The sequence below is a fragment of the Lygodium microphyllum genome, chromosome 8 (genome assembly GCF_053477565.2).
Source record: "Lygodium microphyllum isolate KBCC chromosome 8, Lygodium_microphyllum_v1.1.10, whole genome shotgun sequence".
In the NCBI taxonomy this organism is placed as follows: Eukaryota; Viridiplantae; Streptophyta; class Polypodiopsida; order Schizaeales; family Lygodiaceae; genus Lygodium; species Lygodium microphyllum.
The window spans coordinates 99,367,967-99,497,366 of NC_141142.1; the positions used below are offsets into that span (position 1 = coordinate 99,367,967).

A 129,400-nucleotide genomic window follows, 5' to 3' on the forward strand; every position below is an offset into this window, starting at 1 on the left:
CCTAGAAGAAGAGGACCAAAAGATCAAAGTGATGGACATTGAAACTGCAAGAAAAGTGAAGAACAAGTAGAAGAGCCTCTATACACTTTCTGAGGCCCCTGCTACAGTCTCTAGATTTCCTTCATGTTTGTGATACCCACACTTAGCCTTTTCTACAACAGCCTCTAGTATTTTGCCATGTTTATGGTGTGCCCAAACTTTGCCAGTGTTGCTCTCACTAAAGCCTCTACACACTTTGTACTTTTTGGTTGTGATTGAGGAGGGGTGTTGAGATATTTGCAATCACACCCACTATGGTCTCTGTGGGAGCTTTTGCTCAACCGCCAAGACCCACGGACCGCTTATTTTTTCAAGCGTTCCAAGCCGAGCACTAATGGCTACCTCTCACATAGCCAACGCGCCATCCATATCTACAGGTGTAGTGAGCTTACCCCTATGCTGTTCGAGTCACCTCCTCTTCTGCGCACTCCAGTAGCTCCATGATCCAAGTTTAAGCTTCAAGCAAGCTCCATCCTCAAGCTCCACGCTGCAAGCTCCATCACCGCGAGCAAGAGAAGAGAAGAGAAGAGAAGAAGAGAGGAGAAGATGGAGAGCTTCTCCACCCCACGGTCCCTCACCCTCACACTCTCACTTCCTCACACTCTCACACTCCCTCTCTCAAGCACAAGCTCAAGCAAGCAAGAACAAGAAGAAGAGGAGAAGAGGGGAGCTACTTTTGGCCACACAATAGAATGAGCTTCTCATTCACTTTTAAACTTTATATACAAAACCCTAAATCCCTTTTGGGCGGTCATCCCCTTTTTTACATGGCCGGTTGTGGCCTAGGCCCTTTTCCCATTGTCCCTCTATCTTCCTAGCTTCCTTTCCACCGCTCGTCTACATTTACAAATTGCACGGGTGAGAGCCCGATGCTCCTTGAATTAAACCACGATGCACTTGCACTCTTTTACAAAAGTTTTGACTTGCGCTTTTTCCCCTACTCTTTTGGCATTTTCTCCTCTTCTTTCTTCTGTTGGGCTACCTTTTTTCTGCCTTTTCCCTGCATCTTTTTTATTTCCTTTTGCTTTCTTCGTGTTGGGGTTAACATTACCCCCCTCCTAGATGAGTGCCACTCCCATGGCACTCTTCGTCGAAGGTAGCATGTGGAGCTTGCACTAAAGACGTGGGTGGGAGGGACTGTTGTGATTTGTCTTGGGGGAGTTCTGATGTTGGTGCGGATGAAGGTCGTTGGTGGCACTTTGCTATTATGATTGGCTGGTGATATGATGGTTGTAGGTGGCGATAGGGCTACTTTTTGTTGGGAATGGTCACTCATAGCTGGCACGGGTGTTGGTGTTTTTGGGATGCTCATGGTGGATTCTGCTCCTGATATTCTCTGGTGGTCTTGCATGATGAAGTAAAGGATAAGAGGTCAGAGTTGAGTGTTGATGTAGAGCTGACGGCGCTTTCGTTGGAGTCTTTAATACTTGCAATTGGAAAACCTCTCAAGTGGTCTCTCCCTAAGGGGTAGTGCTAGTCTTCTTAGCGTGCACAAGACATATGTTGATTAGTTTGGGAGACAGGTCGAACTCTAAGCAAGCCTGGAGTATTGTCCTGCACTTGAGGACCCAAACTCTGTATAGACTTTGGTGCAGATATTATGTGAGTGCACGTGCATACTTAGATATTACATAGGTAGAAGACTATTGGCTGGTTTCTCATAACGTCATGTGGATGAAGCGAAGTGGTCCATGATGGAAAGAAGTACATGTGAAGGTGGGTGCAACATCATGTGCATTGTGATTGCACGACGTAGCAGGATAGAACACAGAGATAGTGGACTATCCTTAGGTGGTAGACATTGGGCCTGTGCGATGAGGACGGTGTACTGTTCATGGCCCTTCATGCGGTGCGTGCCCCAATTGATTGCCATGGTTTTAAGGCAAAGTGTAAGAGGGAATTGTGTGAATGGGTTAGGGTGATAGGTCTAACCATAGGTGTGACAAAATCCGTAGGTCTATCCTTCCCTTGATGTGCCGTAAACTATTGTGGGGGGTGCTAGGGGACTAGGGGTGGAGCCAACCGACCAAGGCACTGGACGCACCTAATTTGAGGGCCCCTAGGTGCGGTGATGTGATCGTGGGTGCTATTTTATTTTTTCATTCTTTTGTTTTCTTCTCTTTTCTTTTCTTTCCGTCCCTTTTTTTTTTGCCACAGTACCACCATTGCAATATGCGGAGGCTATGAGCCTTTCAATGGGTCGGGACATGTCAAGCCTTGGAGGCTCAAGAAATGGATATGACCGTGATGATTTTGCCCTAGCCTCATTGTTAGGGGAGCCGTTGTTGCGATATTGGTGCGATTGCGGTGACACTCGTCATGAGCTCACTGTAGAGCTTGGCCCAAGAAGACAGTGTAGCCCATGACTATGCTTTGGTTCATGCGATGTGGGCACTTGCAAGGGTGATTTTTGGCGTTCAGCAGCGTAGCTTTGTTGCGGTTCTTTGTGCGGTTGGTGGTCTTGTGGTGGCCTGGCCGTTGAACACGTTTGTACGAAGATCTGTGTCATCCTGCATCCACTTGTCACTTCGTGAGAGTATATGCTTGCTTGCGTTAAGTATATGGAACAAATGCAATCATGTTAAGACATAATTTTTTAGAATGCTATGATGTCTATTGCGATGCCTATTCCATTGCTTGTTAAGGTTGCATACATTAACGACAGGTAAAGGAAGTGTGTACAAGTGGGGATCTTGCCCCTTTACTCATCAAAGGACAAAAAGTTATGGCATGATGACTTGTCAAGCTACTTGTACATCATAGGGGCTTAGTTGATTTGTACTAGGCGGGGTGAGTCCGGTTGGTTATGCGACTGGGGCGATGCTGGTGCAGGACTCCCGTGAGGTTGGGCAAGGAACATGTCAACCGGGACATGAATGGTGTAGTCCCGAGCCGCCACCGTTTCCAAAATGCCTTTAAACAATTCATTAAATTCTTCCCTGTCCCGAGCCGCCCTTTCTTTCCGTGAGCACCTGGTGCCCGAGCGTATGTTGGGGGTCTGTGCAACTGGTGTTGCCACATACTGCACGTTTCTTTGAGTCTCGACTTTCTTGGCCCGCTGGGGATTCTTTGGCCTCCGTCCGAGACAGTGTTGCTTAGGACCTCATTTCTTCGTATACCTTTTGAGGGTGGGCACATAGCGCACTGGCGGAGAGGTATGTACCGCATGTTCCCGTCGTCCGTAGAGATCATCTCTACAAGCCAACTGCCCTAGGTTTTCCATGTTTTTCTTGTAGGGGGACCTGCAATATACAAACCAAGGGTTAGGCCTTGATACGGAATAAGACCGTTTGCATGGGAGGGATTATAGGGTGGGTTATCAAATGCATATGACTAGAAGAGGCAGAGTGGGATGTGTTGTGCTCGTTGTAGCGGGATGACCCCCGTGATGATGTTGATTTAGCCTCCTGCCATTAGCAGCTCTTGGCTCACGTCGAGTTGCATCGGCTGGTGGTCATGGATTTGGGCAGGGCTCATCCTCGGAAGGATGGACCAGAAAGGGAAAGGTGTATAGAAAGAGACTGCACCCTGCTTACATCATCTGAGATGTTGGTCAGGGCTTTCCACGGTGGCAATGCAGGGTGCATGCCCTTCGCCCAGAGGTGGAAATGGTCATGTGAGAGGGGGCTCGGACGAGCCTAAACTGTTGGCCCCAACTCTTCTGTCTACACTTGACTATTATTGCTTGTGTGTTTTCATAGTGTCTATACAGGGTGACAAAAGTTATTGTTTATTTATATACATATCCATGGATCCATGTCGCTTTATGAGGATAAGAACCAGCTATAAAACTCTGGATTGTACTAGAGCGTGGCACATGCATCTAGTACTCGTGGCAGCTTACTCAATACCGATAGATATTTTGCAACATCGAGTAGCATGGAACCTTGTCCGAGTCTACTGGCAACATGTAGCTCCTCCTCAGTGAGAATCTTATCGAACAGCGAGTCCTCTTGGCTACGTTCAGCTAAGTCTGTACCCCGAATGGCAGTCAGCACACTCGAAGGGAGGTTGGTGCCACATAGGTGGGGTCTCCTTGAGACTGCCATTTAGCCAGTCGCTCCTCCGAGATTGTCATGATCTGGGCTCCTAGTTCGGCCATTGCAATGCGGTTTTCACACCAACGCTGTTCAAATTGACTTCGGCCCTCTGATAGTTGCTTTAGTTGCTTTATCTCTAAGAGATTTGGTTAGCAGAGCGCATCATTGAACGTGACAGTTAAGCGTAGTTTGTCGGCTTCCTTGCCAGAGATGAGTTGCATACATTCGTACAGGAGCCTCTTATAGTGCTCATCAAGATGTTCTTGCTCTTCCCAGGATAAGGGAAATGGCAAGTATTCTGCGAGCTGCTCTTTAGGGAATGTGCGTATGTCTGCCAGGACATAAACACGTGCGAACACTTTGAGCTTAGCATCCAACTCCGCCAAGCACTCTTTGACACTTCTATGTTCAACGAGGGCTTGCTCGGTTGCTATCTCATGCAAGGTTCTAGGGGTTTGCCTGGGCTTTAGCACAGCTGGGGGCTCAGGCCTAGATGCGCAAGTTTGGCCAATGCTAGGATTTCTTATGCTCTTGGGGTTTCCATGTTTTTCAAGAGGCTTCGTTATTGCGTCATGGTTCTCCTTGGATGTGACCTCACTCTGTTGTGACGGCATCATATCCACTCTTGATTGGTTAATGCTAGTTCTATTGTCGGTGGATTGAGCGTTGCAAGCAGCCATTGGTGGTAACGACTGCTTTAATTTTTCAGAGCACACGGAGGTGTCTGAGGTTTCACCACTATTAGGAGAGGCATCCATGGGTTCCTTGGTGGATGGACTCGTTGCTTTATTCATCAGCTCTCTGGCGCTCTTCATCTCAACGTTCTTGGGGTCCTCGACCACCTACAATTGTTGTTGTTTTCGTTGTTTTCTCCTCTTTTCTTAGTCAATGAAGGTGCATCCCTCAACAACTCAGGACCCTGGACTAGGTCAACCATTGATGTGCTTGGTTTGGCCCCTCAGCATCTCCTTTCTCCAGTGTATCCTCATGGGACATAGCCGTGGGCCATTGACTAGCCTCACCAAGTTGTGAGGGTACAACTGTGTTACTTTTGGGAGAGTCTAGCTCTTCAGCCAATTCCCATGTGTTTAACTCCTCCGGCCTAGGCTTTAGGCACTTTGGGGATGCTGGAGTTGTCAAGGAAGTTGGTTGCGACATTTCCTTCACGGGCAAACTGCTAAGGACACGCTCTGCAAGGGGCATTGTCACAGCCAAGGGCTGTGGCTACTGTGATCCCTGATTTGAAGTACTAGCAGCTAGTTGAGTGAACTTGCTACCATTGGTGGATTGTGGTGTCAAGTCCTTAGGGCAATTGGAAGTGGTCATGTCTTTTGTTGCCCTTAGAGCATTTGCCTGCATAAATAGAGTATCGGTTGAGCTAGCCACGGTGGATTGCACTGACATATCCTTAGGTTGAGAGCTAAGGGTGGTGTCGTGTCCCGCCTCTTGGACATCTGGAAGCTTTGATGGAGATAGAGATTGGGAGTGAGCAGCTGCCATTGACGACCACTGTTATGCTTCCTGTGTTTGTTTGAAAAAGGAGGATGTAGGAGATCTAGGACTCTTAGATGGACTTGGCACTAGCTGAATGATTTGCTCGAGGCTATTAGACGATTGTGACATTTGCTTTATTGAGCGGTCAAACTTGCCATGAGTAATGTTGTGCCTATGATGCATGTTGTCCTCTTGGAAAATCAAAGGCTCAATGGGCACTAATGGCTCTTGTGCACGCTCAATGGCTACACATGACATCCGCTTATTAAGCATGCTAGGCTGAGGCTCTTTCTTTTGAACACTCATGTCTGGTTTCTTGCCTTGAGTCCTAGAGTTTCTCTTAGATTTCCTCCTGTGCTTCATTGCTTTTGATGCAATCTTGCCTTCAGCTGATAGAGATGATTTAGCAGGGGGTTTTGGTACCCAAATCCATCGGTTACCTGTGTAATACCCTTGAGCACGTAGCAACGCTTTGGATATCCATCGCGGCGTTGTGCTGACCCTCCATTGATGCCTTCGTCTATAAGGCTTGGGCTTCTTTTGGGGTCTTCTACGATATTTGTAAGTCCAAAGCCCGTCCTTGGCATTGTCTCTTGACTTTCTTATTCCAAACATGGCCTCACTCACTGGTTCTCGTTGTTCGACCTGTGCTTGTATCAACTCCTCCAACAAGTCCTTACTCTCGTTAGTAAGCTTGACTATCACGTCAGCAACTTCCTTGCCTTTCCCTCGAGGTTCGATGAGGTCACCCTTGCTAAAGGTTGTGACTATCCTCACACTCGGTAGGGTCAGGTGTATCCTCTGAGCTACATAGTCAGCCTCACATTTGGTCGCCCTTTTGAAGGGTCTTCCTAGGAGGGTTGCCTTACCACATTTAGCACCATTTGGAGGAACATGAAATAGGATAGGCAAGCTCTCAGTTTCAATTGTTGCAAGGATATTGCACTTCCCTATGAGTGCTTGTGGAGGTCCCCCATAAGGGCTGAGAGTTGCATTAGTCGGTGTCAGCTCTGGCTGGCCTAGTAGGGTCCATGCCTCATAGGTCAAGACATTAAAATCTGCTCCTTCATCAATCAGAGCATCAATAGTATGCTCTCTTTTTGCGGTGAGTTTGACCCTAAGATAAGCAGGTGGTATTATGTCTTCATCTTCCGGGTCTTGGCTTGTAAATTTAAGCCTTCTGACAAATGCCCTTGAGTCCCCAACTGCATGACCAGATGTGGATTCTCCACTGATGTCTTGGCTCGTCAGTGAGCTACTATTCAAGGAGCATCTATTGTCAAGACCGCCATATCTAGTCATTCTCGCTATTCTAGCTTGATGTTGTTGCTTTCCGCTTTGACTAGATGCAGTCCGAATGCAACACGTATGTGTTTTTGGAGTGTGGCCTTTTTGCCCTTGTTGGCTAGATTGGCCCATTGAGGTTGTAGGGTCTCTGTTTCTCTCGGTTTGGGTATGGGCTTTTAGTTGTTCTTTTGTCAGTGAGAGTCCATGTTCATGTAGAGCTGTTACTACACTAGGGTCTAATTTGGAGGACCTGTCACGGCGCATGTTGGTGCACAGATCGAATGCTGTATGCTCGCGTAGTGAACGCCGGAAGGTCCCCAAGAACAAAAAAACTCTACTTTTTGCACAAAACTCAAGGTAGATAGCATGCACGACATGAACAAGAGACCAATTGGGTACAATCTCCCCCCATGCCTTGTGTGAGCGCTCCACAAAGCATGTATTTTATGTATTAATCATCTTCAAGCTCAAATAATAGCCCAAATTACAAAATAGCACGCTTTTGACTTTTGAGTTTGCTTTAGCACAAAATAGAAATAAAGCTAATGGGCGGGCGTCCAAAGAGTCGAGCATACCCAATACAATGTCCAAATACAAATATCATAATCGTGTGCCCATGTGCATACAAAATAATAAACAAATATCCAACGCCTTAATAAATAGGCGTGACAAAATATAGGCGCCATGCGTAAGGTATGCGCCCATCAAAATATAAGTAATAACTTGAATACACGCTATCTTCCAATGCTTTCCTCCGCCACTGCTGCTATCTCTACGCATCAACTGAAGCATTCACAATCGTTAGTAAAATAATACAATTAAACCGACAAAAGTGAATACCTAGCAGTCTTCAGCTACATAAATAAATCAACTGGTTAGAAATCAATCCTAACCTTAATTTATCACGAGTGCGCACTCTAAACTCATAAACGTTTATTAATTTAATATATATTTTACGGAATCACCCGCTATGGAATCACCCATGTACACACTAAATTAATGAAACGCCCGAAAAGGATAGGCGTTCCCATCAACTTCTCGCACAAAGAATCCACTTTGTGTATGAGCCCCGATCAACAAAGTTTACGGAATCCACCGTAAAACCTCACGGAATCCACCATGTGTAAACGCCCCGAACAACGTAGTATGCTTAACAATTATGATATTCGCTTGTTTTCGAGATTTAATATAAAAGAGAATGAACACTTAAAGCTGAAAATGAAAATTACTCACAAAATTACAGCCATGAAAATGTAAAAGTAATGGAGACAAGATTGAGGGTTGAAGATGGGCAACCCCCCCCCCCAAGGAATGTATTTCTGCTCAACCCAAGTCCCTTAGGGAAGAGCTCAGTTACAATCAACCTGAGAGTGAGAAGAAGTAATTCTCACTCTCATAAGATCATGCAAAGATGTACAAACACACATGCATTATCTATTATGCAATGATAAGAACTGATTTCTTTACAGTATGAAAGAAGAAAAAGGGAAATTCAGCCTTTCTCCATCGTTGATCAGCAGTACATGGATAGGGTTTTCTTCTTGTAGCTAAAATGGAAGAAAGAGCTTGAGAAGGAGGTGTTGTAATGAATTTACAGGCTTGCTGTCCTGTAAAACAACAGTGATAGAAGAGGGAATATGGAGGAATTTGATAATGGAGAAGTGGGGGATGATGATGGGGATGGATGGGGCCAGTTTCTGGCTATCTGTGGGTGCTGTACATGACTTTACAGCAAAGAAAAATGATGATGAATGAAGAAAAATGAGCTCTTATTTATAGGAGAGGGGAGAGCTAGTACAAAAGGGGAAAGTGGAGTAGCACAAGACAAGTGTCCAGCCACATGTCATGAGATGTGACAAGTGGTGGGACACTTGGAAACTTGTGTGACAAGTGTCTTGACACTTGTCTCTTCTCTATGGCCTTCCTTTTTGGGTTGAATACTGTCAAGAATAGAAACAACCAAATTTAGTAAGCACAGTCAAAGTACAGAACTTACTATTTTTAGAATGACATCCCTATTTTTTAGGACTAGCATTTTTAGGCTAATTCGAGGCTCCTAAATTTTAGGGACCTCCTAAAATTTAGGGATCTCCTAAAATTTAGGGACCCCCCCAATATGGGTGTCATATGAAAGCTTTTTCCGTGTACATCGCAAAAATGGTATCCAAATCTTCATGTGACTTTCCTATGCAAAGAAATGTGCATTTCAAGCTCTCAGCCCACACATGCACATTATACAAGCATTTCATGATCATGCCATCTTGTTGATTGTAACTGTTTGTTCTGGTGGATCTAGCCCACACTTCAAGGCATCAATCCTTTCTGTGTGCGAGTCTAACCCTGATATGCGTGAGTTCTAGTCACAGGCGCCCAATCGGGTCATATAGGTGGAAGTGTGAACTATCTTTTCTCTAACCCACCGCGTGGGTCCACCATAACCTGTGACCACTCATCAGTGGCCAGCTCCAATGCACTTTTCTTTATATCTAATTAGTGCAAAGGAAATAAATTTAATAAATCGTTATATAGACAAATTAATGAAAAAGGATACAAATTCTGTTTCTATAGAGTTGTGATAATAAATCATTATATAGACAAATTAATGAAAAAGGATACAAATTCTGTTTCTATAGAGTTGTGACACCATGGCACGGAATCCACCGTGAAATATGCCTCCTGGCATCACATGTTTTCTCTCTGACCTACTTGGGGGAGGTGTGGAGGGGGCAGAGCTCCCTCTGCGGGGGTCAGTTACGATAAATGCCATCCGTGATTTGAAAGACCGTTTAGTCAAGTTTGACCAATGTTCTAAATTTCAACCCCGTGGTGGGTGTGTGATGTGCCTTTGGCTATGTAGCCTTTAGGGTCACGTTCGAGGTTCAGGGTTTTTCTAATGTGTTGCCTCAGTTGTTTTTGGCCAATCAGATTTTTTTTGCTGCGCAGCGTTTTGCATCTAGGTCTCCGAGTCTCGCTGACTACTTCAAGCTGTCAAGCGGATACTCCCTACGATTCCGTCTATTGAAGTGCTAGAATTGACTTCCGAGCCGTCAGAGGGACTTTAGACTGTTTGCGCTGCTGTGCTCTAGTCGGGCCAGGTCTAATTTCTGAGAATTTGATGAAAATTTTCACTCGGACCAACTGGTCCGAATTGCAAGGTCCGAGTGGGTCACTCGGACGGCCTGAGGCGCATGGATCGAGGGCCAAATTTGGGACTTGGACAGGGTGGGCTCGGACGGGCCAAGGCGCGAACTCGGAAGAAATCGCTCGGACAGGTCAAGGAGCGGACTCGGACGAAGTCGCTCGGACGGACCAAGGCAATTGGGCCGAGGGTAGAGTTTGACACATGGCAAAGGGCCGAATTGGTCGATGGTCCGAGTGGGTCACTCGGACGGGCCGAGTAGGTCTGGGCCGAGGGCCAGGGCCGGGGCTGGGGCCGAGGGCCGAGGGCCGAGGGCCGAGGGCCGAGGGCCGAGGGCCGAGGGCCGAGGGCCGAGGGCCGAGGGCCGAGGGCCGAGGGCCGAGGGCCGAGGGCCAAGGGCCAAGGGCCAAGGGCCGATTAGGGTTTCAAGCCGAGCGGGCCGAGCGGAAGAGAGCCGAGGGCCGATTCTGGGACTAGGCCCTGAAGTGGCCGCTCGGACGGGCCGAACGCGGCGCGACGACTACAGCGAGGTGCCGATCTAGCTCGATTCGTGCGTTTTACCCAATCATGGCAAGCATAAACTTCCAGATCCTATCTAGGGGGATAGGGGGAGGGGCTCATATACATGGGTAGAGCAATAGGCTTGTCGATGGCAAGATCGGAGCGAATCATGTGATGGCTCTCTCTCTCCCTCTCTCTCTCTCTCTCTCACTGAAATGGTTGCAAATGAGTCCTCCCTTGGCCTCTTGGCTCTTATGCCCCTTCCCGGGTATGATGTTGACACCCCCAATCACTCACTTGGTGACCTTAGGCATCCCAAGCGAGCTTTTTACCATTTTTAATACAATTTTTACCATGTTTTGCAACAGTAAACCCTAATGCTTATTTTCTTTGTTTTTCTTTGTTTTCTCCTACTCTAATGCATCAAACTCACAAAGTAAAAACCTACACTACTCCATCTCACAACATAACTTTCAAAAAAGCAAAAAACCTACTTGCCAAGGAGATCGAACACCATCTTCAACCCCCTCACTTCCTACCTATCTCAAGCACTGGTTCGGGGAAAACCCTACTTCAATGCTCGATTCAAAGCGCGCAAGCGCTCAAGGCTTGAATCCGTTGGTCCCGGCAACGAAACCAAAATGTGGGAGCTTTCGCTCAACCGCCAAGACCCACGGACCGCTTATTGTTTCAAGCGTTCCAAGCCAAGCACTAATGGCTACCTCTCACATAGCTGACGCACCATCCATATCTACGGGTGTAGTGAGCTTACCTCCATGCCGTTCGAGTCATCTCCTCTTCTGCGCACTTCGGTAGCTCCACGATCCAAATGCAAGCTCCATCCTCAAGCTCTGCGCTCCAAGCTCCATCACCGCGAGCAAGAGAAGAGAAGAGAAGAGAAGAGAAGAGAAGAGAAGAAGAGAGGAGAAGATGGAGAGCTTCTCCACCCCACGGTCCCTCACCCTCACACTCTCCCTCACACTCTCAAGCACAAGCTCAAGCAAGCAAGAACAAGAAGAAGAAGGAGAAGAGGGGAGCTACTTTTGGCCACACACTAGAATGAGCTTCTCATTCACTTTTAAACTTTATATACAAAACCCTAAATCCCTTTTGGGCAGTCATCCCCTTTTTCCCTTTTTTACATGGCCAGTTGTGGCCTAGGCCCTCTATTTTCCTAGCTTCCTTTCCACCGCCCGTCTACATTTACAAATTGCACGGGTGAGAGCCCGATGCTCCTTGAATTAAACCACGATGCGCTTGCGCTCTTTTACAAAAGTTTTGACTTGCACTTTTCCTTGTGCGCCTTTGTCTTCCGTTTCTCTTTGCCTTGGCCTTTGTCTTTGTCTTCTGTTTTAGCTTTTCGGATTTTCCACCACCTAGCACTCTTCTACAAGATTTCAGGGTGCGCCTTTGTATTTTAAAATGCACCTTTCCTCTTTTTCATTTGCCTTGGGCTTTTTAAGGTTGCCCCTACTCTTTTAGCCTTTTCTCCTCTTCTTTCTTCTGTCGGGCTACCTTTTTTCTGCCTTTGCCCTGTGTCTTTTTTATTTCCTTTTGTTTTCTTCGTGTTGGGGTTAACAACCTCTTTGTATGAGGCAGTTCTGGGCTTAGGACATGTAGGTAGGTTGAATCCCATATGCACAAAAAGGGACTACCCATCCAACAACTATAAAGCATTGTACCTGACTACCACTTTTTGAGATGTATGAATACAATATCATGATGCTTTTCCATCTCAGTTAGTGTCTTGGTCATTGTCAATCTCATACTCAAGATCATGTTTATGAGTCCAAGCTTTCATCTTGGAACCTAATTCACTTGAATAACAGTTGGTCAAGTCTTCAGCCTATGTCATCATGAGCTTAATCTTCCTCTTCAATCCACCATAGCCACTGCCATGCTCTAAATCCCGTGTCTTTTCACATGAGCCAGGACCACAGTCTTTGCTCTTAATTTTCAATCTCTCTCTCCAATGTCTTTTGCTCTTCCTACCCTAAGGCTGCCTCCTTTTTCAATTTTTCTATCTCATTTGATATATGCGTGCCCTTTCCTTTCTTGCTGCTTCTAGCATCTTTGTGGTGTCTTGGACATTCTCCATTTCCTCTTGCAGCTTTTCATACAACCTTGCCATCTCATTGATACGTTGTTGCATCCTCACTAGGTTCTGTTTCTCCTCAGCCAACCTTGCTTCCCACTTTCCTTCTTTGTCCTCCTTAGCTCCAGCTCATGTATTTCTTTTTGGCACATAGATACTTGGTGTGTCTTCTCTAATTGGAATGCCTCCATAGACTCCTTTTGGGCTTCCAACTCAACCACTACTACCTTCTTATCCTCCTTTGCTTTCTCTAGCTGCGAGAGAAGCTCTTGGATGTACTCATCATAGTTTGCAAGTGGCATCATTGTTATGGGAATTGAGGTCGTGGAGGTCTCCACCCTCTACCTCTTAGGGTCATGTCTCAACTGGGTGTCAGCTTGCTGCTGCTAATCTCTTAGTTCCTACCTTAGGAGTTTCTTCACCTACCCCTTGGGCCATTTCCTTATTCATCTCAAGAATTGCACCCATGCTAAGACATTGTTGGCATTGATTTTAGGCATGGAGCCTTGGGAGGTTGTGGTTGTAGGGGTGGTGGTGGGTACTAGGAGAGTAGCGATGGGATCTATTAGGCCCTTACCCTTGCATTCTTTCAGTAGAGGTGGCATGATCTCTGGAACTTGAGCACTTGAGCTTGGGCCTGCTTCTTGTGGTGAGCTCATGGCACCTAGCTCATCTTGTTTGCACTATTGTTCTATTGATATGTGCATTGCTAGCACGATGTCCTCTTCTTCCTTCCTTCTCAATTCTTCCTCTCTTTCAATTGCCTTTCTCCATCTCTCCTATTCATTTCTCTTTGATTCTTCTTTCAACCTCTCTGACTCCTCCTTGTCCTTCTTTTTTCTTTCTTTCTCCTCTTTCTTAGATTCTTTCTTAGCCTTTTCTAAGTCAACCTTCTCCTTTTTTCTAATTTCTTCTTCTTGCTTCGCCTATGTAGTATTTTTCTTTGCTTTCTTAGCCCTTCCATGGCTAGATTGTGTTTCCTTTCCCCCCTCTTCATCACTTATTGTTCTTTCTTTGGATTGCTCTCATTCATGGTGGGGAGGTGACCTATCCGACTCCTTCTCCTTCTTTATTATGTGTCTCTTTCACATCCTCGGTCAGCACACCACCATATCTAATGAATGAGGCTTTCGATGATGGTTTCTTTCTTTCAACTCCTGCCTTTAATGCTAGGGATTCCCCGCCAGGAGGTTTACTCCCTAGGGCTAGTGCCTTGGCTGATTCATCGATCATCTTTCTCACATACCCATTCCAATCAATCTCATCCAATGAATGAGCTCCCAGGCTCTCCAACATGGGCACATTGATTTTGTGCATGAGCAAATTATACATTTAACTAGAGAATAGGGAGTGGATGACTTTTGCTTGAAGCCTTACTTCTGGATCCGGAATGTCTTGGATGCTAATGGCATCATTGGTCAAAACCTGGTCCCTATCATGTGCAACATGGCATATACATCCCTTTTGGGCCTCCATTCCACTTTGTGCTCCAGCCCTAGTGCCTTCTCCACCAAGGCTTTACTCAACTAGATCTGTACTTGCTTGGCTCCTTCTCCTCTTCCGATTGTCACAATCCCACATTCTCTATCGAGATCGTAGGTTCTCAAGAACTCTACGCACTTAGTGTGGTCGGTCTTCTGCCCAAATTTCTCGACATATTTAGCAAAATTGCACTATTCCACAACTCTTTTGGCAGCTTCCTCCTTGGCCACGACTTCTCCAATGTTGTGGATGGTCTTGAACTTTACCTGGTTGTAGGCACGGTTCTCGAGGGAGATGTGGCACCTTGCCCTTTCTTCTTCCATGAATGGACGCCGATGGACCCGATCATGCTATGCTGCCATTTTGAGTTCCTGCCATGATATCATAGTTCACCATTAGTGTCCTTAAGATAATTTCTTGTTGAAAGGCAAGCAGGAATTGATTATGCTTTTATGGAAAGAATAAAATTCTTAAGTACAAAAAAGAGAATTTTTCCTTCAAGCAGTCCATTCATTCCAAGAAATTTATGACTTTTTTCAACAATCACGAGTTGATTTCCATCCACTCTTTTCTGCTTTTGGACATTGATTGAGGCTTTTTTCCTTGCATGTTTCATTCACCTTACATGTTTATGTTTTTTATTCACCTTACCCCCTCCCCGTTGGAATTGAGAAGAATCCTTTCCTAGGATTAAGGTTTGAGAGGTCAAGGGCATTTAACGCATCCTTTCAATGTTTTACTTTCTCATAACCCAAGCATAGAAGTTCGGATTATATTCTAAATTAGCATAGTGATCCATGTCAAAAGGACGGATGCCTACTTGAGTGATGTAGGTGAGAACATTCATGAGGAAGTCACCAAAGTCTATTCGACTAGCAATATGTAGCTCTTCTTCAGTAAGGACTTGATCTAGGTAAGGGTGGCTCATGACATGATCTTGCCATGATTGATTGTGAGTGATGGTCAATACCCTAAAAGAGGTAGGAGCTACGTAAGTGGGATCATACTCGAATGTCTTAATGGTGCATTGCTTCTCAGCATTGGTCATGATTTGGCAGCCTTATTGTTCCCACTGGAGCTAAAGAGCATACCACTTGCGTAAGAAGGATGAGTCATTATCGGCTAGCTTGTGGAGTTCATCCATCTTTTGGCTCATGGCAGTAACTTTGCTCTTGCTAGATGATCAGCCATTGTTTAAGGGCTTGGTCTCGAGATATCTCAACATTGGCAATCGATTCCTCCGTGATGTGGGGGTTTTTACCGTCACGAATTCATATTCCTCCTAGGTTCATGGCATGGAGCAGACATCCGACGCTAAAGATGGATCAAGTAGACCTAGGTCTAAGTGCTCATAGCTCTTAGCAAGTAGGGTGAAAGTGGCATCTAAGCACTTGATGTAGGTGACCAAGTCGTCTCATGTGTCTTTAGCTAGGTCTTTAGCCAACATGAGGATCGATTGTCATTCGCATGATGGCTTAATCGGCGAGTAGGGTCGAGATGAGCTAGACAAGGGAGCTTCTAGTGGCCGATCCTCAAGTGAATCCTTAGGAGTAATGGCATCTTTAGGGGCCATGGGTTGGGCTTGCAGCTCAAAGGATGTGCTACACTCAACTTGAGAAGTAGCTAGGTCACTAGGCTCCTTGGGGGTGATCGAGTCAATGGGAATCGGCTACGGTTTTAGTCGATGGACTTGCTGTGATGCCGGCGGCTTAGTGATTTTGGTCTCTATGGGTTTAGTAGCTCTAGGCTCTATAGGCTTGGGTATGAGGGTATCTTAGGGCCTTGGTTCCTTAACTGTTGTTCGATCTCGCATGGATGGGTTTGAGGGTGGCACTTGAGTAGTGTCCTTGACAGTTTTGGCTTTAGGCACCCATATCCAGCCATTGCCCTTGTAATAGCCTTGCACTTATGCAACAGGGTTTTGGGAACCCATCGCGGCTATTGACCGTTCGCCTTCACCTATATCACATATTCTATGGCCTCCTAACTCTTGGGTGTGAGTTTCTAGCATTGCGAGGTCGTGAGCATGTGCTTTTAGGTGGCATCCCTTGATGTTTAGGCATCCATTTGAGCTATGGTGCATGGGCCTTAGCTTTGATTTATGCGGTTTGCTGGCTTTAGGGTTTGATAGGTTGTGACAAGTCACGACCCCCCTCCTTAGGCTTGGTAGTGGGTCGCTCTATTGATGGCTTTGCTAGCTTTGATGGAGCCGCGCTGCCCTTGTTGAAAGCCATGATTATTCATGCATGCCAATGGCTAGATGAATGCATTGTGACTGGTAGTCCACAATGTCTGCTTTTTAAATGTACATCCCAACAGTGATTCCACACCCACATCCTTCGTATTTGGCAACACATAAAAGATCATTGGTATCCTTTCAAACTTGATAGAGACTACAACCTTGCACTTTCCCACAATTGCATATGATCGGTCCCCATATGGGCTGAGTTTGGTGTTAGTGGGCTGCAATTCTGGTCCGCCAATTTGAATCCAATGATCGTGAGTCAAGATATTAAAATTAGCACCCTCATCGATCAATTCATCAAATGTATGTGTTTTCTTGGCAGTGACAATCACAAGCAAGTAGGTTGCGGAGCTACAATTTCCTCATCTTTATCTTCAATTTCCATGATAATGGCCACTCGTACCTTGATAGTGTTGGGTTGTTTATGCGAGCTCCTTGCCATCATGAAAATTGGTACTGAGGGCTTGTCACTAGGCTTACCAATTACCTCAGTGGCTTTCTCGTTCCCCTCATTATCCGAGAATGGCATATCAATCATGGCTAGCAATGCATCCAATCTCACTCATTCTCAAGACGGGATATACTTGGTGAGCGGGCCCATGCAATTGTCTAACTTGCACATCAGCCTTCAGCATGGTTGAGATAGCATCTAAGTCGACTGGTGTAGTCTTCCAAGTATTCATCTCTACCCTTACCGAATACAGAACTAAAAATTGTTGTAGGATGTACACTTTGAGGCTCTAGTTATCTTTTAACATAAGGAAAAAAATATGATAGGTTGTCATACTATTGTAGGAGGAAAAAAAATTCTAAAATTTTGGACCTCATCTTTGAAAAGAGATCTATTGAGAGGATTGGATCAAAAACAAATATACTTATTGCCATTTCAAGATTGGGAGAAGAAACATATGCCCTACAAAAAAATTCATGGTTGAATACATGGCAAGACAACAATCCTTTGAAACGAGAGACGTCTCCTTCCAAATTTAGGGGATGGAGAAGGATAGGTTTACCTTAGGTGCTTTTTTCTTGTATAATGGCCCATTCTACCATACCTCCCATGCACCATACTTGCATGGTTCTAGCAAGATGATGACTCGTATTTTCTTTGTATGAGCACATTGTATGTAAAAACATAAAATATGAAAACTAATCAAAGAACAAAGTTTGAAGCTCCAAACACATGATAATCTGGCCACGTCATATAATATGGTCATAGCAACAACCAACCAAATATTACATGCTAGAGCCATAGGAGTTTGTGAAGATGTTGTGTGACACATTGAACCATTTTGGTAAGACCAAAGTTGATGAGGTAAGGTTTGAGGGGCTAAATGTGAGAATCCAAGAGAGTATTATCTCAATTCAAACTTGGGGAAATGTAATTTTGTTGCACATAGTTCAAGTTTAAACCAACAATGCAACAATAAGTAGCCTAATTGCATTGGTCATAGCATTGTGGAGTCTCTCCCTTGGTAGCACATACCATTTCTCCATTGGTCATAATTGAGCATGTCATTCAATTGGTCCACATGCTATTGCCATAAAAACATCCCCATTGTCCTCATGTTACAATCAACAATCCTCTCATCTCCTCATGTTATATTCTCATTATATTTGCCAACTTGCAAACATGCCCATTGCGAGCTGTCCTCATGTTACAATCAACAATCCTCTCATCTCCTCATGTTATATTCTCGTTATATTTGCCAACTTGCAAACATGCCCATTGCGAGCTAGCATAGAACTTGTGTGAAGGGAAATTATGTGAATGCTAGCTAATTTTGAAGCCAAAGTTTTGTCATTGGAGTATGAAGAGGAGATCCTCATGCCCTTTGGATAAGAGAATAGAATTGGAATAAGTAAAGGCGGTGCATATCAATCAAAGCTTATGGCAATTCTTCACATTGAGCATCTCTCTCTCTCTCTCTCTCTCTCTCTCTCTCTCTCTCTCTCTCTCTCTCTCTCTCCCTCCCTCCCTCCCTCCCTCCCTCCCTCCCTCCCTCCCTCCCTCCCTCCCTCCCTCCCTCCCTCCCTCCCTCCCTCCCTCCCTCCCTCTCTCTCTCTCTCTCTCTCTCTCTCTCTCTCTCTCTCTCTCTCTCTCTCTCTCTCTCTCTCTCTCTCTCTCTCTCTCTCTCTCAATCAATCAAACCCAATTTTCCACCATGTGACCCTCCACTACTTTACCAAGATTGTCGGCATGGTCATTGCACCATTCTTACATAGTGCTGCCCATCCTAATGACACATTGTCCCACTATCACTAAGTCTACTCTACTAAGACACCCTTTCTAGACACTTCTCATCCCCACTTACATGCCCATGCCATCCCACTTCTCCTCCCATCTTGCTTTCATGCACGGAGAAAAAGAGAGAGAGCCACTTCCCCTTATGTCTTGCTTTCACACCACACCCCTATCGCACAATACAGAGAGAGAGAGAGAGAGAGAGAGAGAGAGAGAGAGAGAGAGAGAGAGCTACTTCTCCTCTTATCCCACTTTTACAACCATGCCCCTATTGTACAATATACAGAAAGAGAGAGACACCCCATGCACATAAGAATCTCCGTTCGAAAATTGATAGGAAACCTACCTATTAGACCCTATCGAATTGATGGGCACATGTCTACCAAAAAAATACCAAATGCTATAGAATTTACAGGCACATGTATCGATAAGGTTCCATTAGGCAAAGTGACTAAGAATCTACCTATCAAAACCGAAACTAAAACAAGGGCACATGTTTATCAAAATCCTACCAAACCTTGTCATCTCCAAATCCATTACGCAAACTAATTGACATATTTTATGACCTTTCAGGATTCGAACCCCAACCTTGGCACAAGGTCTACCAATAAGGCCTTGCCTACCTAGACTACACATATGCTAACTAACACACAAAACAAGAAAATGCCCATATACACACATAAGTAGACATGCCAAAACATAGCCTAGGTAAGCCACTTGCATGACAAAGGACCAAATACATGACCAAATAGCAAAAAGGAAAAAGAAAAACACACATCACATACTATGAAAAATGTGTGCAAACCACACAAGCAATCAACTCTTTTTTTTTAAATGTGCCTCAAAGGAAGTTGTACATGCTAAGTTGCCATGCATCTACATTACAAAAAAACCTTTCTCAAATAATATAGCATATTTCACTCTTCAACCACTCCATCTCCCTCGCTATCACCATTGACCTCCTCTTTGTCTTCTTCTTCACTTTCCTCCATAACCTTATCATTTACTACAACTTTAGAGGATCTAATACAAAAGTCTCTAAATAGTGCTCCTCACAATCGAGTTTGAAGGTCCCTTTGATCTCTAAATCCATGCACCAACTCCCCATCGTTTGGATGTGGGTCTATACAATCAACTAATTCTACCTCTCCATGCTTCATTACAAGATTATGCAACACACAATATGCAATGGCAATATGAGGTGCCAAGGGGGAGTGAGCAATAACTTCCCTAAGAATATGCCACCTATTTTTTAATATACCAAATGCATTTTGTACAACCTTCCCTTGCTTACATGTTGATCAAGAGCTATTTTCTCAATTGTATACAACCTCCTTTTGCTCTAAATGATTTTGATACAAATGATTCAGTCTTATACATTGATTCTACAACTATGTGAGGTCAAACATTCTCACTCTAAACTTGGATCACTAGCTCTCACAATACCTCCTTCCTAACTAGCTTATTGTACAAGGTGGACTCTAAAATGTGTTGAGTCATGTAGGCCTCCCAGTGCATTACATATGATGACACTCCAAAATGTTTTTTTTAGCATCAATTATGGCTTGCAACATGACACTTGGAAAACCATGTCTGCAAACATAATGCGAAGGGGTTGCATGTTTTTGGGAAGTCGATGAAGTCAAATGTGGGACCCATCTATCGCACCGCACATCCTCGACAATTATGGCATTAGTTCAAACTTTGTGATGATTCTACTAAACAGTCTCCTGATGAAGTTGTAAGGCCATATTTGTAAGGATGGGCACTTAGGTACATGTGCCTTCTATTCTAGGAAGCTTCTCTACTCTTCTATTTTGAAGACAACAGTACATTTGTTTCCATGATACTTGACTATTTCCCTCTATAGTAGGGGTGGAGGTAATGACAAGGTGGTCAGCCATTGAGGTTAAGTCTTTTAGTTGAGGTGGGGGTGGTGATGATGGTAGTGCCAATATATAGGCTCCTTCACGTTGCCTTCCTGTGGTATTAGCACATTAGCACTGGTTGTACCGATTGTTTAGTGCAGTGTTACTCAAGTATAGTTGGATCGTGAAATCCAACCCTCTCAAGAAGAATTGCAATTGAGCAACAGCACACCAAAACATAGCTATCAATGAGTACTTTGATGCTATTATGTAGGTGACATATTTTTTGCAATCAGGTAGAGTAAAAACTATTCTAAAACAAACTATTGTCTAGACCGTGTCTACACCATAATTAGCTCATTTGTAACTATGCTTCAGCCCCTAATGCATTTCTAAGTAGGAAAACTCATCCAAGATAGAATTTGGCCTCTAAGAAGCTTCCTCAAGTGGCAAACCTCTCCATTTGATTAAATACTTAGTGATAGAGCAAGGGTGAAGCTTATTCTCATGCTAACCAATGATCTCCTCAGGAATGTACTAAATAAGACCTTCTTCATCGATAGGAGGTAGCTCATCAATTGTTTCCACTTGAGTACCATAAAATGGTTTGAGCTGGCTGACATGAAACACATTATGAATCTTAGTAGAAGAGGGCAATTCTAGTCTATATGCCAAATCTCCAATATGCTTCAAGGTCTTGTAGGGTCTATAAAACGTGTGAGCAAGTTTATTACTTGAACCATCCTTCAATGTAAAGTAACAAGACTTGGATACTTTTAGCAAAACTAACTCTCCTCCCTAGAACCCTAAAGGTTGCATCTTGTCATCACCACATATCTTCATTTAGTCTTGGCCTTCCTAATATTCATCTTGCGTTGTCGAAGAAGGGTCTACATTCTTTCCAATTCTTCTTTTCCATGAGGACTAATCTTCTCACTGAAAATGACTGTGGGTAAGGGCATCTTGTAACAACTGCACATAGCCTCAAAAGGTGAAACCCCAATACTAGCATGGGTAGAGTTATTATAAGCAAACACAGCCAAATGCAACCAGGAATCCCACGCATACTACACATCATGACAAAAATGGCATATGTAAATCCCCACAACCATTTATTTACTCTTTTTGTTTTGGCCATCAGTATGTGGATGATAGGCTATAGAAGGAGCCAACTTAGTAGCCATGGAGCTAAATACCACCTACCAAAAGTTACTCATAAACTTTGTATCCCTGTCGTGCATAATCACCTACAGTAATCCATGTAGTCTAAGGACCTGCTCCATGAACTGATCAACCACCTCTGAGGCAATCAATTGTGTCTTTGTGGGAATAAAATGGGCTGCCTTGGTGAGTCTATCCACCACCACATAAATGCTATTCCATATATTTTGGTTGTAGCTAAGCTAGTGATGAAATACGTGGTGATATGCATCCATTTGCCTTTAGGGATAGGTAATGAAATCCATGGTGATATGCATCAATTTGCCTTTAAGGATAGGTAATGGCTACAATAAATCACATGGCTTATGATTGTTGTCTTTATTATATTGGCAAGGCATACACTTCATAGCGTAATCTTTCACATCTCTCCACAATCCCTTCCAACAAAAGCTTTTATTGATTTTATCATAGGTCTTAAGCACTCCAAAATGTCCCACTAGGGTTAAAGGGAACATGCCCACTAGGGTCAACTAACTCATAAGACTAATTTGGCTCAAGATCCTCATCATACTCTTCAAATTCAACTTGTGCACTCACAGTTGGTTCTTCAATGATTTCATCATCCACATCCTCAAGACTATCATGTTGTAATTCTTGGCTTTGGTATTCTTGTAAGTACACTTAGATGCATGATCAATCATATACTTTTCACCACATTTAAAGCATAGACCCTTCTCTTTTTGGTCTCTAAAAAGATCCATAGGTATAAAATTACCATTGTTTGTGCTGAATTAATTTTAGGTCTACTATCGCCTTGCTTAGGCTCAACTTTATGGTGGCTGACTGTTGGCTTTGAAGCACTTTGCTATCTTGAAGCATTAAAAGTAGGGTATGTAGGGACTTTGGGACTACAGAATAGTACTAGACCCCCTATAATTTCCACCAAAGTTTCCCTATTTACCAACAACCCTTTGCTATCCAAAAGAAGCACGCATGGGAATATCCTTCCTATACTTGTGAGCATACCTCTCTACTAGCTCAATAGCTTGGAATAGTGTGGTGGGTTTCTGGGCCATAACATTAGCTGACAGGATCTAGACCATAGATATACTTATGTAACTTTGTATCATCACTTACACTCTCTACATATATGGTAAGGTTCAAAAACTGATTGATATACTCTCTAACTTATAGGCTTCTTTGGTCTAATTGATATCATCTCCTAGCCAATTTTTATTTCTCAATGGGAGAAACAAATGCTTGAGCCATCTTAGCTTTGAAATCCTCCCAATTGTCAACCTACTAATTTTCCCTCGTTATGTACATTCACCATGTATGAGCAAAGCCCTCAAGGTGAAGTGTAGCTAAATGAATCTTTTGGTCATCAAACCTAGGGAAAATATTAAAAATAGGACTCTTACTTTGAGGTCTACTCCTCCAAATCAACCACTGATGATGAATGGCCACTATATTTGGTCAACATAAATTTATCACGAAGCTTCCTCTCAAAAAAACCTTGCTGCCCATTTGATGCTTGGGGCTTCTTGTCCATGTAAATGCCAATGGGGGCTAAAAGATTAGAGGCACTCCTATGATAATTGGTTTAAAACCTGCATGGAGGAATAGGTGGCTGACTTCTAGCTCTTGGAGGAGGATTAGACGCATGAATGCTCAAAATAAGCTCAACAATTCTAAAAGAGTCTCAAATCTCATAAGTGGTATGTGATATACCCTCTTTCTAATGATACCTAGGTATGGGTTATTATTCAAGGGCTAAAATGACTGTTTATCTCTTCTTTTCTTGTCTGCCACTTGTGCTGCCATAAGCATGGAAATCTAAGCACTAATTTTGTCTAATGATTCTCTAGTGGCAGAGGAAAACTTCTCTCCAAACTTCTCTAAGGAATCCTAAGTATAGTGGGCCATCCGCTCCACAGCTTCCTTGGTTTGGATGTCTCATTGAACCATTTGCTCAACCACTTGATCCAATTTAGAGACCAACTCCATGTGTATAATAGAGTGCCTAGATTCATGCCAATGATACCTAGGTATGGGTTATTATTCAAGGGCTGAAATGACTGTTTATCTCTTCTTTTCTTGTATGCCACTTGAGCTGCCATAAGCATGGATATTTGAGCACTAATTTTATCTAATGGTTCTCTAGTGGAAGAGCAAAACTTCTCTCCAAACTTCTCTAAGGAATCCTAAGTATAGTGGGCCATCCTCTCCATAACTTCCTTGGTTTGGATGTCTCATTGAACCATTTGCTCAACCACTTGATCCAATTTAAAGACCAACTCCATGTGTCTAATAGAGTGCCTATATTCATGGTTATAAAGCATGACATTGAGAATGCTATATGCACCATATTCTTGGTATTTTTCCTCATCATGATGTATCTCAAGTATTGCCTCATTTGCTTCCTTGATTTTTTGCTAGACATCATTGCTAGCCTTGTTCTTTCCTTTGTTTCCAACCATTTTTGCTCATTGTTACAATGTAGTCCAAGTACACCACCTGTCACTAAAATAAATAAAGTTTTTCACCACGATATCAAAATCAAGAAATTTTTAATTCAAAATGAAGCCAACAAATAGCTCTTTAGGATGAGCTATAGCACTTGACTTCAAAATTGAAATAGAATATTCTAAGAATATTCTTTTCTTGCTGTATAAAATAGTCTAGCACCCTATAAAAACACTATTTTGGCCTTTCCACCTCCCTTAGGTCCAAACTAAGGTCTCCAAACCATGTAACACCCTAAATATGACCTACATGGAGGATTGGATATGACTTGCAATATCTTGTATAGGCCCTGAATAAATTCTAAATTACTCTACAACACCTATGACCAAGTGGATAATACCCCAAAATGGATCCAAATTTCCTATTTCAGTGAAATGCCCTGTGAGAAACTTGTAATAAGCTTGGAATAACCTATAGCACCTACAAATAGCTGAATATCAGCCCCAATCAATGCTTAAGTTCCCAGTTACTCCTATGTGTACATGTATCCTACTCATGAAGGCTAAAATAACATGTAATCAACCTATAATCAGTGTATAATCCATGTAAACTAATCAATGAGACCCTGATCAATGCTCTTTAATTAAAATATTTGGGTTTGCAATATCTCCACTCACGGTACTTGTGTGAGAGATAAAACAACGTGATAGGCTCCCTACACAAGCTCCGAATCACTGGAGGTGGGCAGAGTTTCCCCTAGGTAAGTTGGTTGTACCCCTTTGGGATCTTTAATAGTGGGGGAGGGTCACCTCTCTTTTGTCCTACTATCTCCCTTGGGCATCCACCTTATTTCTCTGTGGGAATTTCCATGGCAAGAGCATTCTATTTTAAGAAAACATTAATGCTATGCATTACTAAAATGATTCTTTCAACCTTCAATGATATGCATGGATTTGATTGATGGAAATAGAATCAAAATTTTGGGATTGGCTAATGGAATCAAAATTTTGGATCAGCTAAGGGACTTACCATGGCAAATCAGTGGCTCACTGATTGCAATACTTACGCTTTACAATATATTTCTTGGGTATAAGAGAATCATAATATCAAATACGGGTTATGCATAAGACATTCAAAGTGGTAATCGTGATTGAAATGGAATGAAATGAATGCTAAAAGTCAATATACAAGCTCTAATTTATGTAGAGAAGCAGTAATCTCTGATCTATGATCCATTTAAAGGATTAAATGACCATAAATCTCTCATCAACAATTGGAAGAGCTTGAACAAGTGGATGTAGATAGATTTTCATATATTAATGCAATTAAAATATCTCTTATAGGCTTGAAGAAGATGGATGATTCAATTAGAATTTAGTCTCTATCACTTGTAGAAGAAATTTCCCCAATCAATCCATAAGCTCCATGCTCCATGATTATAAAGAGATTAGCCCACCGTCCTTTGTTGATCAAAAGCCCCAAAATAGAACTCTTATGAACTCCAATGAGCTTAATAGGCTGAAATTCTTCCAATTTCTTCAACCTTCCACCTCAATGCTTCCTTGACAATGTCATTTGCCCTTGGATGCAAGCTTTCTTAATGATTCTTGAAGGCTTTAATAGAATTTCAACAATACCTTAACATTCATGAACAATGAAAGTAGAAAAAAACTCGAAGAGAAGAAGAAATGGCTCGATCTTGACACCATTGATGATCCATGACCAAATAGAAAGCCTTAGGAGCAAGAAGATGAGTAATCCATTGACATTTTTGAACATTATTTACCGTGGAAGCTATTGCCCTATTTTGACATAGTTAGGGCTTGAGGAAGTTGAAGAAAGAGATCAAATGGATGAAAAGGTTTCTTCCTTGCTTGTCAATGATGCCTATCTTGACCCTTGATCGTGATGGAACTCATTGAAGCTTGCTGGAGATGGAGTTTCATGCTGTAGAATTCAACACCAAAAAATGGCACAAATTTTGGATCTGCTTCTCTGGAGTGATTCCCTTAGTCTCAATGGTAGCAACGAGGTGCTCTACTTGATGCTCAAAAGGTTTAGAATCTTTGCTCCATGATTGTAGAGAAGGATAGAACCTTTGGAGAGAAAGATAAAGGGTTTCTTGGTAGCCACCATGGGAGCTTCAACAATAACTTGAAAGGAAGAGGAAAGAGAAAGCCTGTTTTGAAAACTAACTAGAGTTCTAACCCTACCTTATTCTATTTCTTCATTCTTTAACCATTTTACCTCTAAAAATGTCTATTTCTTATCCACAACTTGCCATTTTATCCATGATGCCTCCAACTTGATCTCTACACCTATCCACTTCCAAGCTGACATCCTATTCTTGAGAAATTGAAATATAACTAGTCTAAGAAGGAGATATAGGGAAAGATTATAACCAAATGGATCAAAGACCAATGCTTTGATACCACTTGTCAAGAAGAGGACTACGAGATGATAGAAAGGAGAGCAAAATAGTGAGAAAATAGGAGAGAGAATGAGTGACAAGGAGAGCGAAATACTAGAAATGTTGAGAGATAGACATGTGAACCCTATGTATGCACGGGTGGATAAGGGTAGCTAGGTGTGAATGAACTGGAGGGTAGGGGGAAACCCTAACCCTAGCCATCCAAAGGCTATTTAAAGAGCCTAAAGGTCCCTCTCAACGTAGAGGAGAGTGTACCAGTTGTACTTGTGAACAACTCATTAAGTAATATCTTCTTCTTGTACCTGACCTCTCTCTCCCTATGCACACTCTCTTGCTCTCACTCTAATATTTCAACATGGTATCAGAGCCATCTATGATCCAACAAGATTTCCTCAACTCTATTTCTCACTAAGTGCACAAGAAAAGCCTTATTTCCCTATCTTGGTCTTTCAACCTCCATAGCCAACTAACACCTACCTCCATTGGAGGAGCTGATATGAGCAAAGGAGGCCATATCAGCTCTTGATTTCTTTTGGAAACTTCTTTCCCAACTCAAGATGCATCAGCACATCAAGTCAAACATGGATATTGAGGCATATCAATCTGGCATTGCAAAAAAATGCAAAACAGGCGCAATCTAGGAAGCATGACGTTTAGTGACTTGGCATAATCTGTAGGCAATGCAATCCTGGCAACTATCATGGGGCTTTGCTAGACCCTTAAGTGGGCCTTTTAACCCTAAAAGGGTTTGGATTAATTCTATCCCTACTACTCACACAAAGCAAAACCCTAACTGGGTATCTTGCTTGGTAGCCATAACCAAAGCTTGAAAGCTTGGTCTTTTGAAAATTTCCACTTATTGAAATCATCAACAGTGACTTTAATCACTAATTTAAGTCCTGTGGAGTCTCTTGCAGATTTAGAAGATCCATCTCAAGCTCAAAGTTGCTTGGCGAACATCATTAAGCTTGTGAGAAAGCCGACTTGCAAACATATACTATAAGATGAGTGCTTGTAAGCACTAGTGTTACATCTCGTAGTCATGATCCTATTTTTAATCAACATGTGGAAGATGTTTTACCCTAAATATCAATCTTGAGGAAATTAGTCTTTATCTTAAGCATATTCATTAAGTGCCTAATTGTCATTGTAAGGCTATGTATATGCTATAAACACATGGACCATTGTGCTCATCCCTCATCTCATCTTGGAACACATCACATTTGAGCTGGCTATGTATTAATCATCTCTTTTGCTTTCACACTTATTGGCTATTATGTAAAGGACTAGACACTGCCATTGCCTAGAGCAATCGGTAAGACCTTCCTATCATGGCCATGGCTTATGCCGATGTTAGACCTCAAATTTGTAAGTTTGATGGAGAATACTTTCATCCATGCCAGGTACTAATGAAGTATAAAATGAGGGAATGAGGTACATGTGAACAACTCATTAAGCAAGATCTTCTTCTTGTACTTGAGCTTTCTCTATCCCTCTTGTGCACACTCTCTTGCTCTCACTTTAATATTTCAGCAAGAAAGATAAGAGAGAAGAGAGAGAAGCCATGGGAGCTATGAACAAGAAGATGAGATGAGAGATAGTAATTATATTATTTTCAAAAGTGATAGGAATTGCATGTCTCACACCTTTTATACTCATGTCAATGCCACAAGGTATTATTAATAATCTCTCACTAAAATATAAATCTTCCTAGCTTCTTACAAATGTGAATGCTTTCTGCGTAAGAGAAAATGAGGAATAAGAATGGTAGGCATACTTATAGGCCGTACTAGTGCAATCTTACCTTCAACAATGGAGGATGAAAGGGGAATATATAAATACTATAGTTTGACACACTGAGAAAACAATACAAAACAGACTCTACAACAAACCAGTAAAGATGTGAAATTCTTGGAACAGGATCTTGGTAGCATGGCAGCCTCCTATTTGCTACTACTAAAGAAAAAGCCCTTCTTGCCTACCTGAACATGATGAACTTGCCCGACAAGCTTTGTTACATAGAATTAGCCTAGGTCTCACTACCACGTAGGTGGATCTACTCTTGCAATTGGACATGGAAGCCCCATGTGCTCAGGGTGAGAGAGAGATACTTCTCCTCTTGTTTCGCTTTCACACCATGCATATGCTATGAGAGAGAGAGAAAGAGAGAGATGTGTTGCTAACTTTGTCGGAGAGAGAGAGAGAGAGAATTGACATGCAATGCAGAGAGAACTAACATGCAATGCAGAGAGAACTAACATGCAATGCATGTCAGAGAGAACTAACATGCAGTGCATGTCAGTTCTCTCTCTCTCTCTCTCTCTCTCTCTCTCTCTCTCTCTCTCTCTCTCTCTCTCTTTGTGCCACCAATAGAGTCAGACCTAGTCTACTAGGCTACCTAGCTTGCCACTCATTGCTCCTACCATGCTCGCTACTCCTCCTATGCTCTTGCTCCTATTGCCAAGCTTGCTATTAGTGGATGTTGCTAGCCCATTCAATGGGGCTATTTCTTGCTTCTCCTATGCCGACTACTACACCCTCTCTCCATGGCCCAGTATTTGATACAGAGAGAGAGAGAGAGAGAGAGAGAGAGAGAGAGAGAGAGAGAGAGAGAGAGAGAGAGAGAGAGAGAGAGAGAGAGAGAGAGTTTAGACACATTATCCTCTTATCCATCTTTTGTTGGGGAAGAGATAGCAACGGTTGCACCCTTATCTGAGAGCCACTACTACCTACTGTTGACTTGTGGAGAGAGAGAGAGAGAGAGAGAGAGAGAGAGAGAGAGAGAGAGAGAGAGAGAGAGAGAGAGAGAGAGAGAGACACACACACACACATAGAAACCTTGCTAGAAAAGAGAAAGGGAGAGATGTAAAGAGGAAAAAAGAGGGATTTGAAATTCAATTTTTGGTTTGGAGAGGTTTGGGAACTATCTAGAGGCTTGGGATCAATGTGGAGGTTCAGGGATTAGTAAAGCCACAACTAAAATAATAACATAGTATAGATATATATATAAAAGCATGCATGTGCATGTTCATTCATTCACTTATGTGTCAAAGTACATACAATTTACAAATATATGCATAGGTACATAAACAAGTGCAAAGTATATGTGCATGTGTGTGTGTGTGTGTGTGTGTGTGTGTGTGTGTGTGTGTGTGTGTGTGTGTGTGTGTGTGTGTGTGTGTGTGTGTGTGTGTGTGTGTGTGTGTGTGTGTGTGTGTGTGTGTGTGTGTGTGTGTGTGTGTGTGTGTGTGTGTGTGTGTGTGTGTGTGTGTGTGTGTGTGTGTGTGTGTGTGTGTGTGTGTGTGTGTGTGTGTGTGTGTGTGTGTGTGTGCGTGCGCATGTGCACGCCACACACGCAAATACACACATACATGCACGCATGCATGCATGCATATATAGATGTATTGGGATCTTTCATTTGGTACATACAATTTACAAATATATGCATAGGTACATAAACAAGTGTAAAGTATATGTGCATGTGTGTGTGTTTGTGTGTGTTTGTGTGTGTGTGTGTGTGTGCGCGCGTGCACCGCACATGCAAATACACACATACATGCATGCATATATAGATGTATTGGGATCTTTCATTTGGTTTCTAATGCATGTTAGTATTATAAGGATTGTGTCCGCAAAGAATAGGTCATGCTGATTTATATTCAATGAGGTACTAAATTATATCATTTGACAAAGCACTAGGATATTGAAGGTGGAAATGATTAGTCAAAACTTAGATTCATTGGATAACATTATATTGTAGATTTCTTGATTGTAACTCACAATGTGGAATCGTACGTGTTTTGGCTTTGATTTCTAGAGTAACCACTTCAATAATAAACTTTGATTTGGATAGATCGATTTTAAATTAATTCTCAATCAATTGAAGGCCTTAAGCAAGCACAATGTATTCTCACTACACCAAAATCTTATATCAATTCAATTTTTATGTTTAATGCTAATATGCTAGTTTAAGTTTTTAGTATCAAGCAAGTGTTTTTCCACCTATCAACCTTTGTACTTGCATTGAGCTCATTGGTAGTCGTAAGAATGTCATGGATCTTTCAACATCTAGCCTTTACAATTTTAGGAGTTCTAGGTTGTCAGTTACCATAAAAAGTACATTTACTTTCATGGGAGAAGCTCTCTAGAAAGTGGAAGCTCTTACAAAAGCTCTCTAAAGGAAGCTTATTTTCATGATTTTTGAATGTGTTTTCTAGATTAATGTCAGAATGTGGAACAAATACATTCAGCCTTATCTTCTCTCCTCGCTTTAACTTCTACTTTTATGCCACTTTCTATGCAAGATTATTAAGTCACTATGTGAAGTTAGGGAGTGGTAAAATAGATTAAATATTCAATTAGATAGCCAACCAAGTTTGTATTTGTGAATGTATGGCATGTTCTAAGTTCACAAATATTCATATAGAGGAATATTAAGTCACTATGTGAAGTTAGGGAGTGGTAAAATAGATTAAATATTTAATTAGATAGCCAATCCAAGTTTCTCTTTGTGAATGTATGATATGTTCTAAGTTCACAAATATTCATATAGAAAACTATCATGTTATTTTATTGCCTTATGGATATCACAAAACTAGGCCCAATTTACTCTACTACAAACGTTGTTATGTTTAATCCTCAATGTTCAGCGTGCAATGTAGAAATTCAAATATAGTTTGTATACTTAGCATAAGGTGGTTATTGTATTTCTTCTTGCATTTAATCTCTCATTTCTAAAATCCCGGTGCATATATATGTTAGCACAATGTTATCCTCGTGCATTTCTGTAATATTCGTGTTGATTTTCTTCTTGCTTGTGATGTGATAAGCAATTTGGGATATTTGACACATTCCAATTAGGTCAAAGCTTCGAGAGAACTATGTTGGAACATTGACAAGGCTATTCAATGATTGCAACATTTACAAGTCTTCGATGATTGATACTCAAGAAAAGTTTACATGTCATGCATGCCTTCATCCACAATAATCTTATTTACTAGACGATTTGGTCCAAAAAGTCAATAGAAAACTTTTCAATATTTTAACATCCAAAATCTTCTTCTTTTTAAAACCACACATCGTCTCAGTGTTGAATGTCACGTTGGATGATGACATTCTTTCTTATCTCAAGAGAGTATATGTGATGTCACATTATATATCTCTACAATAAGTAAGGTATTGGTGTCCTTTCGATTCCAATGTCACTAATAAAGCCCTATTGCTATAAAAGTCATTTATTCACCTTTTGTACGACCTCTAAGAGCCAACAAATTGGTCACTAACTCAATTGTTTGGTGCTTTTGGGGCTAAAGTGTCTTATACACTTCTAAGTCCTCATCACATACACGCATACATATGAAAATGCACACATGCATGCATACACAAAATTTTCTTAACTTCTTCCTTACAATTGGTCAATTCATTACTTTTTTCTTAAGCTTGTGTATAGTACACAAATTTTCGCTTCATGTCTTTATTGCCACATAATTTAAAGGATGCAAGAGCTTGGGTAGCCTTTTTGGGAATAAGCATGGGTCCCTTCTCTAGAAGCCTAATCTTGATACCAATTCAAACAAAGACTTGTGATGTGATGCTCAAGTTATGATGCTGAGCTAGATCATGCAAGTCACATTCCTTTGTTTTGTGATGACTCACACAAAACACATTTCAACATTGTAAGATAAAAGCTTGTCTTTTAGACATTCAATATGATCTCATGAAGAAAATGGATGAAATGAAGATAATTTAAAAGGACAACAACTTCCTCTATACATTTTGTCTCTACAATCAAGCTCAAAAGGGATATTGACATGTTAATGCTTGACATGATCAAATAGTGAATGCAAAGATGTTAATGTGTTTGGAATTCTTTTGCAATAGTCTATAGTAGATTTGTAAAGTATTCATAATAATAGTCCTAATTTGTTGCATTAGTAGTAGGCTTGTCAATTGTATCATAAAGGCATTGATATAGGCACCATATGACCTAAATTTAACCAAATTCAAATGTCAATAGAAATGAATATTTGGATTGATTATTGGAGAAAAACTTTTAAACTTTCAAAAAAGAAAATTGCTTTATGCTTTTTGGTTAGTTTGCCAACCATGTAGGAGGATGGCTTTGACTATGTCCCCAAGTAAGTCAGTTAACTCTATTGTCATTGGTGTCCTAGATCTTTTACGAAACCGTGAATAAGTCCTTGGAGTTATACTACATGCATATAAATTTCATATATAGGGTATCTTATTCATCATAAGCAACATGTGTATAGGCTTATCAACTTTGATTTTAATATAGAGGCAACTAGTTTTGGTCAATGGAGTACTCAACAAATCAACCAAGCAAAAGACGAATGTCGAGGGCTTCTTGGTGAACTTCATGCTCTTCCCCTTTTGTGCCAACCTGGCAATCCTTCTCTCACATCTTGCAATCCTCTCTCATGCAATAGGCTCCACAAACATTGCAAGCTTGTGTGTGGACAAGCTAGCTTCTAGTTCACTTAGTCACTTGTACTAATCAATAGAGGGACTCCAAATCAAGCTTTTGTTCATTTACATCTCTTACATGTAAGCTTGTATCTACTTCTCTTAGATGTAGATGTCCTATCTTTTCTTCTTATTCACCTCCTTTTTTGGTATTGTTAAAAAGATAAGACATAAGCACAACATGCCTCTAAATTAGCAAAAGATATTAACACTAATAGGGATTAGTTATTAAATTCCTATATTGCAATATTGGTTGTATTATTTGAATTTCATAACAAATATTCAATAGAATAATAATGCTCTTATTGTAAGGCTTTAACATTTAATGTTCTTACAAGTAGAACTATTAATTTGTCTATAGATATTTAAAGAGTTGAGACCCATTACTTCTATATATAAGTGTGTAATTGCATCTCTTCTATCTAAAATGGTAATAAAGAGGTTTGCCAATTAAGGCTTGCTAACCAACTTCAATAATTGCAAAAAATATAAGCAACTTGTAGAAACAATAATTGCTAAAAGCAATAATAGCTAAAGCTCAAAATTTTAAAGAAGCTACCAAAAGAGCCATTTTCAAAAGCAGCACTATCAAAACAACAATTGACATTTCGAAGACTACCATGGGACATGAACAAATCACAAAATAATTCTAAAAGCTACGAATGACAGTTTGTCTCAAGATTAGATTCTTGATTTAGAGTAATCATTTCATGTCACTCCACAAAGGGAGTAGTTTGCTACATACAATGTAGGCAAAAAGGGATGTCTTCAAATGGAAAATGACTTTGCATGCATCATTGATTGAGTGGGAGATGTACATTTATTATTTCCCAATGGTTCTTATTTTGTAGTTGAGAATGTTCATCATGTTCTGCACTGTAAAAAAAAACTTGATAAGTACTGGACAACTAGATGACTGTGGTTACCATGTTGTATTTGGTAGTCATTCTTCAGATATATGAAAAAGGCTAGTTGTCATTGCTAAAGGGCTAAAATCTAGCACTTTGTACTCTCTTGCATGTGAAATGAAAGTTGTTTTGCATTTGTTGTATCTTCCATCTTTTAATTTCTCTGATTTTGAAATGTGTGAGACAACATGTATTGAAAACAAACTAAAATGTTACATAATAAGGGACTTGGTACAAGAAAATTTGAGCCATTGGAATTGGTACATAGTGATCTTTATATGCCTATGCCTATGGTCTCTTTGAGAGAAGCATCTATTTTCATTGCATTCATTGATGATGCTACTAGAAAAGTATGGTATTATCCTATTTGTATTCCATTCATCGATGATGCTACTAGTCAAGAAGGTAGCTAAAATGCTCAAGGACTGATAGCAGTGGGAAGTACACTTCTCATCTATTTCAAAAATTTTACAATATGCATGGTATCAAGTGGAAGTTGACTACTCTAGAAAAGCTAGCTCAAAATGGGGTGGCTAAAAAGGAAGTTGACTACTCTAGAAAAGCTAGCTCAAAATGGGGTGGCTAAAAATAAGAATACGGCCATAGAGAAAGATTTGAAGTATGTTGTCGAAGCTGAGTCTCGTTTATGGTTTTTAGGTTGAAACTATTAACATGACTATTCATTTGATTAATTGGTCACCTAGCAAGCCATTGGATGGCAATATTCCTAAAGACATGTGGTTTGGCAAAGAGTCCTCTTATGATCACTTGTGGGTATTTTGTTGTGAGGCTTATATGCATATCTCAAATGACAAGTAGAGCAAGCTTGATCCTAAGCCCATGTAATGCATTTTTCTTGGATATGGAGATTTCACTGAGATGGGGTATTGTCTTTCGAATCCTAAAGCCAAGAAGATAGTTTGCAACCATGATATCATCTTCAATGAGGAGAAGATGCATAAACAACCCATTAAGATAGTAGATATACACAAGGTGTTATTTTGCAAGATGGGCAACCACCATATGAGCAGCATGTACAACCTATCCCAACCATATGATGTAAGGCTAGGATAACCAAGAAATGTTGAGTCGGGAGTGCCACAGCTAGGTGGGTAGCCTCACATATAGTTAAATAAATAGTTGGGATGGCTCAATGCTCAAGTTGAGCAAGAGTTGAGACAATCTACAAGAGTCTCTAAACTATCAAAGAGATGCACTCTATCTCTAGATTATGTCATGGTGACATATTGCAGAGAGCCTTCATGTTATGTTGATGCTATGATGAGGGATGATTAGTCATAGATGGAAGATGGCTATGTAGTCAAAGGTAGACTCCTTAGTTAAGAATGCCACTTGGGAATTAGTTCCTTTGCCTAAGAGAAATCGTGCATTACCATGTAAATGGGCCTTTTAGGAAAGCATGCATTACCATGTAAATGGGTCTAAAAGTTGAAAATATTCCCACTAATGCATTGCATATGTATGAGGCAAGATTAGTATAGCCGAGGTCTTTAAGCAAGAGAATAGTATAGACTTTGATGAGATCTTCTCACTAATGGTCAAGATGACCACCCTACATACGATGTGTACATTGATTTCCAAGAAGGATGTGGAGCTTATATAAATGGATATCAAGACATCTTTCTTGCAAGGGGATTCGCATGAGGATATTTATGTGTATAGTCAAAAGGGTTTATTATGCTATGGAAGGAATTGTTGGTTAGGTTCCAAAAGAGTTCAAATGGATTGAAAAAGGCTCCTACGGAATGGTATAATAAGTTCAATGCTTTCATGAGGTCTTAATGCTACACTAGTAGTGAGATTAAATACTACTTATGCATATGAAAGGCTCTAGATGGTAGGCTTAAGATCTTGATTCTTTATGTGGATGATATGCTTATTGCTTCAAAATCACTCATGGATTTGGATGTGTTGAAGAAAAGGTTGCATGGACTTGAAGAATACAAGTCACATTCTTGGCATGTGGATTATAAGGGATAGAGACAAGAAGATTTGTCTAAAGAAGTACATTGGGAAGGCACTTAAGTGTTTCAATATGGAGAGGGGAAGGCTATTAGTCTTCCATTGACTCCATATTTGAAACTTAGCCAATAGAGTAGCTCTAATTCAAATGAGCAAAAGGCTAAAATGGCTAAGGTACCTTATGCATCTATAGTGTGTAGCTTGATGTATTCTATGGTTCCTACATGTCTAAACATTACTTATGTAGTGGTAGTGGTTAGCAAATTTATATCAAACAATAGAGAGAACCATTGGAAAGTAGTGAAGAGTATCATGAGATACTCGAATGGCACTAGAGTTATATGCATTTTATTTGGAATGATGGTGCATATGTATTTGAGTATGAAAATGTAGATTTTGTAAGGAATGTGGACTCTAGAATTTTACAGTTTTGCCTTCTCTTTTACATGTGGTATAATCTCATGGGTCTCACAATTGCACCCATGCATGATCTTATCTACCACTAAGGCAAAATATGCTACAACTACTAAGGCATGCAAGGAAGCCATATGGCTTACTCATTTGGTGGAAGATTTAGGCATTGTTGGAGAGATTCCCATTTTGCATTGTCAAAGTGCATCCAATTGGCATGGATCCTATCTTTCATGCAAAGACAAAGCAAATTGACATGAAGTATTACTTCATAAGCAAAGTGCTTGAGGACAAGTGGATTGAACTTGTCAAGATTCATATAGATGACAACCTTGTAGATCTTATTAGAAAGAGTTTGTCGTTTGAACGCTTTGCACACTGCAAAGTGCTAACGGACATTGGATAGTCTTTATCGGTCATTCTTCCTTAAAGCTGCATTGGGATTTAAGTGGAAGGTTGTTGGGATAAATGAAAATGACCAAACTCTAAGTGGGAGCCCCTTGTATAAGTACACATTGTACAATCATACATAAGTGAAAATAATCAAGAAAATCTTAGTACTACCCACCAAAACTTATTGTGCTCTCTCTCTCTCTCTCTCTCTCTCTCTCTCTCTCTCTCTCTCTCTCTCTCTCTCTCTCTCTCTCTCTCTCTCTCTCTCTCTCTCTCTCTCTCTCTCATTGCATTGACTTTGCATCCCACAATCACCTCTTCTCAATATTAGTTGCTAGGAGTTTTCAATTTTCTATGACAATTTGCTGGGGTATTTTCTATCAACTAGTGAGGTTTTAGTTGGTGCTACAACAAATATGAAGCAAGGTTGAAGTTTGGAGTAGATGCGAATATAAGTTCAACTCAAAGCTTTGGGGCCTAATATTTTGAGTTCAAGGATAGGTGTATGATCATAGACTTGGATTTGATAGTGTAAAGGTATAGATAGCTAGCATGTAGAGCCTTGTGGCCATCCAAGACCCAAGGTAGGGTTATTTGGTACTGACATATTGGCAAGTCAAGTTTGAGTAAATTACTTTGATGGAGGATGAAGCAGAGGTGTGTTTCTCTAGAAGGGCAATTCAAGTTCTATGGAAACGAGGTCCAATGGACCCCTAATTCTTCATGCATGTGGATGGGAACATATGATTTTTACAAGGCCTTATACATTAAGCTTTAGAAGTTTAAAGGATAAGCTTTTTAATACAATAATTTGTGTTTGGTTATCATAATGGTGATGTCAAAGTAGAAGATGACAATAGCAATGCAATAATGATGGAGTGTTGAAAAATTGTAATGCCTATGCCATTGATTTGTGAGCCATATTTCAAGAGTGTCATATACTTGCAAGAGGATTATGGACACGAATGAGCTATTATGTCTTACAATAAAAGTTTCTTTGTGTTATGGCAATTGAAGTGGTGTATTCCCAAGAGTTTCCCTCCTAAAGTTACAAACATTCGTTTCATCTCTGAATTTATCATGGACACATCCTTATACACCATATTCCACATGATCATGGCCTAAGAGTGTGATGATGTATCAAAATTTGAGATATGTTGTGGTTGTATGATCTATCTTATATGAGCATTAAACCATTTGAGTTGCTAACTAATGCTATAGTGTGGTGTGTTCATTTTTGGATTAGAGTTGTTTGGAAAAGGCAACATCCTTGCATTGTCTTTTGATTCTTTTCCTTTTGTGCACCACACTATATAATTTATCTAAAATGTGGACAAGCTTATAAGTGTCAAGATAGCCATGAACACTAAATTTGAATCCTGTTGGCAAGCTATGAAGGCCTACAAGCACTATAATGGCCAAGGTAAGAGGGAAAACAATTATAGTTTAAACATCAAAAGTGAGCTCATTCTTGGATATGAAAACTTTGGAGAGTCCCTCTTCCCTTACCTTCTTCCTTCTTCCGAACTCCATAGCTTAAGGGAGAGAGAGCTTGAGTAAGTCAGGTAGAGAGCATGAGAAAGTGAGAGTGACTGAGAGTGGAATCCACCATCATCACTTTCATATTCTCTCTTCTCTCCTTCTCCTTCTCCTTCTCCTTCACTCCCAAGAGCATGCAATGATGGATCAAGGAAGAATAGATGTAAGAGGAGATTCCATTGTTTGTGTGGCTTCAATCAAGCAAACATCAAGGCTTTACTTTTGGAATCTAGACTATAATGACAAAGAAGAAATGTCAATTAACTTTTTCCACATTCTTTTTGAAAGCTCAACATAGCATGACTAAGATGGACTTTTATTCTTCAAGCTCTTGCACTCTCTTTAGCTCAACCTATCTATCACATAACTGACTCATAATGAAGCTTTGAGTCGATCATGCTCTCCACTTAGACCCATGAATGTAATAAAGCAAAAGAAGATTCAAGAATGGGTGTTGTAAGCTCATTGTATTCTACCTCTCTTGTTGTAATTTGATCTATTGAGCTGATGGTCTCATGATCCAAGTGATGCTCGCTTGATATTCTTCAAGCTACCACTCCAATCTATCTACCCCCATCTACTCCAAGAACACCAAAAGCAAAGAAGTTGAAGTATGGAAGCAAGAATGGAGAAGGGAATCTCCTCCTATACTCTCTCTCTTTCTCTCTCTCTCTCTCTCTCTCTCTCTCTCTCTCTCTCTCTCTCTCTCTCTCTCTCTCTCTCTCTCTCTCTCTCTCTCTCTCTCTCTCTCTCTCTCTCTCTCTCTCTCTCTCTCTCTCTCTCTCACTCAAGCTTTAGCTATTGCGGAAGAAAAAAGGAACAAAGAAGGAACCAAGAGCTCTCGATTTTACACATATAAGAATGAGCACTCTGCTCAATTTTACACACCTTTTTACTTTGTCATTCTCGACCCTTATGATCCTCTCTCATCCACTTTCAATGACGGGATTTGAAAATGCATATATGGGATTCTTTTATTTAGCTTATGAGATATGTTAGTGTGCATAGGCTTCTTGGGCATCTTAGTTTTACTTGAAAGTCTATATTATTTGCACGAGAGTAGGCCTGCCTCTTGAATTTTACAATAAACATTCACAAGATGCTTTGAATATATTAGAATCTAACTCTAAAATGTTGTGGACTAGTCATGGGATTAAAATTGAAATAGAAGTGATTAAAGAGATGGCAAGGGATTAGATATCTTTGAAAATTGGTTTCTACTTTTTTGACTCCCACCTTGATCTCCTCTTATTATTTCTAGTGCTAATTATCACTAACGATTTTTAACCACCACTATATTCTATAGTTGCTATTTGTGGAGGCTTGTGAAATTGGTGCCTTTATTAACTTATGGTACATTTGCCAACTTCCTTTATAATTTTGGACTTCATCAATTGTTTTTTGGTAATTATTATCTACTAACAATTGTTACTTTTAGTAGTTTCCACGATTGGTTGATATTTACACCCCCTAAATGAATGCTAGTCCTTTAGCGCTTGTTGAAGGTAATGTATCATAGCACACACTATACAAGTGGAAACTTGAGACTTGAGTAGTGAATTTTGGGGGTGGTTCATGTTGTGGTCAAGTAGTTCATGTTGTTGAAGTTGAGGAATGTGTTTGGCTCTTTTTACTAGATGAAAGTTTAGGTAGGGGTGGATGATAACCTTTGGCAAAGATGATAAGCCTTAGTAAGATGATGTCAACACACTTGATTGGTTAATGATGAGTCTTTTCATAATGGATATGAGTTTTAAGTGTTAGAAGAAAGGAATTGCATGGTGTAGAAGGATGAAAAACTTGGTTTTGGAAGTAAAGATAATGAACTATGGATTTTCATAAGCTTTGATCCTTGCAATTAAAATATTATGTGCAGTCACTTCCTAAGGGAGTGCAAGATCTTCTTGTGCACAAGACATATGTTTTTGGAATGGGAGACTCCACATGCATGCCCCACACTTGATGACTCATATAGGTTGTAGAACAAATACTATGTGAGTACACATGCACACAAAGGCTAATACATGTATAGATGATAGTGCTTATGGTTCCTCCTTATTGAATGTCATAAATGGAGCAAGGGTATGGTTAAGTGGATAGGACCCATTGTCGATGTTGAGAAAAATAGGATCATGCAGAAGATTGAAAGGAGATGAAAGGTAAGATAGGTGAATGTGTGAGTTTAATCCAAGTGGTAGTTTGAAGCATATGACTCCACCACCAGTTGAAATGGCCATTGGTTATGAGAAATATCATTTTCATGAAGTGCCTTTTGGACATTGCTATCTATGGGTCTATTCTTTGTATTAAAGTGTATGAAAGTAGCATTGCAGAGGAAGAAAGGTACAAGTGAATTAGGGATCATGCCTAACACTAAGTAGCAAGTTGTCTTATGGTAATGGGCAACAATGGCATGCAAGTACATGGGGGGTTGTAACTTTTCAAGAGAACAAAGGTGGCCATGGCATGGAGTTTTTAAAAAACAAAGCAAGTAGGATGTTATTTCCCTTCATTAGCAAAGCTCATGAGAGTTAACCATGGGCTAAGATTTTGACATATATTTCCCTTCATTAGCAAAGCTCATGAGAGTTAACCATGGGCTAAGATTTTGACATATTAGATGTCACATTGTTAGTTGCATGCATGTTATTGGATAGATCTCCAATGGTTCTCGACACCTTGCTCAAAAGTGCAGTCATAATAAATATTCTTGACTCAATAGTAGCATTGGTGATAGTCAACTATCAAAAGAACAAGGTGACAGAAGCCACACTTGGTTTGGTAGTCTAGATGGCAAAAGTAACACCCCTTTCTTTAAGATAGCACAATTTTTTGGTGAGGCCTTTGAAGGGGCTCTATCCCCATTCAATTTTGAAAAGTACTCCCTCTAGGAAATTAAATCTTGTCTTATGGAAATAGAATATTGGACAAATTCCCCACAAGGGGAAGGGTGAGCTACTTTAAAAGGGTGTTCCCACTATGTATTTTATGTAAAAGGAGTGAGGAGTCAATTCAACATCTCCTTTGGGAATATCATGAGGTGAAAAGCTTATGGACTTCCATGAGGAGGTAGATGCATTCTGGTAGTTTTCATGGAAAGGCCAACGTTAAGACAATTTTGTTTGGAGATCTAAGTGATCTAAACGAAGCCTCTTTAAAATTGTGGAATGTCCTTAGCTCAACAACTATTAGGTCTATATGGCATTTAGAAATAACAAAGTTTTCATTAGAATTCCCTTCAGTTCCTCTATTGATATCTAGTAATGTAAAGGTGATGTTCTTATAGCTCTTCAAGGCATTGGCAAGAAGGACTCTATTTTTAGGGCTACATACAAAGCCTTAAGAAGCCATTATAAGTGCCTTTGGGATATTGTAGCCTACCATGAAATGGCCCCACCTATCAGTAGTTTATGTGATATTCCATTCTCTTATTATAGTTCACATTATGAAAACCCTTTGCAATTTCTCTAAGCCAATGCAACTAAAAGACAATTTACAATGCATTGGAGTTGACAAAAATGGCTAATTGTTAATACTTCAAAAACATTATGTGACAAAAAGTTCAAGTGCAGTCTCATTACCATGACATGCTTTATTAATCCTAAGAAATCCCCATTGCCAAAAACCACCTCATACATTATAAGACAATATACATGGGGTCATTATGAATGGATCTAATAGCTTTAAATGAGCAACAAAGCAAGAGTTATGAAATCAAATAATTTTTTAAATGCAAGTCATTATATGCCTAAATAGAAAGGAATGGCAACAAAATTCCAACAAAGGTAAGACATCTATATTGCTCAATTATTACCTCCCTATCATATAATGTGAGATGCTTTGCAAGAGAGAGAGAGAGAGAGAGATGTCTCCATGATGTTGCTATACAGATCTCGATCTCAATCAACAACTACATTGTGAGTTGTATGTTGTATTCTTCTCCCATAGCTAAATGCGACTCCCTTGTATCCTTAAAGCATAATATATAGTGAGCTCATTTATTTGCAACGACATTGTCAGTTGTATGCTTTGAGTTGTAATTATAAGGTTCTTATGGAAGGAAGGGATGATGCATATGTTAGATAGCATATAATGAAGATAATGGTGACAACACAATTGTTTATCATTAAGGAATGAGGTTAGTTGGCTATACTCACAAGCCTTTGTAGCCAACATTTAAAGGCCTAATAGGACATGTGAAAAGAGTGAAAGCATTTTAAGAGGAGCCGAGCTTAGCTACCAATATGCAGGAGTCTATGAGGCTAACATTGGGAGGCCTAGTAGGGGCATGGGAAGGAGCGAAAGCAACTAGAAAGGAATCGAGGTTAGTTGGATAATACTTGTGAGTCTTTGAGGCTAACACAGAGGGCATTGGAAGGAGTGAAAGCATTTGGAAAGGAGTTGGGGCTAGTTGTTGGTAATACTCATGAGACTTTGAGGCCAACACTGGGAGGTGTAGGGCATGCAAAGGAGCGAAACATCCGGAAAGAAGTCAGGAAGGGGAGCATGTGAATCGGCCCCAAGGAAGCATCTATTCATTGATTCATAGAAAGGACGAGAATGAGTGAGAATCAGAAGTTGGGAACGAAGCTGTGGGAGTGGCACAGGCCGTCATGTAGGTAGGTAGGGGAGGCGAGGGCGAGCCACGCAAGCGGGCACGTGGCGGTGGAAGGCCACGTAGAGGAGAGCCAGGTGGAGGCGGGCCCGGTCGTGACTCTGCCACGATGTGCCGCCGGAATCCAGATGTGAGAACTCAGAAGAAGAGATCGGAGAGAACAAATTCCGCGGAAAGCCATCGTTACGGTTGACCGCCGCCGCCTAGAGTGTGTGTGAGAGGAGACGAGCAGCGGCAGAAAAGAGAGAGAGAGAGAGAGAGAGAGAGAAAGAGAGACTTGACTCGTTCATTTTTTGCCGTCCGTCGAAGCCCTCCGTCCACCCCCCTGCCGGAACCAAAAACCCTCCGTCCCTTCCCTTGCACCGCACGGCACAATCCATCCATCCCCGTTTCAATACCCTGGCGTCATAATTAACAATCCATCCATCCGTCCAAAGAATGAAGCTCCATGTCCAGCTCCTCGAGGCTCGCTCCCTCCGGCCGCCCGATCGCCCGTGCTTCGCCTACGTCCGCCTCAAGCTCGGCAGCACCAAATGCAAGAGCTCCGTCTCGCAGGTGGACACCCCGGACCCTTGCTGGTTCGAGGACTTCGTCCTCAACGTCGACGACCTCCGCGCCGAGCTCCATGTCTCCGTCTGGAACCAGGATCGCTTCACCGATCACTTCCTCGGCTGCCTCCGCTTGCCTGTCGACCGCGTCCTCGGCGCCGACCGACAGACCATCTCTTCCTCCTGGTTCCCCCTTCAGAAACGCAGCAAAAAATCCAAGACTCCCGTCACGGGTAAGGCTATGTGCTCTCAACAAACGTTCTTTTTGAAGCCTTTCGCAAGCTCAAACATGCAACAGTATTTGCTTCTTTCAGCATTCTGGCTAGGATCTCTCAATTCAGCCCGCTTTTCCCTTCACGTTTGCCGTCGTTATTTTTACTGTCCTCGGCAGGCCGGCTGCCATTTCAGCATCACACTTTGCCAATTCCATGAAGTGCAGTCTTTCGCACCAAACGTTCTTTCGAACATCGAAGCCTTTCGCAAGCTCAAACATTTAACAATATTTGCTTGCTTCTTTCAGCATTTTGGTTAGGATCTCTCAATTCACCTCGCTTTTGCTTTTGCACCGTATTTTGCACCGTGATTTTTACCTCCATTGCCAAGCCGGTTGCCGTTTCAGTATCACATTTTACCAATTCCACAAAGTGCAGTCTCTCCGCTAGTCGCAGAAGACGACCTATTACCCCCTCTCTTGAAATACTTGAACAGTTTTTCTCTACGACAAGAAACCGCCTAGTTTCTGTTCAATTTGTGGAGTTTCGACTAATTCAGGTGGACTTCTCTCGCTTTGATTATGGCAGGAGAACTGCGTATGGGTCTCTCATTGGCTGGAAGAACATCAATTTTTAGGAATACTCAAGTCTATCCATCGGATGACTCTTCTATCACTAGCACACCTGATCGCTCTTCTATTTCTCGAGTAAGCTCTTCGGATTCCATTCCATCGGCTGAAGCTGCTGATCATCCTAGAAATGGGGAGTCCAACAGTAGCACTCCATCTGTCCTTCAACGCATTTCTGAATTGGCGTCTAATATATACTCTTTATCCCTGGGAAAAACGGACAAGAAAGAGTCAGAGGAAGTGGTGGAGTTCTCGAGCTTTGAGGACAGTGACAGTTCTGGAGAAGATGAGAGTTCAGTTTCACCTGCCTTCTTTGATGATGATGGCATATCCATTCCGTCATCACTCGAGGATCTGCCTCCTCCTTTTGAAGGTGGCATTCTGCTTAACAATAAGTACACTGTGAACGCTAAGATACTGAATGGCATTCTGTTCAAGCCAGGATCTCAGTTTTTAAAAGACCTTGCTGATTTCCAAAGGACAACAGATTTGACAGAAGGACCATGGAAAAGAGCAGATGCAGAGCTGCCTAGGCGTGTTGTAACATATGTCAAAGCTGCATCAAAGTTGGTAAAAGCTGTGAAGGCTACAGAAGATCAGGTTTATCTAAGAGCAGATGACAAAGGATTTGTTGTTACTGTCTCTGCAAGTACTCCAGATGTGCCCTATGGAAACTACTTTCGTGTGGATCTGCAATATTGCATATTCACAGCACCTGACTCACTTACTGGACAGAAAACATCCCTTTTGCGTGTATCATGGAGGGTGCATTTTTTGAGCCACACTATGATGAAGGGTTTCATAGAAAATGGAGCTCGTCAAGGTTTGCAGGATAACTACAAACAATTTGCAGAGGTTCTGGAAAAGTATGCAACTCCTCTCCATGGGGGTACAGAAAAGCCAGGGCCCCTTCATCGTGAAGACTCTGACATAGATACACTCAGTCCAAAAAGTGACTGGCAATTGGCTAAGGAGTATTTTTTAAATCTCAGAGTGTGCATATCTCTTCTATTCTTGATTGTATTCCTATTGCATATATTTTTGTCGAGGTCATGCCCAAAAAGTGGCCTTGAGTTTTGGAAGCTGGATTTTCCAGATACACTTTGCGAATTTGCCGCATCAGCTATCCTGGGGATTCAATTGGAACACATATTTCAAAAAGCAAGAAAGTTTCTCCGGGCTAGACTCTATAGAGGTAAGGATGTCATTTTGTGTTTGTTTAGTGCAGGCATCATAATTTTTAAAGCACATCCAGCTTATTACTGGTTGCATTTTCCAAGCAGGATCTGACCATGGGGTAAAGGCAAAAGGCAATGGTTGGTTGCTATGTGTGACACTTGTTTCAGGACATAATTTACCTGCTTCAAGTGAGGCTGGACAGCCAGATCCCTACACTGTTTTTACATGTGGTGGAAAAGCCCGAACAAGTTCTGTCAAGCTGCAGACATCAAACCCAATTTGGGAAGGTTAGTTTCTTAGCAGTTTTATGCTGTTGAATCAGCTACATTCGCCACCACTTCAAGATCATCTTGTTTCTGATGGCTACCTGTCTTCTGTTGTTATCCTAGAGAGATTTGAGTTTGATGCAACGGAAGAGGCGCCATCAACTATGAATGTTGAAATCTTTGACTTTGAGGGTCCATTCACCGAAGCAGAGTCGCTTGGGCATGCCGAGATAAACTTTTTGAAGCAAACGCAAGATGAATTATCTGACCTATGGGTGTCCCTGGAAGGGAAAAATGCTCGCGCATCTGGTGCAAAAGTTCATCTTCGCATTGTGCTGAGCAACACAGAGCAAGCAGATAAGTCAGCTCAGTACATTGCTAAAGTGGAGAAAGAGGTTGGAAGAAAGGTGAGGGAAATTGTTAAAGACAGATTTGTGTGGTTAAAAAGAAAAACACGTTATTATACTAACCGCATCTTCTTTTAGCTTTTCTAGATTTCAAGACGCTCTCTAGTGAAGAACACCTCTTTCCAAAAGCTGTTTTCACTGCCTTCTGAGGAGTTTTTGGTGAATGATTTTTCTTGTTCCTTGAAGCGGAAGTTTCTGTTGCAGGTACTCTTCTATGCACTTCTGGTTTATTACTTTCCTCACATTTATGTATCCAAGTCTGCTGAACATTGGCGAGGAGTCTTAACTGTTCAAAGTCCCATTAAATGTGTAAAGCCAGTATTGGTTTGCGTTTACTTTAAAATTTGGATGTAAGCAGATATGAAGCGTACTCTTTTATTTTTACTAGATCTTTTGTTTTAGATCATTATGCAGATATGATGTTTTGATATTGTCTTGATAAAAACTTCTTTAGGCAAGCAGATTATTGTGTGTAGAAAGGTTTTATTTCTCAGGTGTCCAAACCTCTGTTTTCCCTTTAAAGTTCTTCCAAAATGATGTGTGGTAGCATTGGTAAATTTTCAAGTTGTTGAAAATACACCAATGGACATGAAGATATCCTTTTCTGGTGGGAAGCAATATGTTCAAGGTGCAGAAGGCACTCTATGCTCCAAAAAAGCTTCACTAACATGAGATAAGTATACTTGGGAGCCACATAGGTGAATAGTCCAAAAGGGCATGTCTTATTTCTCAAGTGCAATAAGATATAAATAATGCTTTTTAGACATTGGAAACACAATTGAACCAGTATAAATACAGGTTGGACCAGCATAAATACCTAAAACCGACAGATGCAATGTGCTAAAAACTGCTTCCATGTCCAATAAAATGCATCTCACCTCTGGCAATAAGTGTTTGCCAGGAAACGAGAGGAACAGGCTGCCAGGTGGCAAATGTATGGACATATGTCAAAATCTCCATCGAAAATGTCTGGGACAAATAAACCGATAGACAAATACACTGTCAGAGCTCCTAATTCCTTGTTTGACTGAGATTGAGGTGAGGCTCATAGGCAAGAGATAACCATATAAGATACACGACTACTAACACTCCTCAAATCCTAGATGTGGCATAAGGCCAAAGGAGATGGAATGGATCCAAGGGTGATAGGAGGAGTGCCATTTCCAGTGAAGTTTTTCGATGAAGAATGCTAGCCAAGGAGTAATACCCCCACTCTAGATGAAAGTCTATCCAACGGGAAGCCACATTACGCCAATGATATTGGTGAGGCCTTGAACAGATCACTCCAGGGATGTCGAACCGGGAATGGGTGAGCTAGGGAACCCTCCTTTGAAACAAGGAGTGAAAGAGAAGAAGATGACAAAGGGAATGTCGTGATCTAAAGGACCAAACTGACAAAAATCTGAATGATGGAAGGCTTGTCTCAGTTAGCCCCTACACACAGCTGGGAGCATTAGTGAGGATCCCAGATGGAGGTAGGAGATGAAGATGATGACGGCTGGCATTGAATAGTGAAATGATTGAATGACTGATTAGTGGAGAGGGCAGGCAGCTATGAATAGTTGAATTTGCCGTGCAGGTTGGACCAGCAATGATCAGGGCCTAAAATTGACAAATATAATGCACTAAAAAAATGCTATCATGCCTGGTAAAATGTTTCCTACCTTCGGCAATAAATGCCTGCCTAGAAATGACAAACAGGCTGCCAAATGACAAATGCAGGGACAAATCTCCACCTCAAATGCGATTGCTGGGCAGCCAGCTGGAGAAGAAAATGCAAGAATATCTGATGAAGATCTCTCTGTGTAAGTGGTTGCAGACAGGCGACTACTGGGCAGCCCTTCAGGAGTGAAGAAAAAACAAAAACGCATGTATCTGATGTAGGGCTGCTAGAGAGGGTGTAACCTGCCATATATGGCCTGAAACTGCTGCAAACACAGCCTCCATAAAGTGGCTGATGGCTGGGAACTGCTGCTTGGGTGCTGGGGTGACAGCAGGAGCTGGAAACACACAGTAATGATGAAGATGATTTGCTTTACCAGTTCAAGGAGGAGTGAATCCAGCAAACGCAGCAATGAAGATGATGAAGAACAGATTGCTAGGCTGTGTGGACTCAAAACACAGCAATCTGGAGTGTCTGAAGCTGATGGCAATGTGAAAAAGACCTTGAGAAGGTGTCATGATTAGTTGGATGGCACCAAGAACTTGTGAGAGTGCGCAATGGAAGAGAGATACGAACGTAGAGAGAAGCACAGAGAGAGAGAGAGAGAGAGAGAGAGAGAGAGAGAGAGGAAGCAGAAGATGAGGGAAGAATACCGCATTGACTGAAGAAGAATGTTGATACAATGATGATGGACTAATCAGTGCATGCACAGATGTAACGTGTCCACCTGTTCCCTTTCAGGACACGTCTTAGCAACCCATTGGGAAGAGAGTCTAGAAAGCTCCGCCCGGCACTCCCATGGAATGTTACGGGGTTTGCGATCTAGGTCTTCCCCAGTCTGCCACGTAGCGGAAGTATTCCGGCCGTTCCCACTTAGGACCGACCTGAATCAAGGATTCCTCTAGTGGTCAAATTCCTGCTAGGTGACGACAATTTGGGTACCAAGCCTAGTAAGACCATAAACTAAGAGGAGTGGAAAGCCCAAGTTCGGAACATAAAGGGCCTAAAAGGGAGCTCGACACGCGGTCGAGAAAGAAAGGCAGAGTGCCAACACCACAAATAGGCATCGAAACAATGTCACCAATAGTGACCGAACCCTCAAAAGGGCATAGATCTTGCAACAAATCACTTCATGGAGTCATATGACTAGAAGCTCCACTATCATCTAGCCAAGGGCTCTCAAAAGATGAGGCAACCATTGAAGAAGGCTCCTCCAAGTCAACAATATAAAGGAACATTGACTCATGGGTAACCGCTGGAGTAGAGGTAGAAGGCTTGAATGTGTCTGCTCTGTCCTTCGCTCTTGGACGAAGGTGAGGGTACTTCTTTCAACATTTCTCCTCTAGATGTGTCCCCCCTCCCACAGTATGGGCATTTAGGCTTCTGCGAGTCAGAGTCAAGTCCCGAAGAACTCTCCTGTCTTTAAGCCTTTGACTTCCCTTTCTTCTACTTCCCCTCTCTTGAACCTACAATAAAAGCTTTGGTGGAGGTGGATCCACTAGCTACCTCTTTGGCGTGCTCGGCATACTCCAAAACAAGCGGGGCAAGATCCTCCCATAGAAGATTCTCATGGGTCCTCGATGTAAGAAGGCTAGTGTAGAAGACATCAAACCGGGGAGATGGCAGCTTAGTTAAAAAAATCATAGCCGTATCCTCAGAAGAGATCATCTTGCTACCAGGGGACGCAAGCTCATCCCTCATGTTCTCCAGCCTGTCAATATGATCCTTTGTGGAAGGAGAATCATCAACAGTGAACATTCGTTATTTCTTCTTGAGAGTAATCCAATGGGCAAATGTCTTTTGATGGTACAAAGAAGCAAGCTTTATCCACACCTCCGCTCCTTTCTGCAATGTACGCACATGCACTAGGACAAAAATCTTGTAAGCTCATAAAGCAGAAAGATCGGGATCTAGAGGCTTCCGTTCGTTGTGTGAACTTGCATGAAAATCTTTACATCTCTCAAAGAAAGGAATAGAGACCTCATCCTCTGAGTTAGCAAAGAACTGGTGATAAAGACATATTCGAATCTACAATCTCCTAGAAAGTTGCGTTTGACAAAGAAACAATTGTTACCTGCCGCTACTAGGAGGCTGTCACATGCACAAAAAGTTGTTGCTTGCCTACAACAAAATATTGTCGCTTGGACCAGGAAGTAGTTGCAAAAACTCAAATTTTCGTTTTGAGCAAAACGCAAAAGCTGGAGCTGGCTGATGCCGGAAAGCTGCTGCTTGGTCTCTAAAGACTATTCTTTGGCTGCCGGGGGAAAGAAATGGGCAGTGGACCACCTATTCGGGCTATAAACGCAGTAAACATAGGCTGAAAATTTGTGTTTTGGAAAATTGGGCTGCTCCTCCACGATGAAAACTTGCTCTTCTGCAAGAAATCTCCAGACTATGTCCTCACTTAGGCGATGAGACACACACACACACACACACACACACACACACACACACACACACAGAGGAAGTAGAAAATGAGGGAAGAATACTGCATTGACTGAAGAAGAATATTGATACAATGATGATGGTCTGATTAGTCCTTGCATGCAGCCCACAGCACTAGTGAGGGCACCAGATCAGGTTGATGATGACAGCAACACCGGAGATGGACGAAGATGATGGAGTCAGAGTGTGCACTTACCAAGGAAGAAGGAAGATGATGATATGCATGATTGCCAAGTGGGCAATGCTATAAATAGCCACAAAACCCCTAAATTGGCCTACTAAAATTTGGAAATACCATAAATGTTGGTCGAGAAAATGCCAGATGGCCACCAAAAAATCCGACTGGCAAGGACAATGTCGAGTAGGTGTGGACAGCTTGGGAAATGCAGAAATTGCCCATGGAAAACGCATTGGAACCCGACAAACCAAAGAAATGCACCTAGATAGCCACTCTAGAATGAGTAGCCTCCTCCATCAAAACACATGATAGACCTGGCAAAGCTCCAAAAGTCCTCATTTGACTCAGACTAGGACTCACAAGCAGGAGATGACAAGGCATGACAAACATGATTGCTAACAGAACTGAGATATCCACCAAGGTAGGGATGTGGACAACAATGGTAAGAGGGCTAAGGCTAAAGGTGTGATGAGGGAACGATGAAGAATGAATGAGAGAGTAAGTGTGGAGTGGAGTGAATAATGGATGAATGCCCATACCCTATTTTTTTAGGCACATGAGTATTGAACTCTCTCGGGTGGTGCCCCAACTTTCCTAGGTGGCACCCACTGAAGTGTAGTGTGGTGCCCTGGCTCTCTTGGGTGGTGGTGGGCCACTAACTAATGATACAAAGGTCTTTTTGGAGCTGTAAATGGAAACCAAAATAGGAATTAAGGTAATGAAATGAACTTAACGAATAGGTTTCTCAATAGAAGGGTGGTTGGTAAACCCTAAATTTTACTCTAAATTAGGGTTTAGCAACAAAATTTCTTTGATTGCACCCTTTTAGGATTGAATTTGGCTGAGATCTCTAGAAAGAAAGAAAGAAAGATATATTAAGGTCTACATAAGGCCAATGTGGCCTATGAGAATAACTATATGATGGGACTATACTAGGGTTGAACCATGTGTAGTGTTGTTTCATCGATAGAAAAGGAAAGGAAAGGAAAGGAGAGCCGGATCTGATAGAACCATGTACAAAAGTGTGGTGGAGACTATGGGCTGTAGCTGATCTCAAGATCTGCACATGATCTCAGCTATGATGCAATCCCTAGCTGCTTCACTGATATGCGTGGTGGTGAGTCTTCGATGTCTCGTGATAATGGCTCTAATCTGACTGTGGTGTGGCCTCCTCGGACGTGGTCCTAGTAGACGGGGTGGTTGTGCTCGACGAAGGGAAATGACTCTATACAATGTGACTCCATGGCTTGACCTGTAAGGTGTCTGGTGGGGTGGCTCTGTCTTTGCTAGGCTAGTAGTGTCAGTAGGGTTGGCTTTGTAGAAGTTTGTCACTGCTCTCTATGTGTGTCGTCCCTCTAGATGAGTTGGCCTCCTGTCTCGTAGTAGTGCAGTTCGGCACCTCTTGAGATCTAGGAGGAAAAGACTTAGGCATCTCTGGTCCTCGTACTCCATGACGCAACGAAGGGGTCCAAATCCATCACGAAAGAGGTAATAGTACCGACCTCGTATGTCATAGTATACCATGCATTTGCATATGTAGTACTCCTTCGTCTTAGGCTCTCGACCACAAAGCTAGCAAGTCCTATCCTCTACTAGGGTATTTGTCCGTCTACATGTCTACATCTGAAGCCTATGTGAGGAGGTGCAAATCTGTCCGATAGCAACCCGTACGTTATGGGAGAGATGGGTGTCCATATATGCTGGCTGAATAGTGAAACCATCATCAGAGAGAGACAAGAAATGGCTCGTGTAGAACTCCATCCTCGATCCTTGAGGGAGTGGTGGATGGATCCATGTCCTTGCTGTCTCAATCCTCAAGATATTAGCTCTGATCACATGGTTCAGCTCTGATCGGCTGAGAGAAAGTGTAGGGCAGTCAAGGCTATAATCCAAAGGTGGAAGAAGGTCAATATCCAAACCATGTAGGTTCATCCAAATAGCCATCTGTGAAAACCAACAGTTCTTCTCGCCTCCTGCTGCTAGTTGTCTAGATGAGGTTAGTGCCAATCTAGAGTATCTATGGTGTGGAAGTTCCCATAGTCTGTGCCAAAAGGTCACTGCCCTGAAGAGTGCCTCCGTAACTATAGGTGTTGCCCCTAGCTCTGCTCTGACAATGGGATGTGGGGTGGAGGGCTTACTCCTAATCATGCGTGCTATCATCATGATCAATGGACTTTCCATGCTATCCCAATCATCATAATAATCCCTCTCTACTCCAATCTGATTAGCGAGTGGGCTAAGACGCCTGTGGTACAAGTTGCAACTCCATACCTCTGCTCCATATAGTAATGTAGGTGTGACTAGGGTGTCAAACAACCAGAGCTTGGTGCGGGGCTCCTGGAATTGTATGTGAGCACATCGACTCTCGAGAGCCCCTAGTGCTGCGTATCCACGTGCTAGACGTGCCTCTGATTCCCCTCTCAACGAAAAACGTGGGCCAAAGAAGGTGACTCCCAAATAGACATATTCCCTCACATGCTCCAGTATGTCTCCCCCAAATGTGAACTGGTACATAGATCTAGTCACCCATGCTGCTGAAGTATTGAAAACCATGGTTTTGGTCTTCCCAAGGTTCACTCTGAGGTCTTTATCTCTACAGGAGATGTGCAAAACATCTAGATGGCATTGCAATCCCTCTGGTGAATCTGAAATGAGAACAATATCATCTACATACAGTAATATCGGTATCAGCACACTTGCCAGGTTGGCTCCAGCTCCTCCTCGGTCTATGTAATCAGACACTTCATCTATGTATAGACCAAACAATGTGGGTGAAAGTGGACATCCTTGTTTCACTCCTATGGTATTGTCAATCCTCTCTGAGAGCCCCCCAGGTGCTCGTACATGACCTGTCACTGCCTCATATAATGCATAGACACCCCATCGTATACCCTCTGGTACTCCAATGTCCTACAATCTCTGCATGATGTGTGTATGAGGCATTGTATCAAAAGCTTTGCGAAAGTCTACAAAGCAACAACAGATTCTCTTGTCTCGGGCTCGACCCTCCTCAATAATGGCTCTAAGTATGAGAATATGGTCTAGCGTGGTATATCCTCATTTGAAACCTGCTTGTCCTTGTGCTCTCTTGCCTTGCATTTCAGCCCACTCATTGAGTTCATGCTCCAATATAGATCCATATATCTTGGCCAAAGTATGACCGATCATGATAGTCTTGTAGTTGCTAGGAATCAGGGGATCACTACTTTTGAATAGCAGAATTATAGTATTGTCTGACCAACTCATAGGGAAACCTTCACATGCTGCTCTATTGAACATATGTGCTAATATGGGTGCTAATATGTCACAAGCATGTGAGAAATGTTTTGCTACTAGTCCATCCTCATCCTGTGCCCTCCCATTTTGTAATCTATAAATTGCATCCCTAACCGTTTTCCATGTGAAGAAAGACCACTGTGTTGGTCTACAAGCTTGTGGGGGCTGCATAGGTGGCTGTCCTGGCAGGTCATATAGCTGTCTCCCATAGTCAAGCCAAGCATCTGGTGATGTAATCTGTATGGGGGGCTGTCTTTCATGAAACATCTTCCATGCGCTCTTGCTATCCCGCCCCAAAAATAGTTGATATATCTCTGCTTCTGCTTTCGCTAAGTAGTCTCGTTTCTTCTTCCGCACAAGGCATTTGAAGAATGCCTTTGCTTGGTGACGTGTCTGAGTGCCTAGCTCCACTTCTCTTTGTAAGCGAGCTTGGGTGACTCTACACTCATCATCATACCAGCTATTTTGGGGAGCAGTAGATCGTGTGGGTCTACATCGGGGCAAGGTGATTGGGAATGTATACATGGCTGATCCATGCCAATTGGTCTCTTAGATATCTTAAAGTTTTGGATGTGTAGTATCAATGTTGGTGAGCCTATTAAGTAGTCCACAGTATTTGCCCCTCCTTTGTGATTCCAACATGTCAAATTGTCAGATCTTGGCCATTGTGGCAGACCATTAAAGATGGCTAGTCTATGTGCACTTCCCAAAGTCAATAGGTGTGTCCCATAGGTACTCACTTCTTTATCGTGGGCTCTCTTGCGTAGGCCTATTTCATCTATGGCGATCTCTTTGAACATGGCATTATAATGCATATAAAGTCACTCCGTCTATCTCTAGTGTGTGCATTGAAATCTCCTACTAATAATATGTCCCCAATGCTAGCATATCTCATGATATCCTCATAAAGTACATCAAAGGGAGATCCGTCTCGTGTGGCATAGGTAGATTTTGCAGGAGGAAAGTAGCATATTGCGATGAATATATCCTGTGGTCTTCCTGCATGTATCCTAATCCATACATATCGTGCATCATCATCTCTTTTCATTACTTGCACTATCCCTTTGAGGTCTTCCCGGTATAGTATGGCCACACCTCCAGAACCCCTAGTGCTTCTTGGTTTTTTAGTTGCTGGACGAAATGCACTTTCCCATTTGTATCCCTGCACGTCCGGTAGTCGGCTACCTTTACATTGGTGTGTTTTTGTGTACATTGCTATATCTATGTTTCGGAAGCTATCTTCAAAGTAACTAGCATCCAAGTGTAGGGCTCCATTACAATTCCATATTGATATCCGAAGTGTCTCATAGGCCTCGTACTGTCATGAAGTCTTTTTGTGAGTGATAATGACTCGTCTATCCCTATAAACAGCCCACTTTCCCTCTTTGTGAGCCTCCAATACCTTGGGCATGTGTTCTCTGCGGTGCGCTATTTGTGTTGGGGTAAGGTCCTCATCCAAATAAAAATTCTCGCCCTTGAGGGCTCTCCTCTTGGAGAGGAAGGCTTTTTTTTTCTCTATGTCCCCAAAGCGAAGAATTAGAGCCTTGGACTTAGAGTCCTCTTTCCCCACTCTCCAAGCATTGACAATAGGTACATCTGAAGCCCCAATTTTGTCAACAAGTGTCTTAGCATCTTCCTGTGGGCTGCTCTTCTCCTCCCATCCTACTACCCATACATGTAAAACCCTAGCCCGCCGTCTCCTAGCCACTTCTTCCAAGGTATCATTCATTACTTCAGTCTTGTTCATTGATGTTCCCTTATTCTTTTTTACTACCTCAATCCATTGGCTGGCTTCTTCTATTTGCTTCTGTGTTGTCTTTGCCACTTCTACCCATGAGTGAACCTCCCCTTCACATGCCTTCAAAGCCTCTTTCTCTTTTTGTAGTTCTTCTTGCACGTTCATTTCTTTTTTCTTAAATGTATTCAATTATTCCCCCAATTCTAAGATTTCAGATTTGTAGGCATCTACCACTTTCAGCATTTCAGTTTTCAGCGTGTGCATTTCGGATAGCATTTGTGCCTGTAAATCATTCTTAATCTTTATCTGCGTGTCTTGCATTTCTGCCCTCTGTTTTACTATCAGTTCGGCTTTGACCTGCTCTCATATTTCTTTCTCCAATTCTTGTCTCATAATTCGTAGTTCAGAGCGAATCATGAGATGAATTTCTTTATATTTCTTTTCATTCATGCTGTGTGAGGTCTTTCCATGCCTGTCAGATGTTGGGGAGACGGTCCAATCACGGACCCTACAGCCATACGTCTTGTACCATGTGTTCCTAGAAGGGGTGTTGAACATTGCTTCCATGGATGGTTGTGTTAGTTCTTGATAAGATTCGTCTCCCAGATATTCATTTTCCATGGTTTGATGCTTGCATTTGTCTACATTATCCATCTCTCACACACTGTGTGCAAAGCCACTCAGCTTGTACTTTGTACTGTCAAATCAGAGCAATTTCTGTGATTCCTGCAGATTTCCAGGGTTTCCCTAACCCCTCACTAACTTTTTGCAAGCCCAGTAATCTTTTACGAGCCCAAATGCCTTCACACTGTTTACAGTCACTGCAGAAATACAAATTGCAGCCCCAGTCAGTGCATTACTGCATACTCCAAGACATGATCAAAATCAAAGTCAATGCATCATTGCCTAGTCCACAAGCCAGTGCATCAATACATTCACCCAGGTTTGCATTCATGTCATTCTGAGTACATTCGTGTCATATCAATCTGATTATGTCTTTGTGTCAGTACATTACTGCATACAGTACGCTTGCATCAATGCATTCATTACATCTCTGCATCACTATGTGCTAACGACAGGTCTGCCCCATTCCCGGGACATTCCTGCTCACGACAGGTCTACCTCACGCCAGAGAGGTGCCTGCCTCACGACAGGTCAGCCTCATGTCAGAGGGATACTACCTCACAACAGGTATTACTATTGATTGAGACAAGGACACACAAGACGTTGACCCTTTCAAAAGCAACGACGCTACAATAATTCCTCCTCATAGCGAACACAGAGTTCTGATTGTGCAGAGTCTTGTTGTTGACGATCTTGGACGAGTAGGCAAGGGCAATGATAGCAGATGACAAGCCTCTTATCATATCTGATCAAATGGAAGCGTGCAGCGGCCTCTCGGTGGGGGGGGGGGGGGGGAGAGAGAGAGAGAGAGAGAGAGAGAGAGAGAGAGAGAGAGAGAGCGCTTCGTAATCCGTAGCAACATGGTCCTTCTAATGAGGAAAGCTGTGAATTGGCTGAGAGAAGAGTGAGGAAGTTAGAAAGAGAGAAATTTCAAAGTTTCATGGCCAAAATTGGCTGAAATCTAATCCTGCCTTGCTATTAATGGCTAAATGATTGCAGCCCACCATCGACTAGAGCCCTACATGCAATCACTTGTCCTTGTGGACCCCAAAATTGATGTTACCTGCCTGTAGATAGCCTACAGGGGCTGTCACCTATCTCCAATGGTCTCATGATCAGCTAGGGAATAGCTCTTTGATAGCCTCCAATGGCTAGGTTGACCACCAATGGCTGGAAAATTGCAGCAGCAACTGTCTCCCCTTCTCTTTTAACCTCCACCATGTTGGAATGAGGCTCCACCAGCCTCTACTAGCTGTTCCCTCACTTGTGTGGGCAAGTTTTGCCAACCGGCAGCCTTCTAAATGCATTTTCCAACCATTTTCGGTTCAATTTAATTTATTTTTGAAATATTAATTCTGAAAATTAATTTAATGATTAATTGTTGCTCAAAAAATAACTATATCAGCCAACAATTAAATTGGCTTGGCCAATTCGTGATCCCCTTCTTTGGATCAGCTTTGATTCCTTCTTCACTTATATGCAGGAGACACTCTTCCATAGACCTGCTATATATCATCAAAGCTCATAATATTTTTCTCGTGAGAATCTGAAATGTGGCAAGGGCATTGGTTTAATCCAAAAGGCATTGACAAGAAATGATATAAGGCCACGATAATTCCTAAAGGTCGTTTTGACTTCATCACACTCTCCTTATCCTTATTTGATGTTGGCGCGATTTCAAATAAATCTTTGAGAAGTTCTCTTCTCCTTGAAGCTTATCAAGAAATATATCAACTCTTGGTATGGGATAGCAATCTTTGATGGTGACCTTACTAAGATTAAGGTAATCTATATACATGCAAAAAGTACTATCTTTCTTCTTCATTAGTAAGATCGGTGAAGCATAGGGTGAGGAGCTAGGCTCAATGAATCTCATATTCAATAATTCTCTGATTTTCTTTGCAGCTACTTCTCTTTCACACTTGAAAAGATGATAGGGAAGATTGTTAAATTTAGTATGAGGTTCCATCTCCATAGGTGATCAACCAATCTCTTTGGGAGATAGGGCTGTAGATACTTGGGAAATGTCCTTGTACTCTTTAAGTAGACTTTGAGGGCTGAATGCTTTGTTGAATTCGTAGGTGGATCTGAAGTTTTCTAGGCTAGACGAAGTACAAACAATTGAGATCTCTTTTTGAACTCTTTCTTCAATTTCTTTGTGGTGATAAGCTGAAAATTTGTCCTCCTTTGTATTACATCAAGATGTATAAGAGTTTCATTCCAAGAAAACTCCATGTAGGAGAAAAGTACATGGTACTCTTGTTGAGAAACCACTTCTTCAGATTCCACACTTTCGTTAGGGTTTCGCTTTGACAGCCCCAAAAAGGACTGGTGTCCACATTTTGGTCATTTTATTAGTGGGGACCCACTCTGGTGTGCCACCCTAGATAGCTTATGCCTATAAATAGGCCACCACTTCATTCACCTTTAGGCAGACATTGTGGTTTGTGGTGGGCATCTATCTCTTCTCCATCCTGGCGTCATCTCTCCTACATCTGGTGATAGGTTCTAGCCTTGCGTTCATTATCTAGAGTGCTCCCTTCAGTCTAGTGTCATCATTGCTATCTGGCAGCACATCTACAACTTGCATTTGCTAATTAGGGGCACTAGGTGTCAGCTTTCCTCACATAGGTGTTAGTCTCCACCAACTGGTGTCATCATATACCATTGCGGTTTGGCAGTCCACGAGGCATCTGCATCTTGCGTTTGTCATCATCTAGCATCATCTCCACATCTAGTGACCTTCTTCCCCATAGGTGTCAAAATCCAGGTGTCAAAATCCAGGCTCCTATGATTTGCGTTTTCGGCATTCTGACCTTTGGGATTTGCTTTTGCTGCATAGGTCATTTCCTGATGTTCGAGGAGTGGGCTTCGCTCCCTCAACAGCCAATGATCGTCTTCCTCATCTCCAACAACATCAGAGGACTACAGTTCGCTCCGCTTCCTCGACAGTTGTTTTTCACCTTCCAGTGATTACTTCAATAGCCCACTGCTCGGAGGATTGCATTTCGCTCCATTCATTGTGCAGATTTCCTACAAGTGTTGCCACCTGATTTAGATAGGACAAGTGTTGCTTCGGCTCCACTGTATTAACTTTTCTTCTCATAGCATGATTCAATGCATCATCATTGTATTCTCATGTTTCTTAGTTTCTCTTCTCTCTTAGTGTTTGCCGTACACACACACACACACACACACACACACACACACAATGTTTCTCCGTGCAAACCCTAGTGTCTCTCTGCATTGTTGCATACCTTGACATGGTATCAAAGCACAAGAGCATAGAGAGCTAAAGATCCTAGTCCTCAGAGAAGGCAAAGACAGGTTGCGGGTTCGGCATCATCTATTGATTTTCCCCTTTCACTACATCACTAGGAGATAGAGATACCCTTCTCTTCCTCTCCCTCCCACCCACCCTTTTACAAGTTGACACTCTGATGCTATGACTTCTCCATAGGCAGATTGACAGACCATTAGGTGCTCCTCCTTTGGTATCCGGGGAAAACCCCCCCCCCCCCCCCCCCCCTCCCCAAACAAAAACGATGCTTGCTGACATGGATCTTTACTCCCTACACCATTGGAGTATATGCATCTACCCCTAGGCACTCATTGTGCCACCTCTCCTTTCTAGGCCATAGAGTTATTTTGGACTGGCTTTGAGATTTTTGTACTCAAGGCAATGAGACGTATTTGATGTGCACTAAGTTGTCTCGAGTACAAGGAGGATCATCAAGCACCCCAGTCTCCTCATGATAGCCACAATGCACTATAGAGGTTGCTAATATTTATCCTAGCCTAGGGTTTCAAGAATGCCATCTTGGTTTTGTAGTCTGTTCCCCTGAGATACAGTGATTGTTAGTCTACTCCTTTGAGAGAGAGTGATTGTTGGATACTATCTGCTTGTTAGTCCACTCCTTCGAGAGACAGTGGCTATTCTACTTCTTCCCATTCTTTGGCTTCGCTGTCCACTCCATTGAGAAACATTGACTGCTACCCACCCTTGGATTCGTATGAGCCTCACCTTTTTCCACCCTCAACTACTTAGGTTTGAGAGGCTACCTCTAGGAGTTCTTTGATATCTTCGACACCCCATATACCTTCTTCGGCACGATTGGTGGCACTTTCTTCGTATCATCAAATAATTAGAGTCCATGATCCATGAGTTTTTAGATCTCCTCTTTCACAGAGGGGGATTCAAAGGGGGATGTACTCTTTTTGCCCTTAGAGGGGGCTTCTACTTCTTTGGCTTCAAGGGGGGCCCTTGCGTCTCCATTCTTAGAGGGGGCACCTACTCATCGTGAAGTTCTTCACCTACTGTTTACTCTTTGGGATGGCTATCTTCGAGTAGTCATTTTGTTGAGCTCAGTTGTACTGTGCAGAAGCTCGAGGAGGAGTGAGCATGAGAGTGTGATGACTGGAGAGAGAGAGAGAGAGAGAGAGAGAGAGAGAGGAGTGAAAGTACGATGCGATATGAGTGTACCAATAATGTGTTGATACACAAAAAATAAAATGTGTTTATACTTAGGGCACCTACGGGTGCATTCACATGTACAGCTAAATAATGTGCGTGCACTATACACGGAGGTCAAATGGGCCTTTATCCCAACACATTTCTCCTATTGATACCTAGGATCTTTAAGTACCACTTAGATGCGGACCTAGACTTGGTGATGAGGCCTTTGAATTCCTTCTAGCATGGAGTTATGGAGCTAGTGGCTTCTCTCCCAACATGGAGTCAGGTTTTCTAGTTCATCCCGTGTATTGTTTCTTACTACAGGTTACCTTTCAGGTGGAAATCTTGGATCTTCAAGATCCTCTACATCTTCGTATCTCTCTTTACTTCTCTTTCTTCATCCCTTTTTGGGCCTGAGAGGGGGTGTTGAGAAATCACTTCTTCAGTTTCGACACTTCCGTTAAGGTTTCACACTGACAGCCACAAAAAGGGGGGTTGTTCGCATTTTGGCCATTTTATCAGTGGGTGGTGCGCCACCCTAAACAACTTATGCCTATAAATAGGCCGCCACTTCATTCATTCCACATCTCTTTTGTCATTCATCACTCCCCTTCTTTGTGAGAGAGGACAGGATCGAAGCTCAACACTGAAAAACAGTAGACAGTAGAGAGTGAAGCACAACACCCAATGCAATGGACTGAAAGAGTGTAAAAGTGAAAGTACAAGGTACAACCCTTAAACCTTAGGGTTGTAAGGGGGTGTTCACACCCGAACACGGTAAGTGCCGGTAAGTGTGTGTCATAAGCACATATGAAATAATACCATAAGTCTCGGGGAAAAAACCTCTCCTACCGAGAGTAAAAAGTGCCCCAGTGTCCTACTGATCACCGACACTCCTATGTGAGTGTAGACGTAAGTGAGACGTGAGTGGAATACCCAACAAACCCCCCTAGAGTGAAGAGTGATCAAGAGTACAAGGATCATCCGCCACCAAAGGAGATCAAATTTAAAGCATTGCGAAAGGCTTCAAAATTTTCACGAGGAAGAGCTTTGGTGAAGATGTCTGCCACATTACTGGTGGTAGGACAATAGACAAGGCTGATATCACCTGCATGTAGCCTCTCTTTGACAAAGTGATAATGTATCTCAATGTGTTTCGTGCGTGCATGAAACACTGGGTTCCGTGCCACTGCAATGGCACTCTGACTGTCAGTGAACAAAGGAGTAGACTCCGTAACAGATACATCCAAATCAGCAAGTAAGTGTCTAATCCATACGCATTCAATTGTGGTAGTGAAAGCTGCCTTGTATTCAGCTTCACACGACGATGTGGCAATAGTGGACTGTTTCTTGCTAAGCCAAGATATGCAAGACCAAGCCAAGAAAGAAACAATTGCCACTAGTGGAGTGACATGAATCATAATCACCAACCCAATTAGAATCACTGTAAGCATGTAACTGCAATGGTCCCCCCTTGGCATAAAGCAATCCAAGAGATCTAGTACCCTGCAAGTAATGGAAGACACGCTTAACAGCTTGCCAATGTGACATGCGTGGCTGATGCATATATCTGCTCGGGGCTGAAACTGCAAATTGTATGTCTGGCCTAGTGTTGCATAAGTAAATAAGACATCCAACTTTTGGAGCATATGTGTATATATCAAACAAATCATTGTCATCATGTAATGACAGTTTAAGTCCAGGTTCCATTGGTGTACAAACTGGCTTGCAGCCTTGACTAAGCAAGAAAGCATCTATCTTTGCATACCAAGCTCTAGGAGCTTGTTTCAAACCATACAAAGCTTTTTTCAGCTTGCAGACCAAGTGTTCCAAGCCTTCAACTGCAAAACCAATGGGTTGCTATACATATACTTCCTCATGAAGTTCCCCATGTAAAAATGCAGTTTTAATATCCAACTGATGCACAGTCCATCCATAATGAGTAGCCAAAGCAACCATAGACCTGATGATTGTCATACGGCAAGTAGGAGCAAATGTCTCCTCATAGTCAATGCATTTTTTCTGTGCATAGCCTTTAGCTACAAGCCTTGCCTTGTATTTATCAATGGATCCATTTGCATTCTGTTTCAGCTTGTAGACCCATTTTGTTCCAATGGCTTTCTTCCCAAATGACAAAGATACCAAATCCCATGTTTGATTCTTAGTGATAGAATCCAATTCAGCTTTCATTGCTGCCATCCAATGCACACTCTGTTGTGCATCCTCAAAACATTCAGGCTCCTCATCATCAAGGGTGCTTGCTGCCATAACGAACTCCATGGTATGTGCAGTATCATGCATACGAGCTTGCCTTCTAGTACGACCAGCCATGGGTACATCCAAATGACTATCTTTCATAGTCTGTAAATACCGTCTAGGCATTTGTCTTGCCCCTGACTATGCATAAGCTCTTACTGAATTTCAGTTTCAGCACTTTGCTGAATATTCAGATCAGCCAATGGCTGATTTTCTGCATTTTTCAAAGGAGTAGCTGGCTGAACATTGAGTTCACTTGCTGAAACTCTAGCTGAATCACCAAATGTAATGGGCAGCAGCCCTTCAAATACATCACGGGCAGCCTGATATGTGTCTAAACCAGTCAGGGACAATTCTGATTTTTCATCAAATAGTACATCCCTACTGACAAACACCTTTTTAGAAATAGGATCATAGAGTCTGTAGCCTTTGCTCTCACTGCTATATCCCATAAAAATGCATTTAACAGCCTTGTTATCCAACTTTCTCCTAAGTACCTTTGGAATATGTGCATATGCAAGGCACCCAAAGGTACGAAAGTGTCCAACAGAAGGATCCTGGCTATTCCAAGCCTCAAAAGGTGTAATTTTCTTCAATGCTTTGGTGGGGCATTTGTTCAAAACATGGCAAGCACACATGACTGCTTTCATCCAAAAACTGTGAGGCAAGCTCTTTGCCTTTAGCATACATCTGGCCATCTCCATGAGTGACCGATTCTTTCTCTCTGCAACCCCATTCTGCTGTGGAGTATAAGCAGTAGTGTACTAATGGACAATGCCCTTCTGCTTCAAAAAGGAATTCAGCATAGAGGACATGTATTCCCCCTCTCGGTCCGAACGGAGAGTTTTAATTTTACAACCAGACTGGTTTTCAACAAGTGCAATAAAAGCCAAGAATGCATAATACACTTCTAACTTTTTGACCAAAGAGTAGACCTAGCAAAATCGAGTAAAGTCATCAATAAAAGTCACAAAATAGTAACATCCTCCCAATGACTTTGTCTGCATAGGCCCACATACATCTGAATGCACTAATTGCAACCTGGCTGTTGCTCTAAAAGCAACATCACGGGGAAACGAAAAGCGATGCATTTTCCCCAAAATACATCCTTCGCACAAGTGCTCAGGAGGTCTCTCTAGTAGAGGTAATCCATCTAGCATCTGCGTACGCTATAAGAGTATCAAGCTGCCAAGGTTCACATGCCCCATCCTAGCATGCCATAACTCTACCTGTATCATAGTAGGAGTAAGAGAAGATGTCAAATACGCTGACTGATCAATTGAAAGAGCATCCAGCTCGTATAACCCATGGCATGAAGTGCCTGTCAAGACCAAAGTCATGTGTTCTTTGTCTCTCACTATACATCTGTCATCATCAAATGTGACCTGCAATACACAACGTGCCAAAAAAGAGAGAGAGCAAATTTTTCTTTATGCGTGACACAAATAAAGCATCCTGGGCGGAGAATAGAGCCATCAATGGCTGTGAGCACAATCTCCCCAATACCTCTAATAGGGTATGATGCATTGTTGGCACACTGTACAGACTTGCCAACTGGAGTTGCATGAACAGATGCAAATAAATCTCTGTGAGATGTGATATGCTTAGAAGCACCACTGTCAAAAAACCAAGTGCCTGCATCCTCAGTAGAGCTGAATTCTTGATATGCCCAAGAGGTGTCATAACTGCATGTGTAAAAACAATAGTCCCTGTCTACAACAAAGGACGCGGACTCAGTAGCAGTGAAAGGAGCATTAGAAACAAACATTCCTGACTCCTTTTTCTTCTCTTTGGCAATGCGCTTTCTGCACTCAGTGATGTAGTGGCCTGGCTTCTTGTAATAATGGCATTTGCCCTTTTTGGCTTACGTGCCCCCTTGTTTTTTGTTTGCCTGTGATGTGCCAGAAGTCCCAGAACTCTGCAGAGCATTCTTCACTTGGTTGCTTTTGCCCTTTTGTCTAGCCATAAAAGCCTGTTCAAAGGCTATAGTATCCACACTACTATTCCTCCGTGTTTGCTCCTCCTCTAGAAGCAAACTAATTAACTGAAGAAAAGTAATTGGTTGCGCGGCAATCCTCATGGTGAGGTTTAAGGCCGTATGAAAAGCCAAGTACAAAGGAGGTAATGAGTTCAAAGTGGTAGATATCATTTGTGCATTTGAATAGTACTCATCAACATTCATGAGTTGCTCTCATAAGTCTTGAATTTTGTTCAAGTGATCCTAAATAGAATCACCTTCATCCATTTTCAATATCTCTAGCTCTTTCTTCAAGAAAGAGATGCGAGTCTCATTCTTGCTTGCAAACATCTGCTACAAAGTTAGCCAAGCTTCTCGTGAAGAAGCTGCTGTACGAATGTGGGGGATGATTGACTGCTGAACTGCCAATACAGGACTACACCAGAAATCTGAAAATTTCTAGAAATTGCAGGAAATAACTTTTTGCAATTAGTGTACAAAGGTGCACTCTGCCAAAACTGTCTGTTATGCACGCAGTCCAACATGCAATCAGTGTTCAGCAACATTGTACCAGCAAAATCCCCAAAATTTCTTACCTCAGGTCTATCAAAACAGTCTGTCAGTGACTGTAACTGCAGTGCGTATGCCAATATTCCCAGAAAACATAAAAGCTCCAAAATTTTTTTATGAATGTGTCCAGAAATTGCATTCAATGTGTCCTAGATACATTTCCTGAATTCTGTATCTGGGGTGTGGGAACCCCTGCTTCTAGAAATTGCAGGAAATTAAAAAAAAAAACCAAAAAATTTACGGTTTATTGGCGTAGAGCCATCAGGCAGGTGTTTGACGGGTTGACTGGCAGCGGGCGGACCAGCTGTGGATGGGAGAACTGTCGAGTGGGATGTCTTAGGTGAGTTGGCGGGTGAAGCGACTGATGTCACAAGGCAAGGGCAGAGTAGGTGATGAACAACACAGGGTCGTAGTCGATGGGCGAGCAGGAGGCCTCAGGCGGGTATCGGGTACAGGTGCTACTGCAGACGGGCTTAGCGACTGCAAGCAGGCGCCGTTCTTTGGCACATGCAATTTGATTGATGGGCGGGGCGTGTAGCAGTGCTGGGGCGTCTGAAGGCTGGACAGGGATTGTGTAGTAGGTGAGGGCCCAGGCAGGCTGGTGACTGTTTGATGTGGGAAGAAGCAGGTTGAGCTGCTGAGGCGAGTAGCACTGGCGAGCTGGCGAGTAGGGTGCTGCGAGATTGACGGGCTGTGTTGTCAGGACGTGGCCACGGTAGCCTGTACATCAGATTGGCGTGTCAAGCTGAGCAGAGCAGAGCCACTGCTTTGATACCAAATGTAAGAGAGGACAGGATTGAAGCTCAGCACAGAAAAACAGTAGACAGTAGAGAGTGAAGCATGACACCCAATGCAATGGATTGAAAGAGTGTAAAATTGAAAGTACAAGGTACAACCCTTAAACCTTAGGGTTGTAAGGGGGTGTTCACACCCAAACATGGTAAGTGCCCATAAGTGTGTGCCATAAGCACATACAAAATAATACCATAAGTCTAGGGGAAAAAACCTCTCCTACCGAGAGTAAGAAGTGCCCCAGTGCCCTACTGATCACCGACACTCCTATGTGAGCGTAGGCGTAAGTGAGGCGTGAGTGAAATACCCAACATTCTTTTGACACATCAACATTCTTCCCTTCTCTCTCCTACCTCTCCACTGCCCTCACACCCCTTCAGGCAGACATTGTGGTTTGTGGTGGGCATCTCTCTCTCCTCTAGCCTAGCGCCATCTCTCCCACATCTGGCAACAAGTCCTAGCCTTGTGTTCATCATCTGGAGTGCTCCCTTTAGTCTAGCGTCATCATTGTTACTTGGTGACACATCTATAGCTTGTGTTTGCTGGTCAGGGACATCAGGCGTTAGCTTTCCTCACATAGGCATTAGCTTTCCTCACACAGGTGCCAATCTCCACCAGCTGGTGTCGTCATGCACCATTGCATTTGGCAGTCATGAGGCCTTTGCATCTTGCGTTTGTCATCATTTGGCATCGCCTCACATCTAGTGACCTTCCACATAGGTGTTAGCACCCAAGCTCCTACAGTTTGCATTTTCAGCATTTTGGCCTCTGGGATTTGCATTTGTTGCCCAAGCCATTTCTCGGCATCCAAGGACTGCGTTTCGCCCTTTCAACAGCTGATGATCATCTTCCTTATCTTCAACACATTAGAGGATTGCGATTCGCTCCCTTGACAGTGGTTCCTTACCTTCAAGTGATTACTTCAATAGTCCACTGCTTGGAGGGTTGCGTTTCGCTCCCTTCATTGTGCAGATACCCTGCAGCTGCTGCCGTCTGATTTAGACAGGGCAGTGCAATTATCTTTTGAGCTTCAGCTCTATTGTATCAACTTTTCTTCTCATAGCATGATTCAGTGCATCATACAGTCAAAGTGGCTTATGCAAGAGGAGAATACCTAGTGCCTGAATTTGTCATTTGAGACTCTTATGCAAGTGTTGAGGACCCAATTTTTGCCTGCATGTGCTTGTAATCCAGAGTAATTTGGGGCTTGATGTGGCTGGTCATTGGAGACTTGCATGTAGGTGTTCTTGACCCAATTTGTGCTTGATTGTGCATCAGATCAAGGGGCAAATTAAACTTGATGGTTGCTGGTTACAAAGGGCAGGCTGTTATTGTTTCAAATGTTGTTGGAGAATTGGGTTGGTCAATTCTTAGCTGTATGATAGGTGTTTTGGAATAACGTGAAAATAAATACTGCAAAATCACCAATGTTTTGGGGCCAATTGAGTGTCAGCTCGTCTCAGTTTCTTGAAGGCAGTCTAGCCCAAAACGGTAAAGTATTACATTTTCAATTTATTGTCCATTTCATGCTTTTATTGTTTGCTGTAAATCAGTGCATTTTAGGGTTCCACCACCCTTCAAAAACAGAGGCTGGTTTCATCCATGCATGAGTCATGTGCTTCAGCAGTGAGGATGCTAAGGGTGAAAACTTGAAGGATTGATGGCTGCAAAATGACTGAAGTGCAGTTGTCATAATGATTGATTTAATCAACAGTCTTGTTGGTGAATTGTGAGAACCATAGATTCATTGTTTCTATTATGGGCATTTGTGTTGTACGGCCTTAAGTGCCAAGAGTTAATTCATCTCTCACAGCAGATGAAACAGAGGGTTAGTTGCCTTATTTCCTTCTTTTGTCAAGCACTAGTGAACATATTGTCAATGCCTAAGTTTTCTATTGTGAGCTGCGGGTTTCTTAGATGTTCATCATTGCAGGTGTGTGATTGTATGTGTCATATACAGATATTTGTAGACCCCAGAGAGTTTGTCATGAATGCATATCACATATCTATGGTGCATTGCTGGCTATGGTGTTTAAGCTTGTGCTTATATTTGTCATTACCCAAGGTTGACTTAGATGCAGTGTGCGACTGTGGAAAACTGGACATATCACACTTCTTCAGGCTGTCCTTACTTGTTGAATTTTTAAACTTGAATGCTCATTTCCTTAGTATGTTTGAAAGGTTCTGTGGCATTTACATTGCAGGGACGCTTGTTTCTTTCACCACGTGTCTTGGCATTTTATTCAAACATTTTTGGTCACAAGACAAAGTTCATTCTTTTGTGGGAAGATATTGAGGATATCAAAGAGGCTTCTCCTGCATTGGGTTCCGTGGGTATACTGCTGAACCCTGCTATTCTTGTATTCACCAAAAAAGGAAGAGCTGTGGATGCTCAGCATGGTGCCAAAAGTGTAGATTCGAAGGGACGGTTTAAGTTTCAGCTCCAATCTTTTATTCATTTCAAGCCTGCTCTCAGGTATATCATAATGATCATATGTTTTTCAAACAACATGCAAACTTTATCCTTTATGTATTGACATAGAAAAGTTGTCCGCCAAGTTTCTAATTTTAGTTCTGCAAATGAATTTCAAAAGTATAAAAATGCAATACCACTACATGCAACAGGGGAACCACTTTGTGATGAATATGTACACTCCAACCACACCCATTTGTTTTTCGTGTTCAGACACTCTTCATAAGTTTTCGGGCCAAATCTGTCACATACTGAATTGGCTACTTGCTGTGCAATGCCTACTTTTTATGAGCTTGTAGCTCGTTGTGCAATATATAAAGTCAGGAGCATATCTTGCTAATCCAATTCTAGAAGCAGTTAAATGAAACCCTGCATATGAAAATTTTCTTGCAAGGGAGATAAATTGAGCTTACACATTTACACACAGTTGGAGTGAGGGAGAAGGGAAGCTGAGCATATCCGACTTTATTTGGCCTTCAACATTTGAAGTAGACAAAAATTTGTGTGGTTTTCATTTAATGCACAGTATAACTGTGGTTGGCCTATTTTTATCATAATGAGCAGTCTGCCATATTGGCAAGACTTGAGGCCTCAGACAAAAATAATCTATTTGAGGTATAGGTGTTGCCAAAAGTGAATCAATTGAATGAGGCAAAAGTTTTATTGCCAGCCCTCCAGCAATGGTGAGATGCACTTTGTATTGAAATTGCCTCCCCTGAACATATTCGTGGTTGGAATAATAACGGAAAGGAGGAGCTATTGGGCAAGATAATTAACCTTATGTGTTGCAGTACAAGACTCCTACACCAGAAAGAGATGGTTTGTCCCACAGAGTGGAGGTTTGCTTGCAGAAACCACTCATAATTTGATCATGGGAAAATTTTATTTATAGAGAGAACATTATCTAGGATGTGCAGTTCCATAGAAAATACAAATGGAAAGTGTGTGCAGATGCATGCATGCATGCATGCATTTGGACATTGTGAAATCAATATTCTGATCAAGTCAGCGTGCACACATGCCCAGACACGTGGACATGGGCCCATGGGTGTGCACTTAGACTTACTCAACCGCCCACCTCCACACACCACACAAGAGCACTTTTTCATTCCATATTGTTGTATGCTCAATCCTCCATGTTATTCACGGGCACTAATTAATTTCCATTGAAGAACTCTCAAAGGCATGTGTGCCATCAGAAGTGAGCTGTTTTTGTCATGTCATCATGGGTGCTCCCACAGCAATGATACCCTCACTTGGCACTCATGTTCTCTAGGCAATTAGCAGAAGAGGCTGACACCCACTATTGGTATGTCCAGATGCACACCTGGTTGAGCTTACATGGATTGAAGATTGATAAGACTCCCTCCATTCGGCTGCAGCCTCGATTGCCACTGCTTGGAGCTTAGCTATCCTAAACTGAACTGAGTGATTAGGATGGACATTGTGAGGCTGGATATTGAGAGGATCTTGGCGAGTCTTGCACAATAGCTAGCTACTAAGGTGATTCTGTAAAGAAATACTCAAACACAAAAGATGAACACGAGTGTACAACAAGTGCACACAGTGATAATAGTAGAACTCAAAGGTGAAGAGTAACTCACAAGTAATGAAGACTGAAGAATGAATAATATGATGTTCAATGCAGTAAACACACTATGCAAGAGTGAATACAAAACCTTTTTTTTTTTTTTTTTTTTGCAAGTAAAATGTGGCTGATTATATTACTCAAGAAGCTGATTACAACAGAGTGCTCATGCTCAACAGACTAGCTGGAGCTGAAGCAAAGTCAACAGTACATCATGTATACAAGCCTCTCAAGGCGGTCTAGGGGGGATGGGGGCAAGAAGCCATTGGGGGGAGGGGGGTATATCGCCAAATGGGGCTGCCTGCCTGGATCACAAAGAACAGACCTTGGCCGCCCCAGGTACACATGAAGTGACCACGGAGCTCCTGACGAGCCCTAGACTCGCCCTGCACCTGATCCCATCGGCCGCGGAGGGAATGGATGATGGAGGTCCATAGCTCTGCTAAGGTCGCATGTGTTGAAAGTCTCTCTCCCCCGAAAGCCACATGGCATCGCGCCTTCCAAATATGCCATCCAGTCAGACTCCCTATGATCTCCCATACCTTCGAGTAGTCTGCTGTGGGCTCCAGTACCTGGCGGATGGGTAGAGCCTTCAGACTGACCACTGCGCATGACCCTGCCTCGATCATGAATATCGTGTCCTGCATCCCGGCCTCATACAAAAGGTGATGGCCCTGGCTGACTGCTTGCCAATAGAAAGCTCCCCATGAGATACACCCAATGTTGGGCACTATACGTCGAAGGATACTGCATGCTCCTCTCTACACGAGTTGCGCATCCTCACAAGACCAAAGGCAGTGCTTTGGGGTTTCCAGAGGCTGCTGTGTGCAATGCTTACAACCTCCCTCCTGCATCTGGGCAAGCCAGCTTCCCACCGCCAAGCCTCCATGTGCCACCAGCCATAAAAAATACGACACCCTCCTTGGCCTCCAACTATCCCATAGGCGGCGCCAGAAGGTCCGTCGAAAGGGCTCCGTGATGCTGTGCTCCGTCCAATGCCTGCTGTGTGATGGCGCCCAGTCCATATCCTTGTGCATCTGTACATGTCTGCCAATCCTGGCAGTGCACTCTAGGAACCAGGGTGGCTTTTTGACAACCTCAGAGGCCGGCCATAGCCACTCTCCTGGATCCCACTCCAGCTCATCAAGTGGTTTGCCCTCCCAGATCCAAAGACGCCACTCCTTGAGCTCCTTCCAGAAAACATAGGGGTCTAGTCGCCAAGTCTTCCCCTGAAGACCCACCACCTGAATCCTCCTCCACGAAAGGGTGGCAATCCCCTCATCGCGATGCCCTCTATCAAGGGCCAGACGTCCCCCCTACTGAACTGCGAAGAAAGTCCCCTGCGGGGCGCCACCCACTCTACCTGCCACCTGAAGGGGGATGCCTGCTGGAGAGAACCTAGCTGCCCATACCTCCGGCTCTCGTATCGGGGGGGCAAGCCACTCCGGAGGTATTGCTGCGTCTATCTCTCTTCTCCTCAACTCCACTCCTCTCGGGCAACTTGATACTCGCTGTAGCACCTCCTCGTCTGCCATCCTGTACACCTCCTGCCATGTCCTGATGGAACGAGCCGGGCCAGCCTCCCACCCAGCCCACTGGATGTGGGGGCGCTCACCTATTTGTGCCCCTTCCTGATCTTTGACTTGGAGGTTCCAAATCACCGGCTGACGGTCTATTTCCTCCTGGCAACCTGGGGGGCTCTAGATTAGGGCCTTAGGAAGGCCCTGCCACATGCGGAGTAGGCTGTGAAGGAAAGGCGATCTGGGGGGGGGGGGGGGGGTGATCTAGACTGATGTGAAGATCCATTTTAGGGATGGCCTCCACTCACCGCCAAGCCTCAGTTTACAATCGTGAAGGCCCTCCTGCAGTAAGACCTTTCAGGTCTACCCGCCTGGTGTGAGACCGCGGACAACTAGCTTGCCCAAGAGGGCTATACTCTAATACTCTAGGTCTATGATCCCAAGCCCTCCCTTTGATCGATGTCGTATGATGGTCGCCCAGGCCACCTTGGCCATGGAGTTCCTGGAGCCATCAGACCCAGACCAAAGGAAATTCCGCACTAGGCGGCAAAGCTGCCCTACGCACAATGAGGAGAAGCACCAACACGAGGCGATGTACCAAGCCGTCGCTAGGAGGACCTGGTTAACCTCCAGGGCTCAACTGGCTAGTGAGAGGCAAACCGTGCTCCAGTAGGTCAGTTTCCTCCGAATAGAATCAAGGAGAGGAAGAAATTGCTGGGTAGGAGTGATGTCGAGTCCCACCTGGAACCCTAGGTATCGGACGGTCTGCCCTCTGCTCACCCATCTAAATCCCAAGTGGACACTCCACTCCGTGTTGGAGTCCGGGTCTGTGAGGAAACCAACTGACTTTTGCCAGTTAATTTCCGCTCCCGCTGCAATGCAGAACACGTCAAGATTCAGCCTCATTCTCTCCAGCATCACCTCATTGTCCTCTATGTAGAGGCCTGTGCCATCTGCGTACTCTGAGTCTAACAACTCAGTCTCCTCTCTCACTGGAAGTTGGAGGCCGCGTAATCCGCTCACACGTGACATGAGGAAGTGAGACATCGCCTCTGCGAAGAGCAGGAATAGGTATTTAGCCAGGGGACAGCCCTGTCGAACCAATCTCTCTTGCCGAAACTCCTCCCCTCGCCTTCCGCCTATGAGAACCCTACTGGTGGCCGATCTGTATAGGCCGGAGACCCCGCGAATCCAAGTGTGGGGGAATCCCAACTTCACCATGGTGCCCTCTAGGAAATCCCAGTCAACCCTGTCATAAGCTTTCTCGAAATCCAAGAGTAATACTGCCAGTCTCTGCCCACTGTGCTGAGCCCACTCTGTCGCTTCAAAGAATGTAAATACATTGTCTAGGATGCTCCTATCCTAGACAAAGCCTGTCTGTGTGTCATGAATGATATCTGGAAGCACGGGGCGTAATCGCCTACCAATCATCTTTGCCAGTGTCTTATAGGCCACTGACAATAAAGTGATCGGTCTCCACTGAGAGAGCTCCAACTGGTCTCCCCCTTTGGGGAGAAGACTGATAAGGCCTGCCAAGAGACTCCCTGGCATCTGTCCTGAGGTGAAGATCTCCTGGAAAGCCCTCAGTAGGGGGTCCTTCACCACTTCCCAATAGGTAGTGAAGAAAGCCTTAGAGAGGCCATCCTCCCCCGGGCATTTCTGCCCATCTTGTGTATGGAAAGCCTCCTCTAGTTCCTTCTCTGTGAAGGGGGCTAGGAGGGAGTGTCATATCTCCTCTATGACGAGGGAGGGGATGTGATCCCATACCTATTGTCTGCATCTCTGTCCTCTAGCTGAAGCTGTCTCCTGCTGGAAAAGGCGCGTGTAATAGTCGGTGGCAATCTCCATCACCTCATTAGGGCTAGAACAGGTCCTCCCATACTGATCCCGAAGGTTGCGTATCTGCTCTCCCGTGGTGCGGGGCTGGTGCTCCTGGAAGAACTCCCTGCACATCGTGTCCCCCTTCCACGCCCAAAAGGCTGCTGAGGTGCGGAAAGAGAACTCCAAGCGCCTGTCCTCTAGGCCAGCAATGGCTGCACGTGCGCGCACCTCGTGTGCGTGGAGGGTGAATACAAAAGCTTGAACCCCCATGTCTTTGAAAAGATTGGGGCAGAGATGAGTTGGAGAGTGTGTCGTCCTTTGAACAGATCCTAAATCGCAGTAGACAGCTTCCAAACAATGACCAGCTACTGTAAATGGCTGAGAACAGTAATGAAGACTGCACTGTCCCAAAAACGTAGGGTGATGATGTTGTCGACTGATCACGTAGTGCATGCAGCAGCAAACAGACACCTCAGTGCAGGGGAGTGTTGAAAATAGGGGAACTAGAAACGGCCAAAAATTAAGTTTTGGGGTTTTGGCCAATTTTGAAAAGGAGGGGAGGAGTTTCAGATTTTATATAGGTATTGTAATATATCAATGTACATAATATTACTTACTAAAATTTTGCACAAGACTTTGAGCCTTCATGTCACATGAACTTGTCTTCATCTTGTCTCCATCTCTTATATCAAAAAAATTGTGACAATTTGAGGGTTTGAAGCCTTCCTATCACTATTTAATAGCTACAAATTGCTTAAAAGAGTTGAGAGTTAGTACTATGTTCTTAGTTATGCAAATCTTTGTGCGACTGCTTCCATCCTCTTACTATAAATGGCTTTAATGAAGAGAAATAGGCATGCAATGAAAGTGATTTTTAAAGGTTAGAATTGAAAACAGAGAACTAAAATACATTGCATGTCGGCCAAAAACCGAAGCACAAGTGGGTAAAGTTCAAGGCCTTCCCCCAAAACTGTTTTCTTTTTTTCACAATCCCACCCTCCCAAAAAAGAAAAGATTGATCCAGAAATGAGTTTCAGAGTTTTGGGAACAGCGCTAGGGATCTGAAGTGCCATTTTGGGATACTATGATAGATGCCACACAGCTCTTGGAGACTTAGTAGATGCACAGCGGCAGCTGCAGGCTGAAAATACAGCCTGGCCTGCAAGGGGGTGGGTGGCAACTTGCCTACTGACGTTAGCAGTATACGGACAGTCATCTGCAGAAAATGCAGATTGAAACAGTAGTCGCCAGCAATCAGTAGCTCTGAACAGGCGATCAGCAGCAGGTGATGGCAATTGATGAAGGTTGATGATGGCACAGGCTGATGGACAGCACCATGAACTGAGGTATTTGCTGAGGAAGGGGTGTAGACAACAATGAGTTATGGGACGCAGAGACACTAGGAAAGTTTGGCAATCTAATGTTTTGGGGCTGTTTTAAAGACCTAATTGAATGCTTTTAAGTTTGTAATGCATTTTTAGCTCAACAAATTCAACATTAGACACACTTGCTACATGTGTTATAGGATAGTTTTATAACATTCCCACCCATGGATACACCCTTGTCACATGGCCTTAGATGTACTATTGGCAGGATCAGAACCCTCCTCACACTAGCTGAGGATAGAGATAGGGAGATGGCATCATAGTAGAGGATTGTATTTGCTAGTTGTTTGGTATAGGGGTAGAAACTGAGGAGCGCTACATATGTTGTTGCCCTGTGTACTATGAGATCAAGGGAGATACCGCTACCTCTTTTGAGACACCTTTGGGCCACCACCGAAGATCATGAAACATGAGGATTAGAGATGCCTAGGGTTGTTTCTGGTGAGAAACCACTACTTGTGTGTATCCATCTCAGTTTTAGGGTTTTGCAGTGATAGCCTCGAAAAGGGCCGGTGCCCTCATTCTAGGCACTTTATCAGTGGGTGTCCATAGAGTGGTGCACCACCCTAGACAGCTAAGGCCTACAAATAGGCCACCTTTCATTCCAAACATCCCTTTTCATTCATTCAACATCTTTCTTCGTCACTCCAACACTCTTCCCTCTCCACACCACTGCTGCTCATACCCCTATTGGAGGACATTGCAGTTCGTGGCCACCCCCTCTTTTCTCCTTCAGGTGCCCTATTCCCTTCCCCCTTCAAGCTACGTTTGGAGGTTCCATCCTTGCCGGTGTCATCATCAGAATGCTGGCAACACTCCCTCCCACTTGGCGGCCATTAGATTGCTGGCATTTTGGAAAGGAGGATCACTTAGTACCTCAACCTCCTTGAGACCACTGCAATGCACTACAGAGGTTTCTTCTATTGCTTCTAGGTTTCAGTGGTTGTTCCCACGACAACCTGCGGTTCTATAGTCCTCTTCAATGATAGATAGTGATTGTCGGACATCGTCGGCTTGTCAATCCGCTTCTTTGGGAGATAGTGACTATTCGACGCCTTCCATTACTTTGATTGTGCAGTCCACTCTATTGAGAGACAATGATTGTTGCCCACCCTAAGCTCTGCACGAGCCTTCCCTTTCTCCCCCTCAACTTCTCAGGTTCGAGAGGCCACCTTTGGCAGTTCTTCAACATTTTTGGCACCCAAGATACCTTCTTCGACACAACTGATAGTACTTCCTTTGTCATCAAATGATTTAGAGTTCGTGATCCTTGAATTTTTAGATTCCCTCTCTCTTGTAGAGGGGGATTCAGAGGGGATGAACTTTCTTTGCCCTCCGCAAAGGCTCCTATTTCTTTGGCTCCAAAGGGAGGCCTTTGCATCTCCACCCTCAGAGGGGGTCATCATGGAGTCCTTCACCCACCATTTACTGCTTGGGGATGGCTATATTTGAGCAGTCATTTTTCCTCTTGATACCCAAGATCTTCAGGTACCACTTAGATCAAGGCCTTGGAGATTTAGCCACAACTTGGTGATGAGGCCTTTGAGTTCCTTCTAGCATGGAGTTATGGAGCTAGTGGCTTCTTTCCCGAGGTGGAGTTGGGTTGTATAGTTCATCCTATCTACCGTTCCTTACTCAAGGTTACCTTTTGGGTGGAAATCTTGGATCTCCAGTATCCTCTACATCTTCTCATTAACTCTCTTCCCTCCTTATTCTTCATCCCTTTTTGGGCGTGAGAGGGGTTGTTGAGAAACCATTTCTTTTGTGTATCCACCTTAGTTAGGGTTTTGCACACATAGTGAGCGCCCACATAGTGGTGTGCCACCGTAGATAGCTGAGCTACTAGATTTAGCATTTCCAACTCTATGACACATTAGGAAGTCATTAAACCGAGTTTTGAGCTATATAACCAAGTGAATGTACATTGTCGAACTTCACAATGCAAAGAAGTGGAGGAAAAATCAAGGCACCTTTTGATCCTCTTTTGCAAGTTCTTTAGGGTCTCCTACTCTAGCCAATGTACTCTCTATGAAGATATGCTAGGATTTGCATGGAGGAAAGGCAAAATGTACGGACATGAATGAAACACAAGAATACAAGAATGAAAAAGGAGACAAGTAGAGTTTGATGAAGACCAAATGTTGAATATGAATGAGTGAAGAATATGAATATGATACAAATGTGATACTCAAGGAGTGGAGATGTCCAACAACCACCGGACATTTTGGGAGCAGGCTGAAGGGGAGTGTTGGAGTGTTGTCCCCTGTGCGCGGCACCAAAATGTAGCACCATCATATCTGATGTAGATGCAGCTGATTGGAGCTGAGGGTGATGGGAGTAGCTGAGAGCCAATCAGAGATGAGAATGACTGAAGATCTAATGAAAAGTGCACAAAATCTGATCATTACCAGTTGGAGATGCAAAACACAGATTATGCTGATGTAGAAGACAAAACTTCTGCCCAGGATGCAGGGTAGAGCCAGGTTGCCCAGTTATAGAACAGGTTGCCTAGGCTGGAGATGATGTTACTTGCTGATTTGGAGTGTAATCAGGGCTGTACATGACGGCATGCAGCTGCAGCACGATTGGATGAGCCATGAACAGCAGCAGATGTCAAGAAGGCTAGCAGCAGGAGAGTGCTTGCAAACAAGCTTACAGCAGCCAAGACACTGACGTAACTGGTTGGCAGCAAGGGCAGTGCCTCCGGATGATGATGAGGGTAGACAATGATGGTAACAACTGTGGGGATAGGCAAAAAAGGATGAAGAGTGGGGTGCATATTAAATCCCTTTTGTAGAAATTGTTGGAGCCAGAGGTTTAGGGTGTTGTGTAAAAATGCCTAAAAAATAGGCTAAATTAGAGGTGAATTTTGGTTGCTCAGCACTCTTTTGAACTGGATGATTGTCATTGCCCTTTCCATCTTGATCTATCATGCTGTCTTGGTGTTTTGGTCTATATTGTGTCACTAACTATGCATCATCAAGTATTCAAGGGGGTGTGAGAATCCGAGCTTTGACATTGTAAGTGAGAATACCATGGCCAATTAAGTGCACAAAGTGTTGAACAAGACGACTAATAGTCGAATGCTTAAATGAAAGGAACTTAATGAACAAAGTGGGTTACAAATTTTGAATACTGATGGAGTGTGCTCAAGGAGTTGGTGATGCCATGAACCAATGGGAGTGTTATACTTGCATGGTTCTTAGAGAGAGCAGCCAATCAACATGCGGGTGTTGAAATGCCTTAGAATCAGCATTGGGGTTCCAATCAGCAGCACTATTAGTCTCTAAACAACAAATTACAGCAATTTGGAGCAGTCATTGGCTCAGCTGCATTTTACAGATTGGCAGGCCCGAACACTCAGATGATGATGTGGCAGCTAGCTAGAGCTGAGTTTGATATTGGAACAACATTGTGGATCAACTAGGCAGCATTTGGTGTCATCTAGAGCAGTTGGACAGCGTAAACTTCTGAGCTTTGAGGCAGGACAACCCTATGCAATAGTAGAGGTGTTCTCTCGGGCAATAGGTTTGATCCCTAGGTTAGGGAGGAGAAGATAGGGCTCGGTAGTAGGGTGCCTGTTGAAGCTGAAAGTGAATGGATATAAGATGAAAACTTGTTCCAGTTGGGCTACCAAAATCTCCCTCAATTATCATATTTTTTCAGCATCTGCTTGCTCATTAAACAGCCTTAAAAATGCATTTTTGCCATTTTTGCATGAGACACAAGACTTCTTTTGGCTCCAACATGTTCTATAAAAGGGATTGAGCATCCATGTCGTCTTTCATTTTGTTCATTCCCTTGAGCCCACAGTCACCACCATTATCAAATCTACCTTTGTCATCTACACATCCCAAGGTGCCACCCTTGCTTCTAGCCATCTGTGTCAGCTTTAGTGGTTGCCATCAGCTTTGTTTTCCCTTCTTCCTACTGTTGCTAGGTGGTATCCACTGCTGCTGCCAGCCCATCATCGATATCTGCTGCTGTTGCTTGGTGGTCTTACAGCCCTGTTCTAGCCATTGTGACCCATCTGACAGCTGTGTTTTTCCCCTCAGCCAGCAGGTGACCTGCTGCAGACTGCCGGTTGGCATCACATTTGCTATGTTTTTGAGAAAGCCTGCCTCGTCTACTAGATTCCTCATCAAATTTGCATTTTCAGCTGCTCCTACTCCATGACAGCTGATTAGGGGCCATATTCTTCCTTAGGGATTATGATCTAGATTCATCTACAACAGCAGATTATAGTCATCTTCCTTCACAACTGGTCCTTGCTTGTTGCGTGACATCACCCTCAGCTCTAGTTTACTGTATCTTCCTAGTTTTGGTGGTATTGGTGCACTCTGAATCCGTACATGGAGGTATTAGAATAGCAGACAACAATGGAAGCAAAGAGACACTGCTGTAATAGACTGTGTGAACACAAAGAACAGAGAAGAACACTACAACGAACACAAGAACTCAAACTAAAAAGCTTGGGAAATGGAATCCATCTACCAAGGCATGAGAGCACAAGAGCAGTATACAGGCTTGGGTATTGAGTCATTGGCAGTAGTAGGCTCAATCTCCCTCTCCACTAGGATGCACCTATGCTGAAGGATGAGTATCTAACAGTTGATTGTCTGGAAGAGGGAGCTTGCCTATAAATAGGTAGAAAGTGTGCCACACATGATGACCAGACTCCAGTTGGCCATATCTATAGGTGCCCAAAAATATGGGTCAGGTAGTGAAAAGTGCAACTGGTATAAAGTAAGAAATCCATCCCATTGCACAGACTCTCACACACGAGATGAACACTCTGCTAACACCCTCTTTGAGATCATGGGTGATTGATATAACAAAATATACAATGATAAGGACTCATCATAGTATATACAACAATGACACTTAGATAGGACCATGGATACCTTTGCAGTGGGTGGGTCAAGCCACCACCAAGGTGCCTTGAAAAGACTTCAATCTTCATATCAATCATCTCTCACCTCACCACAGAAAGTGGTCACAGCAGCTTTTGATACTTGTCATAAATGCCTCGCAGTAGCACATGTGATGATGGATTCCTTATCTCAACTAAAACGCTAAAGTGTCCCCTCATGCAAGCTCAAACTAGAAGCAAAGATTGCTCTGTCAAGCAAAATAGCTCATCATGAACTTGTATGTCAATCCCAGCTCTAGGATCTCAAATCCTGCGAGACTTCAAAAAATGCATGTGGGAAGCTGCACTCTTGTCCATTGCATGTGTATATTGATGAGGCTAAAATGCCCCACCACCTCCTCTGCCACCACCCTCTCACACTCCCCTTCTAGTATTGGAGAGTTATGAGGGATGCTTGCACAACAAGGGCTAGAAGACAGAAGAGAGGGCCTTTACGGCCTTCCCCTTCACTGTAGAAGAGGAGCCCTTTGTAGCCTTGGCCAAAGGACTTGAATCAGAGTCAACATCGGAAGACAATGATGATGAATCGTCGGTGTTAGCAATCATGTGTAACTTGCGCAACCATCTCTTGCCTGTGAGCCTTGGTTTGAGCTAGACAGGGACATTAGGAGTTGTGACATTAGTGTATCGTGTTTGGACGGGGGAGGCAGCTCTTTCTAGAGCATGCATTACAATGTATTTCTTTTCAAGTTGGTTTAGGTGTGTTCACATTGGCTGATTTAATTATCCAGCCTATTGCATTTTTATTTAGTAGTGGTGAGTCCGTTCACATTGAGTATGAGGGGATTAGCATTATGTTATGGTGATCAGCATATCTTGGTGTTGCATGCATTATTTTATTTCAAAATATGCAATCTACTAGTTTTTTGGACATTTTTATGTCAGTAGTCATTTAGTTTTATTGTTTTTGGTTCTGGCTGGTCATTCAGTTTTTTGAAGATCTTCAGCACACTGACATTTGGGACACTCCTCCATTGTCCAGTGTTGCCTTCTGTCATCAGCTTGATCTGGTGCCCTCATTGATGCCTTGGGCTATGTGCAAGGATTGATCAATCTACCTTATATTCAGCTTTCATTCAGAGTTCAATGCAAACTTTCTTCTTCCATTCTCTTCTTTCATTGTAATCTTTCTTTTTCCTTCTCCCTTCGTGTTCGTGTTCCTCCTCTATTGTGGACTCTCACATGGTATCATCACCAAAAGAGAGGAGTTGGAGGTTCAAAGAAGAGAAGAACACACTCAACTTGCTGTTTGGAGCAGATGTGTTGTGAAGAACAGAAATTTTCTGCATTGTTCGGGCCTTCTACGAAGTTTGCGCAACATCTATAACTCCTTTTATAGGGTGTAGCTGTTTTATCCTCCGTTCAGACAGCTTGACACCAAAACATACCAATTTTTTGTGTGTTTGCAAGTCTATTAAGAGCTGCATTTGATGATACCGATGAGGAGTCAATCCATTCTTTTGAAGATAGGAATACCCACTAGTTAGATTATTGTAAAGATCAAAGATTACAGCCACGATCCTAAAAGGGTTCAACACTTTGATAGATCTAGAAGATTAGAGGCGCTCTTGTTCCCCTCCTTGTGTATATATATCTTTAACAAGACTCGTACTACAAGTCCTTGTAGACCTATGAATGGCATCATTTGTACAAGTTTTCATTCGTCCTTCTTTGCCTAAAGAAGATTGACTTGATGGTACGAACTACTCCCTTTGGTCATGCAAAGTGGAGTGTATCCTTGACACCTTTGACTTGTGGGCATCTGCTACTACCCCAATCCCCTGTTCTAGTGGAGAATCTTCGCCTTGGTTCCATGATGGACCAAGCTGAATTTTGGGATGTGTGCAGATTTTGGCCCTTGGTGGAGGTATGGATGAATCTCTCTTCTCTTTATCACGAGAAGACCTTTGCCACTACATTATGATAGAGAAGAAACTTTGGATGCTTCCTATTGATGATTCTCCTTCTATGAAGGATCACATCAATAAGATGGAGGAATTGCAAGATGAGCTTGCAGCCCTTGACAAGACGATTTCATCAAAGGACATTGCGATGGTTTTTATCACTCATCTTCTATCTCCCAACCTATAGGACTTCGAACACTATTCTACGGGAGGAGTTACCTTTGCTTGTTTTGAGGCATGAAGAGCGACTGAAGGAGATAGGGGCTAGTGCATCCAAGCTTTACTAAAGTTGTTACTAGGAGGTTCAGGAGGGGAAAACAAGGACAACAAGAAGGCTAAGAACAAGAAGAAGTAGGTTAAGCATTCAGAGTCTTCTTTCAGCTTTGACACAGATTTAGAGGGGAAACCTAAATGCCTACATTGCGGGAAGGATGGTTATCCTGAGAAGAGTGGTTGGAAGAAATGCCCTCATCTTTGTTTGGGAGTGAAGGATGGAGCTAAATCATATGAGCCTTCCTCTACCTCAACTCAAGATGTTACTCGTGAGTTTTGTTCCTTCGCATCCATGAGATGGAGGAGCCTTCGTCATTGGCTGTCTCATCTTTAGAGAGGCCTTGGCTTATTGGCATTGGTGGTTTTGAGTCATATGACTCCTCAAGGAGATTTGGTGTAGGAGCTTCATCCATTGGAGGCTAGAGTAATTGATGGTGACATTTTTTCAATGCTTGTTAGTGGTGTTAGTCCTTTGCCATTTTTGCCCAACTATCCATCAAGCTCCATTTCGAAAGTCTTGCATGTTCCATATTTAGGCCTTCCACTCCTCTTTGTTCACGGCCTTACGAGACACAGTGCTTGGGTTGTCTTCATTGAGTAGGCCATCTTTATTAAGGATTCTTCTATAGGAGCCATTTTAGCAATAGGTTTGCTAGAGAGAATGCTATATAGGCTCCATTATCCTTCCTTTGTGCATGGTCCTTGGAGGTAGTTTTTCATGTCACACCGATTTTTGATTATGCGCCATCTATCCCATAGGTTCCATCCCATCCCTCACCATCTCCTTTGGCGGTTCCCTCATAACCCAATCCCTTTCAAAAGGGGGACGATATCGGTGATGCAATTGTGGATGCCCTAGCCCCTTGTGTTTTAGAGGGGGATTCCTAGGATCATTGACACAGATTTTCTTCTTCCATTCTCTTCTTTCATTGTAGTCTTTCTCTTTCCTTCTCGTAGTGTTCGTCTTCCTTTGTTGTTGCACACTCTGATAGTTGGATTCCTTACCCTTCTTACATAATGCCGCTAGTACCTTACATTCCTTTTGGAGATGCTCATTCTTGCCACAATGATAGCATTGTGCCTTTTTCTTCTTATGCCTGTGACCCCTCTCTAAAGTTGCAAAAGCTTCCTGATTGCTAGGATATCGAGATGGTAGCCTTTCCTATAAATGCAAAGAAGCTTCATACTCAAGTAGCATAGAGGACATATGCTCAAAATTGACAGGTGTTGCCGATGTGTAGGATTGTAAGGTGTTGGCCACACCATCAAAATTTGGAGAAAACTTGTAGAGAATAGTCCCCACAATATGTGTTTCTAGAAGGGCAAACCACATGTCATAGCTGATCTTGTATTTGTGTCACCTAAACAAGGAATGATTGAATCTTATTAGTCACCTGAATGTGAGAGTCTGCAATTGACCATGGAGGGTCAAAACTTGCATGGTCTACGGAGCTACATACATAAGTTGTAACTTCTCCCATGCTTCTTAAGCCCTCTTGCATAAGATAACTGTCAAAAGGACTTCTTTAGAGATGCATCTGAGAAGAGCAAAGTAGGCATGAGCATCCTCAATCTCCCAGCTAAGAATTGCTTCCTCATAGTTGTCTTTGTACCAATTGTTTGGAATAGGAGAGGACATTCAAGAATGCAAGATGCCTCTTGAAACAACATAACTCAAGTGCTTCTTCACAAACCAAGCTTTCATCACAACACTTCAAGTGAGAGATTACCTCCGTTAAGCTTATCATCAATAGAGCAACATGGAGTGCCGATTAATTGAGAACAGATGCAGAGAAGATTAAGCAAAGAAGAGGTGTAGAGAGAGAGGTACGTGCCAAGACTTTGGCCCAAAACTGCTAGTTCAGTGAAAGTGGCATGGTTCAAAATTTAGGAGGAACAAAAGTAAAGAGAGTGTAGTGACAAAAGCATGATAATCTTGATGTGTGATATCCTCTAAGGGTGTTATAGTCAGGCTAAAAAATGCAAAATTGGCTGAAAATGCAAGTGGCAGATGTGTGAAAAAAAAAAAAGATTGGAAGATGCTGCATAAGATAGCAAAACATCAGCTGTACAAGCAAAAATGTCAACAAATCAGGCATATAGGCAGCTGGATCAGCCAAATAGTGAAAACTGGTGAAAATAGTGTCAGATCAGCAAATTGCAGGCAGGAAACTGAAAATGTAGGCATGCGGCATTAAAAAGAAGGCAGTTTTGTGGTCACTTGGGGCTGAAAACTGCCGTGCAGCACATCAGCAGTCACCTAGGGCAGCTGGGGATTAGGAGCAGCTGCAAATGCAAGCAGTTTATGTGTGATCAGACCTGAAAGAAAATATGCTTGGGAGATGGAACTCATATACCAAGGCACAAGAACAATAGAAAGACTTACATATTGAGTCACCAACAGTAGGCATAGGCTCCCTTTCTCCACCAAGATGTAGTCGTGCTGAAGGATGAGTATCTAACAGATGATCGATTGGAGGAGGAGCTTGCCTATAAATAGATAGAAAGTGTGTCAAACATGATGACTAGTTGGCCAGATCTGTGAGTGCCCAAAAATATGGATATGAAAAATGCACCTCTTCGAACAAACTCTCACCCGTGAGATGTACATAATGCTAACAGGATGTTAGTCTTTGGCACTCTCCCTCAGCTTGTTCCAAAAAGCATTTGCCAACCCAAGCCAACCTAAAATTTCCTATTTCACCCCCATGCCATTAGAGTCAATGGCTGTTGGACATCTTTACTCCTTGAGTATCCTTACTTGTTCATTTTCAACATTCATTGGTTCATCATTTGTCCCTTCTTGTGTTTTGCATTCTCGTTTGATTTTATTTAGTTTTAGTGGTCTTTGTAGATTTTGTGTTTTCTCTATGCAAACCCTAGCATATCTCAATTTGGTATAAGAGCTTATGCTCTTTCAAAGAGTATCTTACATGGCTATCGTGAAAAGCTTGGTTTGTATGCATTACACAAGTGACATGTAGCCAATTTACAATGGTTGAGACACCTCTTCCCTGGGAGCCTATGATGTCCTTTTAGGCTTCTCCTTCATTGGAGGCCTTCAATGAGAAGAAGAACACATCCTTCACCTCATCTTCATATAGTTTACCAGATGGTGAGTGGATGTTGGATCTGGAATTCATGGATTATATGCGTAGAAGATGGTTTGATTGCCCTCCTCAGTCTTCTCTCTACATTCCGATAGGAGTTATGTGTTAGAGTATTTTGCTAGTGAGGTTGGCCATCTCTCCATCAGTAAGGACATACAACATTCAGCACAATTGGTGAACCATTGTCTTCATCTTAGCTAGGCTTGGTGTCAGATTGGTACGTTGATTTGTATGAGTCAAAACCTCTCTTTGTTGGTCTGTCTATTTTGAAGGATCCAGTTGTAAGTCAACATGGAAACTATGACCTATATCCATATGTTAATCATAAAAGAGGCTGTAGAAGTAGAAGCGCATCTCTAGATATTCCTATTACATTACCTTGTATTTCAGACGAGCATGTTATTGGTGCTAATCATTCTCAATTCCCTTCCATCCCTCCCTGTGATGGTCCGGCCCTTGGAATCCTGCGCAGGGCACTCTCTCGACCCCATCCAGGCTACAAACGAGCACTAGACATGCCATGTTGCATCGTGACTTCACCAACTCAACACGTCATGGCACCAACTCAACAGGACATGGAACTCACAGAATGCTCACAAGTTTGCAGAATGGCCCATCTTGAGGGCAGAAGCTCATATTCATAACAAGGTAGCATGTACAAGATAAGCCGGAGGCACAGCAAGGGACCACATCACGGGTGAGGGTGGAGCTATCAACGTGCATCCAACACAACTCCACACCATTGGATGAGGGAGCTAGAGGTACTCCCTCATATACACCTCCCCTTGAAGAAACTCAATGCCCACATTAAGTAGGGAGGCACAACTCATTGTCCATCCCAAAAATTAGTTTTGACTCAAATTCATACTTAGTATCGGGGGTCTTAATGCACCTCACTATCAAAGTGGTCAGTGTCTGCCCGCTAGGTGCCATGCCCACTAACTCTATTTACAAGTGTGGAACATGGACTTTTCAAGACTTCTTACATTCCACTCACCACCGACTCTATTTACAATTGTGGAATGGAGCGGGACTAAGCAAGCTTGTGAAAGAGACTTTATTGTGCACATCAATCATCCACCTGCTACTGACCATATTTACAAGCACAGAGTGGAGGGTAACCCTGTCAGAGCACGTTGCGCACCCATGCTTCAACATTGGGTCAAACAGCTTGAGCACGTAGAATTGCCTGTGGACTAGGACTCGACACCTAGCTTTCACTATGAATGCCAAGCCTTAAAATGCAAGGGTCTAGGCAATGACGCCTTGCGAGAGACAGTCCACTTTGACCACATGTGTCACTTCTTTGCCGATGAAGAAAACAACATGAGACCACCCTAGGGTAGCCACATGCTGTGTAGTGTAAGAGGTGCACTTTGCCTTGAATGCACCTCCCCTTGAAAAGAGTTGGGCCTTGGCTCTCCAAATCTTCCTTGAAGCATGCCTGTGAGTCTTATTGCCCCTGATGGCTTGATCCTTCGTTGGTGTGCCCTTCTTAGCTTTTCTTTTAGTCCCCTTGGCGGCACGGATGTAACTTGAAGCTCTTTTAGGTTGCGACCATTTGACCTGCTGGGTTGCAACATGCCACTTGGCCCTTCGTGCAAGATCCATTTCACTCGTGTCAAGAATCCTCCCCCGCTTTGCACCACTTAACTTTGAAAAGATATGGGGGAGTCTTTTGTTGAACTAAGTTGCACAGGGAGCATGTGAAGCAAGAGTGAACGGCCCGACACGCTTAGAATTTGCATGCCGCTTGGCCCACCGCGTGAGATCCATGTCTCCCGCATCAAGTACCCTCACCCTCCTTGAGCCACACACCTTTGGAAGGATAGAATGAGAGTACCAACCCTGGTTGGATTGGCGGATTGGAGCACCTGGATAGTGCATGGTGACTTGATGGGTTGCATTAAATTGCCGTGTCTGTAAAGTAAGGGCCATTTCCCTCACGGCAATCACCTTTGGGCCTTTGTTACCCAGATCTATCCTTGTCATGCGTAAGAAAAGAAGGCAAAAGCTTCAGATGGATCCGTACATGCCATGCCCACTTGAACTTTTAGGCCCTTGATGGCCAGATTAAACTCTACGGTCCAAGTCAAAGCTAGTTGGGTCCGGTTCATAGCATCGAACCTTCTAGCTTGCATCGCAAGGGCCATGTTCCCCGCCGTAGTCACTTTGAACTGGCCCTCAACGGCCTGATAGAACAAGAAGGCACCCATCCTCTTAAAAAGCAACTCTAGGTGAGGGGTCAACATGCCTTGCCTTGCCTCATGAATGGGCCTCAACATGCCTATTCATCTTGGTTGCCTCGATGAGAGCTAAGCCTTCACACCTCACCGTCTCCTTCATCACTTGCTCTGCGACGAGCCAGATCTTCTTGGAATACTGTGGAGGTGAAGCCTGTCACAAGACTGTGACAACTGTTACCTTTTTGCTGATTTCTTTATTACTACTTTATTTGGTTTTTCTTTTTGGAAGGATCCCTCTTGAAATCTAAACGCCTGAGTTGCATGGCCAGTATGTGAAACGGACAGGAATGTCCAGTGAGTCAAGACTGGACAGTTAAGGTCCAGTACAAATCTGGAAGAGACTAATGGCACTGTAGATTGACAAGCCTAGAAGAGACTTGTGAAAGTGTATATGGACAAGTGTGTTGAAGAACTAGCCTGGAAGAGACTAGTTCAAAGTGAAGATGGACAAATCTGCAAGAGATTAGTCCATGTGGGGTCATCAGTGGAAATTCACTTTCAGTTGAGCTATACATTGCAAATTTGGATGTAGCCATAGTCAGCAAAGATGGTCAGAAGACTAGTGGGGATGCAATGGAAGCAGCTCCTAAAATTTAGGGAGTTACTATTTTTGGACCCCAGAATCTGTTCGCGACATTATCTTCGTTTTTGCACGAGGATTAATTCTCTGGTCTGTGCCGAGGTCAAATTTTGCACCGATCATAGAGAATTTTAGACCGAAAGGTTTAAACAGGAAAATTGTTACGTGTATGCCATGTGTCACAATTTGGGCATAAATTCCTAAAAGGGAGAGAGAGAGCAGCACAAAAATGAGTTTCAATGCATGAGGGGCAGATTGGAGCATGGAACTCATGGGGCTGAGGGCAGACTGCTGCAAATACATCAGCTATGGAGGGTACTTCTTCATCTCTGACTCATGTACAGAGGTTGAGCTTGCTCCTCCTAGGTCACTCTCTCCTTATCTGAGCATATGGATTATGTACAGTGTTGTGGGGTGATCAGATGGATCATGTACAGTGTTGTGGGTTTATGCATAATTGCCGAGACAAGAGCCTCTTGAACAGGTACAGGGTTTGCTAATTGCATTCCCAAGCAGATACTTGTGTGGAAAACGCTGTTTTCCTGAGATTTCTCGCGTGAAATCTTGCAGGATTCAAAGGGCAAGTGGCCCATAAGGTGCGGGAGCCCATTGGCTACGCACACAAGTGATTGCCAGGTAAAACAGGGCCCAAAATAGGAAATTACAGCCTGCTGTATATTTTTTTTTGCAGGTTTAGGTTTTTGGACATTTTTGGTGTCTATTTGCTCCAGAAGCTTCAAGGAAGCTCCAGGGACACTGTACATGTATTTTGGAGCAGTTTAAAGACAAAAACCAGAAAATTCAGCGTGCTGAATTTCTTACCAGGCACTTCATTGAGTGTGTTTAGGTATATGGAGGCACCTATTGAGTAGGGATAATGACCAGGTCAAGTTGTACTGCCGTTATGCTGTCGAAATTGGGTTGGAACTGTGTTTCCTTCTCCACTTTGTACAGGGACAACTTGTAGGCAGGTTATTGTGGGATTATCCCTTTGTTAATGAATAAAGAAATACTGCAAGGGGCGCCTGACTTAGGGGCCAACAGGGTGTCTGTGTCGCAACAGGAGCATTCTAGCTTCCTGTATTTCTTCTTGGTTCTGCGTCTTTAAGTTCAGGTAAAGTGGGCGATTGTGAATTGGGTGAAAGCATTTATATATTTTGGTTGTACACTACCGCCCTTTCGAGTGAACAAGCCGGTTTCATGGTTCCATTGCCGGGATATGAATCACTTTTTCCCTAAAGAGTGAGCCAGGGTCTGTTTGGGTGTAGACACAGAATTGTGCATTATGGCTGATAGAAAGGAAGACACCAGAGAGGAAGCGTCTTCATCACAGGAGATCCCTGTTGTTCATGAGGTGGGAGAGTCTTCTAGACCTCCACAGTTTGTTACTCCTCCTGTTATGTTTGAGCCACAAGTTCTTACGGCTTCTTCTATGGATGAAGACATTTTCAAGACTCAGTTAGTTGCTACTGTGAGTATGTTTACTCAAGTGATGCAGAATCCAAGGTTTTTGGCATTTTTGCAACCCTCTCTTTCTTTACAGCAAGTTGGGCAATCTGCAAAGATTTCGGATCTAGTAGAGGTCCAAGATAAGGGTAAGCATGTTGCAAATTCAGTGGAAACACCAAGGCAGCTTGCGAAGTTGATGGAGACTCCAAGATTGGTTCCGACTGTCCAGGAACAGGTGGCGGAAACGCTAGTTACACAGGCATTGCTAGTTCAGCTCGCCACTTTACAGCAGCCAAATGTTAGCTTAAATGGACAGGGAAGCAATTTTCAGGCTTTACCACAGGTTTTCCCACCGACCTCTGTACATCCTGGGTACTTTGGAGGTGGATTTGTATTTCAAAGTATGGCTGGTTATGCGCCTGGAAACCAGATTTATGTACCAGGAACACAGGGTTTTATGCCAAACCCCATGTATGGCAATATGGGCCTACAGCCTGGATTTCAGGGAGTTCAGGGCAGTTTTGGTATGGCTGGTTATCAAAATCAGCAAGCAAGTATTGTATCTACAAGCCCTGTAATCAGTGGTCTGGCAACTTCCATGCCATCTGTTAGTGTTCCTATGTTACAGGCATATCCTACGGACCCTTTGATGGCTCATGAGAAGCCAAAGCCATACAAGGAAGGTGGTGCAGCTGTACAGTTTGACATCTTTGGAGGATTTGAAGATAGAACTAAGGCTCTCTCTTTCTTACAGCAGTTTGATGCCACATTTGCAGGAGGGAACTTTACAGAGCCTTCTAAGGTCCGGAAAGCTGCCACCTTTCTTAAGGACAATGCTAGTCAGTGGTGGAGTACACTGTTGATGCAAGGACAGGCTCCTGCCACTTGGACTTACTTTAAGCAAGTATTTGCTTCTGCTTGGTTGACCAATGAATTTGAGATCGATGTTATGTCAGCTTGGCACAATTTGGATGCATCTAAATGCAAGGATCGGGAAGATTATAACAAGAAGTTTTGGGAGGCTTTGCTTCCAGTCACTTCTTATAGGGTTGTGTCATTGACCGAGCAGATAGAGAGATACTGCTGCGGGCTGCCCAAGGAACTCCGGAATTATTGTACAAAGATAAAGGTCACCACTTTGACTCAGTTAATTGAGAATGCCAGCACAGGAAATGCATTATTGCTGGGACAGTCAAGTGGTTTTGGAGGCAGCATTAAACAGGACAAATCTGAGAAATTTTCAGCAAAGAAGCCATTTGGTAAACAGGTTTCTCAGATTTCTCAAAGCACAGGTAAACCTTGGCAGTTCAAGAAGAAGCCAGCCAAGTTCTTTGGACAGCAGTCAAAGGACCAGAAGAAGCCTTTTGTGCGCAAGTCTCTTGAAGAGAAAAAGGCTTTAATGGCTGAGAGAAAGTGCTTTATCTGTGAGCAGACTGGTCATATTGCATCTAATTGTCCGGACAAGAATAAGAGACCAGCTGATGATGATAAAGAGGACAGGAAAGGAAAGAAGCCCAAACCTTCAGCAAGTTTAGTGCCAGATATGCTGGGAGACAAGCCACACTCGGATGCTAATGAGCTTTGCAGAGCTTGGGGTAAAGTTAGGGATCAACATGTACTCATTTTCTTTGATCCTGGAGCTAAGGCAAACTTTATCTCACCAGGGTTGGCTTCTACTTTGGGCATCAGAGCAGATGAGATGGGCTACACAGCAGAGGCAGGGTTGGCATGTCCTAGCCACTCAGAGTTTGTGACACCCATTCTTGGAAAGCTGCGTCTTCATATACAGTCCTATGTTGATGCAGAAGAATTTTATATCATGCCACTTGAAGGCTGTGATGTCTTGTTGGGAATGCCATGGATGTTCAGAAAGCATGGTGTGTTGGATGCCTTTAACAAGACACTGACTTTGGAACATAGGGAAAAGACTCACGTGCTTGATGTGAAGCTTAAAGGAGAGTTTGTACTTGTTGTATCGACTTCTGCCATTACATCTGTAATAAAGAATCATCTTTCTGCGTACTTGATTTTTGCACGTGATGTCAAGGATAATGATGAGTCAAATTTCTCTATGTTAGATAGAGACAGGTCTGCTTTCTTGTCTCAGTCCAGTGATTGTTTTTTTGACTCATTACCATCACAGTTGCCACCAGAGAGGTCTGAGGATCATGCGATAGATTTGGTGCCAGGCAATAGCCCACCAAATAGACCTCCGTATAGGGTTAGTGCAGCCCAACAGAAAGAGATATTGAGCCAGGTGAATGAGCTGTTAGAAAAAGGGCCGATTCATCTCCCTTTTGCTCACCAGTGCTCTTAGTGCAGAAGAAGGATGGCTCTTGGCGCATGTGCATAGATTATCGTGCGTTGAACAAGAGTACCATCAAGAACAGGTTCCCCATTCCAAGAATTGACGACATCCTTCCCGTCTGGAAGGAGCATAAATTTTCAGCAGGATAGATCAGGATTAAGCGAGAGGATGTGCATAAGACTGCATTTAGGACCACGTTTGGTCTCTATGAGTTCTTGGTAATGCCATTTGGACTTGCTAATGCTCCTGCTACGTTTAATCGAATGATGGACATGATTTTTCGTCCATACAGGCAGTTTGTTGGTACATTCGTTGATGACATGATTGTCTTTTCAAAGAATGAACAGGAGCATAGAGAACACTTGAAAGCAGTCTTTGATGAGCTTCGTAGTAATAGGTTGCTTATCAATGGCAAGAAGAGTGAGTTCTTCTTGGAAGAAATCCAGTTCCTGGAGCACATAGTGTCAAAGGATGGTGTCCAAATGGATCCTGCTAAGATTGAAGCAATTAGAACATGGCCAGATTTGAAGACTGTCCATGATGTTAGAAGCTTCCTGGGTTTGTGTTCTTACTACAGGAGGTTCATTCGCAATTTTGCAGAGATTGCTTCACCTTTACATGCTTTACAGAAGAAAGGAGTCTCTTTCCAGTGGACACGGAAAGAGATTTCAGCTTTTAATCTTCTTAAAGAAAAGATGACTTCTAGTCCAGTGATCATTCTGCTAGATCTTGTTGTTCAGTGTGATGCCTATGGCAATAGCATTGGTGTAGTGCTAATGCAAGATGGCCGGGTAGTGGCTTATGAAAGCAGAATCTTGCGAGGGCCAGAGAAGACTATGTAGGTCTATGAGAAAGAATTGTTGGTTGTGATTCATGCGCTTTCTAGTTGGAAACACTACCTACTTGGGGCAGATTTTGTTGTCCAGATAGATCATCAGACATTGCGTTATTTCTTAACTCAGACTAAGCTGTCAGAAAAGCATATGCGTTGGGCAAACTTTTTGTCAATGTTCCATTTTCAGATTGTGCATGTGGAAGGCAAAAAGAATGTTGTGGCTGATGCTTTGTCAAGGAAGCCACAAATTTCAGCTGTGTCAATTCCTTATCATCATGAGCTTGATGATATGAAGGAACAATATGCTGATAATGAAGATTTTGCAAGGATCTTTGATCAGCTTGTCAATGGACAACATCATGAGCATTATCTTCTCAAGGATGGTTTCATGTTGATGCATGGTAGACTATGTGTGACTACACCATTGAGACGGAAAGTTATGACAGAGAGTCATTCTCCACCGTATGCAGGGCATCGTGGTATTGATGCAACAATCAAAGCAGTAGAGACATTCTTTTATTAGCCTACTTTGAGAAGAGACGTGGATGCTTTTGTGCGGCAATGTTTGATTTGCCAGAAGGTCAACTTTGACAGGGAAAAAGCACCAAGGCTTTTACAACCATTGCCTATTCCAGATAAACCATGGGAAAGCATAGCTATGGATTTTATCTTTGATCTTCCAAGGACACAGACAAGAAACGATGGGATATGGACTATTATTTGTAGGTTTAGCAAACAGGCTCATTTCATTCCTATCAGGAAGAAGATAAAACCAGATCAGATGGCACGTTTGTTTATGTGCAATGTCTTCAAGTATCATGGTATGCCACAGTCTATTGTCAATGATCGTGATCCACGGATGACAAGTCTATTCTGGACAAGAATATTTGAGAACATGGGCACAACGCTTAAGTTCTCATCGTCATTTCATCCACAGAGTGATGGACAGTCAGAAGAGGCAAATTCGACTGTCTTGGATCTGCTTAAGTGCTATGTGTCAGAGCACAAGTCAAAGTGGGAGCAATATTTGCCTTTGGTTGAGTATGCATACAATAATACTGTGCATTCATCAACAGGCAAAGCCCCTTTTGAAATTGTTGAAGGTGGTAAAAAGGTTCCTCCCATTTTGCATACAAAGGATAAGATATTTCAGGCAGATCAGTGCAGAGTATGGATGAAATGTATCAAAAAGTTAAGCATGCCCTTGAAAGGACTCAGGCAAAGCAAAAGAAAGCTGTTGATCATCACCGTCGTGAATTGTTATTTTCACTTGGTAATTGGGTACTGTTGCGGTTTGAAAAGGCACGAAGCGGAAAGGCAAGGAAAGTCTTTTCACTAAGCTTAGTATGCGATACTATGGGCCTTTTCAAGTAACAGAGAAGATTAATGATGTCAGCTATAGGCTGAAATTGCCTGACAATTGGAAGATTCATAATGCTTTCCATGTAAGTCTTCTTAGACCCTATGTGGGTGATGTGCCAGAAGATATGCCAGCTGAGGAACAGCCCGAAGTTGAGGAACTTGATGAAATTCTTGTTCCAGAACAGGTATTGGCACACAAGGAAAGGAAAGTGAAAGGCAAGGTTGCTACAAGGTATTTGGTCAAGTTCAAGAACTATCCAGCTATAGATGCTAAGTGGATGGACGAAGGTGAACTTGCAGAGTCATCAATGTGTTGGAACTTTACCTTGAAGCATTTCGCTTGCAACCTATCTTGTACCCTTGTATCTCTAAGCTGAAATAGATTGTCAAAGTGACAATTGCTCAAGAAAGAAATTATGTACAGAAACAGATTTTGTACAGGTTAACACTTATTGTGTCCATATGGTTTTCTCAGTGCTAAAGAAGTAAGTATTGCTTGCAAGAATACAGTTTTTACTTCTATTGAATTGAATACATGTTGTAACAATGGTTACTCGATCGGGCATGTATTCTGTGAATTGACTCAGTGGGGATATCATTTTGATGTACCGGCCACTAGATCTCTAGTCAGGGTGATGTGGAGTCATCAAATGAGAATCTGCCACTATGGGGATATCATTGTGATGTACCGGCCACTATATCTGGAAACAGTGATGTCGAGTCACATGATGATAGTCTGCCATGTTTCACGGTTAGAACATACATGTGTTAACAGTGTGTTCAGTACACAATGTTGACTGATAGCATGTATGTGTTGTATATGTGCTGCCAAGTGTAAGTTCACTGAGTTAGTCGGAAGCATGTACGACATTCATGCAAACGAGGACGTTTGCAATTTTGAGAGGGAGGTATGTCATGAGACTGTGACAACTATTACCTTTTTGCTGATTTCTTTATTACTACTTTATTTGGTTTTTCTTTTTGGAAGGATCCCTCTTGAAATCTAAACGCCTGAGTTGCATGGCCAGTATGTGAAATGGACAGGAATGTCCAGTGAGTCAAGACTGGACAGTTAAGGTCCAGACTTGATGGCACTGTAGATTGACAAGCCTAGAAGAGACTTGTGAAAGTGTATATGGACAAGTGTGTTGAAGAACTAGCCTGGAAGAGACTAGTTCAAAGTGAAGATGGACAAATCTGCAAGAGATTAGTCCATGTGGGGTCATCAATGGAAATTCGCTTTCAGTTGAGCTATACATTGCAAATTTGAATGTAGCCATAGTCAGCAAAGATGGTCAGAAGACTAGTGGGGATGCAATGGAAGCAGCTCCTAAAATTTAGGGAGTTACTATTTTTGGACCCCAGAATCTGTTCGCGACATTATCTTCGTTTTTGCACAAGGATTAATTCTTTGGTCTGTGCCGAGGTCAAATTTTGCATCGATCATAGAGAATTTTAGACTGAAAGGTTTAAACAGGAAAATTGTTACGTGTATGCCTTGTGTCTTTTGGGCATAAATTCCTAAAAGAGAGAGAGAGAGCAGCACAAAAACGAGTTTCAATGCATGAGGGGCAGATTGGAGCATGGAACTATGGGGCTGAGGGCAGATTGCTGCAAATACATCAGCTATGGAGGGTACTTCTTCATCTCTGACTCATGTACAGAGGTTGAGCTTGCTCCTCCTAGGTCACTCTCTCCTTATCTGAGCAGATGGATTATGTACAGTGTTGTGGGCTGATCAGATGGATCATGTACAGTGTTGTGGGTTTATGCATAATTGCCGAGACAAGAGCCTCTTGAACAGGTATAGGGTTTGCTAATTGCATTCCCAAGCAGATACTTGTGTGGAAAACGCTGTTTTCCTGAGATTTCTCGCGTGAAATCTCGCAGGATTCAAAGGGCAAGTGGCCCATAAGGTGCGGGAGCCCGCTTGCTACGCACACAAGTGATTGGCAGGTAAAACAGGGCCCAAAACAGGAAATTACAGCCTGCTGTATACTTTTTTTGCAGGTTTAGGTTTTTGGACATTTTTGGTGTCTATTTGCTCCAGAAGCTTCAAGGAAGCTCCAGGGTTCAGCGTGCTGAATTTCTTACCAGGCACTTCATTGAGTGTGTTTAGGTGTATGGAGGCACCTATTGAGTAGGGATAATGACCAGGTCAAGTTGTACTGCCGTTATGTTGTCGAAATCGGGTTGGAACTGTGTTTCCTTCTCCACTTTGTACAGGGACAGCTTGTAGGCAGGTTATTGTGGGATTATCCCTTTGTTAATGAATAAAGAAATACCGCAAGGGGCGCCTGACTTAGGGGCCAACAGGGTGTCTGTGTCGCAACAGGAGCATTCTAGCTTCCTGTATTTCTTCTTGGTTTTGTGTCTTTAAGTTCAGGTAAAGTGGGCGATTGTGAATTGGGTGAAAGCATTTATATATTTTGGTTGTACACTACTGCCCTTTCCAGTGAGCAGGCCGGTTTCAAAGCCTCCTTGCTTCCACCTTGGTTCAATCTCATAGCCATCCAACTACTTTGATTTCCCCAAGAAGGTTGCATTCCTTTGGCCCAAAGATTGGAATGGGCTTGATTGCATATGTGGGCTTTCCTGACTTCTACACCTCCTTGAAATTCACCTTCATGTTGAGCATGGGCCCAATCTTGTCCCATAACTCAGCCACTTGGGTTCCGTTCATGAAGATCCATTGCTGAACACAAGACCAAAGAAAAAAAAGAGATAACACAATACAGACGAGAACTCAGATATATACTCGGGAAATGAAATCCATATACCAAGACATGAGACAGTATAGATACAATGTGAGTCACCGGTTGTGGAGGCACTAGCACCTGCTCCCTCTCTCCAAGAACTGTCCAGTGATGAATGAATAAGTGGATAAGGGAGCCAGACAATATATAGGACAAATAAATGCCCATAATATAACAGGTCGGCCAACATTAAATGTTGGCTGACTGGCTGCAAATAATGCCTAAACCATAATAAACAATGACAAATAAAATGCCTAAATAATCTATGTGCCCAGCCTGCTGAACCACAAGTCCAGACTCAACCATGAACTGACTAATCTGCTAACACCCTCTCTCAGATCATGGGTGATCGGATACAAGACAATATACAATGATAATGTCGCATCATAGTACACACAACAATGTCCACCAAAGTAGAACCATGGATACTCAAGTAGTGGGTGCGCAAGCCACCATCAAGGTGCCTCGGAGAGAACCTGATGTCAATGTCGATCGTACCAGCTCCTGAAGAGAGAGAAGATCATAGCAACTCTCAATGTCTGTCAACAATGCCCCTAATGTAGCATACGTGACCATCCTGTCACCAATGCCGCAGTGCAAAAATGATCATGGATTCCCCATCTTTGGCTAGACCACCAAAGTGTCCCCTCATGTGAGCTCTAGAATAAAGCCACCCGCTCTCTGTCAAATAACCAGCCCATCATGAACTTGGATGTCAATCCCAGCTCCAAGATTTGTACTTGCCAGACTTCAGTCAATGCGTCAGGGATGTCCCTCTCTGGATCCTGTGCATCTTTATAGAAATATAGATGAGGCGCAGCTGCCCCATCTCACCACCCTCTCACACTCCCTCTCTGGCATTGGAGAGTCGTGAGGGATGACCACATCACCACCACTAGAAAGCAGCTGAGGAAGGAGCCACTAAGCCCTTCCCACGATCGGAAGAAGAGGATCCCTTCTGAGCCTTGGACTTTGCCTTGGCTGGAGGATCCGAAGCGGAATCTAAGGCAGATGATGACTCGTCGGAGGAGTCCGCATCCCGCTTCGTCGTCTGCTCCTTTTTCTTCCTAGAAGCTGCTAACTCTTTGCAGTCCTTCCTTAAATGACCTTACTTGCCACAGTGGTAACACTGGTCCTTCGACTTCTTCATCTTCGAACCTCTCTCTGAAGCTACAAGAGCCTCACCTGAACCTCCATATAGCATATCATCAGTGCATGTGCATGGAGCAGCCATGTAGAGAGGATTGATAAAAGAAGTAGAGAAAAGAAGGGATTGGGAGAGGGAACACAGCCAAACCACGAGCACAGACTGCAAAAAACAAGAGTTCACATCCTGTGTAACCCAAAATTTGATCAAAATAAGACAAAAGCTGCTGTTAAAAGTCAAAAAATTGGTTCAAAACTGTAGCCAGAAACAGCAAAAACGGTCTATTCTGCCAGTCGCCCAGCCAAAAGAGTGCTGAAAACAGCAAAACGCAGGCTGCACACTGCATAAATAGGTGTAGGAAACTGTAGCCAGAAACAGCAAAAACGGTTTGTTCTGCCAGTCGCCCAGCCAAAAGAGTGCTGAAAACAGCAAAACACAGGCTGCACACTGCATAAACAGGTGTAGGAAACTGTCGCCAACAGCCTAATGATGAAACCACGGGCGGAAACAGATGCACAGGCTGTATGGATGCTGACATCAGCAAAAAACGTAGGCAAACTGGTTGTCTGATTGGGAGCAGCAGCTGCCTGATCAGCAAGAGGGAAAACAGTCCTGAAATCAGCAATAAAACACAGCAGAAACACAAATCCTGAAAACTGATACCATGTTAAAAGTGGTGCAGCAGTGGAAGCATAAACATGTGCTGAAATGAAATAAACTCTTGAACACAAGACAATAGAAAAAAAAGAGATAACACAATACAGATGAGAACTCAGATGTATACTGAGGAAATGGAATCCATATACCAAGACATGAGACAGTACAGATACAATGTGAGTCACCGGCTGTGGAGGCACTGGCACTTGCTCCCTCTCTCCAAGAACTGTCCAGTGATGAATGAATAAGTGGAGGAGGGAACCAGACAATATATAGGACAAATAAATGCCCATAATATGACAGGTCGGCCAGCATTAAATGCTGGCCTACTGGCTGCAAATAATGCCTAAACCATAATAAACAATGACAAATAAAATGCCTAAATAATCTATGTGCCCAGCCTACTGAACCACAAGTCCAGACTCAACCATGAATTGACTAATCTGCTAACACATACAACCCTGCAATGACACACTTGGAACAAGAAATTGGGACTTGGTCTCTCTCGCCTCATCCACATATTCAATCACAACCCCCATCAAACACACATCTCGGCCCGCGGGCCACTCTAAGCACAGGTTCTTTCTTTTACTTCAACACAACATCCGCATTTTGCTTCACTTTGGCAACTTTAGCTTCAACACGAACTTGATTTTCACTTGGGGTTGGCGATTTCACTATAACACACACAACATCATTCTATGGCACACTCACAAGATCTCTTTGTTTTCCACTTGGCACTCAGCCACCAGCACACTTCGAAGCACACGGCCCAGTTTGTTTAGACTCGCCCCAAGTGCACGAGTTCTTCTCAGTCGAATCTACATGGGAGGCACTATTGGCCTTGGCACTCTTCATCACAGCATCCTGCTTCATTCCCTTCTCTACAACTTGCATCAAGCTCTTTAGTTGGGCTCTCGTGATCCGTCTCTGTTTAGCACCCGAATCTTTAGACTCTTCACTTTCTTCATCAGACTTCTTACTTTCCTCTTCCAACATTTCCTTCACTTTCTTCAACTGCATCTCTGCTATAGCCCTCAAGGCATTTCTCGTCATAGCATTGGCACTAGGCCCTTTCTTTTCTTTATCACTCTCATCATCACTCGACACTTCATCACTTAACTCATCATCAGAACTAGAGCTCGAACTCGGCTCTGTATACTTGGTAGGCATAGGCCGCCTCGGCGGCGCATCCACAAGACTAGACACAAGTCGTCTCACTAGCAACTTCACTTCTAACTCACATCTCTTCTTCTCCATCTCCTTCTCTCTCACATCAACACTACGCATATTCTTCTTCACAACACCAACTTCTCTCTTCACCCACGGCATCCCACCAGTAGCAGTAGAAGCATCAAAATCCAAAGCAATTTTTCTCTTCAACTCACTTTCCACATCAAGGGAATCCCACTTGCTCATACTCACCATCTCACTAATCCACGCTTCAATCTCCTCGTTCACTTCTCTCAACTTCATCTTCAGCTCATCTTGTTTGCCTTCAATCAACTTCACCTTTCTCTCCAACTCAATTTTCATATGGGATGGGGCACTTTTCCTGTTTCCATACATACACTCCATCTTATCCTTCAAACCTCGCACATCATATTCCAACTCGAAAAAGTCATCCAGAAGGCTTCTTTTTTTTTGTACAAATTTTTTACCATATCAATTCTCAAATCAGAAAGGGTTCTCCTTGAAGCTTTCTCAACATGCCTCAACCCAGGCTCCCCAACACAAGGGTTTGCGCATGCCACCCGTGAGGTGGTTCTGATACGAAGTGTGAGGATGAAACCGGTCTACGACTCACATAAACCAGTAGTTCCTTCAATTAACACCTGGTCTTTACACACACAGACATAAGCAGAGACCTCACTCCCTTGCTCAACACCAGATTGGCCCTGAGGACCAGTGTCCCTCTCGGTATTTCTTTATCAATTAAAAAATGAAAATTTACGAAAATGATAACGTTCCAAAATACATAGCCTGTGAACATATGGTTTTCATCGTAAATCCCAGCTGCATAAGAACAGTATAGCATGTCCAGATCAACAACACTTTTAGGAAAGCATTTTCTATGACCAAAACTCTTCCTGTGCAAAATTGCAGTCTGCAGATCTCTAAATTCAATGTTCTTACTATCCAGCATGTCCTGAATTCACTGTTCTTACTGTCCAGCATGTCCAGAGTTCACTGTTCTTACTGTCCAGCATGTGCAGAATTCACTGTTCTTACTGTTCAACATGTGACCAAAACTCAATGATTCGCGTGCAAAATTACAGTTTGCAGATCTCCGAATTCACTATTCTTATTGTCCAGCATGTCCTGCATTTTCTGTGACCAATACTCAATGATTCATGTGCAGAATTTGAGAGAAAACACAGAATTGTACCTTCGATGGAATCAGTCCACCATGCAAAGCATTTCCTTTGAGAATAGAGAGAGAGTTGATCAGAGGGAGCAAGCTCTACCTCCGTACTTGAGTCAGAGACGTAGAAATACTCTTCATGGCTGATTTTCTTGTAGCAATCTGCCCTCAGCTCCTCAAAACTTCATTCTGCCTATTACGTTTTTTTTGTAATGCTCTCTCTCCCTCTTTTGGGAATTTGTGCCATATGGCATACATGTAACAATTTTCCCATTTAAACCTTCTGGTCTAAAATTCTCCATGATCGGTGCAAAATTTAACCTTGGCAAAGACTAGAGAAGTAATCCTCATGCAAAAACAAAGATAATGACGCAAACAGATTCCAGGGTCCAAAAATAGTAACTTCCTAAATTTTAGGGATGGTGACCCCTGCATTCCTCAAGTTGTTCTAAGCAACTTTTATCATTGTGACCACATCAAAAAGTGTAATGTAGCTCAGTTAGGGTGACTTTTATTCCGTGAGCATTCGCACATATGCTATCTTGGCCAGGCTCATTGTTTGCACCATATCCAGTGGCTAAGCACACTGTCCCAAACCATTGGCATTCTATTCTTCAGTGCCCATTCAATATGGAACCGGTTCTAAGGCTCAGACAAACCATTAGTCCAATTTGTCCCAATGGCTGCCTCTTCTGGCCATGCAAAGATCTCGGCTTATTCCAAGAGAACTCTGGGGTAAGAAATAACAGCAACAAAAGAAAAGAAAAATAAAATATTTATATAAGTAAATAAGAAAAACAACTATAAAAAGTATCACTACCTAGTGACAGATGGCCCGGCCCTCAGAATCCCACGCGGGGCACTCTCTTGACCCCATCCAGTCTCCAAACAAGCACTAGACCCGCCACGCCGCATCGGACTTCGCCAACCCAACACGTCATGGTACCAACTCAACACAACACGGATTGCGACATGGAACTCACAGAATGCTAACAAGTTTGCAGAATGACCCATCTTGAGGGCAAAAGCTCATATTCATAGCAAGGTAGCATGTACAAGTTGGAGGCATAGCAAGGGACCACGTCACGGATGAGGGTGGAGCTATCAACGCGCATCCAACACGACTCGACACTGCGGGATGAGGGAGCTAGAGGTACTCCCTCTTCATACAATTAGTTAGGTTCTCTTTCATATGCTTTCATTAGCTTAGGATTAGGCTCAAAAGTTGCATCATCTACATTAGGATCTATTCCTTCTAGTAGCAAGTAAAGTATCCTTAGACTCTTCTATTTCTTTGTAAGGTTCACTTTCCTTTCGACATGTTAGCTTAGATCATTCACATTTAGGTATTGGGTCTTTGCTAGGAATTTCCATTTTGCCATGGATTTGTGCCACTTTGCATCGTGGTAGACTATTGTTGGGAATGCTACTTACGTGCACCATACCTTCCATCTACCTACAAGTGCACACCTACTTGTGCAAGTATGGCTAGTTTGGGTTTTCCACTCAGCCCCTCTAGACCTCTATTGATAGCTACTTGGATGTAGGGATTGTGAGAGTGCGCAATGGAAGAGAAATATGAACACAAAGAGAAGCAAAGAGAGGAGAAAACAGAAGATAAGGGAAAAATATTGCACTGATTGAAGAAGAATGTTAATACAATGATGATGGACTGATCAATCCGTGCACACATCCCTAAGCATCAATGAGGATATTAGATCAAGCTAATGACGATGGTAGCACCAAGCACGGAGAGTCGAAGTGTGCACTTGCAAAGGGAAAGACTGAAGATTGAAGAGTGTGTATCTTTCAAGTGGGAGGGGGAGGGGGGAACTGGCCGACTTGTATTAGCGGAGGCCAAAAATGCTAGCCGACAGCAATAAATGCTTATCACAAAGAAAGAAATGCCAGAAAAATTAGGGGATACCTCCAAAAAATCGACAAAGACAATGTTTGGCATGTGTAGACAAGACTATGGAAAGCAGTAACTGGCCTAGGAAAACTTCTCACGAGGTAGTGCCTGGGTAAAAATGTTTGCAGCATTTTCTTGTGTAGGAACATACATCAAGCTGATCTCTCTTGCATAGCATCTCTCTTTGACATAATGGTAATGCACCTCAATATGTTTTGTGGGAGCATGAAACATAGGATTTTGTGCCACTACAATAGCACTCTGACTGTCAGAAAGAATGGGTGTAGGACCCTCCAATGGTAAATGTAGATCAGCCAACAATCGGCGCAACCATACACATTCCATTGTTGCCATGAGGCTGCCTTGTACTCAGCCTCACAGGACGAGGTAGCCACTGTAGGTTGTTTCTTGCTTAGCGACGAAATGCATGAACAACCCAGAAATAGTGTCCACTAGTAGACTGCCTACTATCTGTATCACCAGCCCAATCTGAATCATTGTAAGCCTGTAATTGCAAGTCTCCCTCCCCAGAAATAGTAATGCATGTGACTGATTACCTTGCAAGTATCTGATGATCCGCTTAACAGCTTGCCAATATGAAGTCCGTGGGCTATGCATATACCAGACTGATAAACCCTAAAATAGGCAAGCTAATATCCCCCCTTCAAAAATTGGGTGTGTTTGAAGACCCAACAATTCCATGTGATGAAGCATGGAAGCCTTGGGCAAAGGCTTCCTAAAGAGATCCATTGTGTTGTCCTCCTTGGGACAATAGACCATCGATAACTGGGAATCCACGAACCACTGTCGAATATAATGGTACTGAACATAATCTCCTCCTCCAAGATGCCATTCAAAAAGGTTGGCTTCACGTCTATCTGATAAACCATCCAATGGTGATGCGAAGCAAGACCCAAGATAGCTCGAATAGTGGACATTTGAGCTATAGATGCAAAGGTCTCAAAGTAATCATGCCCACTGAGAAAATCCCTTGGCAACAAGCTGAACCTTATGCTTGTTTTATATCCTTTCTTTGGTGGTTCTGTTCGATATGTAGGTAAAACCTAAGTCACCATGGAGATGCAGTCTTGTATTGAGTATGTAATCTGCAAAAGAGGATGCAGGAAGTATACTGTATCATTCAGGTATAATTTTTGTTTCTCAAAATTCACATTGTGCTTCATTTTCGGTGGTTTGTATTGTCAAAGCCCATGCTTTTATTCAGGATGAACTACATCATAATTTTAGTTTTAACCTTGAGTAATTGAGTCTTGTTCTTCTCCCATTACACACACACACACATATTTATACAGCTGTATGCTTAGGGATTGGTGCAAGCACTGACATGGACAGGCTGCTACTGACATAGTTTTTTGAATAGTAAAACACTTTTTTTTATTAGTTGCTAAGTTGTGTGCTACATGCTTCTACTGTTTTCAAAACAAGACATGCTGCACATGTGGATACAACCACTACTATAAGTCAACTAGCCACCCCACATTCAAGTGGCTCTTTATTCACAAGTTGCCAGTGTAAAGTTCCATCTATCATGCTCCTATGGCAGAGCTAATGTTTCTTGCCTGAATCTTTGGTTACTGACTTGAGGATTCATTGCCAGTGAAATTGTAAAGCTGCAGGTGGTTAGATTTAGGTCACTTGTAACATATAGCATTTGGTCTTTTTGTAGAACTATGATGGCTTTGTGGAAAAACCGCATGCTAAGTCCTGAAAAGCAAATGGAAATTATTGATGATATGGACCAAGCAGATGATGCATCTGCAATGGCTCATAGACAAACCGATGATTATGAAATATTTCTGGGTGTTGATGAGGCGAATTTAACGGAGGTTTATTCTACTGAGATACCTCTTTCTGTAAGTTTTCTGCTTTTTTGCGCTCCAGATTTTGCTCCAGCATAGCAACAATTTATTTGATGTCTTTATGTGGTGAAATGGTATATGACACAACAGTCCTTGGCAGATTGATTCTATGATACTTATATACAGCAAAGAAAATCTAGATGAAATTGTAGCAGAGAAGTCAGGACGCCTCAATTATTCTACCACACCTTGGGAGTCTATGGAGGATGGAGTACAGCAGAGGCGGGTCACATTCAAACTAAGTAATGACATATCATTATTTGGAACTAATGTCACATGCATACAGCAAGTAACCGGGAGAGCGGATGGAGAGGCCTTCTTCATAGATGAAGTCTTAACGTTACATGATGTTCCTTACGGAGATAATTTTCAGGTTTCTTCTTAGCCTGGCTTTAATTGCACTTTTATGTTCGTTCTTGTTTTCTTCCTTAGCCATTCCTCATGTTTTGTTGGGATTTGTGGGCTTTATTATCTTGACAACATATACTTCATCATTACAAAAGGAGAGCTCTCATATGTGAGAACAGATTTCCCCTCTTTGATTTTGGGGTGCGGGGGGGGGGGGGGGGGGGCGGGGGGGCGGGGGGGTGTGTGGTATGCACAATCATGGGAGAAGCCCTTCAGTAATTATTACTTAACCAACTACTGCTTGATCAACGTTCAAATGTGACACATCAGACTTTCATGCTTCCAAATGATCGTTGATACAAGTTTCTATTAAAAATGTATTAGTGATTGTTAACATTAGGATAGTAGATATGTTTAGGTCTCAACAGGTTGTAACACACAGAGGACCTGGTTCAAATCATCAGCAGGGCAATGATAATTCTGCAAACATAGCTTTTAGAAGATATTTCATGATATAGGGGGAACTTCTAACAATTTTCATTTGGTGTTTTGTTGCTACCAGATAAGAGTGCGGCGGGAGTTTGAAAATGTCTCATCGTCACCTCCAGTATGCACATGCAAAGTATTTGTTGGTGTTTCATGGCAAAAGAGCACCAAATTTCAAAGTAGGATAAGCAAGAATATTTTTGAAAGATACACAAAACATCTAAAGGAAACTATTGATATAAGTGTGAAGGAGATCCTCCACCACAAAAACAACACCGTAAGTTCAGCCTGACTGATCCTCCACCACAAAAAGGATGAAGGAAATTATTACTGTGGAGGAGTTCCTCCACCGCAAAAGTGACTACATGAGTTCAAGCTGACCGCTGATGGGAATGCGAAAATGTAAATTCGCATCAGGTTTCTTCCGCCGTGCATCAGAATTTTGACTCCTTTGTAAATTTTTCATTTGCTGCCACCAGAAATTGGTGAATCCCAAAGTGGGATGATGAGTTGTACAATGGATGCAGTTTGCATCCTTTGTAAAGTAGGCTGTCTGACCAACACAAAGTTGTAAATCTTGAGATGGAGGTGGGCTTGTTAAAGCATGTCGTTTCAAAGACGAGCAACAAGCAACATACTCATGTTCCGACCCCCAACTATTGTATGTATTGCTGGCCCAAAAGAGATCCCCCTGAGATCTGTGTCTTAAGGAGAATGCTGCTCGTGTTTTGTCAAACATTTATGGCAACTGCAACATGCCCCTCCCTCCGATGTGATGATTTCGAGGTTCAATGCGAATACAAACCATGAAAGCATGTGGTGAGTGCCTACTGTTGCATGGGTGTTATGAATTGAGCATGAGATGAGCGAGTGGGTCTCTATTTTTCTAATAATGCATCACGAAGCGAGCGTGGGTCAGCAGGTCACAGCGCCACCACACACGAGTCCAATCACAAGTGACGTTCTGGTAAAACGATTCACTTCACTCATGTTGTCACGGGCCTTCAGTACTTACACTTCCTTCAATCCATGGAACCAAGGTATCATATTATCGTGATTTTGACGGGCCAACGAAGTCATTTATAGGACATTTCCGTGAATGAGGATGACACTATGGGAGCTGGGAGGGTCGAGAGCGCAGCTCTTGGGCAGTGGAAGAACGTGTACATGCTCTGCCTAGAGGGGTCTTCAGACAGACAGACAGACAGAGAGAGAGAGAGAGAGAGAGAGTAGGTAAGCAGTTAGCCAAGAATTCAGGGCCAGGGTGGAATCATTGCACCTGCGCAGGTGGATATTAGTTCAGTTGAAGGGAGTATCGCTGAGCTGCACAGGTCGGCTTTTTCCCCGGAAGGAACGCAGACTCCAATTAGAGAGATTGGGTTGACTCAAAGAAGTTCTAATACTCTCTCTCCTTTTGAAAATGCTTTTCTAAAAAATCATCTCCTCCTGTGCAATTCTCCGTTGGACTGCACAAGTCAAGAGCGTTAGAGCCCCTCCATGCCAAGTACATGAGCTAAGGCATGGTGAGTTTCTAAGTGCTAAGTACATGAGCTAAGGCATGGTGAGGCTCTTAGAAATTGCATCATGGGATGTAAACTTTTGCACCAAGAGTAAGTGTAGGAAATAGGGCATAATTCACGATTGTCAACATGACTACATATTTACAATAAATAGCAAATTCAGGACTTGTAATATCAGACTCAACTATATGAATGAATTTGATGAATTAAGGTCTTTTTCTTGGTTATAAGTTTCAAATTGTTTGCCCTCACCTACTCTCAATATTTGCTCTCACACCATTAAGCTTTTTGTCATGACTCGTTGTCAAGAATTTGGGTGACACTTTTTCTTTCTTGATGCATAAATTGGAAAAAGAACAAAACAAGTGTAGAAGTATCACCATAATTTACAAGTCTCGTCCCTATTAATTAGTTTGGCATCTTTTTGTATCAAAACTAACAAGTGTACATTCAATTCCTTGATTTTAATATGTTTTTTTTTGTGGTTTCATGTTTGAGACATGGTCTCACTTACATGCTTTCCTCTTTGCAATGACACTTTTTTATTTGATGCTTTTGTTTGTAATCGGGTATCAAACCTTCCACATTGAAATGTCCCACTAGGCATCAAAATAGCTCACATTTCGTCCTATCTTTGACTAGGAGTCAAAACACCAAAATGAAATAACACACGTGTTTATATTACACATTGAAATTTATTGATCTCTTGCACTAAATTGTGTAGTGGGGGGACGTGCTCAAGATGCTGCTCCAAACACACACAGAATGCACAAGGAGAAGCTCACTCAAGAGATGAGAAGAGAGATGGAGGCCAGAACGTTTTCTTGCTGGTTTTTTTTTCTTCTTCCACATACTTTTTACAATGTACACGAAGTATAGATAAGATACAACATAAATGAAAGTTATCAATGGTTCAAGACAAGGTGAGAGGCCATTAGTTGAGGGATATGGTGAATGTGTAGTGGAATGACATTACTTGAAGACTTTGAAATGCATGTGGCATTTCAAATTGCACAAATACATATTTCCATGTTTGTATTGCTTGAATGAGAGGGGGAAACGAACATATGCTAAGATGAAATGGTAGCAGGTTTGAAGAAATGTCATATATTTCCCACCCTCTTGTGATAAAGAAAACCCAACGTGGACCATCCTCAAATCCCATCTTCATCCACAAGGTCATCCTCAACATCCCCACAAAGGAACTCAAATGTAGGCCAAACGCAATTGCCATGAGGGAAGCACAAACACTCCTCTAAGCTCATCATTCTCCAAGGAAGCTTTTTATAAGTACAAGAGATTGCATAAGATCTATAGTGTTCAGAGTTTAGGAGGAGCTTCATACCACTACAAGACATAGACCTAGTCAATTCAGGAAGGAAAGTCTTCATACTTTACAATTATTAGGCCTTATTTGCTAGACTTCGTGTGTGATGCTTAGTGTTATTTAATACATGTCGACCACGTTACTATAATCCCAAAGGATTTTCGTCTTGTCAAAAACCTTCAAGAATTGAAGGATGCATTAACTCCATTGAAGTCAAATATGGATGTAAATTTCCTTCTATTTGAGCAAAGTGCAAGTCTACTTGGAATGCTACCTTTATAAGAGTGGAAAAGTATTGTACTAGTTCAATAGCATATATAAATTTAGTATCTTTAATTTGGTTAGGTCTTTACCTATTTTTATGAATGTTTTTAATAGTTTTTAAAGAATTATTTATAACCATTCTTTGTTATCAATTCTAATGTTTTTTAATAAAAACAAATCATATTTGAAAAAGGTTTCTAGGTTCACATTCAAGAAACATACCTTTTTTCAATAAGGTGGAGTTACTATACATATGTCACTTACATAATCTTTTGAATACATAAAACACTTATAGACCTAGACTTTGTAAACAAATAAGTCTATAAATTTCCCAAAATAGTATTTTGGTATAGATTTTGGTATTTTTTACATCAGTAATTGAGTAGGCCAAAAAGCCTAAATTGGCCAAATTACTTTCTTTTTTACTCCTGACTTTTTTAGCCTTTTCTAGTCGTTTCTAGCACTGACTATCCGATTTCAATATTTAAAACTCATTTTGAGATTAAACACATTGAATTTGCACCAAAATTGATGTCACAAAAGCAAAATATATATTTGAAGATGGTGGGTAGAATATTCTTTTCATAGCTCAAAATAGCATCAATGGCTGGCACTGAGAGATTGAATTTCAAAATGTTAGGTCCTCAAGAATTTCTAGATGGATAATATTAGCATCTCTATCATGAGAAAACATACTTTATTTCTCCAATCTAAGAGTCCTCGGATGAGCTAAGAATTGTTTGAGAATTCTTCTAAATGTATATATGTTGAATGTATTTATATGCACAAATATATTGTGTATACATAACATGTGATAAATCATTTAGGAACCTCGACAAATAATACCTTGACATAGAATTGGAGTTTCTTACATTAATATAAAAAGGACTACAATATCCAAAGGAAGATTGTACACTAGTATGACCAACAACAAGCACTTAGTCTCTTGCCTTTTCGATGGGGAGATGATGGATTTTTTCACTCTAATAGACTTTCCTTTCTAGATTCATACACATGCTACTTTCTTACAATCTCTCACTCAAGGGGAACTAGCTCGTTGGCATCCCCAAACTCACCCAAGTCATTTAGATTACTCCACCAAGTTCTTGGTAAAAAAGATAGAATGCTTTTGGCCTTTTCACAAGCATCACCTTTTGAACACTTGAGCTCTTTGGGATGCTCCAAAAAGGTGTTTGAATCCTCTCAAGATGATATTGTCTTCTCTAGGCAAGCACTTCTTACGGAAAGGCACCGTGTCATCAATGTGCCAATGTAATCTTTCAAAGTGGAGTCCTTGTGATGATCAACATATGTGCCTCCTTGCCTTAATGTGAACTCATCAATGTATAGGATTTCCAAGAAGATACTTTTAAAACAAAAATATGCATAGAGAAAAAGCATGTATCATCCAAATGCAATGAAACTTGATAGGAAGGTGTGTTAGGACCATAGGAGGCCATACACAGGCTTTAGCCAAAAAAGTGACATTCATGTAGGTGGCAAGTCAAAAGTTTGGATTTGAAAATGCATTTCACTAAGCAAACTTTTTTTTAAAAAGGAAGTGTTAAAATATATTAAAAGGAAAGTTGCCTTATCCAAACAATCTTACATTACAAATATTAGCTATAATATAAGATTGTTTGGATAAGGCAAATTGAAGCTCCTCTTCACCAACAATTGTAAGCAAACATTTCAATGTGCAACATTTCACGTACTTGTTTCACTCCAAGGAAAAAGACCATTTCTATTTTTTTTAAAAGTTGATTTCATGTGTTGTAAATGTGTTATTTTGCTATTTCATGTGGCATTTCCCTTATGACCTATCCAAGGGTGAAATGTTTCATAATGAACTACAGTGTTTCATGGGTGAAATGTTTCACAATCACCTTGGTGTGGCATCACGCGTTAGAAGTGCACATGGTCTCATGTTTGAACCTTTGCACTTAGGAGTATCAAAATTTTTATGCCATGGAGACACATGCATCAAGCACCCATCCATCACTTCTTTATGATTCTACTTTCATGGGTGAAATGTTTCACGATCACCTTGGTGTGGCATCACACGTTAGAAGTGCACATGGTCTCATGTTTGAACCTTTGCATTTAGGAGTATCAAAATCTTTATGCCATGGAGACACATGCATCAAGCACCCATCCATCACTTCTTTATGATTCTACCCCTTTTCTATGTTGTGGTATGCTGTGGTAGTAGATTGAATCAAACACATAGCACATGTGAGGAGTAAAGGTGCTCACAAACTCATGCATAAATCTTGCAACAAATACATCAAAATGTGATGGAGCATATGGTTAGCATTGTGTCACTAAATCCTTATTGTGGGCTCAAAATGGATTTGCTTGTGTAGGAAGACATGTTTGCACTAATGCTTCAACTTAAGTGTGATAATCCATTGTTTGCTACCTAAAAGCCAAAGTCCTATCATTTCAATAGCTAACATACCAATGGAATTTTCTTCTTCATCCTTTCTATTGCACATTTCCATTGACAAGATTTACTCTTCTCTCTAACCTTTTTCAAGAAGAAAGGGGGAGGACTGTGCTACTAAATTTTTATGTCAAAATGAGCTTGTCTGAGGGAGAAAGTCAAATTTGAAAATTGAAGAGTAAAAAGTGGACGAGGAAAGACATAATTCACTCAACATGGATATCAATGTCTCACCTTCCTATTGGATGATCCAAAACATCCACCCCTTAAGTTGCATTATTTTAAGGGCCCTTTTGAGAGTCTTTTTCTCTCTAGTACAATTTATACAATCCACTAAGATGCTTGAGGAAGTTTTGTAACTCCATTCTTTATAAGTAGGTACCAAATAATTTTTTCTAGATAGAACCAAGAGCAAAATCCTAATTGCATGGTGGTAGTTACCAATCGTTATGGTAGCCAGTAGTATACCAAGTATAGTTACCCAATCAATAGGGATTGCTAGCATAAAGGAGAAACTCATATTCTATAGTTGCCATCAACCACTAGTAGCTACCACTTAATTAGACTAACTAGTGCAGATACTACCAAAATTGCCCATCATCTATGGGTTAATTGCTAGTAATAATGGATACAAAGCAAAAAACATAAACACATAAATTAGTGATGATCAAAGGTGATAGCTATCTATTATTTAAAGAATGGCTTTATGAATAAAGGTAGCCGCCTATTCGTAAATAGCTACCTATGATTAGTGGAAGGTATCACGAAATTGAATCTTCATATTCCAAGGGTTTTACTTATTCATCAATCAATGGTGGTATCATAAAAAAAAGTTTCTAGACCAAGAAAATATATAATGTAGAATCTCATAGGTGGTGACTACCATGTAGGATATGGTAATTATAATGTATGAGAAGGTAGTTAGATTGTACAAGAAGGTTAGCTACTATATTGATACTATGTGCATGAAGGTAGCTACCATATAGATTTTGGAAGTTATGATGTAATTGGTTACATATATTAAAGATATAGGTACCAATAAATAATGGTAGCTAAAACATACATTAATTCCATTGTCAATAGATAATAGATAACCATTAGTAAATAATAACCAGTAGTACATCTAGATACCTACTACTAGTGTATACTAGCTATCGAAATCTAAGTCCATGTGAAAATTCAAATAAGAAAAAGTTAGATGCATACAAGACTTTATGTTTTTGAATGGTGAATAAGAATCATCAAAGAGCCTCAAACACCATATGCTTTGTGGAATCTCTTGGTTGCATCTACACTCCATGCATGTATCCTTTTTCACATTAAGATGGTAGAAATAGGATATAGTAGGCATGCATGCATGTAGTAAGGACATACCAAGCACCCAGTGACAATTTGGCAACTACATGCCAATAAAAACTTGTTGGTGGTTAAGATTTCCACATCAACATGTGAAATCTTTGATAGCAACACACTTAACAAGTTAGTCATTTTTTCTCTTACATGCATTTGCAAAATGCAAGCTAGCATGTGCCCGCTTTACTTCTTTCTATTTCAAGGAAATTCACTCAAGGTCTTCTAGCCATAGCATTGGTGTCTCTCATGTGCACAATTGTTACTTCCAATGTTTGGTTGGTCAATGAGATCCTTTGAATTGTATTATTTAACTATTCTAAAGTTGTTGTGTTCTTTATATTTCTACTCTTTTTTTCCTTCCACAAAGTATTCTCAATTGTGAGAAATTGTGTTCTAAGAGAATCCATAGCTCCTTCACACTAATACATGTCTATACACTTGTCAATGACCTTACTAAACCTTACTACAAATCTAATTATCATCTTTCTCGAATGAAAGAAGATTTAAACTTAGTGACTCTTAAACCCAAATTAATAACATGAGACACATGACTTTTGATAAGTACAAGGTTAGAGTGATTGAGGACATTACATTCTTCCTCCCCATTAGAAAGATTAAGATGTCCTCATATGCAAGTGAACTAGGGGTATTGTTTTACAAGGGTTGCTTCTTTTACCCATTTCATGTCTACTTTGGGATAGCCCTTCCATTGCACAAGGTGTCCTCGTAAGATGTAGGCCTTAAGGTTTTTTCTTGTATCAATGGTCTTTTTTTGTTGCATTTTAAGAACTCCTCAAGGTCCCATCACAATTTGTTCATCATATAGCACATGATTAAGGTTATGCACATAGGGCTTGAGTAGCCTTATGTGGAAACATTGTGAACCTTAAGATGATGGGGAAATTTAAGTTTGTAAGATTTCTTTTCCAAAGACTTAATTATCTCGTAGGGCCTATGAACTAAGCTTCTTGAACTTCCCCAAAGATACTGAGTTTTTCTCATGCTTTACCTTAAGTGAATCATGTCTCCTTCCTTGAATATCATTATTATTCTTTGAGGTCTAAGTAAGATCTCTATCAGTTGTGGGCTGACTTAATATGTTGAAAAATAGCTTTGAATTACCAATCCATCTTGAGAGCTGGATTTTAGGAGCCGATTTCGAGTCGTGCTTGAAGCGTTTGAGGCGGTTTTTGGAATAGAAAAGTGCTCGAGAAGCGCTAAAGACCAAATTTTCATGAAAAATCAAATGGTAGCGGATGGCTGGAGTTGGAGTTTTCCTAAATGCATTTCGACGTTAGGAATCCAATGCAAGTCTCAATTCGTCGATCAGAGGTCGTTTGACCCCCCATTTAATCCCCGCAAGGTTTGGCATTATAAAGCAGCTATTGGATTTGGGAGCTAGAAAGTGCATAATGACAAAGGCCAAGTTTATAGATTTCAATGTTGCAAAGCCGCTTGTCCAGACGAATCTCAAATCCCCGTCTGTTTGCCCACTCAAAATCGAAATATCCACTTGTGGAACAATGTGAACATAAAAAACCCGAACCAATTATTTTAATGTTTTAAACCTTAGGCTTATTAAGAAGCCTAAAACTAACAAAAATTTGACGAACAAGAGGGGGAGCGCAAATTTTTTTGCACCCCTTCCAAATCTACTCTGTACCGCTCCAATCTTGACCCGTTTGAGAGAGAGGGAGATTCTCAATCAGGACAACGAGAGGAAGAAGATGACTGTGATTTTAATGGAGGATTTAAAATTTTGATTTTCTAGTCTTTCTCTCTCCTCTCTCCTCTTAGTGCCTGTTGATGCCAGGAGGCATATTCCACGGTGGATTCCGTGAGGTTTTACGGTGGATTCCGTAAACTTAGATGACCGGGGCTCATACACAAAGAGGATTCTTTGTGCGAGAAGTTGATGGGGACGCCTGTCCTTTTCGGGCGTTTCATTAATTTAGTGTGTACATGGGTGATTCCATAGCGGGTGATTCCGCAAAATGCATATTAAATTAATAAACGTTTATGAGTTTAGAGTGCGCACTCGTAATAAATTAAGGTTAGGATTTATTTCTAACCAGTTGATTTATTTATGTAGCTGAAGACTGCTAGGTATTCACTTTTGTCGGTTTAATTGTATTATTTTACTAACGATTGTGAATGCTTCAGTTGATGTGTAGAGATAGCAGCAGTGGCGGAGGAAAGCATTGGAGTCTAGCGGGTATTCGACATTTGGACTATATTTTGATAGGCGCCACGCCTATATTTTGTTATGTCTATTGAGACATTGATTATCGATTATTATTTTGTATGCGCTTATGCGCCCGGATATGTTATTTCTATTTGGACATTGAGATTGGGCGTGCCAGACTCTATGGGCACCGTCCATTAGCTTTATTTTCCTATTTTTGTAGAAAGCAAACTCAAAAGCTAAAAGCTTGTCATATTTTTGTAATTGGGCTATTATTGAGCATGAAGATTGGAAATATACATAAAATACATGCTTTGTGAAGCGCTCACACAAGGCATGGGGAAGATTGAACCCAATTTGCCTCTTGCCTCTTGTCGTGCATGCTTTTACATGGGTTTTTATGCAAAAAGGTAGAGTACTTTGTTCTTGGGGACCTTCCGGGATTCACCACGTGAGCTATCTGCGACCGATCTGCGCACCAGTGGTATCAGAGCGGAGCAGAGATCAAGAGCTTCCAATCGCTACCAATCTCGGGCGAAGGCGGAGCTCCAGGAACAAACGGCCTCTACAGTCAATCTCATCGCGAACCGTCGATACAGGCAGACTTCTGGCGATCAAGAACCCATGTTTCTACTGTCAGATCGCGAAGGACCAGGCTCTGTAGGCGGAGGACCACGCATCCATCTCCTTCATGAAGCCGTGGATATACAGTAAGAAGTTCATATCTAATTGCTTCAAAAAGCTTAGTCTTCAAGTTTAAAGGCTTAAGGAATTGAAGAAGTCCCACAAAACTTGTCAACGAGATATATGAGTATGTCCGAGAAATCCGCGACGGCATGAAACGGCTGCCCACATCCTCATATCTTGCGCCATTTTTCTTCAATTACCCCCCCCCCCCCCCTCCATAGCTTAAACTATTAAGCTTAAATCCTTAAGCTTTCATCAAGTTGTACAAGACACACAAGTTCAGTAACTCCAAGTCTCGCACTTCTGAAGTCAAGTTCCGTAAGTCGACTCTAATCAAGTTCTGCAAGTTCTGCAAGTCGGCCTAAGTCCAGCAAGTCAACAACTCTGCAAGTCTGCTAAGTCTGCAACTCTGCAAGTCAGACTAAATCAGAACTGACTAGTGCTTAAAACTCATAGAAGACTTGTTCGTATGCAAAAACTCTGAACTGGAAAGTTGTTCGCAGCAAGCTGTTCTACCTATCTACAAGTTCCTTGAAGTACTTTCAACAAACGGAGATAGAAATATTGCAGAATTTCTGAAAATTGAAGAAGAAATATCCAAAGAACACATAGCCTTGTAACCCCAAATTTGAGCTATGCTCATCCCACTAACTGATTTTGAGTGAGAAAGGTTTGTTGAGTTTTACAGGATGACTACCCCACATATGGATGATCCTATGGCTGAAGACGATCTACCCGAGCCTACCATGGAACAAAAGCTGGATCTTATCATGCTGCAATTGGAAGAAGAGCGAAGAGCTAGGCAAGCCTTGCAAGCGCAATTGACAAAGCTACAAAGAGCGTCCACCGATAAAGAAGAACCACAAGCTGAAGATTTGATTCGCCGTACTATCGACGCCACTCTTGAAGCACAAACCATTCGCAAGGAATCCAAGATAAGTAAACGAAGTTTCAAGTTCCGCACTTTCAATGGCATAAGAGAAGGAAAGACTGTTTTATCATTCATTAGCAAGTTTGATGACTATTTCCATGAGGAAACTTATCTCGAAAAAGATAAAATCAAGTGTGTTACTAATCATCTGATAGACAGAGCATCACTTTGGTGGACTGTAGTCCGCAAGAGTATAGAATGTCCTGCTACATGGGAAGATTTTAAGAAGAAGTTCATGCAAAATTTCTTTCCACCGCAATTTCATGAGAAGGCTATCAAGCAATGGGATTTACTTCAACAGCGCGATCGTGAGCCTATTCCACAGTATACAGAGCGTTTTTTGAATGCACTCCTACAGCTACGCATGCTTGAAGACGTACCAGAGACGACACATAAGCGGAAGTACATGTTTGGACTTCTTGGACATTACTACGCTGAAGTGAACATGTTCAAGCCTGCTACCCTTGAAGACGCCATCTCCTTAGCTCACGACACTGAAGATAAGTTACGCGGAAGAGATCGACGACCACAGCAATTCCAAGCAAACGGTAATTATGGATCTAAACAATTCAATTTCAATTTCAGAAGGTTTAATCCAGGTCGTTTTTCATCACCATCTTTCCGCAAGAATTGGCCTAAACCACCTGCATTACCATCCACTGTCAATTCAAATTCTAAGCCTATTCCACAAGCAAATCCAAATATACCCAGACTCCCAGCCATTGCAAATAATGTGACCAAAGCTAAGCCAATAGTATGCTACAAGTGTCACCAGCCAGGGCATCTCGCAGCAAATTGTCATTCAAAGAAGCCATCAGCACATATCAACTACCTTGGAGCCATGGACGAAGACGAGCATGAGGATATGCCGGATTTCACTGAAGAAGAAGATGATCCTACTACTACTTCCGACACTTTACCAGGTATGCCTACTTCACATTCATTGTTGACTATGAAATGTATGGTGCATGGAAAAGAAAGAACTATATTGCATGATGACGGTAGTACCCATGACTTTATTTCAGCAAAATTGGTAAAGGAATTAAAATTGCATACTGTACCTACGCACTATCGCATAAAAGCTGCATTTTTAGGCACTAAGTACAATGGCACACAAGAAGTTCAAGATTTAGAAATTCAAATTGGTCCATACATTGAAAGAAGAAATTTCTTAGTTGTCCCATTACAGTCAAGTGACATTATTCTAGGAATGCCATGGAGACACCAACATAATCCCAATATAGATTATTCCACACACACAATGAATATTAATTTTCAAGGAAAATCTATTACATTATTTGGTATGCATGCATCTCATATTTTTCCACTGCTTTCGCATACTCAAGCAAAACGTGCACTACGCAAGAATACTAAATCATATCTCATTTGGGTGAATGAATTGCATGCAAAGGAAAATCATATGCACCCTAGGCATAAGGAATTTCTCGCATATTTTAAGGATTGTTTTGCAGAAGACCTACCATCAGGTTTATCTCCATCACGTCCAGAAGACCATAAGATTGACCTAATACCTGGCACACAACCACCTTGCAAAGCCCCATATAGGCACAATCAAATAGAGCAAAAAGAAATCCAGAGTCAAGTTGAAGAATTACTAAATAGAGGCTTAATTCGACCTAGCAGTTCTCCATTCGGTGCACCTGTGCTCTTAGTCAAGAAAAAGAATAATACTTATCGTATGTGTATTGACTACCGAGCATTAAATAAGATCACTGTAAAGAATAGGTATCCTATACCTAGAGTTGATGACCTTATGGACAAACTGCAAGGATCTTCTATATTTAGTAAAATTGACCTTAAGTCTGGATATCATCAGGTGAGGCTAGATAGATCCGACATATTTAAGACTGCATTCAGAACACAGTTTGGCCATTACGAATTCTTAGTCATGCCATTTGGATTAACTAATGCACCTGCTACTTTCAGTAGAATGATGAACCGTATTTTTCTAAAATATCAGTATTGTGTGATTGTTTTCTTTGATGATATTTTAGTGTTCAGTCAAAGTGAAAAAGAGCATTATGAGCATTTATCATTAGTTTTTCAATTGCTGAAAGAAAATCAATTGTTTGCAAATCCTGACAAGAGTGAATTCTTTAAGACAGAAATAGAATATTTAGGTCATATTGTATCAAAAGAATGAATTAAAGTTGATCCTAAGAAAATTGACGCAATATTGCATTGGCCTGTTCCTAAAAATGTACATGAACTACCCTCATTCCTTGGTCTTGCTAGTTTCTATAGGAAGTTTGTACGTAATTTCTCATTACTTGCTTTACCATTAACAAAACTTCTTAAGAAAGGCATTGTTTATCAATGGACTGAAAATCAGCAGAAATCCTTTGACTTACTCAAATGTGCATTAACCAATGCCCCTGTTCTACAATTGCCTGACTTTAACAGACCATTCTTTTTAGTTGTGACCGATGCTAGCGGATCAGGAATAGGAGCCGTATTAATGCAAGACAATCATCCAATAGCATATTCTAGTTCTAAGCTGAAACCCTCTGAGCTTAAATATTCCACTTATGACAAGGAACTCTTAGCAGTTGTACAAGCATTAAAACAATGGAAGCATTATTTAATGGGTTCAGAATTCATGATAAAGACCGACCAGCAAAGCATTAGACATCTACTAAGCCAACCCCAAATTTCTGACCGTCATATCAAATGGGCTTCATTCATTCAAAGTTTCCATCCTATCATTCAATACCAACCTGGAAAAGAAAATGTAGTTGCCGATGCATTGAGTAGAAGACCTGCAATTCATAACATTTCTATCATATCTTTTGATTCTTTGATTGCTATGAAAGACACATATCACTAGGATATTACTTTTCATTCTGATTGGCAAAAATTAGTTCAAAATAATTTCATTCATGTTGATTCATTGTCATATAATGATGGATTCATGTTCTTTGAAAAGAGACTGTGTGTTACTATTCCATTCCGATCTTTTGTTTTGAATGAAATTCATTGTCCCCCATATCAAGGTCATAGAGGTATCATTTCTACATTACGCATGTTAACTGAAGATTTTTATTGGCCGCATATGGATGCAGATGTATCTAATTTCGTTTCTGAATGTCTGATTTGTCAAAGAATAAAGAGACATCATGGTAAACAGTATGGGTTATTAATGCCTTTATATATTCCATCTAAACCTTGGGAACATATATCTATGGATTTCATTACTGGCTTACCAAATACTAAATCTAACCATGACATGATTTGGACAATTGTAGATAGATTTAGTAAGCAAGCATATTTCATTGCATGTAAGAAAACTTTAACAGCATCACAAGCAGCACAGTTATTTTTGAAAACTGTTTTTACTAACCATGGATTGCCGAAAGTGATTATTTCAGATAGAGATTCTAGATTTTGTAATAATTTTTGGATTACACTGTTTGCAAATCTAGGCACAAAGATTGATTTCTCATCTGCATTTCATCTAGAAACAAATGGACAAACAAAAGCCACAAATAGCACTATTTTAGATCTTTTACGTGCATACACTATCTCTAAACCTTAGACATGGGATACTCATTTACATTTATTACAGTTTGCATATAACAATACACCGCACACATCTACAAAGAAAGCACCTTTTGAAGTTATTTATGGATATAGATTATCTACACCTGTTGCATCTTTGTCTAATAGAATTCAGAGTGCTGATGATATTGTTGTTATGCATAACACTATTTTTGATGAGGTTAAGGATATGATTGCTAAAGCCCAACAATCATATACCAAACAAGCCAACAAGAAAAGACAAGCCATGAATTTCAAAGTTGATGATTATGTTTGGCTTAGAATAGAAAAGCGTAGACTGCAAAGTGTAGATAGACATCCAGTTGTCAAATTAGCTCCTAGATTCTACGGACCATTTAGAATCATTCATAAGATTAATGACAATGCTTTCAAGTTAGAATTGCCATCTCATTGGAAAATTCATAATACATTTCATATTAGTTTATTGAGACCATTTAGAGGCCAATTACCTATCCACCCTGTCTATGAAAACCCACCTTTACTAGAAAAAGAGACTGAAATACTTGAACCTGAAGCCATTATAGACACTGACTACATGACCACTAGAACTGGCCGAAGGTATTCTAGATATTTAGTGAAATTTAAGAACCATCCTGTAGAGGAAGCACAATGGATGCACGCTAGAGACTTAAATGCTTTCCCCACTCTGTTAGCTCCACATTGAGCTAATAGCAATTGAGGTCAATTGCTATCCCACCCCGGGGGTATGATGCCAGGAGGCATATTCCACGGTGGATTCCGTGCCATGGTGGATTCCGTGAGGTTTTACGGTGGATTCCGTAAACTTAGATGACCGGGGCTCATACACAAAGAAGATTCTTTGTGCGAGAAGTTGATGGGGACGCCTGTCCTTTTCGGGCGTTTCATTAATTTAGTGTGTACATGGGTGATTCCATAGCGGGTGATTCCGCAAAATGCATATTAAATTAATAAACGTTTATGAGTTTAGAGTGCGCACTCGTAATAAATTAAGGTTAGGATTTATTTCTAACCAGTTGATTTATTTATGTAGCTGAAGACTGCTAGGTATTCACTTTTGTCGGTTTAATTGTATTATTTTACTAACGATTGTGAATGCTTCAGTTGATGTGTAGAGATAGCAGCAGTGGCGGAGGAAAGCATTGGAGTCTAGCGGGTATTCGACATTTGGACTATATTTTGATAGGCGCCACGCCTATATTTTGTTATGTCTATTGAGACATTGATTATCGATTATTATTTTGTATGCGCTTATGCGCCCGGATATGTTATTTCTATTTGGACATTGAGATTGGGCGTGCCAGACTCTATGGGCACCGTCCATTAGCTTTATTTTCCTATTTTTGTAGAAAGCAAACTCAAAAGCTAAAAGCTTGTCATATTTTTGTAATTGGGCTATTATTGAGCATGAAGATTGGAAATATACATAAAATACATGCTTTGTGAAGCGCTCACACAAGGCATGGGGGAGATTGAACCCAATTTGTCTCTTGCCTCTTGTCGTGCATGCTTTTACATGGGTTTTTGTGCAAAAAGGTAGAGTACTTTGTTCTTGGGGACCTTCCGGGATTCACCACGTGAGCTATCTGCGACCGATCTGCACACCACCTGTTTATATTCATCAATTCAAGAGAGAAGGGTGAGGGTTGTGATGAAGAATCCGAACCAAATGATTATGCTGGACCAATGGAGGACATAGATCGGGCTGAGAAAGCACATCACTGGCAAAGAAAAAGTGTTAGTGGCCTCCCGTCTACGAGATACGAGCCTTCGAATAGCAGTTTCTATGCGTAAGTGAGCAATTCTTTTATTTTACGAAAAATGGTTGGAGAAAGTGTTTGATTTTGTTTGTTTTTTATTTCTCATGTTTCATTCTCTCTGAAATATGAAAGAAACCTAGAAAATATGATGATATAATATTTTTTCGCAAAACTTGTAAGTTACGATTTTTATGAAAATAGTGGAATTTGGGGTTTTTGTTGAGTGTTTTGGGGTCATATGGGATAAAAAATGAATATGAAAATGATGTTGTGTCCTTAATCAATAAGAACTCATAATTCTAAAATATCACATTTTTATGAAAAAAAGAGAGAAATTTTAGTTTTTACACCTAAAAATTTAGAGAGAAAATACATTTTATGTCCGTGATGAGTGTATAACAAGGTTGGAGCATGAGGATCAAGCCTCAATCAAGCCTTGTTTCTATGTTAGAGTGTGTTTTTATCGATTTTTACATAGAAAATTACATGAAAATGAACCCTACACCTACCCAATGAAAGCAAAACCTAAATGGTAGAGGGACAAGGGTTTGTGGAAGTGGTTAGTTGCTGAAAATGTTTTCAATTTTGATTTTTTTGTCCATGCATAACATATAGAACGGATTATCGTTTGAATTAAGGAGACTAGTAGCACAAGGAAACTCGGTGCTAGTCTCTAGCAACACCGCAATTACAAGTAGCTTGGAAATCATTAAAGGATTGGTTTTGCACCTCATGTGGTTGGTTTTCTTTTATCATAAAATGATTGAGCACAATGATCATCCACATTTGCATTGAGCATGACATGGTAACTCCTAGATGCATAGCAATTGATTGCCAAATTACATGACCTACGCCGAGTTGTGAGGAAACCCAAGTTGTACGCTAGATGATCGAATCTTTGGAAAATTGTCATCTAAGGAGATTTTATCTCCTGGATCATTTGAAATTTATAAGATTGGAGATTGTTCATATGTTCTTTATGTCAGAGCAGTGCATCGAGGGGCCAATCCTCTCGGTGTAGGAGAGCTGCAGTGGGGCCATGGCATTTAGCCGAAGGGGTGCCTCTTTTATGTTTGTGTTACGTGGTATAGTATACCAAGATGTGTGGGATCTCCCCGTGAGTAAGGAAGGGCAATCGTTGGCAACGTTCTACTACAAACGCAATATCTACAATAGTGATTAGGGCAGTGTGTCCCTTAGATGCTCCTGGCCACGAGGCCGTGTGGGGTTGTCTTATGAGAGTTACAGAGGCCCATCTAATGCCTATAGCTAGCGTCATGCCCGTTTTAGGTCCCTTGGTGCATTTTTCGGGAGTTGCTTATAGGTGGCGGTTTTTGCGCCTTGGTCGATTGGGACCTATTTTGTAGTGTATGCCAGAAATTAGTGAGATAGACTCACCAGACCATCAAGCGGAGCTCCAAAAGCAAGAAAGGGTTGAACGAGCTAGATGCAGTCTGAGATAAACAGAATATACTTTTTGCAAAGGAGTGGCCTAATATCTTTGCAAGGGCTGGGTTTTAATAACCCTAGCTCGGCACACATTCCATTAGGGGCAAGAAGCTCTAGTTCTCCCCCCTTCCAATTAGTCACTCCACTTCGAGTGGAGCTATAGTTCCGATTGTTCGAACCGTGGCAATGAATCCAGTTGTTACCATGATAGCACAACCTATTTCTATACTTGCTAGAACGACGGATTTGCTAGCTTTAGAGAGTAAAGCCGACACCAAGAAGGATAAAGATTTACCAAAGAGAAAGGCAAAAGCTAAGAAGGAAGCACCAAAGCCAATTCAAGGACCAAAAGAGAGAATGGTCTAGTGAGAGAAGAGAGCTCTAGCGAATTATCATGAGTTTGATTTAGCAAGCTCTCTTTGTGAAGTTAAACCAGACATAAATCTATTGCAGCTGATTAAGTTGTCTCCAGGAGTGCGCAAGGAATTTAAAAAGATCCTACATACTGGGTATAGTCTGGAACTTTTGGGTATAGAGCAAGTAGGAGATGATTGGTGGGAGCATGCTATAAAACATTGCCCAAGGGTTACAGCAATTTCTCCTACCCAACTAACTATCAAAAACCAAAAAAACTTCCTTGTAACATGGATTAAAGACCCAAAACCTCTTATCTATCTCAAGCTCCGGTTCGAGGATGAAACCCTTCCTTTGATGCTTGATTTGAAGTGCGCAAGCACTCAAGCTTGAATCCGTTGGTCTCGACAACAAAACCAAAATGTAGAGGCTTGAACTCATACTCAACTGCCAAAACCCACGGACTGCTTACTATTCAAGCATTTCAAGCGAGCACTAATGGCTAGCTCTCACATAGCCGACACAGTATCCCTCTCTACGAGTGTAGTGAGCTTACCTTAATGCTTGATTAAGTTGCTTTCTCTCTCAAGCACTCCGATAGCTCCACGATTCGTGATGCACGCTCAAGCATCCTCAAGTCTCTTCCTTCAAGCTCCATCCTTCATAGCCATGCGTGAGACAAGAGAAGAGAAGAGAAGAAGAGAAGAAGAAGAGATGGTGGAGGGATTCACCTCCAAGATCTCTCACTCTCACACTCTCTCCCTCACTCACTCTCACTCCCTCCCTCAAGCACTCACAAGCAAGCAAGAGAAGAGAAGAGAAGAAGAGAAGAAAAATAGTCCACTTTGCCACACACCAAAGAATGAGCTCTCATTCACTTTTTGATCCCTTGGGCGGTCATCCCCTTTTTACATGGCCTAGGCCCTTTTTTCCATTGTTCTCCTATCTTCCTAGCTTCCTTCCTACCTCCCATCTACCTTTACAATTTGTACGCGGGGTGAGAGCTTAGCGCTCTTTTATAGAGGTTTTGGCTGCCTCTTTATATTTAAAGGTGCACCTTCTTGCTTTTGGCTTCTTGCAGCTTCCATGGTTGCGTCTTGTACTCCTGGTGGTTGTTCCCATGCTTTTAGATTTCTTCCGGGCCCACTCTCTTGTAGGGCGCCTTTTCCTTTATTCCACCTTGCGCTTTTCCTCTTGATGCCTCGTTTTCCACTTCCTTTGCTTTGTAGTAAACATAACTCTAAACTCAAACCTCTTAGCATGGATGGGAAGAATAATAAAATAAGAAAGAAGAAGATGTAGAGATTTACCTTCTCTTAGTCCCTCACTCAACACACCTCTCACTCTCAATAATGAAAACAAGATGATAGATACATAAGAAAATGGAAAGCTTCAATAGTTACGCTAAAAGAGCTTTCACAGCATGAATGCACCAAAAGAATAAATACAATTGAGACCCCCCATCCTTATATAGACCAAGATTAGGGTTAGGGTTAGGGTTGGTAACTTTTCTAGGGTGGCATCCCATCTGCATTTGGTTGACAATGGAACGGGAGAGTGGATGAAGATAGTGCTAGACAAGTGAAGAGAGATGAGGTGAAGAGTCAAGTTGATGGAGGTTGTAGGAGAGGTGTGATTAGGGAGATGAAGACAAAACTGAGATGATGGAAGAATGCAAGAGGACGATGTGACTAGTGATGGATAAGGGCCATGTGACGGGAGAAGGCTTTCTATATTCAACACATGATGCTTTAATTTTTTGAAGTATGTTGCATTGTTATTCACCTTAATAGATGTAAGCCTATGCTTTTCTTTGCCTTTTTTCACCAATTGCCTACAATCATGACGTAATGTAATGGGGTTGGATTGTGACACACAATCAATGAGAGTGACAATATGTTGTTTAGATGTTATATGTGAGCTATTTTTCAATCCTTCTAATACATGAGGTGACAAAAGCTAGACAATCCCTAGAACAATAAGTTTAATTCATTTTGCTTTTGGTGTAATGAAGTCCTCCTCATGAGTGTGTCAATTGCATGCAAGATCGGAGTAGGTGAGTTGATTGAATGGCTTCCTTCACACAATCATAAAGTTGATTATATGTTGGCACATGACCATTCATCACATGCTAATAAGCAAAAATTGTTAATCACACATTGCATAGTCATCATTCAAGCTTGTCCTACTCATAAGGTAGCATTGGATCATGCTTTGCATGGAGATTGTGCTTGGTATTCATACTTGTAAATCAGCACAACTACAAACCAATTGAGGGTCACAACAACAAGGAGGTTGCAAGATGATAAGTGTGGATGTTGATTGTGACATGTTGCTAGAAATGATGTGGTCTGAACAATGGTCCTATGATGACATGATCTTGGTGGATAATTACTCACGCTTCATCCTTAGCCTATTGTGTGAACATGTTACTATTACACTCTTGGTGGATTGAGCCCAACACGTATGGTTATTTATCCCTTCTCAAGGAAGGTGGTTTAGGTTAGAATTGAGAGATGCCACCATCGAGGAAGAATAGTTGTAAGCTTTGGCCCAATATATGTCTTCTTTTCATAGGCAACCATTGATGGTGGGGGACCAAGGAGAGTGCAATCAATGTGGAATTGGAGATGGTGTAGCATGGCTCTTGCTCACTCCATAGTTTTCCATTGAGATGGATTCTTGGGTGACAATTAGATTTCTCATAGGGTAGATGATGTTTGTCCAAATATAGCTATGGAGTTCGCACCTCTTGCAACCATACATGTAGGTGATTGGGATGGCTCTTTGAATACTTCACTTAGACCTAGTGGGGTAGGTGTGACCCTTAGAGATTGGATTCTTCAATCCACAACAACATGATTGTAGATATCTATGTAGAGCAAAGCTTACTGCAAGGCAAAGGTGATATGCCCATTGGGTTGTTACCAATTGGGTATTTAAAGGCTTTTTAGTTGCATGGGGTTGATGACATCACATGGAGTTCTCAAGCTTTCTAGTTGCTTAGATGAGTGCAAGCATATGATTTGCTTACTTAGTGTGATTGGGCATTTGGTTGGTGATGTTGTCATGGTTGATACTTATAGTGGCAATGATAGGTATTGAAGAATGAGGACACTTTAAGAGAGAAAGAAAAATTGAGATGTTCATGTACTTCCTACCATGGGCTAGAGCTTTATTGCAATCTTTGAGAGTCTAGTTGCATATAGATGGATTTAGTGATGAGTTTGCCCTACACACGTAGCATGATGTAGTGTTGCCTACATCTTACTATGTTACCTTGTCAACTTTTGGATGCTCCTAAGCTATTCAAGTTCATGAATATCAGCCAATTCTATGGCAAGCAAGCAATGCATGAATGAGGCTTCAAGAAACCCATTGCTCCCACAAGATTGGTAATACAATTTTATTTTATTTTTGGGTTGTAAATTTTTCTTTCTCTACATGGTTCTCCTACTCTACCATGGTCTCTCTCTAATCTACTCCAATCCTTCTCTAATCTAATTTTGGTTTTACCAATCTATTCCTCAGTAATTGACTTCCCACACCTAGTCATGTCTATTTTGAAGTAAGGAAGATGAAAAAATGGAAGATTGATTCCTCATTGTTCCATTCCACTCATGCAGTCAAGCCTCTATTCCACCACACAATGAGAATGTAAGTCTCATGAGCATATGAATTCCGTCTTTTGTCCCAACACAATAGAACCAAAACATTGGCCTCTACGAGAGCTCAATGGCAAGACATTAGAAAAAGACACTTATTCATTCAAGTGTTGAACAATTTGTAGCTCAAATATCTCTCGCCCAATCGGCTATCACTCCAACTTCCATGTTATTGTGCTCTTTTCTCACACTCCCAATGCAAGGAAGAAAATCAAACAGCTCAACAGGGTGTAATAGAATCACCTACTTATCTTCACCACATTATTATAGTTCGGACGCTATCAAAGGTTCAATGGTGGCCTCGCAATCCATGTGGTGCTCCTTGATCCACTTCATCCAATCCTTCACATATAGTCAAATTTGCAATTTCTCCAATGATGAGATGAAAGGTAGGAGAGAAGAAGAAAAAGAAAGGTATGGAGATGAGCTTCTCTAACCAGTCCCTCACATACCCTTACTCACTCCCAACCTCACACTCTGCCTCTCACCCTCCAAGATATGGAAGCTAAATGGGAAGAAGAGAAGGAAAGCAAGAATAGAAGATGAGGTTCATTCTCTAAGTCTCTCACTCAAGCTCTCACTCCCAAACACATGCACACACACACACACACTCTCTCTCTCCCTTGCTCTAAAGTAAAGGTACACAAGAGGATAAAAGAGTGGATGCTCTCAACCTTACACAAAACTGAGCTCTCTATTCAAAATTTGCACATTACACACACTTTAGGGTTTGGTTTTATGGTTCACATTTAAGTTGGCCACCCTCAACCTTTCTCATCAATTTCATCCTTCTTTATTTTGCATGCACTTTAGTTTACCCATGGCAATCATCACATATGGATATCTAAGCATGTCTCTCAAGTCGCCCAAGCTCTTGGGTCAATGCCTCATGAAGCACAATATGGGATGTCATGTAAATGGACCAATTTGACCAAACAACCTAGGTCTTTGATGGAGAAGACCCAATCCAAGACACTCATTTGAGTGTATAGACCCAAGCCAACTCGATCCCTACCTAAAGTGGAGCCAATCTCACACATACATGATGACCCATGTCTACAATAATTTGACAAAGGTACAACTTGAACACCAAACCACACCAAAGGGATAGATCTAGAGCATATAAGCAAGGGATTCCAATCCACAACCCCAACTCACGTGATGTGTAGCCTTAGAACTCCGATGAGATATAACAAGATAGAGTTTCCTTGTAACCTTCACATCCATTGCGAGTCTTCTAAATGTAACCTTAGATGATAATACAATTTGCATGGGAATGAGCCCAACTCTCACTAAATAAATATAATAATGACAACCAAAAAATTTGATGGCACCCGTTTGGTCATTTTCCAATCCCGATTGCTTTCGCTTCCGCCCTATAATTCACCTTTAACAGTTTTCCTTGTGAGGGTTAACACACCCTTTAGCCATCAAGTGTAGTATTTTATCTTAATAACCCACTAATATCAACGATTGAATATTTGGGGCATCGTGTGATGTGTTAAAGAAAAGGAATACCCACTTGTGTTCATTTCTTCCATTTATTTTTATTGTTGGTAACTTTTATAGTTATTTCATTTACTATAAGGAAAGGAGGAGTAACGATCAAAACAATAGAAATGACTTTATAAGGATTGTTAGAAATGTTAGATTAGCTAAGTGTCCTTAATTCCAAGTTCACTAATACAACTCACAACACATGCTTATATGTTGGCCTTATTGGCCACATCTACCTATCATACTTCACAAAGAGAGAGAGATGATCTATTAATATGTACTAGACACCTTACCTAGGTTCTCCCAACGCTTCCTGCCAGTGTTTTCCTAGTGCTTCGCACTACTATTCTCTTGGTGCTTCACGCTGAAGTTCAAAGCATCGACATTCGTAATATTCATGAAACTTCATGTCCTAATGCACATCTCATTTGGCTTTACACATGTATAAACATGCTCTATAAACCATAAGAAGAGGCAAATGAAAAAACTTGATTTTTAAATATGATTGTAGTATCCCAATCATAGGACACAATTAGTAGAACTTAGTACTCAACATTTGGGAGAGAAGGGTTAAGGTTTTCAAGCCAAAATGCAATGTGAATATTTTGATGAACACATTGACTTTTTCTTAACATTTGATTTGCAGAAAAATGTTGTTGGGCTAGGTTGACAAGACGAGAGTGATTAACTCTGTGTGTGTGTGTGTTTTTGAAGGGCATGTGCATTGGGAATTGAGATTTCAATATGGAGGAGAGAGCATTAGAAATTAGAAGTGGGAGAATTCATGGTTTCTAAATGGAAAGCTAGGCACTTTTTTCTTCCAACAAAATGAATGTATATCATACACTTACACTCTCTAAACACTTAAGGGGGCATAAGATTAAGATTTCTGTTTGTGATTCGAATCTAGGGATTGGGAAAGAATATGTGACTTCGTGGGATTAAATTTCGGTCAGGTATAGAGTGTTTATGGTGATATGCTAGTTAGGGTTTTGGGCATGGAGGTCTAGTTTAGAGAGCCAATGAACTAGGGATGTCACTC

The 129,400-nt window shown here is 42.0% G+C and overlaps 2 protein-coding genes across 3 annotated transcripts; one reads left to right on the forward strand and one right to left on the reverse strand.

Moving 5' to 3' along the window:
• Nucleotides 1–42,804: 42,804 nt before the first annotated feature.
• Nucleotides 42,805–107,071, forward strand: LOC148032651 (C2 and GRAM domain-containing protein At1g03370-like). 2 transcript variants are annotated; one of them, XM_087683276.1, is made up of 10 exons: nucleotides 42,805–43,609; nucleotides 44,177–44,590; nucleotides 44,705–45,412; nucleotides 45,501–45,683; nucleotides 45,786–46,069; nucleotides 46,157–46,273; nucleotides 68,229–68,500; nucleotides 104,336–104,522; nucleotides 104,629–104,901; nucleotides 105,439–107,071. In XM_087683276.1, the coding sequence occupies exons 1-10, from the start codon at nucleotides 43,267–43,269 to the stop codon at nucleotides 105,652–105,654; spliced, it is 2,997 nt and encodes a 998-aa protein (XP_087539402.1). In that variant the 5' UTR covers nucleotides 42,805–43,266; the 3' UTR covers nucleotides 105,655–107,071. The 2 variants fall into 2 exon arrangements, with proteins under 2 accessions (XP_087539402.1, XP_087539401.1); XM_087683275.1 differs by having other exon boundaries at nucleotides 44,177–45,412.
• On the reverse strand, nucleotides 46,910–52,920 carry LOC148032652 (uncharacterized). Its single transcript, XM_087683850.1, has 3 exons — nucleotides 52,610–52,920; nucleotides 52,192–52,561; nucleotides 46,910–47,038 (listed from the first exon to the last, which is right to left on the reverse strand). Exons 1-3 carry the CDS (start codon nucleotides 52,906–52,908, stop codon nucleotides 46,910–46,912), a joined length of 798 nt encoding a protein of 265 aa, XP_087539976.1. The 5' UTR covers nucleotides 52,909–52,920.
• Nucleotides 107,072–129,400: the final 22,329 nt, after the last annotated feature.

Excerpts from the sequence above, each read along its gene's own strand:
- LOC148032651 (XM_087683275.1), top strand. The coding sequence starts at position 43,267 with ATGAAGCTCCATGTCCAGCTCCTCGAGGCTCGCTCCCTCCGGCCGCCC. Across the intron at positions 43,610-44,176 it reads ATCCAAGACTCCCGTCACGG|GAGAACTGCGTATGGGTCTC; the intron begins GTAAGGCTATGT and ends TGATTATGGCAG. Across the intron at positions 104,902-105,438 it reads CTTACGGAGATAATTTTCAG|ATAAGAGTGCGGCGGGAGTT; the intron begins GTTTCTTCTTAG and ends TGTTGCTACCAG.
- LOC148032652 (XM_087683850.1), bottom strand. The coding sequence starts at position 52,908 with ATGGTTTTCAATACTTCAGCAGCATGGGTGACTAGATCTATGTACCAG. Across the intron at positions 52,562-52,609 it reads GAGGTATGGAGTTGCAACTT|GGATTATTATGATGATTGGG; the intron begins GTACCACAGGCG and ends TGGAGTAGAGAG. Across the intron at positions 47,039-52,191 it reads GCCGATCAGAGCTGAACCAT|ACATTTTCGATGGAGATTTT; the intron begins GTGATCAGAGCT and ends TATTTGTCCCAG.